At 36.1% G+C, this 144179-nt stretch overlaps 3 protein-coding genes across 3 annotated transcripts in view; 1 reads left to right on the top strand and 2 right to left on the bottom strand.

Annotated features, from left to right (window-relative positions):
- Positions 1-19490, bottom strand: part of grm2b (glutamate receptor, metabotropic 2b) — a 60137-nt gene extending 40647 nt beyond the window's left edge. The window contains exons 1-2 of the mRNA XM_056468297.1: positions 19094-19490; positions 18885-19019 (exon numbers count right to left, since the gene is read on the bottom strand). The gene's annotated coding sequence lies outside the window, so the exon portion shown is untranslated. The remainder of the gene's footprint in view (positions 1-18884; positions 19020-19093) is intronic.
- Positions 19491-33342: 13852 nt separating this feature from the next.
- LOC130236915 (testis-expressed protein 264 homolog) lies at positions 33343-135953 on the bottom strand. The gene is made up of 4 exons (XM_056467655.1): positions 135630-135953; positions 111709-111930; positions 48690-48858; positions 33343-33749 (listed from the first exon to the last, which is right to left on the bottom strand). Exons 1-4 carry the CDS (start codon positions 135885-135887, stop codon positions 33481-33483), a joined length of 918 nt encoding a protein of 305 aa, XP_056323630.1. The 5' UTR covers positions 135888-135953; the 3' UTR covers positions 33343-33480.
- A 2760-nt stretch (positions 135954-138713) lies between these two features.
- Positions 138714-141209, top strand: gpx1a (glutathione peroxidase 1a). Its single transcript, XM_056468552.1, has 2 exons — positions 138714-139048; positions 140571-141209. Exons 1-2 carry the CDS (start codon positions 138824-138826, stop codon positions 140919-140921), a joined length of 576 nt encoding a protein of 191 aa, XP_056324527.1. The 5' UTR covers positions 138714-138823; the 3' UTR covers positions 140922-141209.
- The last annotated feature ends 2970 nt before the right edge of the window (positions 141210-144179 follow it).

Raw genomic sequence — 144179 nt, 5'->3', positions numbered from 1 at the left:
TGGGTCAGTTGGAATTTCTGTGTGGAGTTTGCATGTTCCCCCACAGTCCAAACACATGCGCTATAGGTGAACTGGGTAAGCTAAACTGTCCGTAGTGTATGTGTGTGATAGACATGTGCTATAGGTAAATTGAATAAACGAAATTGCCTGTAGTGTATGAGTGTGTGTAAATGAGTGTGTAGGGGTGTTTCCCAGTATTGGTTTGTAGCTGAAAGAGCATCCACTGTGTAAAACACAGGATAAGTTGGTGGTTCATTTCACTGTGGCGACCCCTGACGAGTGAAGGGACTAAGCTGAAAGAAAATGAATGAATGAACAAACAAAGGAAAAAAATTGAACAAGTTTATTAATAAATTGTTTATATTTTCTCAGGAAATATAAACCTTCATCATGGATTGGTTCTTTGTGTTTGCTTTCCAGTCCTGGCCTAATATTACTTTAACATTCAGTGTAAGTATGATTTTTTTTTTAAAAATGTTTATCAATCATCACTTTCATGTAAGACTCCTTTATCGATTAACAACCCACATGGCCTCAAAAAGCAGGCCGATTTACTATCATTTCTGGCGGTAGCACAAATTGGCGGAGGAAGAGTTATTGTACATGCCAAATGTAAAGGTTAAAGGTTTAGAAAAATGAGTGATGGCAATATTGATGGTTATCTTAGCCGGCAACTATTTATAAAATCTAACATAAGCTTCTGGGGCGGCACGGTGGCTCAGTGGTTAGCACTATCGCCTCACAGCAAGAAGGTCGCTGGTTCAAGTGGCAGCTGAGCCAGTTGGCATTTCTATGTGTAGTTTGCATGTTCTCCCCGTGTTTGTGTGAGTTTCCTCCTGGTGCTCCTGTTTCCCCCACAAGTCCAAAGACATGCGCTATAGGTGAATTGAGTAAACAAATTTAGCCATAGTGTATGTGTGTGTGAATGTGAGAGTGTATGGGTATTTCCCAGTACTGGGTTGCGGCTGGAAAGACATCCGCTGCATAAAACATGCCGGAATAGTTGGCAGTTCATTCCGCTGTGGTGACCCCTGATAAATAATGAACTAAGCCGTAGGAAAATGAATGAACATATGCTTCTCTCAAATGCAGATTAAGTTTGCGAATCAGTTTTGTAAATGAGTCACTAGCGAGTTTACCTTAATTGCAATATATAAAGCATCAACTGCAATGCAAACCAGATATAATACTACAGTACAGTAGTGTTTTATTTGCTCATTTGAATGCTCTGACGAGTCTCTAGATGCAGATACTTCAGTTCTATAACTTTTCGAATATGCCATGAGAGATTTAATTTAAAGTAATGTATGTTTGTTCCTGGGGTTTCCTCCTCCTTTCTTGTTCATAACAAAGCAGTGTCTCGTTTATTAGGTTGCTCTTCCTTTACTTATGTTACCATGGAAACAGGAAAAGTGGGTGGTGATGCGACAGTGTGATAAAGATGTATACATGTATCATAATTAATGTGAGATCTTTTATCATAGATGGATTAAACTGAGGGATCAGAGCGAGTCAGTAAAGGTAACTCCTGGTAATGTCGGGGCTTGATTAAAATGTATTATATATAAATGTAGGCATCTGTTCTTCACAAGTGTGTCTATAAAACTGTGGGAAGAATTGAATCTTTTGTTTTGGCGATTTCTACAACACTAGGACTTTTGGCGGAAGGGTGAAGTTTATTATTGTGCTGATCATTCATTCATTCATTTTCTTTTCGACTTAGTTCCTTTATTAATCAGGGGTCCCCACAGTGGAATGAACCGCCAACTTATCCAGCATATGTTTTACGCAGCGGATGCCCTCCCTGCTCCACACACACACACACACACACACACACACACACACACACACACACACACACACACACACACACACACACTACGGACACACACTACGGACAATTTGGCTTATTCAATTCACCTATAGCACATGTCTTTGGACTGTGGGGGAAAAACCGGAGCACCCAGAGGAAACCCACACCAACACTGGGAGAACATGCAAACTCCACACAGAAATCAGCCGAGGTTCAAAATTAGGCTGATCACTGACATGTAAATATGAGACCAGTGTTGTTTTAGTATGATTGAGAGTATTGTAGTTTTTATTAACAGTTTGAGTATGATTATAGTATAAATGTTTGAAATTTTAGAAATGTTTTATTTTTATTACATTTAAGTCATTTTATTGTACTTTTTATTAGTTTTATGTAACTATTTTAGTTTGTAAATGTATAATTTTTAAAATCAATTTCTAAAGTTAATACATAAACTTTCATAATATATATATATATATATATATATATATATATATATATATTTTTTTTTTTTTTTTTTTTTTGCTAACAAAGGTAACCTGAATCAATAAATCGATCAATGAATACTTAAATAAATAAATAAACTACCAACAAAAAGAGATGTGTTTTAATAATAATAATAATAATGGTAATAATAATAATAATTATTATTATTATTATTATTATATATAAAGAGTGAACATTTTAGGTCTGAATACTGATTAAACGGTTGAAGTCAAAATTATTAGCCCTCCTTTGATTTTTTTTTTGTTTATTTATTTATTTTTATATTTCCTAAATGATGTTTAACAGAGCAAGGAAATTTTCACAGTATGTCTGATAATATTGTTTCTTTTGGAGAAAGTCTTATTTGTTTTATTTCGGCCAGATTAAAAGCAGTTTTTTATTTTTAAAAAACATTTTAAGGTCAAAATTATTAGCCCCTTTAAGCTATATATTTTCGATAGTCTACAGAACAAACCATTGTTATACAATAACTTGCCTAATTACCCTAACCTGCCTAGTTAACCTAATTAACCTAGCTAAACCTTAAAATGTCACTTTAAGCTGTATAGAAGTGTCTTGAAAAACATCAAGTAAAATGCTATTTACTGTCATCATGGCAAAGATAAAATAAATCTGTTATTAGAAATGAGTTATTAAAACTATTGTGTTTAGTATTTTGCTGAAAAAATCTTGTCTCCGTTAAACAGGAATTGGGGGAAAAAATAAACAGGGGGCTGATAATTCAGGGGGGCTAATAATTCTGACTTCAACTCTATATACAGTGGGCATGGAAAGTATTCAGACCCCCTTTAATTTTTTCACTCTGTTATATTGCAGCCATTTGTTAAAGTCATTTGTTCATTTTTTCCCCATTAATGTACACGCAGCACCCCACATTGACTGAAAAATTAAAAATAAACCCTGAAATTTTACATGGTCCTGTACCTATTGCTGTGACACTCATATATGTAACTCGTTGCTGTCCACTTCTTCTGACTCCTGCCAACTAATCTGGCATATGTTTTATGCAGCGTATGCTCTTCCAACTGCAACCCAGTACTGGGAAACACCCGTACACTCTCGCATTCACACACACACTCACACACTATGGCCAATTTAGTTTGCCCATTTCACCTATAGCGGGTTTTTTTGGACTGTGGGGGAAACCGGAGCACCCGGAGGAAACCCACGCCAACACAGGCAGAACATGCAAACTCCACACAGAAACGCCAACTGACCCAGCTGGAGCTCGAACTAGCATCCTTTTTACTGTGAGGCGACAGTGCTAACCACTAAGCCACTGTACCGCGCTAAAGAGTAACTTTGATTATAATCGTTGCGAGGAATCAATCTGATACCTTATTTTTAGCTGTTCTTTACCTATTAAAAATGAGTCTTTCAGTCCTCAAACTAAACCAAATAAAGCTAAGCTACAGTCTCAAGTTTCTACATTTCACCAATAGCACACTGCAAAAAAATGATCTTTTTAGTTTTTTTTGTCTCATTTCTAGTCCAAAATGCAGTTGAAGTCAGAATTATTAGCCCCCCTGATTATTCCCCCCCCATTTCTGTTTAATGGAGAGAAGATTTTTTCAGCACATTTCTAAACATAATAGTTTAATAACTCAATTCTAATAACTGATTTATTTTCTCTTTGCCATGATGACAGTAAATAATATTTGACTAGATATTTTTCAGGACACTTCTATACAGCTTAAAGTGACATTTTAAAGGCTTAACTAAGTTAATTAGGTTAACCAGGCAGGTTAGGGTAATTAGGCAAGTTATTGTATAATGATGGTTTATTCTGTAGACTATCGAAAAAAAATAGGGATAAAAGGGGTAATAATTTTGAACTTAAAATGGATTTTTTTAAAAATTAAAAACTGCTTTTATTCTTGCCGAAATAAAACAAATAAGACTTTCTCCAGAAGAAAAAATATTATCAGACATACTGTGAAAATTTCCTTGCTCTGTTAAACACCATTTAGGAAGTATTTAAAAAAAGAAGAAAAAAATCTAAAGGCTAATAATTCTGACTTCAACTGTATTCAGTATTCAGACCTAAAATTATTATTATTATTATTATTATTATTATTATTATTATTATTATTATTATTATAATTATTATTATTATTATTATTATTATTATTATTATTATTATTATTATTATTATTATTATTATTATTATTATTATTATTATTATTAATAAGCATCTCTTTTTTTGTAGTTTGTTTAAAAGTTTTGTACATTTATTTATTTATTTATTTATTTATTTAAGTATTTATCTTAAACCAAGAAGCATTTTCTAGTAATTATTTACAGAAATAATAAGTCAAAATGAAGTAAGTTTTTCCTTAAAACAAGCTAAATAATCTGTCGATGGGGCAAGCAAAATAATCCTGTCAAAAAGAAAAAAAAATATTATTTTGCTTGTTTTAAGGAAAAACTTACTTCATTTTGACTTATCTCTTAAAACAAGACAATAGTTTTTGCTTGTCTAGAAAATGCTTCTCTATTTAGGAATTGTTAAATATTTGGACTAGAAACAAGACAAACAATCCAAGTATGAAAAGCATTTTTGTTGCAGTGCAGCAGGAGCTTTGAACCAAAACTAAACTACAAAAACATTTAAATGACATTAAAAGCTAATCATGGTTTTTCCCTCTTCTGTAGAACAGATGGAGGCGATGGACACCCTCTGTTCACCGGACAAGAGAGAAGAGTCAAGGTAATGGAGCGCTGCATCATAATAATGAACATCAGTAACACAATAGTCTCACTCCAATAATGAGCATTTACTCAAGTGTTTAAGGCAAGACTATATTATTCATGTTGAGATTTTTCTGTTCATTTTCAGATTTTGGGCATTCTGCTTTTTCATAAACGGTTGTTTTTTCAGTTTGATGTGAAGAAAACATCCAAAAAAACACGTTTGAGTGTGTTATTATTATCATATTGTGCCTGAATATTTTCTGCAGATTTTTTCTCCTGAACTGAGCCATAAATCTCTAATTTAGCAGCTCTTATATACACAAAGCTTCACTGATTTATTCATATATTTACTGTAAAAAAGTGACTACTGCTTTAAAATTTTAAGTTGAACAAATTTACTTTACAAGTCACATCAACTTATGTGAATTACACATTGGTGTGTGAGTGTGTGTGAATGTGTGTACAGGTATTTCCCAGTACTGGGTTGTGGCTGGAAGGGCATTCACTGTGTAAAAAATGCTGGAATAGTTGGCGGTTCATTCCGTTGTGGCGACCACTGATAAATAGGGGACTAAGCCAAAGGAAAATGAATGAATGAATAAATAAAGCATCAAGTTAAAACTTCCAGAGCTTAAAAGATTGATGAAACTTGATAAAATTATTACAATAAGTTCAAGTAACATAAAAACATATGTTGTCATTACCTTTGGATTATTAATTATTTTGTGTGTCTATTCTGATGCTTTATACCGAGGGATATGTTCATGATTTTTTGACATTTTATTGTACAAAAAGTGGGTCTTTTCGGACTATTTCCAGTATTATGTAATAAAAAAGAGACTCCCTGGGCTTAATATGCTAAAATAACTCAACACAGATTTTTAACCAGACTTTGTCCTGTGTTTTTGCTAAAATGCATGCAAATGAGTGCATATTTAATGTCTCATTTACATATTCAAATATAACATTTTAGAAAACAATTTAATGTTTGCAATTTTTTATCTAAAAATCAACAGAGGATGTATGGTGAAAACTATTATTATTAAGTTTGAAGTTATTTACTAATAACCTTGCTATAGGTGAATGAATGAATGATTGAACTAATATTAAAAATAAAAATAATTTAATAAATCCATTTTAAACAAACTGCCAATTAAAAAAGACATCCTCAATTATTATTATTATTATTATTATTAATATTGGGTGACGTGGTGGCTCAGTGGTTAGCACTGTTGCCTCACAGCAACAAGGTCGCTGGTACAAGCCCCGGCTGGATCAGTTGGCATTTCTTTGTGGAGTTTGCATGTTCTCCCCGGGTTGGCGTGGGTTTCTTCCGGGTGCTCCGGTTCACCCCACAGTCTAAAGACATGCGCTATAGGTGAATTGAATAAACTAAATTGGCAGTAGTGCATGTGTGTGAATGCGAGATGGATGTATGGATGTTTCCCAGCACTGGGTTGTGGTTTGAAAGGCATCCGCTGCGCAAAACGTATGCTGGATAAGTTGGCGGTTCATTCCTGTGACGACCCCTGATAAGTAAAGGGACTAAGCCGAAAAGAAAATGAATAAATGAATGAATGAATGAATTTTTTTTTTTAATTGGGCGACGCAGTGGCGCAGTAGGTAGTGCTGTCGCCTCACAGCAAGAAGGTCACTGGTTTGAGCCTCAGCTGAGTCAGTTGCCATTTCTGTGTGGAGTTTGCATGTTCTCCCCGTGTTTGTGTGGGTTTCCTCCGGGTGCTCTGGTTTCCCCCACAGTCCAAAGACATGCGTTATATAGGTGAATTGAGTGAGCTAAATTGTACATAGTATATTTGTATGAATGAGTATGAATGGATGTTTCCCAGTGATGGGTTGCAGCTGGAAGGGCATCCACTTGCTAAAACATATGCTGGATAAATTGGTGGTTCATTACGCTGTGGCAACCCCTGATAAATAAAGGGACTAAGCCGAAGGAAAATTAATGAATAATAAATACTACACAGTCAGGCACAGTAACAGCACTAGTATAAGGCTGATTCTAAAGCAAGCTGTTTGTTTTCTTCACATACCTCTTTATTTAATATCCTACAGTAAAAGACATTAGATTCAGCTTTATCTGTTGAAGTAAAAGCAGCTCTACGGTATTTTGATTGCTTGTCATTTTGCTGATGCTTTGCTTCATTGTGGTTTGCAGTGCAGTGATTGCAGCGCTACGCCCCTGGAGCAACCTTGCTTGAAGAGCCTCATTGAAGAGCACAGTAATGACGGCTCCTCTCAATGACTCTTCAGTTAACAGGACTCCCCTAAGTGTCAACACTGAGATGGTGACATTGAAACCTAAAAAACACTTTGACATTCATGTCTGGGGACACTGAGTGGCGAGACTCTACAGGGTGCACGAACAGGGTGAAAAAATAACTAGTAGTTTTCACCATACACTTCCTCAATTAGTTCATTGTATTGAGAATTGCATAGATTTTGTATTATAAGTTTTCTGAAATGTTACGTTTTTATTTCATTCATTTTCCTTTGACGGTGTCCCTTAATTATCAGAGGTCGCCACAGCAGAATAAACCGCCAACTATTCCAGCATATTTTTTTATGCAGCGGATGGCCTTCCAGTCACAATCCAGTACTGGAAAACATACACACTCATACACATAAATACACTACGGCCAGTTTAGGTTATTTAATTCACCTATAGCGCATGTCTTTGGATTGTGGGGGAAACCGGAGCACCCGGAGTAAACCCACGCCAACATGGGGAGAACATGCAAACTCCACACAGAAATGCCAACTGGCCCAGCCGGGACTCAAACCAGCAACCTTCTTGCTTACAACTGAGCCACCGTATCACAAGTATTTATTCATTCATTCATTTTCTTTTCGGCTTAGTCCCTTTATTAATCCGGGGTCACCACAGTGGAATGAACCGCCAACTTATCCAGCTTTTTTTTACGCAGTGCATGCCCTTCCAGCTGCAACCCATCACTGGGAAACATCCATACACACTCATACACTACGGACAATTTAGCCTACCCAATTTACCTTTAGAGCATGTTTTTGGACTGTGGGGGAAACCGGAGCACCCGGAGGAAACCCACACGAACGCAGGGAGAACATACAAACTGCACACAGAAACGCCAACTGACCCAGCCGAGGCTCAAACCAGCATCCTTCTTGCTCTGAGGCGACAGCACTACCTACTGCGCCACTGCGTCGCCACAAGTATTTATTATTTTGTGTTGCGACCCCAGATTAAAGAAGGGAAAAGAATATGAATGAAAAGACTGTATATACAAGTTTTGTGTGCTCACTGCTGTTCCTCTTTCTTAAAAATGAGGAATCTTATCTATCTGTCTATCTATCTGTCTATCTATCTATCTATCTATCTATCTATCTATCTATCTATCTATCTATCTATCTGTCTGTCTGTCTGTCTGTCTGTCTGTCTGTCTGTCTGTCTGTCTGTCTGTCTATCTATCTATCTATCTATCTGTCCATCCGTCCGTCCGTCTATCTATCTATCTATCTGTGTCTGTCCATCTATCTGTCTGTCTGTCCGTTCGTCCGTCCGTCCATCCGTCTATCTATCTATCTGTGTCTGTCCATCTATCTGTCTGTCTGTCCGTCCGTCTGTCCATCCGTCTATCTATCCATCTGTGTCTGTCCATCTATCTGTCTGTCCGTCCATCCGTCTATCTATCTATCTGTCCGTCTGTCTGTCCGTCCATTGACAGACAATATAAATTCATTAAATTAATGCTCAAATCTGATTGAGCAAATCAACCTTTTCCCTCAGGTTATGCCGTGGTAATTATGATTAATGTGCTTATTTTCATTGTGATTTGTCAGTGTAATCTGATCCCATCTCTACAACCCCAGGATATGTCAGCCATTAAAATCCATAACCAAATGTCCACGCTTCCAATCGAAGCCACATAATAATGCTGGAATTCAGAGTTTGGGAAGAGTTGCATCCCTTGATCCTCTTTGTTTTGGCAGCGTTTATGAGTAAACTGAGAGAGCAGATGGGTTTTTACCAGTTCAGGCTTTACTGCTGATAAGTTCACAGTTTTTCTCAGTCACTTTGGTCAATTTCTCAGATCAGAATTAAAATTCTCAAAACTACCTGTACATTCTTCACATCATAGGGTCACCTGTGCACATCAGAAAAGCAGTTTCTCATTCCTTCAATCAAGTTGCAAATGGAAATGATCATGAGCAATTCTCTGATGTTTCCTACATTATCAATTGCTTATGTCATGTTGATCAAAATGTATTTTGTTCCCTGTTGAATAGTCTCACCCCCCCACAACATTTAATCATTTGTTCTTTACATGCAAAATGGCTGAACAATGCATCTTTCTATTCATTCCCATTAGACTTTTTGTTTTCTAAATCTGTGTAGAATTGGTGAATTCCTCCAGGTGAATCTTGACTTTTTCTAATGAAGGTGCATCTGGAAGAAGATTGCCTTATGTTCACATTTGTTTTGTTTTTTCTTTGAGCTATGCAGTGCTGTCTTTCTCTTTCTGTATCATAATGACATGACCTTTACAGTACAGAAATTACAGAACAAACAGCAAAAAAATTACTATAGTTACATCTGAACACTCCTCCTGAGCACACTTGTATTGACATCATGACTAAGTAATTTGAAGTCTTATCTGTGCACAATTACACAAGGATTTGTCATCCTGATGGCACTGACATGTTCATTGACACAGACATTTAGTTTTAAATAGGGATGTCCCGATCATGTTATTTGCCCTCGAGTCTGAGACATTTGATTTCGAGTATCTATCAAAACTGAAACCCGATCGATATTTATGGAGAAAGTCTTATTTGCTTTATTTTCTTTATAAGAAAAAATATCAGACATACTGTGAAAATTTCCTTGCTAAAACACCATTTGGCAAATATTTAAAAAAGAAAAAAAATTAAAAGGGGGTTTAATAATTCTGACTTCAACTGTGTGTATATATATATATCATACAGCTGTCGTCAAAATTATTAGACCCCCCCCCCCCCGTTAATTTTTTCCCCAAATTTTTGTTTAGCGGAGGGAAGATTTTTTTTTTTCAACACATTTCTAAACAATAGTTTTAATAACTCATCTCTAATAACTGATTTATTTTATCTTTGTCATGATGACAGTAAATAATATGTCATATTTTTCAAGACACTTCTATACAGCGTGAAGTGACATTTAAAGGCTTAACTAGGTTAATTAGGTTAACAAGGCAGGTTAGGGTAATTAGGCAAGTTATTGTATTACAATGGTTTGTTCTGTAGACTATTGAAAAAATAAATAGCTTAAAGGGGCTAATAATGTTATCCTTAAAATGGTGTTTAAAAAATTAAAACTGCTTATATTCAAAATAAAACAAATAAAACTTTCTCCAGAAGAAAAATACTGTGAAAATTTCCTTTGCTAACACACCATTTGGGAAATATTTTAAAAAGAAAAAAAAAATTCAAAGGGGGTTTAATAATTCTGACTTCAACTTTATGTATATATATATTTGAGTCCTGATTAGGAGGTAACGTCTGATTCTGATCGAGTCTGAAATAATCTGTCCCGAATTCCGATCATGTATTCGGATCTGGATATCCCTAGTTTTAAAAGATGGACTTAGGATTCTGAGCAAGAAACTGGTTTTTGCAGGTAATCCATGGTGTTTTGCTATTTGTATGCGCTGTTTTAAAAATGCACTGTTTTGCAAATTTCAATTCTGATCTGAGAAATGTCCCAAAGCAACTGAGAAAAACTGTAAAGTAAGTGATTTTTAAAGCCTGACATACTGTACACTTGAAGTCAGAATTATTAGCCCTCCTGAATATTTTTACCCCAATTTCTGTTTAATGAAAAGAAGATTTTTTTTCAACACATTTCAAAACATAATTGTTTTAATAACTCATTTCTAATAACAGTACATAATAGTTTACTAGAAATTTTTCAAGATACTAGTCTTCAGCTTAAAGTGACATTTAAAGGCTTAACTAGGTTAATTAGACAAGTTATTATTAACAGTGTTAGTGTAAGAGTGGTTTGTTCTGTAGACTATCGAAAAAAAAATGCTTAAGGGGGCTAATAATTTTGACCTTAAAATGTTTTTTAAAAATTAAAAACTGCTTTTATTCTAGCCGAAATAAAACAAATAAGACTTTGTCCAGAAGAAAAAATATTATAGGAAATACTGTGAAAATTTCCTCGCTCTGTTAAACATCATTTAGGAAATATTTGATCAAGAAAAAAATTCACAGGCTAATAATTTTGCCTTCAACTGTATATCATTGTAAAATACTGCGATAATCTTATTCCATAGCACATTTAAAGTCCCATTTTCTTTTCATAAGCTCCACTTTGGTTTCATTGATAACTTCTGGAGCACAGCCAGAGCGGTTGAATGGCTCTGTGAGGTTGCCAAGGACGAAAGCATTCACAGACATGGAGCAAATTAACTATGAGATGTTTATCTCGGCACGTCCAATCAGCTTCTCTCTATGGGTTGCTATGGATGCTTTATACTATTCGGATTCAAAGGGTGTTAAGTTGTGCACCAAGTTTCCTCCTCGCAGGGAAATGCCACGCAATTGTCAAGTCTGAAAGGTGCTCCAAAGGCAAGGATTGTGCTATTGATATGTAATTATTCATGAAGGCTGAGCGTTATTTCTCTCTGGGTTGATCTGGCGTCACACATTTGAGAATTCATGAAATAGTGTTATTGCAGTTGCAGTGGCTTTGTTGGTTTTTTAATGTTGCATGATGTTCAAAAACACGGTATCTGCATTTTTTAATGAATAAAAGTGATTTTATATACAAAGAAAGCATTTTTAATATACTTATCAAATGTCTCAGATAACTTTTAAGAGTAAATGTGTCTGAATTAACCTCCTAAACATTTTTTATTATTAATGCTTAAGGAACAAAGTACAGAACAATACAAATTCAAAAAGAAAGAAAAGAAAAAAAAGGGTCAAAAAAACTAAATATAAACAAGACAAACAAATATACAATACCGGTCAAAAGTTTGGAGTCAGTTTTATTAAAGAATTCATTTTATTTTATAATAGGGGCGTCACGGTGGAGCAGTGGGTAGCACGATTGCTGCACAAGCAGAAGGTCACTGGTTTGAGCATCGGCTGGATCAGTTGGCATTTCTGTGTGGAGTTTGCATGTGCTCCGGTCTCCTCCAAAGTCCAAAGACATGTGGTATACAGTAGGTGAATTGGGTCGGCTAAATTGTGCAAATAGTGTATGTGTATGAATGTGAGTGTGTATGGATGTTTCCCAGTGATGGGTTGCAGCTGGAAGGGGATCCGCTGCGTAAAACATATGCTGGATAAGTTGGCGGTTCATTCCGCTGTGACGACCCCAGATTAATAAAGGCCAAAAAGAAAATAAATGAAAGATCGATTTAATAATTTAAGTAAAATTATTCTGTTCATCAAGGTGGCATTTATTAAATGTAAAAAAAGTTCAATTGTTAAATACTTTTTTATTAAATATTTATTTATTACTTATTGTGTGTTGTTTCAAAAGAAATTATTACTCCAGTCATTATTGCTTTTATTACTATTACCATTCATAATAATAACAATAATAATATAATATAATATAATATAATATAATATAATATAATATAATATAATATAATATAATATAATATAATATAATATAATATAATATAATATAATATAATATTAATAATATAATAATATAATAATAATAACAATAATAATAATAATAATAATAATAATGAATAATAAATAATATAATAATAATAATAATGAATAATAATAATAACAACAACAACAACAACAACAACAATAATAATAATAATTAATAATAATAATAATAATAATAATAATTACAATAATAATTAATATTAGGGTGATTTCTGAAGCATTGTGTGACTGAAGACTGGAGTAATGAAGCTGAAAAGTCATCATTAAAATCACTGGAATAAATGATTAAATTAAACGATAAACTACTTTTGAACAGTTATTTTGTAGTGCAATAACATTTCACAATTGTACAATGTGTACTGTATTTTTGATGAAATAAATGCAGCCTTGATGAGCAGGAGAAGCTTATTTAAAAACATTTAAAAATCCTACTATACCCAAACATTTGACTGGTCGTGTATGTGTAAGTATACAGACAGAAAAAAGGGTACAATGTTCTGCCAAAGAAGGTACAAACCCTTGTCACTGGGGCAGTACCTTTCTATGGGACAGAATTGTACCTTAAGACAAAGAAACTAATTTGTACCATTGCAGTTTGTACCTTTTAAGGACAAGATTTGTACCAAAATGTACCCTTGGTTTTTAATGCTTGCAGATACAGTATTGTACCTTCATCAAATGTACAAATCTGATCCATGAAGGTACCACTACAGCAACAGCTTTGTCCCTTAACAGTGACAAATGTGTTCCTTCTAGAACTATTTAAAGGCATTTTGCTTTATCCAAAATGGGTCCATTTATTTTCAGTAAATATAAAACATCAAATACATTTTTAAAACATCTTTTTATGTAAATGTCCCTTTTCCATGTACAATAAAGAATCAAAAATACTTTAACATAAATCAAAAGATCTTTAATTTAAAGGTTTTGCTAAACATTTGTTGTACAATATGAACATTTTTTTTCTCCAATTTTCACACAAAACCTTTGTAATCACTTAAAAGTTAATTTAATTTTCTTAATTTTAAAATAGAAATAGAATTATGCTAGAGTATTGTTGCGAGATATGCACAATGTTTGATTACTTTTACGATACTAAAATGTGTGCATGAACACTTTGTATATGCAGGACTTTTGCCAGCTCACATGCGTAGTGGAAATCAAACGCCAAAAGGTGCAGATATCAATAATGAATCTCTATTTATCAGAAAATGCTTAACAAATGTTTGTTAAAAATGCCTTAAATGTTTAGTTTACAATACCTATAGTTTTGTATTATAGAACTTAATAATTCATGTTTATGAGTTTCTATAAGCATATGCTTTTAAATGATGATTCATGTTTTAATATGGAAATTATTCACAAAATCACTTTGCCTTTCCAGTCATATTTATTTTCATAGATATTGTAATAAAGGAGTTGTTCAACGCGTATGTACCTTTTTTATGAGAACAATTGTGCACCTTCACAATTGTACCATAAAAGTTACAGAACAGCATCATAAGAGGTCTTTTCTGTTCTATATAAGGTACAACTTTTACAAAGGTACAAAACTGGTCCTTCCTTAAGGAACGTTATTTGTACCACCTTTTTTCTGAGAGTGTACATGCTATAAAAGGGCCTTGTGGGATTACAGGATCTTGAAGATTTCAAGTAAAATAAAATTTTTAATGGCCTTTTTATTAGTGCTTTGCTTTATGTTGTTCGTATAATGTTGTAATTCTTTCAGTATAGCAGGATAACTTGGTTTTTGGTTATTAAACTTGCATCTGTGAATATGGTACTTTGTAAATATTATCAAAAGATTAATAACATAAGCTTCATTCTCTATTATTTTGTTACAGTTCAAAAATCCCAAAATAACATGTTGATATTCATTCATTCATTTCCTTCAGCTTAGTCCCTTTATTAATCAAGGGTCGCCACAGTGGAATGAACCGCCAACTTATCTAGCATATGTTTTACGTAGCGGATGCCCTTCCAGCTGCAACCCAACACTGGGAAACACCCATACACTCATTCACACACATACACTACACTGTAAAAAAAATCCGTAATTTCTGTGAAAGCTTGGATGCTGGAAATAAACTGTAAAATAACGGCTGTTAAATTACAGAAATTTACTGTAAAATAACAGACATTAAATTACAGAAATTTCTTTACATTTTAATTTCAATAATTTAACCTCTGTTATTTTACAGTAAATCTCTGTAATTTAATGGCCGTTATTTTACGGTTTACTTCCAGCACCGTAAAATTACAGATTTTTTTACAGTGTACGGACAATTTAGCTTACCCAATTCACCTATACCATATGTCTTTGGACTTATAGGGGAAACCGGAGCACCCGGAGGAAACCCATGCAAACACGGGGAGAACATGCAAACTCCACACAGAAATGCCATCTGACCCAGCCGAGGCTCAAACAGCCACTGTGACGTCTAACATGTTGATATTCTAATCAAAAATTTGGCAATAATTTGTCGTCTATGAATTTGGAGATCTCGTATCTTATTTTCTTTGAGAGTTGACAATTCCAAAAAACATGCGGCACAGTTTCTGGCTGTGACAAACAACATGAACAGTGTTGATCTATGTCCTGTCTAAACTTGGAAAGAAAACGTTGACAGGTGAAACTTATGCAGAATTTTAAATGAGACCTCTTTAAATTTTGTTTGTAATAAAACATGTGTTAGACTATGACCAAACCTTCCAATGGAAACCTCTGATGAACCCAGACCAATAAGAGATAATGTAGGGCTTACTGAATATGAGTAATTGAAATAAGGAATGTCTGGCCTTATTTTGGGGAGAAGAAAAACATATTTTTCCCACACAGTGTATCTTTAGGGTGTAACAAAGAGATATTTTCTGAATATGGGTAACTTTTACATAATGAGACAATACAAAGGGGAATAGCAGAAAGACCATCGCAAATAACTCACCATTTATTCCCCCTCAAGTAATTACATACTTTTATGAGTTTCCTTTTTCTGTTGAGCACACAAGAAGATATTTAGATGAATGTAAGAAACACTCAATGGTCAATGGTTACAGGTTTTTTCAACATAAAATGCTTTTGTTTTCAACAGACAAAAAGCAACTCAAAGAGGTTTGTGACAAGTGAAGGTTGAGTAAATGATGACAGAGGTTTCAGTTTTGGGTCAACTATCCTTTTATTGTTACATCGTCATATTCATTCATTCATTCATTCATTTTCTTTTATTCATCAGGGGTCACCACATCTAAATGAACTGCCAACTTCATTCATTCATTCATTTATTCATTCATTCTCTTTTCAGCTTAGTCCCTGTATTAATCAGGAGTCGCCACAGTGGAATGTCCCGCCAACTTTTCCAGCATATGTTTTACGCAGCGGATGCCCTTCACAACACACTGGGAAGCACTCATACACTCCCGCATTCACACACATACACTACGGCCAATTTAGCTTATTCAATTCACCTATTGCACATGTGTTTGGACTGTGTGGGACTGAAGCACCCGAAGCAGACTCACACGAACAGGGGGAGAACATGCAAACTTCACACAGCCGGCTGACCCAGCCAAGGCTAGAACCAGCGACCTTCTTGTTGTGAAGTGACAGCACTACCGACTGTGCCACCGCATCGCCACATCGTCATAAATTAAGTAAAAATTAAAGACCTGAACTTGTTTAAATATTCAAAAGAATGACACACATTTTGCTTATATTTTAATCGATTAAACCTCTTGCTCACCCATAAAGGAGTACAACTTAGATGTTTGAAGGCTTGTGGTGAAGTATGAAAATATGAAATGACAATTGATTATTATTTTGGGGCTCCACTGTCATCCTTAAAGGGGTAGTTCACCCAAAACAGAAAACGCAACTCGGTCAACGTTTATTCACCCTTCACTTGTCACAAACCTGTTTACGGTTTTTTTTCTTTCTTTTTTTTCTGATGAACACAAAATAATTATTTTGAAGAATGTAAACATTGACTTCCATAATATTTGTTTTTCCGGTAACCCTTTGCCATACGGAACATAAAGCTAATGTTAGGTAATGAAGAGTTCAGAGACAAAAACCTTTAAGTGCCATCTGAATTTTTCTCCAAAAATTAGCATTTGTCTTAAGCTCCTATGTAAAAGTAATTTCCCTTTTATGTCAATTTATACATCATTATCATGACATTTAATGTGAAATAAGTGAAGATAAATAAAGGAGTCTCCGAGAAATGCTCATTTTAGAGGAAAATTTCAGATGGCACTAAGAGGATTTTGCATCTGAACTCTTGATTTACTAACATGAACAAACAATGAACAATGCATGTACAGCATTTATTAATCATAGTTCAACATTTACTATTGCATTATTAAAATCCAACATTGTTAACATTAGTTAATGCGCTCTGAGTAAACATGAGCAGTGAACAACTGTATTTTCATTAGTTAATGTTAGCAAACATGAATAAAGTTATTTATTTAGCCCAATGGTTAAGTTAAAAATATTTGGTGCTTTGTTGGGTTATTTTTAACCTTTATTGGGTTATTTATTAATAACTTAACCTGTTGGGTGAAACATTTTGAATTTCAACAGTCAACTGATTTAACTGACACAGAACAGCTGTATTAATATGTGTGCGTAATGTTGTTTTTGCGTTATAATGTTTAAGCTCTAACACAATAATATTGTAATGTTTTAGCACATTACCTCTCCGTGTCATGTTTTTTTTATATCCATTTCACCAGCACTCTTAATTATTGATGATACAAACTTGTGCTACGTAGTCGATCTCTAATAAATGGATAAAAACGCTGTGTCTGGAACTTAAAATGTATAGAAATAAAGCATTTTCAAAATGTTTTCTAAACTGCATGTTATTTATTTACACAGCCATAATTATAAAATTAATATTAGTATGAGTAATAGTAGCAGTTGTAATACCAGAATGGAAAAAAATAACATTTATTGAAAATAACCCATAGCTGGGAAGGTGCTATAATAACCTATAGTTGGGTTATATATTGGGGTGTTTTTAACCCAACTATTTTAACTGAGTATTGTTTATTGTTTGTTCACATTAGTAAATACATTAACTAACCTTACTACATGTCCCGTATTGTAAAGTGTAATCGCTTTCCTATTATGCAAGTCAATGGTTACCATTTTCTAACATTCTTCAAAATATCTTCTTTTGTATTCAACAGAAAAAAGGAATCTCATAAAGGTTTGAAACCACTTGAGAGAAAGTAAATAGTGAGTATTTTTAGGTGAACTATCCTTTTAAATAGTCTTTTAAGGTTGATATTCTATATTTTTAATGAACTATTGTTACACTGAATGACTTTTCGGTGAGTGTCTTCTTGAATCACGGTAATTACATCATGTTAAATGACAACAAAACAAAACTCTGTTTTAATGCATTCCTTAAATTTCACGCATTTTGCATTTCTGCTGTAGCTTCATAAATGTTTTATGTTCATTAAATTATCATTAAATTATCTTAATTTAAGTATGTCTGAAAAGCCGTTTTCAGCTGGATGGCTGCAACTTCCACATGCACAACCTGAGCGACATTAGTCTGAAATATTAAACATAACCTGATTTACAGAACACATTTGCATTAATAGCCGAATTCAACCCAATGTGAAACCGGCTGATGTGAGTTTATCCAATTATTATATTATATACAAATCAACGATTAAAGCTCTAAATATATTCTAAGAATGCAAGAAATCCAAAAGCCATAAACAAGAAAAGCAACCCTTAAAATATGACTTCTGCATAATGCAGAATGTCAGTACTGATCCTGCCAATCGGAGGCAACAGAAGTTGATCAGAGAGTTGAGCGTGTCGGATTGGCAGTCACATTTCTTTTGTGCTCTTATATCAAAAAAACAAAGGAGCAACATCTCATTGACATTCAAACGCAAGCCTGTTCTGCTTGTATTCCATCACACGACATGGTTTGTGCTTAAGAAATGCCAACGCATCCGTGCACGCGCCAGATAAGGCAATTCTCCGGCACTTAAGCTTCCTCTGATTATTGTTGCACGCAATAGATCGCCCACTATAATATAATAAATTCTTGCCCGTGCTGGTAAACACAATCACTCCGACGTGCAACTGCATTTAAAATGGTCATGCATGCTTTTAAATGGTTGCGCGCATGCATGTGTTAATAAAATAAATGTAGTGCTTGCTTACCTGTGATGAATTGAGAATTGAGCCTGTGTAAGTTGTTCGAAGAATGCAAAGTTGATTGTGCTTTATAATTGGTGAGAAATCAGCTTCCATTCATGATGCCCCCACAGGTGCAGGTGTTTGGATCTGTCCTTGGTGCTGAAACAAAGACCTGATGAAGCGCAGGAGGTGATGAGGAGGAGGAGGAGAAGAAGAAAGGATGAAGAGCTTACCTGTGCACAGCGGAATTCACACGAAATGATGAATGCCTCCTCATTAAAAGCAACAAACACCTTCTTCAGCCCGCCTAAGTCCACTTAATGGTCAGTTAGGTGCCTTCTCCTCAGTCTCGGGCTTTTGTGTGAGCGCAAGAATTCTGTCCACAAACCTGCCATCGTGAGGGGTTTAATAAACTCAAACTAAATCTCCACGGATCCCGGGCTTGGCTCTCGCAGTCACGACTTTCCAAACTGAAACTTGAGAGTTTTTCTTTTTATTATTGAACAATAATGCCCGGGTATAGGCTATTATTGCCTCAGTGGCTGTGAATTGCGGGTCTCTCTGTTAATATTTGATCTTTTAATAATTTCAGATAATGTCTGCTGGTGTTCAGGGTTCGAGCTTCGTGCATTCGTGAGGTTCGGGAGGAACAAAAACCCTCACGCCCCTTCTGTGGATCTCTCTCTCTCTCTCTCTCTCTCTCTCTCTCTCTCTCTCTCTCTCTCTCTGTGCTATCTGAATATATAGGTGGAGTCACAACAGTGGTTGTCACGCTTGAAATTGTTTACCCAAATAATTTAATAAAGATGGGGATAAACGTTTTAGGTTATATTTAAACTAGCTAGGTAAATGTGCGAGTTTGGGGAATATACTTTGTCCTACACGTTTGGAACTAAAGAGTCATTATTAATGCCTCAAGGGTACATAGTACCTAAAAAGTACAAATGTATACCTCTTGAAATTTTTAGGGTGAGTGGGGACAAAAGTAGTTTTTTTCTTAAAACCCCATTTTTAAAAGATGTTTTAGACAGATGTATTTTTGCTGTGGTTACACTCTCAGAAATAAAGGTATGAGAGTTGTCACTGGAGTACACATTTGTACGCGTCCATATTAATGCCTCGGGGATACATATTAGATCATAAAACGTACAAAACTGTACCTCTTAAATGTTTTAGGTACTAATATATCAGGCCCATAGCCAGCCTCTTGAAGGGGTGGTTCTTTTTTCTCAAAAAGTTAACGTTTTTACAATTATTATTTCAATTCAATTCAATTCAATTCACCTTTGTATAGCGCTTATACAATGTAGATTGTGTCAAAGCAGCTTCACATAAAAGGTCACAGTAAATAGGAACAGTGTAGTTCAGTTTGTAGTGTTTAAGTTCAGTTCAGTTTAGCTCAGTTCAGTGTGGTTTAATAATCACTACTGAGAGTCCAAATATTGAAGGGCAAATCCAACGATGCGCAGCTCTACAGATCCCGAACCATGCAAGCCAGTGGCAACAGCGGAGAGGAAAAAAAAACTTCACTAATGGCGGAAGTGAAGAAAAAAAACCTTGAGAGAAACCAGGCTCAGTTGGGCACAATCATTTTAATTTCTCCGCTGGCCAACCTCGAATGATGAGGTTCAAATACTGTATGTGACATTTAAGCACTAATTTGTGCTGGATTAGTTTGCAAATACCTCCTATGTTTTTGTCAAAGTGCTTATAGTATTATTTGTTTACAAAAATGTATGTTTATTTACAAATGTGCATTTAAACTGTGAGTTATTGGCGCAGTAGGTAGTGCTGTCGCCTCACTATAAAAAGGTCGCTAGTTCGAGCCTCGGCTGAGTTTGCATGTTCTCCCTGCGTTCACGTGGGTTTCCTCCGGGTGCTCCGGTTTCCCCCACAGTCCAAAAACTTGTGGTGAATTGGGTAGGCTAAATTGTCCGTAGTGTATGAGTGGGAGTGAGTGTGTGTGAATGTTTCCCAGAGATGGGTTGCAGCTGGAAGGGCATCTGCTGCGTCAAACAGATGCTGGAACAGATGCGGTTCATTCCGCTGTGGCAACCCCAGATTAATAAAGGGACTAAGCTGACAAGAAAATGAATGAATGAATGAATAAATATAATGTAATATAGAAATATGATAAAATACTTATTTTTTAAATGCTAATCTATCATCATCCATCATAAAAAAAACATTAAAAACAAACTAAAAAATTGGGAATGTGTTAAAACTTTAAATGACAATCTGTAGCCTATAGGAAAATGGCAAACAGCTCATTTTCTCAGTCAGGATTTGTCCATTTAAATAAAATCCTTCTTTTATTGGTTATTTTATTAAATATTCTTCTTAAAGCCTTTGTCTAATGGTCATCTTCACAATGTATGATGCCATACTTTCAAAAATGGGACAAATTAGACAAATTATAGGAGGAGTACATACTGGACTTTGTCAGAAGGGGGTGGGGGGAGGGGGTCTTTCGAACCTCCCGAATCCCACAACACCCCCCCCCCCCACCCCCGGGTACGGGCCTGTATATACTTTTCAAGTACCAATATGGACCCTTTAAGTACAAATGTGTACCTTTTGAAAAGGTACCACAGTGACCGCTCTCGTACCTTTATTTCTAAGAGTGTATTCATAGGTGTGGTCTTTCAATATCAGGTGGTGTTTTGTACAAATGTAGAACAACTTCAAAATAATTTCACTTCAAACTTAAATTGCACATTGTTACTTTTAACCCCATCAGTAGGGACAAAAGTAACACACAGGTGGGTCAAAAGTATCACAATATGTGCTGGATTTACTGGCTTAATCTTGTTCCTTTTAAATATATATATGACCTTGAGAAGATGTTAACCACAAGCATATTTTGTCCAAAAAATTATTAAAGTGCATGTTCATTTTTAATCTGAGTACTATCAAATAATTTGAAAATAACCAGAAATGTACTTAATTAGAATATTTGTTTTATTATTATTGGCAATTAGCATTCATTTACTAAAACATCTTTGATAAAACACTGCAGTGCAAACTCGGATGTGGAAGTAAAAAATAGTGTATGGCTATTAGCAGTGGGACATTAATAACAGTGTTACTTTCATCAACACAGGAACTCTTGCCATTTAAACCTGATTTCCTTTTAATATGAAACTGAAATGTTATTGCACTATATATATATATATATATATATATATATATATATATATATATATATATATATATATATATATATATATATATATATATATAGTAAATAAATACAATTATTATTAACATGCTAAGATCAATATTAATTATGACAATTCTATAGAATCCAAAAATATGTTTTATAGAATTATCTGTTGTCTTAGACCCGATCTCACGAGATCTAATGTTATTAAGTCTTACCTCCCTGACTCATTTTCCCTACTTTCTACTTCATAGCCATGCTTAGTCAAAGTAAGATCATAGTCATATTATACAAAATTTTGTTTTGTCGACTTGCAAATCTTGCTGCGTGCCGACGCCTCTGCAAAAATAGGCTGTTTACTCCGGTTTCACGGCGCATTTTGTCGGCCTGCATGTAAACAATCAGGATTTACACCGAGAGCAGCGCAATTTGTTTCACCAGCTTTGTTTCGGTTGCACATTGAGAATAACAAATTTGCGCGTGCAAAAGATGCCAAACGTGAATGTCCCTTTTATTCTGGGATTGCCACTCTAAATTAATACAGTTGAATAAAGTGAATCGAATCTCAAAGCTTTTACTGGGGCACAACTGATTTTTACTGAGACACGCCACTGCTCTCCCCATACACATTTACCAATATGGACCCTTTACAAATATTTTGAAAAGGTACCACCCCTGCAGCTCTCGTAGCTTTATTTATGAGAGTGTTTACAGTGAGATTTAACATATCTGCATGCTGTAGGTTTTTAAAAAAGCCGAACTAAAAAAGGTTTTATTAGCCAAACTACCCCCCCCCCCCCTATTTATAAATATATATATAGTTATATGTAATCTGACTGACGAGTTTAGGATTAAATTCACACTTTACACTTGTTTTACATTAAATGAAGTATATGTAAACGTTTATCGACACATTTTTACAGTTTTACTCTGAGGCACGCCTCGTCCTTTTTTGCAACTTAATAAATCTCATGAATGTTTAATGAGGGAAGCACTGAGGCGGTTGATGATTGGTTGTCTGATAATCACCTTTAAAATAAAAACACCTGTGCAGGTTTTAATCGTCTTCACATGCTATCGGAATGGGCTTCTATACAAGTTTATTATTGGGAAATTGGACATGAAAGGTCTCTGAAGTATTATTTACTTCTGGGAAACTTCCAGATCATTGTGAGACCGTATTTGGGCAGGCCATAAACTTTAAACATGGCGGAGAGAGCAAGTGGTGTGCGACTGGTAAGTTTTATCCAATCCTAAACTGCTGCGTTTCACCGTGTTATTGCTACATTTGTCTTGTCATTATAGTGTGTTTATTGTTTTATAAACAGTGTAAATTAATTAACAGCACGTGTGTAACAGAAATTGTCACTTGTGATTCTTGGGTGTTTATTTTCGCTTTGGAATTGCATCATTAGGCCTTGATCTTTGACTACTTTGATTTTAAAAGTTCAACATTGCTGTTTAACAATACTTTAATTGACTTTTTTAGCATCTGAAATGATCTGTTTTCTGCTTTAATAATGTAAATGGTGATACAAAATTGGGTACTACTGCAGCAGGTAATGTTGTTGTTGTTGTTGTTGTTGTTTTACATTTTTAACAGTGAACAATGTTTTTGTAACTCTTTAAAGCACATTTCATTCTGTAGATATAGTTTTAAATTATAATGTGTGATATTTGGATACAGATGTTGTAGAGTGAATCAGAGTCAATTTAGGGTAAATAATATTCGTATTAAACAATGTTGAAACATTTAAAGTAATGTGAAACGAGTAGACTAATAAAACACCTTACAAAAATAAAACCGTGAATTAAAATGACAAAAGAACGTAGCATCTTACCGTACTGATCGGACCATTTTTCGGATCAGCCAAAAAGGGCAGGAGACTAATGTAATTTGCTTTCCATTTATTACAAAAAGCAGTACTGCAAGACACTTGGTTTTAACAAACAGATCTTAGAACCTGTAATTTTATTAAAAATAATATGAAGAAATAATCAGCTGAATAAAAACAAATTGTAAATTGTTCAGTACTGTAAATTTTTTTTTTACAGTTATAACTACTGTTGCTGCTAACGCTAAATGTATAAAGTGTATATTTAGTATAAAATGTATATTTAGTCTCATTTTCAATAAATGATTCAGTCATTCACTCATAAAACCTCACGTTTCATTGCTAGAAGTATCACTTTTGAAGAATTATTCAGTTGGATATTTTTTTGATGGCTGGTTGTCGTCATCTACTGGTTAAATAATGTAATTGCTGCCTACAACTCTCTTTAAATGGATATAAAGGGGATTTTAATCTTTACCATAAACATTAGTGTTTTTATCAAAACTATAAACTGTTATTCCACTACTTCTGTGTTATTCGACTCTTTGTGACGTCATAATTAACTCAAAAGACTAAAGACTGAATCTCTTCGGATTAATAAACATATGCAAATCACCATCATTTATAATTTGTTGCGTGGGTGTTGAGATCCCGATCTTTTAATGATTAATCATGCAGCTTACACTGAATGCATTAATGAAGGCTACAAAAGTAATGACAGAAAACACCTTTAATGATTCCCACCACATCCCGAATAACCACCACAACTTCTTCCGTCATCATTATATTATACAGGTAAGCCTAAATGCTTTCGTACATGTGATTTGAATTATGCAAGAGACAATCTCTATGCAATCGTTATAAATTTAGGATTAATCTACATGTAAAAAAAAAAGTATTAATTCGTGGGTCATGTGTTCTTAACCGTGGGTTGTGATCCGTACGAATCACGGATCAACCGTGATTCATTACACCCTTTCTGCATGCTAATGATTGTAGACATAAAAATGTTTAAATACAAAACAGTGGATTAGCTAAAGAACTATTTTCAGTGTCTGAAATGTGCTTCAAATGTTTATACTTGGAAGAACTTCTTAGATCATTGCGTTTCTCCATAAATACAGACCATGGGATGCTTGTTATAGCCTAACAACCTCTTGAATTCAGCTCTATATCAAACACAGACGCCTGATTACATTTACATTTAAGCCAAAGCAGAGGAAACGCTGCCCACTTGCAGTTTTTCGAATCGCACCGCTGATTCTAACCCAAACTATTAAGAAAGAGCTCTTAATGATGAGGCCATTCATCTGTGCAAGACAGCATAAAAGAAGGTATAATTACGGTGAAACTTAACATACTGATGGTTCTCTGAGAAATGCGAGTTGGTACTGTATCAGCAGAAGCCAAATGCTTAAGCTCCAGGTTCCAGAACAGTGTGTTAAGAGCCCTCAAGCGCTGTCCAAGTTCACATTCTCAACCAATTAAAGGGGAATCAGGAGGGGGCCGATCGCTGACGGAGAGACACACACCGGCCAGAGCACAGAGCTAGCTTTGTCTTCCATACACACACAAGTAATTTGGATATTTGCAGAGAAATGCACACTCCCACAGTGGTGATTAGAGCCACAAACACTCGCAATAGATTATATAATAACCACCTCTAACACAAAGGGACCAATTTTGCCTTGGAAAAGAACATCATAATGGGCAGATCTTAAAGAACGAGACGAATATAGGAGAAAGTTATGGGGAGTGCAAGGACACGCAGATATGATTGTCAGAAATTGCTTCAAACTTTTCCACCCCAAGTGGAAGTACAGTAGCTGTAATTTGTAAGATTCTCAGATCAGTCTGAAAGCGGGTGGTCAGCCCTCTGGAAATACTATTTGTCTGATGCAACGGCATGTAAAACTGCTTATTGATATGCTAAATAACAACATGCTTGTGAAGCGTTCATGCAAGAATAACGTGTATTTGTTATATTCGGTGGTAAAGTAAGCGTGAAAGTGAAGTTTATAAATAGGTCAGCCAGAATAATTGAGTCAGAAATGTTTCAAACCGGTGCTGCAGAAACTAATTGTTGATTGTTTAGGGTCAAAAGTTCTCCATCAATCAAAGTCAGGCATGTACAGTAGTTAAGATTGGACAATACTTGCAAGCGGCCAAAGCTTTGAAAGGTAGTTTAAAGTTATTAGAAGGTGTTTAAAGTTAAAGTTAAAATAATACTCAAATTTCCAGTTTTAGTTGCCATTTTCATGGGAAATTTACTTGTTTAAAAAACAAATAAACCACATTATTTGTGACTTTATTTATCATAAATCATTATATAAATAATTTTTCAAAGTTATCAGATTTTGAAGTAGTCACCAGGTGTGTTGCGGACATTTAAAAAAGTGGGGGGGACGGTTGTATGAGATCATACGTTTATATAATTATTAACCACCTGTTTCTAAATAGTCTGTCTCTAAAAGTGAGGGGGACGTATCCTTCCCCCATCCCTAACAACACACCCCCAGTTGGTACGCCCCTGGTTATCACAATACTGGAATTCAATACCAATCGGCGAGGCCAGACAGAATCTGCGGGCATTTTTTGCTATTTCTGTGGGGAATTTTGTAAAAAATGTGGATTTATGCTGAATTATTTTGGGAGTATTGTAAATTAAACTTAAAATATGAAATAAAAAATACCTTTTTAACTTTAATGTTTACAATGCAAATACATCTAGACTCACTTATTTGGTAAACAAAGCAAGTCTCTCATATAATACATCTAGTAAAAGACAGAAAATATTACTTTACAAATCGTACTGTAAATAAGTCAATTAAACACTTTCATATTAGTCAATAATAATAATACTGAAATTAATTTAAAAACTGAATAAATATTAATTTACACAATAAATAAATAAACTCAATGATGGGCTGAAATTCTGATTTCTGCGCAGACAAATTCCATGTGGGCCTACCAATCAGTGCTGAAATAAACAAAAAAACGTCACTTTCCTCGAACATTTGAGCACGTTCTTAAACACCACCATTGTGTTCACGTAGAAGAAATGACTGATTTGACCGTGAAGGTCATCGGTTCACCAAACTCACCGCTGTTTACTGAGTGTAACCACAGATACAGGGACACTGGAGCCTTTCAAAGTCACATCGATCAGCGGGTGTTTATAAGCGAATATACAAGCGATCCGCTGATGAATTGCGGCTTTAAACCGCTCCAGTGTCCCTGTATCTGCGTTTAACCTCAGTAAACCGCTGTGAGTTTGGTGAACCGATGACCTTCACTTCTGAGTACAGATTCTGATGCTTCAAGCTTTATATACTGTAACTTTGCCAATGCATAAAGCACATTTTCCCTCTAAGGATGATACTTAAGTGGAGATCACGTCTTCCCTATGAGAATAAATGATGTTGCATGTAATCCCTTAAATATATACATAATAATAAATATATAAATAAATACGTGTCTTATAACCATGGTCAGAAGCAGCTTTACAGAAAAAAAAAAAAAAAAAAAAAAACCGATAGAAAACATTGGTACACTGTAAAACTCAAAGTTAAGGTAACTCAAATTATTTGTGAAAACCGATTGCAACAAACCATTTAAGTAAAAAAAAAAAACTACTCCTAATGAGTACTGTGAACTTAATCCATTTAAGTAAATGAAGCAATTTGAGCACGGTAAAACTAGATAAATGAAGAGAACTCAAACTGAGTACAGTAAAACCCAGTAAGTTAAGGCAACTCAAACAGATTAAGGAAACCAATTGCTACAAACCATTTGAGTTAAACTAATCTATATGAGTACTGTGAACTTACTCCATTTAAGCTGAAGTAATGATGTATTTTATTAACCCATTACCTTCAACACGGAGTTCAAAACGTAGTTCAAATGAGTAGAATTAACTTTCAGTAAATTTTGAGTTAACTACACTCATTTCATTTGATAAAGTTCCCTGTTGGGTTTTACAGTGTAAGAAAAATGACTAACAATGCAATTTAAAAACATTGCAAAAGATGGAAGAACACTTCAACATGTCTCCATAAAGAAAAAGTTTGGAGCGTGAACGCTTATTTGATGCATAAGTTAAAATGCACACCTATAAATACATGAACTTCTTTACTAAAAGGAACTATAAACGGTTTATACACATCTGTATGTATTTGCTGTGATGGGAGTGCATCGATCTCTCATGCCTTCTCACATGTTGTAGCGCTGCTGATGTATAACTCTGTATGCACATGCGTCTTCCACTAGTTGTAAACAAACACTTGTGATCGGTTCATGAGATTGGCCAGATCAGCGAGTACCGATCGAGTCATGAAATGTGTTTATCGTCCTATCGGAGCATCCCTAGTTTTATTAAACATTTCCTTTAGTCTAGTAAACAGTATATTCAGCTCTATTTTCTGCCTGTGGAAAAAACACCACTTTCAGAGCGTCTGAACTTCAGATCACAAAGTCGACATTCGTTTTCTTTAAATGATTCATTTTTAATTCGCAAAGTTGTTGTCCTACAGTCAAGTCAAAATCAACTCCTCCAACAAGACCGCACGTTTGAAGTACGTAGGAGTATTTTATACACTTGACCCTATATCCATATGCTTTAACAAACTTCTTTCAATGTCTCCAGAGGCAATATTGTGATGTATTATTTTCAATTAGTGCCTACAGCATCAACGACAGTGTGTGGATTACTTTGAAGTTGACTGTGTTCATGCGGCCTCTGAAAACGTCAGTGCAAAGAGACCGTAAATCGATCTCTTGGGAGAACAGACAATGGTTTTGATTTTTACAGAAAACAAAGAAAGCTGTAGGAGACACAACACAGAGGGAATTACAGTAGCCTGGGTTTTTATAGAGAGCAACAACAACAAGACATCAAAGTTCTTAAGTTTATTGGTTGATTTGTAGTTATCAGTCACTACACTAAACTCTAACATCTGGAATGTAGTTTTGTGTTTTCTTACAAGAGCATACATTTTTTTGTGTGCACTTTACTGCACAAGTTTTAGCTGACAGGACTTTAAAAGTAATTTAAATGGTTTGTCTTGTTGCAGAGTAAGCATGGGGCAACCTATAAAGACTTAGTCCTTTATTGGAGAGGGGGCGGGGAGCTGCAGCTCATTTACATTTAAAGTAACATTCCTGAAAACCGCTCAAAAAAGGTCTTTACAGTACAGCATGGTATAATAATAATGATGATCTGTGAGATATTTTGAGCTGAAATATTTGCACATTAAAATTACATATTTATTATTAAAAGGGTCACAACGTTAGCAATTTTAATAAAATAGTTCTATTTACATTTAAATATCTGTATTATAAATATGAACAAACAAATGACAATGAATGGGCAATACAAACATTAATATTTAAAAATAAAAGTAAATGTTAGCAGCTCTATAAAATCGCACAATAAAAGGAAAAAACTAGATTATTATTATTATTAGGGTTGAACAATATATCGTTTGAGCATCGATATTGCAGTGTGTGTATCTGCAATCACGTTGCAGGATTAGATTATTTATTAATAATTAAAATATATTCTTAATAATTTTTTATGTTATTTATACTATGATGATGACTGTTTTATGTTTGATTGTTCAATTTCTGTATCTGAAAGCATTCCTTCCAATTATGCGCAGCAAAACTAAATATCACATGTCAGATTTTTCCAGTATTATGCAGCCCTAGTTTATATGAGCAATATCACACGAGTAGCAGTGCGATATGGCTGCATTTAGGCACTGGGGGGAGGCGTGCATTGGCTCGAGGCTGGTGCATTCACACGGGGCTTCGGCATCAACACTTGACAGAGGGCGAGTCTGACGTGGTCATAGCAACGTCAGCCAATGAAATTAATCAGCAATCGGGTACTGTCTGAGCTGGTGTATTTGCATACAGCGGTCTAATTGGCTGCCCTTCCATCGGCGCTTGAAAAGTTGAGAAAGTCCCAGCTTCTGCAGTGAGCAACGCCACTGAACGGTGGCGATGGATCCACAATGCAGTTTGGCAACTCATCACGTTACCCATTTCACGAGTTCACACTTGCAATAGTTTCAGAATAAAGCGTATTTGGCGTGCTGTCCGGGGAGAGGGCTCTGAGCTCGGGGAAGACACCCAAACTCGAGTTATTCCTCTTATCAGGAAACAAAGAGGAATAGGGATTCGAGCGAAGTATCTAGCCCGGCCCCAGAACGCTCCCCCCGGGATTGTAATGCTTAAGAGGTGAGGTGACGGGGTGGTGGAGGGATGCTAAAGTCGTAAGATGCTGCAGGTAAGACAGCTTTGGTATATATAGGGGTTTGGTCAAGAACTGATTGGATAATAGAATAATTGTCAATGACGTATTTGATACTGAAACTTCTGCGCGTGCTCCTCCCGAAATTTGTTTATAAAACATCACTCAAAGTGAATGGGAAGCATTGACATTGACGCTCTGTGTAAATGGGGCGTTAGTGTCCCACCAGTGATGATATACAGTATGATATTGCACTTATACAGCAGTTTGATGGCATAATCGTGTATATAAAAAAGAAAATCAAACACCGAGAGTCTAAAAAACCCTTTTGTACAAGTGACTACTTTATTCCGCTGTTCATTCACATCTGTAACTGATCGTCAGAACAGCGGAAACCGTTACAATGTCACTTTAGAGCAAGTATTTGAATGGTTCTCTAACGTAATGTCTGAAGTGAGGACAAAACAGGTGATTTTGCTGACATTTTAAGATTATAAGGCTGAACGGCATGAAATTCCATCAGTCCACAGTGATTTCACAGTATTTCTCTGTTGCAATTAGGAGATCACAATTAACCTCGAAAAAGCCAAGCAAGGCATACACTACCAGACTATGGTATAAATACAGCACTACAACATACAAAAGAGAGAGATTGACTTAGAACGTCACTTACCTGCTCTGTAATGATTTGTTCAGCTGTAGTATAAAATGTGCGCTGAAAAAAAAAATGCTGTTAAGGGCTTATGCGGTCTCTGTTGCCATCTTGTGGCGGAATGTAAAGTGTCTTTGCTCTGCTCATTATGGCAGGCTGATGATCTCAAAAATGATAAATATTTAAAATAGGCACTATCCTTACAAATAAACTGCATAGTTGCAATCTAAACTACTTTCTCTCCTAAAAAAAGCCTAAAAAGTACATTATGTTGTCCAACAGCTGCAATGTTTGTCAAACTATAGTCCTCTGCTTGCCACTCATCTGGGCGGAAAAATACACAAAAGTGAAGAGGCTGTACAAGTGCTAAAAATGCTTTAATATCTATCAGCCAATCAGATTCGAGAACTAGACAGAATTGTTGTTTAAATATTAATAAGCTATAATAATACTTTTCACTGGATTAATATAAGCAAGTTTGACATTTATACAGCACACAAAAAGAATGCGATTGTTTGTTAAAACTCTTTATTAAGTTGCTCAACAACTATCAAAACAAAAAAATTTAAATCAGACATTGATATAAAATATTCTGAATAATATCTAAATCTGACAATATATCAAGTATGTCCTGAAGTGTACACAACCCGGTACAAAATACAAACCATTGTAAGAATAAACTATTTTTAGACATCAGTTAAAAAAAACAACAACAACACTTTGAAATGCATCAACATTCACAGTTCAGAAAATACCACTGGAACATTTATCAAATATACTACAGCAATCGAGTGTAATCTGTAATGTAAGAAAACCCAAGTGCTTGCAAATATAATTTATGTAATCAAATATGATCAGATAATGATGGTGCTCCAAACACATTTAATTGCGAACAAGTAAACACGAGTGTTGCAAAAATCTCCTGCGGTTGTTTCCTTCCTGAGGAAATGTTTTCTGTCAGTTTCTGGTGCAAATAAAGATTTGGTTCGTCTATGAACATATGGCTTTGAGGAATGAATATTCAAGTCACACACAGCTCTTCAGTTTTGGGAGTTTCTTTGGGTGCAAATTAGTAATTACTGAAGGAAGACGACAGCGGATGGAGAATAACAAATTAGACTGGAATAACATTTAAATAGATTCACATGAATAATCAATAACATCAGTTTGAAGACAATGTCAGTTTAACGTCAGTCATCAATGACAATCACACAACAGGTTGACTAATGAGGATAAACTAAATAAAATGTGGAAGATGTTTTCAAGAAATTCAGGTTACCTGGCTCAATTATGTAGTAATGTTTTGTCTAAAGACACAACTGTGTACCTGACGGTTCTCTTCCATCCTGACTAAACAACTTTGTCAATTTATTAATTGAAGAACATAACATTAACACAACATTTTTTCCCCACACATCCACAACAACATACAAGTATGTTTAACCCAAATATCACAGATCTGTCATCATTTTTACTCTCTCGGTGTTATATAGTTTTATAAAATATAAATTACAACAAAATTAAAATGACAACTAATAGAAAATATCATGACCGTATCCAAATGAAATAAAAAAACAATTCTTGAAAATGCACAAAACCATATGGACCACTTTTATCATGGTTACTTGAGAAAAAATACTGATAATTCTTATATAATTAATAATGTGAGAAATTACAATAAAATTAAAATATAATGACCATATCCAAATAAAACTTAAATAACATTTATTGGAATAGACCAAACAATATGGACCACTTTTATTGTGGTTTGTGGAGAAAAAATATCAATAATTATTATACAATTAATAACTAAAAAGTAAAATGGTGGTAAACTAATTAAAATGTAAAAAAATTACAACAAATTAAAAATATTATGAGCCTATTCAAATAAAATGTATATGAAATGTAAATTTCTTGCAATACACCAAACCATATGGAACCTTTTTATTGTGGTTTCTGGAGAAAAAAAAATGAGAATAATTATATATAATTAATTATTATATTGTCAAATTAATGCTAAATCAATGTTAAAAAATGACAACAAATAAAACATTAAGACCATATCTGAATAAAATTAAAATAACCTTTCTTGGAATAGACCAACCCATATGGACCATTTTTATTGTGGTTTCTGGAGAAAAAAATACTGATGATAATTCTATAATTAATAATTATTATATAGCTAAATAATGTAAAAAAATGACAACCAATAAAAATATCATGACTGTATCCAAAAAAATAAAAATTTCTTGGAATAGACCAAACCATATGGATCACTTTTATTGTGGTCTCTGGAGAAAAAAAAATACTGATAATAATTATACAATTTATTATGATATAGTCAAATAAAAAAAAAAAATTAAAAAAATTAAATGACAACAAATTTAAAAAATATATATTTCTTGGAATAGACCAAACCGTATGGACCACTTTTATTGTGGTTTCTTAAGAAAAAACACAATAATACAAATAAAATGAATAATTATATAGTAAAATAATGCATAAAATAAAATGTAAAAAAATGTTTCTAAACTGATTAATTGAAAACAATATATTAATTGTTAATGTGATATTTATAAAATGGAACTAAAATTTGAATACATGTCAAACATGTAATATGAATATAGCCCTTTAGAAGAACAAAAACAATGACAGAACTTTGATTTCTGAGTGAACCATACAACTCAAAGTCAACAACATCCCACAATTCTCTCCTACTCTTCCTCCACCATGATCTCTCTGTCCTGGTCCTGCAGGTTGTGTTTTCCGCCTGTTGCGAGGTCTGGAAGAGCGTGTTCACACCTGTCTGAATCCAGCTCCAGCTCCTCGAAGGAAGAGACGCTGGAGGTGTCGCTTCTCTCCACACGATCGAAGTCCCAGTATTGCTGTCTGTCCGGGTGCGAGTGTGTCCGTGTGCTGGACGGGGCAGGTGAAGCATCCTGCTGGCTCACAGAAGAACTGCGCTCGCTGTTGGAATCAGCACCTGTATGTTGACAAACACACACACCAAACACAAGAGATGATTCATTTCACCACAGTCAACTTGTTTACATAAACAATGAGTACGTGGACACTGATACTGCGATTTTAATACGATTAAGACAATACAAGAGTCTACACCACGTAAAAAATGATCTTTGATTATCCTAATCGGGCTAAAGTCACAATTGAACTTAACAGAAATGGAATTAAGACGTGGAGTATCCTATTTTAGTTACATTATTGAAGTAAAGGACAGGCATGTAAACACCTTAAAGGGTCATAAAACACCAAAACGCATTTGTTTTAGACGTTGACAGTCATATATGAGTCCCACGTTGCTTAAAACACTATTAGGACACTTATATCTCACTAAAAAGTGAAAAATTGTTGTTTATTGCTTTATTTCAAGCAAATTCGTTCTTCCAGTTTGAAAAGAAGTTTTGAAGCTATGTCACGGCGATCAGATCCTTGTGTAAAATGCAGTGGGGAGATTCGCTGTCTGTACCGGCGAGTACAACGTGACGTCTTTTGAGTTTACATTATTAATTCATGAGAAAGACTTGGTTCGAACCAATCAGCGCGCTCTATTGTGAATGTGCAACTTCATTAATATGCATGAGATGGCTTCGAAGGCTGTTTTTACCTGTTACAGTTTTCAGAGAAACGCCACATTGTGTTGCCAACCGTAATTCAAACAAGTGAAAGAAGAAGAATTTGAAGACATAGGTCATTAGTGTTGTTTATAAATGTGCTGCGATGACGGTTTTGTTTCCATTTTTCCAGTATGAGGGCACCGCTCGCATGTGGATCCACATGCGTGGATTACAATGGTGTGCTAACATGTGACAAAATACGTTTGTAAGGAACTTTTTTTTTACTTTTTTATTTTTGTTTGCACCTACCGAGTCTCTATCTACAGAGAAATGTAGTTTTTTCTTCTCCCATTCGGTGTGCATCATCAAATTCCATTTAAACAACAATCTTCCAGCAGTTCCTCAAGTCCAAAATCTTGTTTGTCACAGGGGGCAAGCATGAACATCATTGTTTGTGATTGAAAGTGCCAAACTGCAGTTACAGTCGACAAATTAAGAATGAAACACCTGAAATTACATAAACCTCTGTAGGAAATGTGGATAGCATGGTAATGATGTAATGATTTTAATCGAATTATATGCTATAACATGTAAAACGGGATCATAAAAGGAACATTCAAAAAGCAACTCCTGTAAACGCCATCATATTATGGTCTTATTCAGATTAAGGCAAATAATTCGATGACTGATGTCCATGTAAACGCAATCACTGTCTCCACTGCGTATGTGTTTGTGTTGCCTCTGTGAAAATCAACGCATGCATGTAGGCAACTCCCATTTTCATGCAAACCCTTCCATCTTTCGCCACTCGACACTTCCATCTAAACAAAGCTGGACTCACGCACTTTCCTGACTTTCTTCAAACTAGGTGTGAAAACACCCTACTGAGATGGGGGGGGATTCATGATTTTTGCTGCGAGCAGGAAACGATGACTGCTCTCGTCCAGAGTTTGTTGCAGGGGCATGAATGAAAAGTTAGTGAATGCAACCCAATAGTATCTGACTGCAGAGGTGGCCTGTTGCTTGAGAATTTGTATCCACTGTCGTCTGTTTGCACGCATAGTGTGAGAAATTAACTGCAGTTGAACTTGTCGCAAAGTTAAAAATGAAATGCCCAAGATTACATGGCGTCATGACGCACACCAACTGTTGTTGCATGAAACGTCGGCAGAAACTAATGCTGAAAGGTGATGTAATGACTAATCGAACTATGTACTATAACATGTAAAACATTAAAAGAACATTCAAAAAGCAACTCATGTAAATACCTTAATCATATGACTGTCTTATTCAGAGTGAGGCAAATAATTATTCTCATTTGTTACTTTTTCATGATGCAGCAGTTTTGATTGAAGCACTTTCTATTTCTGGTGTCTGAGATGAGAACACATTTTTATGAGTCTTTGGGTCAAGAAAGAGTCTGAGCTTGTGGTGTATTTCCTCCTCTGTTACTTCAAAATGATCCCTCCATCTGGATGCACTTAAATCCACAGTAAGGATCTGTTTCTGTCATGTATTACACTCAATAAAGCAACATCATCTTATGCTTAAGCCCTTTATGACCTTACTCCCATATGGGAATGCATTTACCTGACCACATGCATTGTCAGCTCATTAAACATGACTGTGCATGTGATGTAAATGCACTCAGCGTCACAGTGAGTAATAATACAGCAGGCCTAAAGCTCTTTACATCTTCTCATCTAAAAGTTAAATAAGAGACACCAGTTTGCTTCTGTTTAATCAGCTCTTCCAGGTTGTTTCTGCAGTGCTGCTAGTCGCTAATTAACAGTTGTGGAAAGGAGCTGAGGAGTGTTTGGTGAACTGCATGTGTTGGCATTGCAGTGTGAACATGAGGCTTTGTGGAGAACTAGTTTTCTGCTTAACTTTTATCATGGTATATAGTAACTGTTTTTTTTTTTTCTTTTTAAACAATGCACTAATTACTGATCCAATGGCTCAGTGGTTAGCAGTGTCACCTCACAGTAAGAAGGTAGCTGGTTCGAGTCCTGGTTGGGACAGTTGGCATCTCTGTGTGGAGTTTGCATGTTCTCCCCGTGTTGGTGTGGGTTTCCTCTGGGTGCTCTGGTTTGCCCAACAGTCCAAAGCCATGCGCTATAGGTGAATTGAATGAACTAAATTGGCCATAGTGGATGAGTGTGTGTGAATGTGAGAGTATATGGGTGTTTTCCAGTACTGGGTTGCAGCTGGAAGGGCATCCCCTGCCTAAAACATATGCTGGAATAGTTGGCGGTTCATTCCACTGTGGCAACCTCTGATAGATAAGGGACTTAGATGAAGGAAAATGAATGAGTGATTACTGATCCAGTTTAGAACAGCTCAGCCTTGAGAGTGCTTTACAGTATATGTCTATGATGATTTCATAATTGTTGTTTTAATTAGATGACATCCAGGGATGCTCCGATCAGGATTTTTGCAACCGATACAGAATACCGATACCTTGTCATGATGATTGGTCTATAATGGGTACCGATTCTGATGATTCAAGCTTTTATATAACTGTACCATTGCATAAAGAACCTTTTCCATCTATGAATGATACATGGGTGAAGCTTCTCCTAACCTAAGACAACCTAAATTAAGGATGTTACATATTATCCCTCAAACATGTCTCTTATAACCATTTAGTGTGGACACGTCATCATGATCAGAAGCAGCTTTACAGAAATGAATACATAAAACAGAAAAACATTTGAAAAAACTTCTTTACTAAAGCGAAATGGGTCTATTCTGCTTATTGCAATTAAGTATGACAAGAAGTTATTTTAAGTGTTTTTATTTCTTTAATATTTCCAGCCAGGTTTTAGTAAACTTGCAATATTGTGGAGAAGATAGAACTTCCTTATAAGCAATCACACTTGCGATTGGTTCATAAGAACAGTCAAATCAGCGAGTACCGATCGAGTCATGAAATGTGATTATCGGATTATCGAAATGTAATTATGATTTAAGAAGAGACCATTATCGCTACGAAACAAATGGAAAATAACTTTAATGGTAATTAGAGTTTGGATGTGGGGCATGCTTTTTTTTTTGTGGTGTTACGGATCACAAATCTCACGGTTCGGATCACACTACGGTTTTTGAGTCACAGATTGGGCCATTTTTTTGGATCCGCAAAAAAAAAGGAGGGGACTAATATAATTTGCTTTCCATTTATACAAAAATATTACTGCAAAAACCATTGGATTTAACAAACGTAACTTAGAACAAACGTATCAAGAACAAACTGAGAAAAGGAAAATATTTAATACGAAAAATAATCTTTGCTAATGTTGCTCATAATGCTAAATATAGAAATCTAACATCTTGTACAACATATCATATTCATTTTCAATCAATGATTCAACAATTCACTCAACTTGTTTCATTATAGGTGGATAATTTTTGAAAACCTATTTAGTGACATAATTTTGATGGTTGTTTGTCGCCACCTATTGGTTAAACAATGTAATTGCTACAACATTCACCAGCGTCAAGTTCCATTAAACTGATTTTAATCTATACCATAAACATTGGTGGTTATATCTTAATTATAAACTGTTCTCTCAGTACTTCTATTATTGTTTTTTTTTACCTTCTTGAAAAATTGTAAAAACTGAATCTCTCGATCAAACGGAAATTTGAATGCAGCACTTCGAAGGATATGCAAATCATCAGAATTTATCATTCACGTTGCGCGGGTTTGAATTGAGATCATGATCTTTGTTTAATTGTGCAGCTTTACACTGAATGCATTAATGCAGGCTAAACAAGCAGTGACAGAAAACACCTTTAATTAATACGCTAAGAAAACATTTAGGTAGTTCCCACCACCACAACCTCTTCCCTGGAAAACATAATGATGATGGAAGCCAAAATGCTTTCATACACGTGATTTGAATGATCTCTCTGCAAATGTTATAAATGTTGAGTTAACCTACAAGCTCAAAGTTATTATTCTGCGGGTCACGTGTGTTCAGAACTGTAGGTTGTTATCCGTACGGACCACGGATCAACCGTGATTGGTTACACCCCTAATGGTTTCTGAAAACGTGAGGTAAAATGCACTGCACTTCTTGACTTTTAAAAAACATATATATACTGTAATATCAGTTTTTAATGTCTTTTTAAATTTAATGAATACATTTTATTTCTCTAGTAAATGGCATTTGTAATTATATGTAGAGTTCTTTATATATGTTTATAAGGCTCCGGGCATACATGATTATTACATATGTGTGGTAAAATTTGTTCTGGATTATTTTTATTTTTTTTTTTAGCAGATTTAGAATACATTTTTAAAGTGTTTATGAATCATGATTTATTCATGAAAACATCCATACACATACATTTGTGCATATGCACGATTCGTGAATGAGACCCAAATGTTTTGTAGCAATTTAGTAAGTTCTGTATCACTTTAGGACACACACACACACACACACAGTTAGTGACAGTATGAGAGAGCTAACAGACTAACAGATTGAATAAGGTGTGTGTGATTTTTAAAGGAGGGTCCGTGTGTTCACACTCAGCGTGTTGGAGTGACAAACATGTCAACAGTGCAGCATTTTTTTTTCTGCTTATGTTAGTGCTTCTGAGATGAAGGGATGTTTTGTGTGTCTATTAGATGACCGTTCACTTAGCGTTTATCTGCCTCCTGCTCTTCCTGTCAGCGTGGCATTTTTGGAAGTAGAGATAGACAGTCTAGATAAAGGGGAAATAGAGGGATGACAGCGGCGTGAAGGAGAGAGGGATAAAGATGAAGCGATTGATACTGTCGGAGAAAGAGAACAAAGTGTCCTTCAAGCTGAAGCTGCAGGGAAATAACATTTCCCTACTCTCAAAACTAATACAAATGTATTTTGTTATTGGTTTATACAGTACCTGCATTTACACTCACTGGCCACTTTATTAGGTACACCTGTCCAACTTCTCGTTAACGCAAATTTCTAATCAGCAAATCACATGGCAGCAACTCAATGCATTTAGGCATGTAGACATAGTCAAGACGATCTGCTGCAGTTCAAACTGAGCATCAGAATGGGGAAGAAAGATGATTTAAGTGAGTTTGAACGTGGCATGGTTGTTGGTGCCAGATGGGCTGGTCTGAGTATTTCAGAAACTGCTGATCTACTGAGATTTTCACGCACAACCATTTCTAGGGTTTACAGAGAATGGTCTGGAAAAAAAAAAATTTCCAGTGAGTGGCAGTTTTGTGGGCGCAAATGCCTTGTTGATGCCAGAGGTCAGAGGAGAATGTCCAGACTGGTTTGAGCTGATAGAAAGGCAACAGTAACTCCGATAACCACTCATTACAACTGAGGTATGCATAAAAGCACCTCTGAACCACTTTGAAGGCAAAAGGGCATCCAACCCGGTACTAGTAAGGTGTACTAATAAAGTGGCGGGTGAGTGTATGTCAACAATATTAATACTATTAAAATATAAGCATTTAGGAAGAGTTTTAAGCCTTTATGCATTCTGCAGAACATAGTGTTGACTGGCAGGGTTTTTATAATGGGCTAGAACCATTTTCTAATTGACAGGTTGAATCGTAACCCTAACTTCAATGTGATAATTCACCCAAAAATGAAAATCACCAAATCATTTATTTTCCTTTTATGCAATTTTAAACCTTTATGAGTTTCTTTCTTCTTTTGAACACACAAGATATTTTAAAGAATGCTGTTTGGGACCCATTTACTTCTATAATATTTTTTCCTTCTATGGAAGTCGATGGGCAACCAGCATTTTTCTAAATATCTTCTTTAGTGTTCAACAAAGGAGAGAATTTCAAACAGGTTTTGATTAAGTGAATGATGAATAAATGATGGTTGAACCCTCACATAACTTTATCGGTTACCATAAATATTTTGCACTTGATGTACTAGAATGGGCGTCATGGTGGCGCAGTAAGTAACATAATCGCCTCAAAGCAAGAAGGTTGCTGGTTCGAGTCCTGGCTGGGCCAGTTGGCGTTTCTGTGTGGAGTTTGCATGTTCTCCCTGTGTTTGCGTGGGTTTCCCCCACAGTCCAAAGACATGGTAATTGAATAAACTAAATTGGCCGTGGTGTATGCAAGAGTGTATGGGTGTTTTTCAGTGTTGGGTTGTGGCTGAAAGGGCTTCTGCTGTGGCGACCCCTGATTAATAAAGGGACTATGCCACAAAGAAAGTGAATGAATGAATGAATGAATGAATGAATGTACTAGAATGTAAATAGTTAACTTTAAACCTACCATTTATTGCAAAGAACAACAGATTATTAAAACAAACTAAAATGAAAATTTAAACCAATTCAAACTATTCTTAAGTGTTTCAATATTTATTCGGTGATGGGAAAAATATCATATAGTATTTTCATTTGAACTATAGACCATTTCAATGTGGTGATGTCATTGTCCCATGAGTTTCCTGCTTGTCGTCAAACTATTTCATAACTGTAATAAGAGGCAATTCAGTCATAACTTAAAGGGCACCTAATTTACCCCTTTTTAAAGATTTAGGACAAGCCTTTGTGTCTCTAGAATGTGTCTGTAAAGTTTCAGCTCAAAACACCCATCAGATTATTTATTATACCTTTCAGAATATTGGAATTTTCTGCTCTAAACACAATTTAGCTGCTTTTTTTTTGCCCACATTGGCCACCCAATCAGAATCTTGGCCCACCCTGGCCCTACATCAGATAACGATTTTTTTTTTTTTTTTTTTTTTTTTTTTTTTTTACGATGCGTTTCATAACTGAGAAAGCAGCATAAGATGTGACCCTGAGCTTCAAAAACCATGTTTGGGCAAGCCAGACTCATTTACAATCTTGATTAAAGTATTCCGTTTTAATAATTTTAAACCATTCAGGCTGCAACAGATGAAAGCGAAACCAATTCTGCATAGAGCGCAGGTTTCTGTGCGCATCACGCATCTGAGCACGCATTACCAAACACACTTCCCTTATGTCAGTTCATGCAGTCGTAGCCTACTTCATACAATAGAATGTCTTAAAGAACACAAACAGTTCAGCAGCACTGAGTGGGATAGTCGGGAGATGTATTGGGCCCGCTTAAACATTATAGCATTTTTCTCACGGAAAGAGAGCAAATATTATCTGTTAATGATGCACAGAAACAGACAAATCACAGGCAGTTTCAGTAGTGAAGTTTGTGCAAAGTGCAACATACAAAACTCAAACATGAGTGCAAAGAACATTTGTTGTAGTTTAAGTCAAAATATCAATATTTTGACACACATCCACACATAATCTTGCTTTCGCTTTGCTCTCTCTAAACGTGCTCTCTTCTCTTGACGCACGCTGCTGCGTGTCCCTCGTCTGAATAAACAATATCAAGAGGTTAGTAACTGAACTCATTTCGATATCACTGACTCGAATAATTAAATACGAAAGCCGTGTAACGTGGTCCCTAAATGTACCTGCAACTATAGAATCACCCATATAGTTCATCGAGAGCAACATGTTTTTGTGGAGTTTACTTGGCAAACATCACTTAAGCAAGCAAACACTGAGATAAATATAGTCTGCAGTACAAATAATAGTTTTAAAATAAAAGTTAGTTTGCTTTTATAAAAATGACAGAAAACATTTAAAAAGATAAATATATTAATTTTAAAATGCTATAAATAATTTTATTCCCTTTTTTTGGGGCCCGAAATGTCACTTGGCCCACCCAAATGTTCCAAGCTGGAGCCGGGCCTGCCTGTGCCTTTATTGCTAGTTCTCCCTGCCCACAGTTCCTACGTGCTTGTCAGAGTGTGCCTCAATCTCCGGCAGCATCCGATAAACAGCACAGTGACAGACTCTGTGAGATATAATATAGTAAGAGCCCAGCAAGCATTTTTTTTTTTTTTTTTTTTTTTTTTTTTTTTTTAAAGACATCTAATAGATGTAGAATAGCCATTTAAACATAATCGTCTTGGCTAAAACAAGGCAAAATTTTGTCTGTCAGTGAGAATCTAATAGATGTCTAAGAATAGCCATAAAACAGACTAGTCATCAAATAAACAGAAATGAATGACTACACATATAAAGTCTGTCTAATCGATTTATTTGATAACTAGTCTAGTTTTGGACTATTCTTAAATGTCTATTAGATTTTCACTGACAGCCCAGGTTTAGCCTTGTTTTAGCCAAACTGTCTACGTTTAGTTGTTTATTAGACTGCTGTTAAACACAAAATTGTTTTCTGGGAGCTTTCCCAATGATAATGTGATGTATTTGTTGTGGAGTTAATTCTGCAACGATGAACCGCACATAATGTCGTTACAAAATTCAAGCACACACGCACACGTTAATATCCACTGCTGTATGGATATCGGTTATGTTATCATACAAAATACACCTGATTTAACGTCCACAAACTAGGCTTGAAGCGTCGTCTTTTTTAATTGTGATAAAGACTGTAAAATCGTTGTGATTTTATTACAAACATGCACGTTTTTATAAAGGATTTAAACTTGTAAAACTCATTCTTGATCAAATTTGATAATGATTTATGATCACAGTGAGCTGAACAGATCTTTTAATCCCAGTTGCTTTGTGCACATCCTGTCTTGTTGATATGATTATACGCTTTACTATGGAGACATAGTTAATACACAACTGTCAATCAATTTGGTGGGTGGGGAAACTGAACTCAATCACGTTGCAGTACTGACCGAATAAGCTATGCTGCCCACCCCAAAAAAAAATAAAACGCATGCACAACATGGGATTATTAATTCCCATAAATAATAATAAATAGTACTCTTTGATTGCAATGTAAATCAGACAAAATCTAAATGCAAATGATCCCGAGAGATGCATTTTAAAGGGCCCAAATTAAACGTACTGTATGCTGAAGTGCAATCACTCTTTTGATATTAAATGTATAAAATGTAGGGTGCTAGAATTGCCCCTAGTCTCCCATATGTTACAACACACAAACACACATGCACACAAAGGCCATTTAAAGCACATTTCAGTGCAATATGCCACTTTGAGAACTCATTTTGAAGCTGTTTCGTGGACAGCATCTTTCACCAGGGAACAGATGTTGAATGCTTAAATCCGAGTAGCGAGGTCAAGTTTCACACCACTTCAGCAAAACACAGCTATTCCTTCAGCATGACAACTAAAACATCACTTAAAATCACAGGCGCTGGCTGTCTGCTCAGAAATGTGTAGCTGACGCAGCGCTGAAACGTGACATTTATTTGATGAAACATTGCAATTTTACTCAATCTTCAAAAAGAGATGATTGCGCATATTATTAATTAAATGGTCAGTCATTTTTGACTTTCCAGCTGCAGTGAAACGTCCCTGCCAATTTCAAAGCGCAGCGCAGACATCTGCTCGGAGACAATCAGAAGTACTTCAAAAATCAAGGACGGGGAGAAAAAAAAAAAAAATCTGTTTTTGTTGTGTTCACATCTGTTCTCTGCACTTTGTGTCACTACAGGCACACTGCTGGCAGACTTCTGCTCATTAAAAGTGGAAAATAATTTCACACAAAAAAGTGTCATGTTTCAGGAATACTTTAGTGTACTGGCTCTGGACATTAATAAATCTTAAGGATGTTTAAATTGGTACAGATAAAACTGAAATAAATAGGTGAAAGAGCATAAAAAGTCAAATCAGCATTATTACTTTGACTTTTACTGTTAATAATGGCATCAAATCTGAAGTGTTTATCTGTGAAAATGACATGGAATGTAACAAGTTATTCTGAATGAAAGAATCTCATGGCGAGGCGCCAAACCAAAATTCATTCCCGCAACGGCTACATAACAGCTTCTCATTCAGAACCTTCAGCAGTTGCAGTGTTTTTTTTTTTTTTTTTTTTTTTTTTTTTTTTTTTTTAAATAGCAGGTTATAATCGAACTAAAATGTATTAAAATTTGAGTTAATTATAACAGGCTTGTTATACTTTTCTGTAATCATAGTAGTGCTGTGCGTTATTTGTTTAACCCTTTAAGTTTACATGCTGACTGAACGATGTGTTAGGCCAGCAAACATGACATAGCTTTCAGTTATGATGAACATAGTTTCCATAATTATACTTTATAGATAAAGGTCTATGGTTCTGCAACAAAAATTGGCAACAAAGTGTGTAATACAAGTATTAAGGTATTACAAATACAATTTCAAAGGCCTCATCTTTCCATTTAGTCATAAGCTTTTCATTTCAGAATTAGTGATTCATGGAATCAAAAATAATGTACATATGCATTGCTATATAATCCTATTAACTTCTGTTATTTGAAAGAAATCAAATTGGCCATTAATTCATTAAACTTATTCTTTCTAGTTACAGTGCATCCGAAAAGTATTCCTAGCGCTTCACTTTTTCCACATTCCAAAATGGATTTATTTCCTCAACATTCTACACACAATACCCCATAATGACAATGTGAAATTTTTTTTTATTAAAAAATTTAAAACCTGAAAAATCACATGTACATCAGTATTCACAGCCTTTGCTCAATACTTTGCTGATGCGCCTCTGGTGGCAATTACAGCCTCAAGTCTTTTTGAATATGACGCCACAAGCTTGGCATCTGTCTTTGGGAATTTTAGCCCATTCCTCTTTGCAGTACCTCTCAAGCTTAATCAGGTTGGATGGGAAGCTATTTTTAAATCTCTCCAGAGATGTTCAATAGGATTTAGGTCTGGGGTCTGGCTGGTCCACTCAAGGACATTCACCGAGATGTTGTGAAGCCACTCCATTGATATTTTGGGTGTGTGCTTTGGGTCATTGTCCTGCTAGAAGATGAACAGTCACCTCAGTCTGAGGTCAAGAGCACTCTAAAGCAGGTTTTTATTCAGGATGTCTCTGTACATTGCTGTATTCATCTTTCACTCTATCCTGATTAGTCTTCCAGTTCCTGCAGCTGAAAAACATCCCCACAGCAGGATGCTGCCACCACCATATTTCACTGTAGGGATGGTATTAGCCTGGTGATGAGCGGTACCTGGTAACGCCTGGCATTCACTTCAAAGAGTTAAATTTTAGTCTCATCAGACCAGAGAATTAGGCTTCTTATGGTCCGAGAGTCCTTCCTTTTGGCAAATTCCAGGTGGGGAGTGGATTCCGTCTGGACACTCCACCATACCAGCCTGATTGGTGGATTGCTGCACAGATGGTTGTCCTTCTGTAAGGTTTTCCTCTCTCCACAGAAGAACGCTGGAGCACAGACAGAGTGATCATCGGGTTATTAATCACCTCCCTGATTAAGGCCCTTCTCCCCGATTACTCAGCTTAGATGGCTGGCCAGCTCTAGGAAGAGTCCTGGTGGTTCCAAACATCTTCCACTTATGGATGATGGAGGCCACTGTACTCATTGGAAATTTCAGAGCAGCAGAAATTTTTCTATAAACTTCCTTGTGCCTCGAGACAATTCTGTCTCTGAGGTCTACAGACAATTCCTTTGCCTTCATGCTTGGTTTGTGCTTTGACATGCACTGTCAACCCTGGGACCTTATATGGACAGCTGTACTGTATGACTTTTTTAAAATCATGTCCAATCAACTGAATTTACCAAAGGTGAACTCTGTTATGCTGCTGAAACATCTCAGGAATGATCATGAATACGTATGTACATATGATTTTTCAGGTTGTTTTTTTTTGTTTGTTTTAATAAATTTTGTTACCATTTCAAAAAAATCTTTTCACATTTAATCCATTTTGGAATAAGACTGTAACACAAAATGTGGAAAAAGTGGAGCACATGCACTGTAAAGCATTTTTTTTTTTTTGTTCATTTAATAATTAAGAGAGAATTTAAACACATTTAGAGCCTGTTGACTTTCAATGAATGAAAAAAGACATCCTGATAACAGTTCAGTACTTAAAGTATTTCATAAATTGTAACAGTATTTTGTTGAAACAAAGTCTACAGAGTCAAAAACTTATGAATAAGGAAAGAAATGACATTATTGGCCCCTTATTATCATTTGTACTTTATTCCTAAAATATTTTAGAGACAATATTTCATGCCTATAATCTATAAGGCAATAACATTGAAACATTTATTGTAGGATCAACAAGCTACAAGCACCTAAGAACTAACTTTTCTGTTTAGCAAGCGCTGATTTTGAGCGGCTGCGCGTCCCGCTGGAGGATCAAACGTGTGCTTGAAAAACGAGAGGACAGAAGGAACAAGACATGCTGTAAAACATTAAATTTAGCAGCACTATTTGGACCCAGTAACCCAGCAGGCTTCAAATGCGTCCTTTAATCTTGTGTCTTCTCTGCTTTAATCTTCCTCCTCTATCATATATTACAGTTATTATAATGTGTTTGTTTTCGGGGTAACAGGTGGAACAGGCATCACCAGGACTCACACACACACACACACACACACCGTCCAGGACAGCTGGTGTGGACAACACTTCCCCTCAGGTCACAAACAGCTCACCTGTGTTTCATATTTGCTCCGCGGTACCTCTGGGCTTTGGTTTGACCAGGGCAATATGCCATTAAACACACACACACAGATTGTGTCTCATTATCACCAGAGCAGGTGTAGGTGATCGCACAGTTCAGCCAATATGATACGCACACATCAAATCTCCACAAGTTACTGCTTAATGCATACTAATTTTTTTTTCTGCTAAATTTCAACTAGGGCTACACAATATATCATTTCAGCATCGATATCACCACATCGAGCTCACCCAAATCACCTATAGCACATAACTTTGGACTTGTGGGGGAAACCAAAGCACCCAGAGGAAACCCATGCAAACACGGGGAGGACATGCAAACTCCACACAGAAATGCCAACTGGCCCAGCCGAGGCTTGAACCAGCCACCTTCTTGCTTGATCTACAGGCTCAGTAAAATAATCAAATCGCTCATGGAAAAACTGATGTGAAGACATGGACGCATAAATCCAGCCAACATGTAGTAATTGAGAGATTTTTGTTTACTCTTGTAATATCTTTACTTTTTTGTTCGATTTTGTTCTCTTTGACTCATTAGATGGAAACGCTGCTTTATTCGTACAACTTTTATGCGATTCCGGTTTTGCACTTACAGTTCATTTGCATTTTTGGATGAAAACATGGCTAGTGTTACAGTTTCAAATACATGAGCAAATTGCTTGTCACTTGTTAGTCAGTGTTCAAAGTACAAAACCCAAACATTAACATATCATCACAGCTACATTTTTGCCTTTTTGGTTACACAGATTTCGCTCTGCATGTAAACCTGCTTTCTATTGGCTAATAATACGATAATATGGTGTACCGCGGAACCTAAAAATAGCAACGGTGTCAGTTTCAATACCGTTATTCCATTATAAAAAAAAACAATGCACTTAAATAGGAGAGAATTATTAAATATTATTTATTTAATGCCTAAAAATGCATATGCGTGATTGTCATCACAGGACGGTGTGGGAGAGGGAGAGAGGTGAGGTAAGATGGCGAGTCGTGCACCAAGTGACCTGGTCTCGAAAAAGAACACAACCTCTGCAGTTTGGCAGTATTTCCGGTTTCAACCGAACGAGAAGGGAGATGTGGTAAATACGATCTAGAGGTCTGCATTCCTGCTGCTGTACTGCGGGACACCACCAGATTTGTTGCGGAGCGGGAATAAATTTCCAAATAAAGCGCGGGAGCGGTCGGTAACTCTGGTGTAATTTGAAGGGGAGCGGGCGGTCTAACAATATCGCGCCCGAGCGAGCATGCGCACAGCCACGTGGATGCTGTTTGTGTGTATGTGTGTCAATGAGAGAGAGAGAGAGAGAGCGTGGTGTGTGTGTGTGTGTGTGTGTGTGTGTGAGTGTGAGTGTGAGTGTGAGTGAGAGAGAGAGAGAGAGATATGCTTTGTGTCGCTTAGTGCTGTCTGTGTATTTGCATATATGGTATTCAGTTTCTGAATGGTTTAGGTACAAAAGTTTAGGTACAAGCCAACAGTTTGGTGACTGTCTGCACCTTACGTCATATTTTTTTTTTATTATACACTAATACCAGATAGCGAGGTAAAATAGGGAGGAGGTTTGACGGTATCAAAATTTGGATTACGCTCAAGCCTGGTGTACTGTATATATTAATGTAATGTGTTCTCACATTGTACATTTAAAGCCCATGAATGAGAAATTTTTTAACTTGCATCTCTAAAAACACCCTTTAAATAAAATGGCACTGATGTAAGCTACATGTTTAATTTGCAGGCTAAAAGGTAGTATATTTCAGTATAATAGATGGGCTACTTTTTACTTTGAGCAGTATTTAGACCACATGCAACAGTACACAGTAAGCAGTATAATCTATGAGTTTGTTAAACACTTATTTCTTTCCTAACTGAGTGATTTTAGACTAAAAAGTATCTATTTAAATCAATATACCTGTGATGTCCGTCCTCTCGTCCTCTTCAGGTGCTTTTCCCGGCAACCATCTTTGGGCTTCTCTAACTTCAGGAACATAGAAATCCCCCTGCCGGGCCAGCGGACTCATATAGTGGATCGTTCCCCCTCGATAGATCTCCAGAAATGGATGTGCACACAACTTCCTTTCCTAAGAGACAGATAAAAGGAAGAAACAACTTCTTTCAGCATAACTTTTTTTCAGTCCACAACCTTTTTTTTTATATAAGCAAACTTCAAAAGATGATCTAGGCACATTTCCAAGCTGAAATGCACAAAAAGTTAAGTATTAGTGAGATTGTAATTTCTTGTTAAAATTATAAAAATAAAAATCAGTGTCGATCGAAAGTTTGGGCACCCCAGGTAAAGCTTTGTATTAATGTGCATAAAGAAGCCAAGGAAAGATGAAAAAATCTTCAAAAGGCATCAAATTACAGATTAGACGTTCTTATAATATGTCAAAGTTCGATTTTATTTTCATCATTTACACATTCGAAATAACTGAAAAAAAAATAAATGGTGTCTGCCCACTTTGGAAAGTTAAGACCTGACAGTTTCATGGATTGTTTTTAATCATCGTCTAAAAAATACCAGGGGCCTCATGTATCAACGCTGTTTATGCACAATTTTGCATACGCCAGATTCCACGCTCCCATTTGGATTTAATAACGATTAAGTTAACGTGAGTGTGCGTTGGTCCACGCCAACTTCATGTCTGGCGTACGTGCATTTCTTGTGTGTGTTTGTTTTATTTCCATTGGCGACTCCTCGAGGCAATCATGTTAAATTGCACACTAACTATTTTTGAGCCATGCAATGCCAGCTGTATAGTATGGGATCATCTGCATGTCTAGCAGGTATATAAGGTTTCCATACCATGCTGTTGAACCGCGGTAAAGTTAGTTTGACGTCTGACATTCATTAGACATTAGATTTCAAACCATTTAAATTCTTTGCTCCTGTTATAGTTTGAGCCAAAAATAGGTCAGATAGGCATAAATATGACCTTTATGTTGCACAAAGCTTAATTTCTCGTTTGAAAAAAATTTACCATAAGAATGGTTAAACAATTCAACCATATGAAATTATACAATAAAACCAGTACCAAAATGTTCAGAAAAACACCCTGTCTATTGCACAAGACTGTTTTTGGAATTAGCAGTTTATTTATTTTATAATATTTTTAAAATCTTTTAATGTAAAAATTGTAAAAGTCAATTAAACTCTGACTCAACTCTCTCCTCAAAGGGTGTTAGTTCAGCATCCCATATTCCGCGTACGCAGTGCTTTAATACATCTGAATTTTTTACTGTGTACACACATTTACAGCTTTGTGCGTATGCAATGTTTTAGTGTGAATTCAATGCAAGTCTTTGTACATGAGGCCCCTGGTGATGTCAATCTCAAAGGTTTTATATGCCCAGACTCATCTGACCTTGCCCCAACAATCAGCACCATGGGTTCTTCTAAGCAGGTGTGTAGAAAACTGAAAATAGTTGACTCTTACAAAGCAGGAGAAGGCTATATGAAGATTGCCATTTCTTAATTACATTCCGAACAGGGGATATTGGCATCTGAAAACGCGTTGCAGTCATCAGGAAAAGTGGAAGTTAAAGCAAGATCTGGAACACGAAGAAAAATATCAGACAGAACAGCTCGCAGAATTGAGAGAAAAGCAAGTCAAAACCCACATTTAACTGCACGATCCTTCCAGAAAGATCTGGCGGACACTGGAGCTGTGGTACACTATTCCACTATAAAGAGATACTTGTACAAATATGGCCTTCATGGAAGTCCTCAAAAGAAAACCTCTTCTGTGTCCTCACCACAAAAATCAGCGTTTGAACTTTGCAAATGAACATAAAGACAAGCCTGATGCATTTTGGAAACAAGTTCTGTGGACCGATGAGGTTAAAATACAACTTGTTGGCCGGAATGAGCAAAGGTACGTTTGGAGAAGAAAGGGCACAAAATTTAATGAAAAGAACCTCTGTCCAACTGTTATGCATGGGGGGTGGATCAATCATGCTTTGGGGTTGTATTGCCCATATTATGAGTAGAAGGAAAAATGGATTCAATAAAATTTCAGCAAATTTTGAATGGTAACTTGATGCCATCTGTGAAAAAGCTAAAGCAAAAGAGAGGATGGCTTCTACAAATGGATAATGATCCTAAACACACCTCAAAATCCACAGTGGATTATATCAAGAGACATAAACTGAAGGTTTTGCCATGGCCTTTACAATCTCCTGACCTCAACATACTTGAAAATCTATGGATAGACCTCAAAAGAGCAGTGCGTGACAGACAGCCCAGAAGTCTCAAAGAACTGGAAGACTTTAAGGATGAATGGGCAAAGATACCTCAAACAATAATTGAAAGACTCTTTGCTGGCTACAAAAAGCGTTTATAAGCTGTGATACTTGCCAAAGGGGGCAGTACAAGATATTAACTCTGCAGGGTGCACATTTTTGCAGATGCAATTTTTAATTTAGTTTTTTCAGTTATTTTGAAAGTGTAAATGATGGAAATAAAATCTAACTTTTTTTACAAGAATGTCTAATCTGTAATTTGATGCCTTTTTGGAGAGTTTTTTTTAATTAATTTATTTATTTTTATTTTATTTAAATTTTTTTTTTCATTTTTCCTTGGCTTTATGCACATTAATAATTTTTTTTTTTTACCTGGGGTGCCCAAACTTTTGATCCCCACTGTAGTACTTAATTTCAGTGGACTGATGCATTATTCATAGAGTAAAGATATTTATCAGGCTACATAAATATTTTAAATTATGATCTATTGAACCCTAAATGGCGACGCAGTGGCGCAGTAGGTAGTGCTGTCGCCTAACAGCAAGAAGGTTGCTGGTTCGAGCCTCGGCTTTGTCAGTTGGCGTTTCTGTGTGGAGTTTGCATGTTCTCCCTGCATTCGCATGGGTTTCCTCCGGGTGCTCCGGTTTCCCCCCCCACAGTCCAAAGACATGCGTTACAGGTGAATTGGGTAGGCTAAATTGACCTTAGTGTATGAATGTGGGTGGATGTTTCCCAGACATGGGTTACGGCCGGAAGCGCATGCGCTGTGTAAATACCTGCTAGATAAGTTGGCGGTTCATTCCGCTGTGGCGACCCCGGATTAATAAAGGGACTAAGCCAAAAAGAATGAATGAATGAACCCTAAATTCATCAAAGAATCCTGAAAAAGTATAAATTTCCACAAATATTCGTTTCAAGTCTGATGATAAATAAAATATGAATTCTTTGAGCACCGCATCGGCATATTATAATTATTAGACCCTAAAGAGCTGAGTAAAGATGCTGAAAATCCTAAAGTTCATATTGGTATCTATTCTGCCAATGTTTGAGTGGCTGAATATTATTAATGATCTCATATTGTCATGTTATACCTACATACATTTTTCTAAGAATTTCAAACCCTAAAGCTTGATAAATATTTGGAAATGCTCATTAGTATGCAGCATTGACGCTGACTTAAAAAGAAATCTGTAGCACTTGAGGCGATAGGTTAACATCATTTCACTGGTATTGTGGTGGCTACATTTTCTCCTGGAGCATCTGACTTGAACAGAAAAAGATTGGTGGAGAAAGAGTTAGAGAGAGAGAGAGAGAGAGAGAGAGCAAAGCAAAAGTTGAAAAGCTAAGAACAGGTTTTCCAGAGACAGTAAGATTAGAGAGATGTGTCCACCCACTGACACTTCCTCTTCCTCTACTGTTTTTCCTGCACTGCTCACTGGTTTTAACACTGATGAGGGCTGAACCACTGTAATGCCCGCTTCATTCATTCCTTGCACACAATTCTGGACATATATTTGCTTTTTTTTGTGTATTTTTCTAGCCATTGATTGGAGTATTTGGAATAATTGATTTGAGCATTTAGAATTCAAATGGTCTTGCCAGAGTCCAGAGTTAACACTGATTCAAAAGCAAATCTCTAAACATGCATCGTGCTCTGACTGGATCATTTGAATCAGTCGATCATAAATTAGAGTACACATGAAATCAAATCTAACCATATTGATTTTGTTAGCTCACATTGCTAGTTTTAGTGATGAACAATTCATCTGTGCACATCATTAAGAAAAAAAAATGGTTTGCCATTGTAATTTAAAATTGAAGTCTGAAAATGCACTTCCTGTTTGTTTTCAGTTAAATTCGCAGATTACTTCTGTCTTGAGGTAATGGGCATGGCTAACATACTTAATCACACTGCCTCCAATGGTGAAATGGTGAGGAGGTGTTTGTTGGGTTGTAAAAAATGAAATGTCTACTTTACTATATCCAAACAGCTTGCAGTAGGAAAAAAACAAGCCACGCCCACTGTTGTCTCTTAATATTCTGTTTCTCTAGGAACTGCGTCACAATACGAAAAAAAAAAACAAAACGTTGCAGCTTCCGGTTCATGCGGAGTTTAAAGTTGACAATTCACTGAATCTGCTAGTTGATTCAAATAATCTGGTCCGAGTGAGTCACCAGTTAATGATTCTCTTATTCAAGTGATCTGGTCAGAGTAGGTCTCCCAATTATTGATTCACTGAATTAACTGACTTGTCAAAGTAATTTGTTAGTTAACCATTTACTGATTCAAGTACTGGGGTGCAGCTGGAAGGGCATCCGCTGTGTAAAACCTATGCTGGATAAATTGGCGCTTCATTCCACTGTGGTGACCCCAGATTAATAAAGGGACTAAGCCGAAAAGAAAATGAATGAATGAATGAATGAATGATTCAAATAATCTGGTCTAAGCAATTCAATGATTCAAAAGATTCACTAGTTCAAACTAATTGCTCTGAGCTAATTAAGTTAACGGTTCACAGACTCAAATTTATTTTCTATTAAAAGTGAGTCTCCATTAACAGCTAATTGATTCAATTAATCTGAAGAACGTTAGTGACTCCAGTTAACGATTCACTGTAGAGCAGCACGATATTGGAAAAATCTGACATTGCCATTTATTTTTCTGAAATATACATTGCGATATGAATACAATTTCAGCAGATGACTTGAAAAGCTCTATTTGAAATGAAATTATTAATTTTTTAATGATTGGGAGTCAAATATAATTAATTGCAAGCATAAATAAGCAGTGCTTTATGGTTTTCCATAGAGTCAAAAAGTAGTCAGATTAGGGCTGGGCGATATTGCAAAAAAATTATCATAATATCATGTTTCATATCATTCGATATAGATAAAATCAAAGATATTTAAACGAAATATCTGATCTCTTTATAATAAAATAAACATAACCGTTAAACTCTTAAACTTGATAGATAAAATGTTACAATGTGTGAGCAACTAAGGTAGATCAACATTTGTAAGGTGTGAATAATAATGATACAGTAAACCTCAAACTGTGTAAACAAAAAGTATGACAATCATATCTGAGTCTGGGCGGCGCAATAAGTAGTGCTGTTGCAAGAAGGTCGTTGGTTCGAGCCTCAGCTGGGTCAGTTAGTGTTTCTATGTGGAGTTTGCATGTTCTCCCTGCATTTGTGTGGGTTTCCTCCGGGTGCTCCGGTTTCCCCCACAGTCCAAAGACATGCGGTACAGGTGAATTGGGTAGGCTAAATTGTCCGTAGTGAATGTATGTGTGGATGTTTCCCAGAGATGGGTTGCAGCTGGAAGGGGAACTGCTGCGTAAAACATGATGTGCTGGATAAGTTGGCAGTTCATTCCGCTCTGGCGATCCCGGATTAATAAAGGGACTAAAAGAAAATGTAAACATCAAGTAAAGGAACCAGCTCATATACATACTGAACATTGACAATTGTGAAGTTGGATGATTATATTATTGCCCCTATGCTAAAAACTCTTTCAGATGAGGTGCTAGTGGCTTGGATGCACACAAAAAAAAAAAGAAACCGAAAAGCCACTCTGGGGATATCCTTGCATCCTTTTTATTTACATTCTCCTCACTGCTGCTTGCCACCGCGCTCATTTTCGCATGTGTTGTTGTTCTGGCCTGAAGTGGTAAGCGTGAGTGCGTGGTTTCCTTGACCATTACAATGGGCTTTGAACTCTCGTTCCCCTGGCGTATTTCCTAAGTGACCATCAAGCTTTTCTCAGAGGATTTGGAGTTTATGGAGAAAGTTTATGGAGAAAATTTAAGAAGCACTGCAGTGTTTGGGTGCACTGTGTTTGTCTGAGATAATTAGTCTGCCGTTATTACTGAAATGTTTATATTCCATACAAAGTGTGAAGCAGATTGGTTAGTTCTACTTAGATGAATCACGGTGCGCTTGCAGCATTTGGAAATGTTCCGATGTTTTTCAACTAGGTGTACCTGGAAATGAGTCACATGTGCACAACAATTAAAATTAATCAGTTTAGATAGTATTTGGTCCCTCTCTAAATTGAGTTAGTTACTCAAGTTAATGAGAATGAAAGGGTTGATTGAGGACTGATGATGAACACCTGCTGTTATTAGCAGAAACACAGAACATAAAACTACAACTAGCTTCAGTCACAGACTTAGATGAAATCAGCTGAAATATAATACATTAAATCTCTCAATCTCAGCAGGGGATCAACTTGATCAATAAACAACTCGACAAACAGACACTTTACTTATTACCAACCTGTTTGCTTTTTATTTAAAGAGAGACCAAATACTCCCTGAACTGAGTACATTTTACTCAGTTAATTTTACTTACAGGATTTTACTGTGTAAAATAACACTGTAGTCCTGATTGCTGATCAACTGTAATCCCAAATCAACATTACAGATACTGCGATGTGACTATTGCGAATGCACACATTGTGATATTGATGCTGAAACTATATATTGTGCAGCCCTTAATATAAATCAAATTCTCAATTTAATGATTTACCAATTCAAAAATATTAAATGATTCGGTCCGAGTGTGTCTGTAGTCAATGATTCACTGAATTCTCAAGTCCGGTTTTAAATGTGCCACAATCAGGAGATCCAGTTGATTCCTAATCAGTGAATCTGTACTTAAACTCGAGCTCTTGCTTTTGTGTATTTTGTCCACCAAAGCTGAACACAGTTTTCATAAAAGCTTGCTTCCTTTCAGTGGATTTTAAGGAGCCCCCAACAGAGCTGTTAAACCTCCTATTGAGACAAATCTGTCTTGTGATCTTTTCATTAAAATCTTATGAGCGCTAAATCACACTAATTGAAACAAGCACTTTTTAACCAGCAAAAAAAAACCCCAGAAAAAACAAAAAGAGGCTCAGCTGTGGATGACAAAGATGAGTGTTTGAGTGGTTGCTATGAATACAAGCACCAGCAAATGCAAAGATGCAAAATATGAGCATCAAAGACAAGCTAAATGCATCATTTTGATAACCACATTCAATCTAGACCATTGAAAGAGCAATTTCTGCATCCAGACTAGAGCCAGCGTGTGTTGCTTTTACTTCAGGCAGGGTGTAGTTAACAGTAGTCAAATGTTACATCAATATTCATTAGGCTGATGAATATTTTAAAGTCAAGTGTTGAATATGCAAATCACAAACCGTTTTATGTAAGCGAATGAAGTCAAACAACAAGATGAACGATCACCAGGTTGGACCGAAATCATATTTGGATAAATTAAGTTTGTTAAAATAATCACATCTGTAGTAGTCAGACAACGGCTTCCCCTCTTCTAAAAAAAGACCCCCTGATGTTGGTTGTCTGCATGTGGGACATTTCTGTTCTCCAGATTTTACTGAATATCTCTCACCATCTGTTTCTCATAGACAAAGGCTTTCAGTAGCTGTATGTCAGTCAGTCGGTATTATGATACAGTATTTTGTGAACTTGTAGTTTGGAATAATTATAGTTAATAATTTATTATTATTATTATTATTATTATTATTATCAATAATTATAAATTTATAATAATTGTTGTTGTTGTTGCTGCTGCTGCTGTTGTTGTTGTTGTTGTTAAGATATGTTTCAATATTTCAAAAGTCTCTTGCTTACCAAATATTAATTTATTGAATGAAACGGATAAAAAAATATTGCAAAAATAATGGCACTTTTCTATTTCAATAAATAAAATATGATTTACTCCTCAATAAAAAAAAATTAAAAACAGCATTCGGCATTCATGTGGATTCAAATGTTTTTTATTTGAAATGTTTTTTAAACATCACCTTTGATCAATTTATTGCATCTTAATACAATGTGATTATTTAAATTAAGCATTAATGTTTTCAAAAAAATATTAAGGAACAAAATTAAGGTTTTTTTTTTTTATATAATTTTTCTGGGTTTTCACCTTTTAATGTTTGGGACAGTAGAGCGTATTTGACAGGAAAGTGTGGGAGAGGGGAAGGATCGGCATAGGACCTCGAGGCAGGAATCGAACTCAAGTGCCATGTGTTGATGCACAAACCACTACACCATTGGCGCTGACAATATTGAGTTTTCATATTAATTCTGATGATATTTTCTTTTTTTTCTGATAATATGGATAATGCAACACTGACAACGATATTTGAGCGAATCAACTTTTGAATTATTTTTGAAGTGAACTAATGTTATATACAGTTATTTATATAGTAATAAGCAGTGTTGGGGAAAGTTACTTTTGAAAGTAATGCATTACAATATTGAGTTACTCCCCAAAAAAGTAACTAGTTATGCATTAAAGTAATGAAAGTAATGCATTAAGTTACTTTTTTTTTGTAGTTACTTTTTCATACCTGCCCAAGGCTTGATCTCTTTCATAATATTCAGGGTATGTTTCTTTTTTAAATAGAGAAGCTCTGCATTCAATGGCACACTGTATAACCAACACCTTCATTTACCTTAAAAAAAAAGTAATAAAAAAGTTAAAATGTTTTTTTTTTTTTTTTTTTTTTTAAATCTAAATCAAATATGACAAATTTTCGAAGTAATACATTACTTGTTACTTAGAAAAGTAATATTATTACATAACTCGTGTTACTTGTAATCGTTACCTCCAACACTGGTAATAATAATTCACAGCATTTGTTTTTACCATATTTTTAATCAAACAAATGAAGCTTTGGTGAGATTAAAGACATCTTTTAAAAAATAAATATAAATGGTTATTCCAAACCTGCCAGTATACTGTAGAAAAAAACTCACTGACAAAACCACAAAACACACACTTTAATCTCTCTGACACTTCCAGTTTTTGCACATTTGCACCAGACATGTTATTACAATCACTCCATATTAATTAAAAAAAAACTGCATTTAAGAAGTGTGCTACACACAGGTGAGTGGCTGTGACAAACCACCCGTAGAAACACTTCTCTCTATTAAAAAAAAAAAACTACTCCTTCCTTACTCTAGCACTTAATTCTCTAAACACTGACAATTTTTGTATAATTAGCACTTCTTGTATGTATTGCCTCTTCTTGTTGAATTGCTGCTTGCCTCCTCAATTGTACGTTGACAAAAGCAACTGCTTAAACAATACGTATTTATTTTCCTCAAAGTCTTGCCTTGCCTTTCAGCAAAGATTTCACTTATTTGACTAAACTCACAAATAAATTTAAAGTCTAAAAAAGCAGAAGTCCTGAGAAGATCCGAACCCTTGATCTCCCCCGTCAAACTCTTATAAGTCTAATTCTGACAGATGATTGACACGCGCTGAAGCTGCCATGAACAAAGCTGGAGGACTGAGGCCGTGAACAGGGACCGCAGACAGAAGGGACTGGAAGCCGGGGAATTATGTAACGCTATTAATATCCCAGTATGATAAACAATGTATCAGTGCCATACTGTTTGAGATCCGCTCTCCCTGAAGACCTAAAAGTGCACAGATTAGCAAAGTTAAACAATGTCTGTTGATTCATCGATTCAAAGTCTTGGGTTCAAAATTGGAGCCAATTGTTGGAGCAGAGATCTCCGATGAAAGAAAGCACAGCTAATTTATCTTTATTACAGTAGAAGTTTGCTATTTATGTTAGTATAAGTTAAAATGCTGAGGCAAAATCTAAGCGCTTTCTCTTGTGGGATTTTGGTAATTGGTTTATGGCTGAACTATTGATTCTAGATAATCAAGCAGCTCGCGGTCCCATGTGAATCACACTCAAAATAAACCTGAAGGGCAAGAAGTTTCATACACACCCTCATAATCATTATCTTCAGGTCAATATTCTCTCATGTCTTATCTGTCTAAATCAGTCATTTATTCATATGTTATATTTAATTATGAATAGCAGCCCTACAGACTTCCTCTTTTTTTGGAGAGCCTTGCTATTGCATTTTCACTTCTCATAATACAGATTTAGTTTCTTAAAGGGACAGTGCACTCAAATTAAATTTATGCTGTCATTTAATCACGCTAGTTTCAAACATGTTTGAGTTTCTTTCTTCTGTTGAACACAAAGGAAGACATTCTGAAGAATGCTGAAAACCGGTTACCATTGACTTCCATTTTTTTTCCCTACTACACTACCTGACAAAAGTCTTGTCATCTATCTAAGTTGTAAGAGCAACAAATAATAACTTGACTTCTAATTGATCATTTGGAAAAGTGGCAGAAGGTAGATTTTTCCGATCAATCATCCGTTGAACAGCATCCGAATCATCTCAAATACTGCAGCAGACCTGTTCTGAATCTGCATGGACCCAAGATTCTCACAGAATTAGTCAAGTTTAGTCATGGAAAAATCATGGTTTGGAGTTACATGCAGTATGGAGACGTGCGAAAAATCTGCAGAGTGAATGGCAACATCAACAGCCTGAGGTATCAAGACATTTGTGCTGCCCATTATATTACAAACCACAGGAGAGGGCAGATTCTTCAGCAGGATAGCGCTCCTTCTCATACTTCAGCCTCCAATGGGCATGTTTGGGGTAAGATGGAAGAGGCTTTGAAGATGAATCCAAAGAATCTTGATGAACTCTGGGAGTTCAGATGTATGGATGCAGTCCTCCAAGCTCATGGGAGTCATACACAATATTCATTCTTTTTCCACTGCACCATGACTTTATATTCTATACTGTACATTATTTCTGTTAAGTGACAGGACTTTTGTCTTAGCAAAGTCAGACCTTACTGTACTAATTAAATAAATAAAAATTAAGGCATGATCATATTTTGTATAAAATAAGCGTAATCTAGAGGCCTTTGCCTTTCAGTCAAGGCACTTCTGATACCGAATGATCAACTAGAAGTCAAGTATGTTTGTTGTTCCTAAAACTTGGATAGGCGACAAGACTTTTGTCAGGTAGTGTATATAAGTCAATGATTACAGGTTTTTAGCTTTCTTTAGAATATCTTTTTATGTGTTCAACAGTAGAAAGAACTCATAAAGGTTTGGAATCACTTGAGAAAGTAAATAGTGAGTAAATGTTCATTTAAAATTTTTTATTTAATCCAAAAATGATAATTCATCATCATTCTATCATCTTACAGTAATTCTCCATTTATTACAAACTTGTTTGAATTTTAAATCCAGTTCCATTCAGAATGGAAAATGGTGGCTGAACTAATAAATGACTAATTCAGCTATTATTATTATTATTATTATTATTATTATTATTAAAAAATTGGATTCAAGTTTGAACCAATTAAAAAATATACAATTAAAGTAATATCTTGACGAGAGAAATTGAGTGACTATATTGTGAAAGTATTTAAATAATAATATTTAGTTAAAGATATGAAATCATTAACAACATACTCCTTATCTGCATTAACAAGTGTGTTCATTAGATTTAAAAACAGTGTCAAAATGTGCAGTTATAACATTTATTGACTGAATTATGTCAAGTTTCTTTCAAAATCTAAAAGGGATGTCGAACTGCACAGTTTAGTTCCAACGCAACTGTCCTGTAGGTTTCAAACAAGCATGTAGCACTCAATTAGTATGATCAAGTGTGTTTAATTAGGGTTGGAACTAAATTGTGCAGAGCTGCGTCCCTCCAGGAACTGAGTTTGACATTTGTGCCCTAGAGTTACACTATTGAGTTTTACCATATTTGAATCCATTCAGCCAATGTTCAGGTCTTGACAGAATACGCCAGCTTTAAGTAGGAAAATTATTAACTTTTTTTTTTTTTTTGGTAATTTGTAAGTGAGATGCTAATGGTCTAATCAGATTCAATGATTTATGCTAAGCTAAGCTCAAAGTGGAGTGTTCCTTTAAGAAATAAATAAATGAAAAATGCATCTTGAATGCATCCAGAAATGCTGAAAGCAAACTAGCCATCATATTTTCATTGTTTGTCTTTGATTTATGAAGACAATATTTAACCTCTGAACTTAAATTTTTTTTTAAAATGTTGCAAGCCTAAAACTACTTTGCACACTAAATGAAAGCTAATATTCGAAATGCATAGCGTACTTTAATAGATAAAAGAATAGATTTATATAAGTTTTACACCATGGCGAACTTGAATAACTGTACTTTCAGAAAAAACAAATACTGCTAATGCCATGTCGTCAGTTCCTAAAGTGCAGTGGTACAAAGCAAATGTGATTTAAAGTCGAAGCTCACCATTAAAAATGAACATTCAGTTAGTACTACAAGGTGAATTTTTGAAGAACGTCAATATTTGAAGAACAGACGCTCTTTTTTGGTACATGTAAAATGAGGACCGAATCCGTCAAGCTGCAGAATGACATAAAAAAACAGCATAAAATCATCATAAAACAAGTCCATATTTGAACTATTAAGTCATTTAAACCATTTCTGTTTGATTTTGGCCAGCGCTAAATTTGCATATGCCTTGCATAACTATACTGATTGACATTTCAAGACGAAACGTGGGAAAACTGTGTATGAAAACAATGTAGAAACCCAAATTAATGACACAGGAGAATGTGGGGGAAAAATACATTACAGATGAAAATCTGTAAAAAAAAAAAAAAAAAAGGCTCCTAGAAACTTCAAGAAGAAAAGAAAACAGATGGAGAGGAAAAGAAGAGGGATGGCTGGGTAAGCCAGAGACAAAGATGAAAAGCTGTCAAAGTTTCTCATCCAAATTCAAGAGGAAAGGTTCTATCTGGCGCCGCTGTTCTTCTCCGTATATCCTTTTAATTAATGTTCCCTCATATAGATTCAGCCTCGCTAGACTCGTGGAGATAGAGAGAGAAAAGCAGGGCACGGAAAAAATGTCTTGCACTTTTCGTCTCCTCATCAATAGCGGAGGGTTTGATAAGCGCGGATTGACTTTCTGCTCTATAAAAGGGATATTGAACTCGGCGAGCATTCGGAGTCAGTTTGCAGGATTTCATTCATTCAAAGAATCAGAGAAATAGTGATCTGAATGCAGTGAGAGGGACACGGTCCGACTGAAAATCAAGTGTTAAGTGTGATAATACTTAAATACATGCTGAATGAGACATTTATGAGACACTTGACAGTCTCAGAATACAATACAGCAGGGGTCACCAATCTTGATCCTGGAGGGCCGGTGTCCCTGCAGGGTTGAGCTCCAACTTGCCTCAACACACCTGCCTGGATGTTTCAAGTTTACCTAGTAAGACTTTGATTAGCTTGCTCAGGTGTGTTTGATCAGGGTTGGAGCTAAAATCTGCAGGACACCGGCCCTCCAGGAACAAGTTTGGTGACCCCTGCAATACAGAAATAAAAATATCAAGTGAGATCTTTTAATATCATCTTTTCTGTTCTGAGAAACAGAAGCAAATAATCTTCCATACTCTCTGTACATCTTGCAATGTGGACAGAATCATGGAAATGAATCATGGAATCAGTAAAATAGAATTAACTTGGCAGTTTAAAGGGCACCTATTTTACCCCTTTTACAAGATATAAGATAAGCCTTTGGTGTCTCCAGACTGTGTCTGTAAAGTTTCAGCTCAAAATAGCCATCAGATTATTTATTATAGCCTCCAGAATTTGCCCATTTTGGTGTCTGAGTATACTGTAGCTGTTTTTGTAGCCTGTGGCTTTAAATGCAAATCAGCTGCTTCTCCCCGCCCACCGTTCCCATGTGCATGTCTGCTTCTCATGTTACGTCAGATAAACAGCACAGAGACAGATTCAGATGAAGCTGAAATAAAGCTCATTAGTCAAAAATACCAAGTAAGTTTATTTCATGTATTAGTGGTGGAGTTTATTCAAGCCTTTCTGAAATGATGAGTCGCACACAAATGCCAATTGCAGTACACATGCGTACACACACAGACACCATGCAGCCGTTTGATTTATAGCGGTTAAGAATTAGATTTTACTTTTACTAAATGTTTTGAAGTTATAAAAATCACAGAGTTTATAATATTTTAATTCCAGTTTATTTTCAAAAACAATGTTTTATGGATGCGTGTATACATGTTGTTCTGCACAATCTATTCGGTGGTCGGGGAAACTGCACTCCTACATGTCGCGGTGTGCCTCAATCGCTGGTATTTGGGTCCTATTTTAACGTCAGGAAAAAATAAATAAATTAAATTATTGGGTTTCTATCACTCCAATATGACAGTGGACACACTACATTGTGAATATTAGATTGCTAACAAGACCATTTAAATATGATTTATAGAAGAAATATTAATTCTACAATTAAAACTTTCAAGATTTTCATTACATAGATGACCTTTTTATTACAAAAATTGAATTTAACCACTGAAAAAATCCAGAAAAAATAAAACAAAACATTTTGACTTTGAGAAACTTAATTGCACTTTTATTTATTTCTATTTTTATTTATCCTAATTTATTTTTAATCTGATAAAACAGAATACCAATTAGATATTTTTTTTTTGCTTCATTGTTTTTATTTTTTTATAACAAATTCTGTATAATCCATTTGGTGAAATATTATTTTTTACAATTATTAAATTAAATATTTATGCATATTTAAATAATATTTAATTAGTATTTAAATGATTAAATATTGTAATTTTAAACAACTGTGACATTTTTCTTAATGTTAGATTTAATGGTCACACTTTACAATACGTTTTCATTAATGTATTTACTAACATGAACTAATAATGCACAATACATGTACACCATTTATTAATGCTAGTTTAACATTTACTAATGTATTATAAAAATCCAAATTCATGCTTGTTATCATTAGTTAATGCACGGAGTTAACATGAACTAACATTGAATGTTTGTGTTATTAAATGCATTATTTAACATCAGCTATTACTACCTTATTGTAAAGTGTTGCTGGTTTAATTCATGTATAGAAATACATAAAATTATATTTTTTACAAATCTTTAGTAACATTATAAATGCTATCCATGGCTCTTTTGATTAATCAAATGTATCCTTGCTAAATAAAAATAGTAAAACAAAATGTTACTGACCCTATAACAGTCTCTGCAATAGTTTTTATTTTCTCTGGTACAACCTGATGGTGCAACTAGATTGACACTTGACCCTGCAGCGACAAAATGATTATTAACTGCACACCTAAATGCCATATTGCTTCTTCAAGGAGAACGGCTCTCTCATAGTGATAGACCACTGCCATAAAATATCCCCACTATCGTCAGTGTCTCCAGGGATGGCACATCTCATGAGAGAATAAAGATAAGACGCGGAGAGGGACTCCATGCTATTTACAAAAAGACGTGAGTGACAAGGAGAACAGGCCCCTGCGGTAACTACTGGAGAAGCCTATCAAATATTTGGCTTGGTGATTGAGTAGCTTTTAAGATTGCCTGGGACGTCCCTCTATTGCGATTCAGCTGGCTATGTTTTCAGAAGCTTGTAGGTTTTTTTTTTTTTCTGCAAAAAATGTATCTACAGGTACTTTAAAACCACTGGTTGTTGTAATTTATATGGGTTAAAACCAAAATAGAATAAATAGCAAAACCTGTTTAAAGGGCACCTAATTTACCCCTTTTTCAAGATTTAAGATAAATCTTTTGTGTCTCCAGAATGTGTCTGTAAAGTTTCAGCTCGAAACACCCATCAGATTATTTATTATACATTTCACAATATTGGATTTTCTGCTCTGAAAACTAGCTGTTTTTTTTGTTGCCTGTGCTTTTAACGGGGGTTAAAGTTGGGGGGGGGGGGGGGGGGGGGGGGGGGGGGGGGGGGGGGGGGGGGGGGGTTCAAATAAAGTGTTTTCTTCTAAACAATAACAAGTGCTCAAAGTGCTAAATAACTGAACTGCTAAACTGAAGTTTAAAAAATGAAATCAAGGCCATTAAACAAAGTCCTGCAAACTCTTTTTTTTTTTTTTTTTTTTAAGACATTTGTACCAGAAGATAAAGCTGGTACAGTTGAGAAGGCTGAGGGTCTGCTGTTTGTCCAAGCATGATTTTTTTTTTTTTTTCTTCCGTCAAATAAAAATATTAGGCTACCTCAAATCGGTCCCTCCACAGGAAATATGCATTTAATTAATGCTCCGCTGTTATTATTATTATTTCACAAAACATCTGTCAACATTTTTAATAAAAGTCCTTAGATTAAAGATTATGTCTTATGAGTTATTTCCTATGTCTTACTCGTGGTTCATGTGTGCGTGCGCTGTGTGTGATGAAAGAAAATGACAATGAACCTCAGGGCTCATATGTTGACTTTTTGTTAAGTACACTATAGTATATAACAATTTTGTTGTTTACCTGTGATATTACTTTAATTTGCATACAGTACATGTTTATAAGCTGTAAAATGAAAGCCTCAGTTTGAGTTATCATTATACAAACATCTAAAAAATCTTAGGATTTGTTTGATTCGTAGATTATGAAGGCTATTTTAAAAACTGATATTATATAAGAACTATTAATAACTGTAATTTTCCAAATGGACACTCAATAGCCTGTTTGTTAAGTTTAAAAAGCGGCTCCATGCAGCACAGAGGCGATCAGCTTCAGCGCTGGTTTGTCAACTCATCTGTGTCAAACTGTGACCAGAAATATTCTTCCATTTTGCTTCTATGGCAAAATACATCTGTAGACATGTTCTGTTTGCACGTGTTACTGTCCCGAGAGCTAACAAATATTTGTTGTACATTTTAGGGGCCGACTGAATCAGTCGGTTCCTAGTGACCCGTATTGTGCGCGAGTCATGTTGCTGTCGATGCTATAATTGTAATTTTTAATAATTTTGTAATATTCAAGATCTGTAAAATAATACAGCTCTGGATAACTTGAAACAGTGACCGCAGGTCTCTCCTCCATCTTTAAAAGTTATAGTTGGAATAGTTGGCGGTTCATTCCAATGTGGTGACCCCTAATAAATAAGGGACTAAGCTGACGGAAAATCAATGAATGAAACCAAGTAGAGGCTTACATTCGCTTTCTATGAATATAAAAATCACTAAATGTTATTTGATATAGATACCAAAACATAATGTCTCATTATTGACCCATTTTTCTTTATAATGAAAATAAACAAATTGTTCCATGATGCTTTAATACCAAAGAGATGTCAAAATCTCTCTCAAACACAAACAGATAGCAAGGATGGAAACAGAAGGTCAATCTGGCCTCCACCAACAGAGAATGCCTGTGAGAAATAAAACATTACTGATGTATTTATATAGCTGTATTTCCCTTACATGCGACAACGAATGAGAGTTTTCTTTTCTCTGGTAACTTCCCTGCCTGAGGATAAACATTTGATGGAACATCGCAGGAAAACCCTTTCCAAATATACCCAGAAAAATAAACATGAGCGTTCAGGATAAATTTAGGGCTAAACGAGACCTTGTGGCCTAACGTACAAATGTACTGTTTCTAAACAGTTTTCCTGTCACTGCCATCTCACACACACACACAGCCATATGCTTTGTTTTGGCCAACCACAGTGCATTCATTGTGGCCTCAAAGTGCTATGAAGTAATGAATGTGGCGAGAACAGCACTGAACCACATCTATGAAAAAGGTCAACGCTCTTCTGAAGCACTGAGTCCATGTCTTTGTTATTAAAATCAATTATGTGGATAGGTGATCCCCCTGATCTTCTGTACTGCATGGATTTGTTGCTGTTTGAGATAAATGGACTAATCATGTCTAAACTGCTTTGCAGAACTAATATCTTTCTCCTGTGATTCCCAGCGGTGATCATCAGAAGTGTGAATATCAAAGATCAATCAGAAAGAAATCTAGCAGAAGCCTGACATAATAAATGGGCATTAGTGGTACTTTATAGGCTAAAGTTAAAGGGGTAGTTCACCCAAAAGTTACAATTCTGTCATCATTTACTCACCCTTTGCTTTTCTAAAACTAGTTTGAGCTTCTTTAAACACGAAAGCTGTAACCATTGACTTGCATAGTATTTGTTTTTATTGCTATGGAAGTCAGCTTTCTTTAATATTCACTAATATCTTCTTTAGTGTTCAACAGAATTAAGTAACATAGAGGTGTGAAACCACTTGAGGCTAAGTAAACAGCAAGTAAACATTCTTGTTTGAGTAAACTATCACTTTAAGGTCGATTTTAAACAACCCTCTAAGCAACGGCACACACTAGTAACAAGTAAAAAAGGCAACTTCATAACCTTATACCTACAGCCCAAAACTACCTAGTAGTTCTACCTAGTACTAATCAATCTCTTTAAACAAATTTTTTCAATTTCCCAGAACATGCTAGTAACCTCATAGCAATAGCCTACACCATCTAAAACCCTTTTAAATTCCTAGCACGTGAACACCCTAGTTTTTTCAACTGTGCAATTTACCTTTAGAACAGTAATCCTCAAGTTACTGCCCAAAATATTAGAAGCCTACAAGCATTTTCCCTAAAATACCCTACATATCTAATATCAACTCCAATGAATGTCTTAGTAACCACCAGAATACTAGTAACCTTTCAGCAACTGCCTAGGACCCCATGTTACCCCCCCCCCTAGCAATGCACCAAACCCTAATAACCCAGAATACCCTGGTAAATATTTTAGTAATTTCACTGAACATCCTAGCAAAGGCCCAATACATCCTAGTAACATCTTAGCAATGACCCTAATAACTTAAAGATAACCACTTAAAAACCTAGTAACTTCCCATACAACTTCCTATTGTGATAACCAAAATACCATAGTAACCTCGTAACAATAATTCAGATTAAATAAGCTGGTTATTAGAAATTGGACAACATCCTAGCAACCACGCAGCAACTGTACATTATACCCCTTCTAGCAATGACCCAAAACACTATTAAATCCCTAGTGGGTTATAGTTTACTACGCTACCTGACAAAAGTCTTGTCGTCGATCCCAGTTGTAAGAGCAACAAATAATAACTTGAATTCTAGTTGATCATTTGGAAAAGTGGCAGAAGGTAGATTTTTCTGCTGAATCATCTGTTGGACATCCCAATCATCACAAATACTGCAGAAGACCTACTGGAACCCGCATGGACCCATCAGTCAAGTTTGGTGAAGGGAAATCATGGTTTGGGGTTACATTTGGTATGGGGGCATGCGAGAGTGGTTGGCAACGTCAACAGCCTGAGGTATCAAGACATTTGCGCTGCCCATTACATTACAAACCACAGAAGAGGGCAAATTCTCATACTCAAAGTTCCTGAAAGCAAAGAAGGCCAAGGTGCTCCAGGATTGGCCAGCCAAGTCACCAAATATGAACATTATTGAGCATGTTTGGGATAAGATGGAAGAGGCCCTTCATATAAGCCACTTCTGATACCAAATGATTAACTAGAAGTCAAGTTATTATTTGTTGTTCCTAAAACTTGGATAGGCGACAAGACTTTTGTCAGGTAGTGTAGTTGTCAGACGACCAACATAGAATGTGCACCTGCAGATTTCTGCATTTTAATTTGCCCATCATTTTATTTATTTATTTATTTATTTATTTATTTATTTATTTATTTATTTATATAAATGTGTGTAAATATATATTTATTCAGTTTTATATTAAGTACAGATATATTTTTGAACATGCAAATTTTATTATCTATGTACAATATAGTTTGTATAGTAATATTTTCTGTCTTTTAGTTGATATACGAGAGGCTTACTTTGTTTACCAAACAATTGGTTCTAATTGTATTTGCTTTCTAAACTTTAAGCTGTTTTTGCATTTCATGTGTTAAGTTTTTAGTTACTATACACTCAAAATCATTTGCATAATTTTTTACAAATGTCAGCAGATTCTGTCTGGACCTAACACCTACCACCCATAAGATCCGAGCAACCATCAATCAACTGAAGAACAACATAGTAACCTTCTAGCAACCACCCAGAATATGAGGAAAACAGCAATATGCTGAAACCAGTTAAACATGAATTATGTAGCAACACTCTGCCATTGTAGCAATGAAAAACATTACAAATTAAGTTATTAGCTAAATAATATTCAAATGTAACTATGTAATAACAATTTCAGAGAGAGATTTCAGAAAGTTTAAAAGAATGGAAAATATTGAATTGCATCTCAAAGGGTCCAGTCTATCGACACAGCCATCACAGTTTCTTGACAAACATCATATCCCAGTATTCCACAATAGACCGCTGCTGTCCACTGGAATAATTCTCTTCCGACACCTGCTCCTGTCCTCCTCCTGCAATGACAGTAATCTACAGGATTACAGGGTGGACAGCTGTCAAACGTCACTGAAAAATATAGGGGATGGACAACAAGAGTGTCTTTACCAGTGCTAGTCAACCATCACTATTATCTGCCACTTAATCTCTAAAAATATGTTTAAAGGTCTGACAATATCCAATTATGACACTTGACAAAATCCAAGGTATCGTTTCCTGCAAAAATGGACCATTGTTTTGACAAAAATGCATACATTTATTTAAAGCAGCTGCATTTTCATAATTTCACACCTCAATTTTTTGCGAACAGCTTGCATCAACACTTCAATAAAGCAGGCTTCCTCTCCAAACTTCCTAGGTTGTCTGTGAAAGACTTATTTTTGTGCTAAGGCTAGTTTTTTGGGGGAAAATCCAAAGGATGTGACATTTATGCACAATAGCCTCTCGTGTTCTGACACATGAAACAAATCCTTAATGTTCAGTATAATGACAAAAAAAGCATGGTTTGATCTTCACTATCTGGGTATTGCTGCAAAGGCATTTACAACTTCCAGTTAAATAAGGAAACAGAACTTCATCTTGAGCATTAATTATTCTTACTTTTTGTTGAATTTAGATTTACAGACCATTGATTGCAGCTCTAAAAAAATTTGGTTACCAACATTCTTAAAAAGTTCTGCATAAGGAAAAAAAGTAATTCAGGGTTAAAACAACAGAAAATAAATTATGACAGAATTGTAATTTAGGGTGAACTACCCCTGTTGTTGTTGTTGTTGTTGTTGTTGTTGTTGTTGTTGTTGTTTTTATTATTATTATTATTACTTACTCCCAGGGCCATTTATATCGAAGTTGATATTTAGCCACACCATATTGGTGTTTTAAAACATCTAATTTTTATGAGGAGTTGTTAGCCTAAGACTTGTGGGGGAAACCCACGCGAACACGGGGAGAACATGCAAACTCCACACAGAAATGCCAACTGACCCCGTCGGAACTTGAACCAGCGACCTTCTTTCTGTGAGGCGACAATTCTACACACTGAGCCACTGTCACTTCCAACTGTTTAATTCTTTAAAATTAAGTATTAGTAATAGTGAGGATTTCTTAACAAGCCAGATTTAATGTACTGTAAATTAAACAAACATGCACTGTAAAAATGCTGGGTTCCACACAATGGATCTGTGTTGAGACAACAAGAAAGAATAAAGTTAACTTTTATTAGTTTTTACAATTTTAAAACAATTAAGTTGTCCCCCCAAAAGGAATGGTGTTGATTTAGCTCATTTTAAATTAGTAGTTTGATCAAACAGCAAACATAATTTTTGTGAATTTGTGTGGTGTGAATTTCTCTTTACTACTTCGACATCACAAAGACCTCATTATGAAATTTTGTGCACAAAGCACTGACTTCATCCTGTTTCACAAACAACTTTGTTCAGAGAAACTTGCTTTCTGAGATTAGCGTGGCCTATTTGCACCAGCTAAATAGACTCAATTGGTCTTCCCTTGTAAATCACTGACCCGAGAAAGACGTCCCAGTATTGTTTTTTTTTTTTGTCAAAGCCATTTCCTTAAGCTAAATGGTTCTGGTCCTCCTCTAAGCTCCCCCAAGCTCCTGAGACTCCAAACTCACAGTCCACTGCCCCTAAATTTCATTACAGGTCTGGATGAAAATCCCCTGGCAGGAAACGAGAAGGAAAGCTGAAATTTGCATGTGTTATCTTGAAGGAGAGGTTCACCAGTTTGGCATGGTCCCTATTGTCATTTCTTAAAAACAGAAGGACTTGCGACTACCCTAGACGTGAAAAATGGTCAATATAACAAAGAAACGATTAAGAAACCTCTTTGTGTTTCAGACAATCCATAAAGTTCAAAAGATATAATTTCATATTTGCTGGAAAATGGCTACAGTCCATCAAAACGGTGGTTGAATCGCTTTCCGTGATGAATTGAGCAACCCAGAAGCTCAAGGGAACAACTGGAAAAAGGTAAAACACAGGTGTTCATATTTCATGCAGGACAAGATAAAAGTACATTTTAGGGAGCAGGCTGAAAGAAAAGATTGCTATCGCCTATCTCAAATTGTACCTTATCATTATGTGCACCACTATCTTCCCAAAGTGTGCATCAAACTTGTGACATTTCACTGTAAGAGGCTTTACCGCCTTTTATACTTTCCAGGAGAGGCTTCACCAAATGTTGTCAGTGGATAGACAATAATACTGAGGATTTTTTTTTTCCTGCTCATTTTTATGAAGGCTACTACTCGAACTCCCTCCAAGATAAAAGTTATAAATTAAAAAATGAGAAACTGTAAGCCATGTGAAACTCAGCCTGGTTGCCAAGGAAACGTTCGGAAAGATTTCCATGGAGATTAGATCCTTTGATATTCCAAAGAGTAGAAGGAACCATCCGAAGACACGGATCTGATGAGAAAATCCATCATTAGAGTCCTTTTTTTTTTTTAATCCAAGAGAAAGAAAGACTAGGAATCCCAATCAGTGCATATCATTAACAGGCGATTCCAGTCTTCAACTTGGGCTACTCAAACTCACAATAGCCCTCCAATTAACCCCAGCAATTAAATTTCTCTTAACCATAGATAAAAGACCCCCAGTTACTTTGAATTGATCTAAAACCACTTTTGTTGTTTTTCAACAATCCCAAAGGTCAGATTGTGAGTAAAGCAAGGTTAGACATAACAATGACCGTACTGAGACAAAATGAAGTTGAAAATCTTAGTCAACATTCAAAAACACAAATGTTGTTTCTTTGGTGAAACAAGAAACAAGGAGTAGGCTTTGAAGTAAAAGACATCAAAAGGATTAGTTAACAAATCTAAAAAGAGGAGACGTATTGAAAGTTAATCAGCACGTCTGGAAAATGGCTTTGTTAAAAATAAATAATCTATCTATTGATGTATTCATCCTTCAAAAAACAGTCGCAGTGACTAAACAATGACTTGTTTTCCACCTGTAAACAATTAGGCATTTTCTTTTCATTATCTCCAAAGACAAAAACACAGATTCATTATTGTACACTACTGCTAAAAATGTAGTAAACATTATTACAATATAAAAATATAGCTTCTATTTGAATACATTTAAAATTATTATTTATTCCTATGATGCAATTTTCAGCACAGTTACTCCAGTTTGTCACATAATCCTCACATAATTGAAATAGCTCCAATATCCTGATTTGGTCAAGAAATGTTGTTGTTGTTGTTGTTATTATTATAATAATTATTATTATTATTATAAACCGTGCTTAATGTTTATTCATTCATTTTCCTTTGGCTTAGTTCCTTTATTCATCATATGTCACCACAGTGGAATGAACGGCCAACTTATTCAGCATATGTCTTGCACAACAGATGCTCTTCCAGCTGCAACCCAGTACTGGGTAACATCTATGTACACTTATGCACACACATACACTACGGCCAATTTAGTTTATTCAATTCACCTGTACCGCATGTCTTTGGATTGTGGGGGAAACCAGAGCACCTGGAGGAAACCCACACGAACACAGGGAAAACATGCAAACTCCACACAGAAATCTGAACCAGCCGAGACTCGAACCACTGACCTTCCACTGAGACTGCAGCTCTGCACAAGACGTTTGGCCAGCGGAGAGATTAAAATGGTCGTGCCCAACTGAGCCTGGTTTCTCTCAAGGTTTTTTTTTCTTCACTTCCGCCTTTAGTGAGGTTTTTTTTCCCTCTCCGCTGTCGCCACTGGCTTGCATGGTTCGGGATCTGTAGAGCTGCGCATCGTTGGATTTGCTCTTCAGTATTTGGACTCTCAGTAGTGATTATTAAACCACACTGAACTGAGCTAAACTGAACTGAACTTAAACACTACAAACTGAACTACACTGTTCCTATTTACTGTGACCTTTTATGTGAAGCTGCTTTGACACAATCTACATTGTATAAGCGCTATACAAATAAAGGTGATTTTGAATTGAATTCTTGCTGTGAGGCGACAATGCTAACCACTGAGCCACCATGTAACTTATGTAAAAATCAAGATACAATTTTATTAAGGATCCACTGATAGAACTCGCTGACCCCAAAATATTAGTAATTTTCACTTGGCTTTAAAACAGCTGACATTTAATAACTTTCTCAATACAAAAATTGTGGGACCAGAATGACAGTAGTTGCCCTGAAAGAGAAAACTGTCCATAGAAGATGAATGAATGCTAATCCATTGCTAAGAGCTCAACAGCTGCTATAAAATGCAGATTGAAACGGTATGAATGAAAAACTTCATTACTTTTTTGTAGCTAGGGTAAGGGTTTGTTATATAATATTGTGGTTGTAATTTTAATGCTGTGTATGTGACACGGTCACTCTTTGTTTTTTTTGTTTTTTTTTTTGCAATCCAAAAGCATTCAAAAGAATTGACTGAGCCCAGAATACACACACACACACACACACACACACACACACTCACACAGTTGAAGTTTTTTCCAATTTCTGTTTAACAGAGAAGATTTTTGAATACATTTCTAATATGATAGTTTTAATAATTCATTTCTAATAACTGATATATTTTATCTTTGCCATGACGACAGTAAATCATATTTTATTAGATATTTTTCAAGACACTTCTTTACAGCTTAAAGTGACATTTAAAGGCTTAACTAGGTTAATTAGGTTAACTAGGCAGGTTAGGGTAATTAGGCAATTTGTGTAACAATGGTTTGTTCTGTAGACTATTGATAAAATATTTAGCTTAAAGGGGCTAATAATATTGACCCTAAAATGGTGTTTAAAATTTTAAACTGCTTTTATTCTAGCCCAAATAATAAAACAAATAAGACTTTCTCCAGAAGAAAAAATATTATCAGACATACTGTGGAATTTTCCTTGTTCTGTTAAACATCATTTAGGGAAAAAAAAAAAATTCAAAGGGGGGCTAATAATTCTGACTTCAACCGTATATTTATTCATTCATTTTCTTTTCGGCTTAGTTCCTTTATTAATCAGGGGTCGCCACAACGGATCGAACCACCAATTTATCCAGCATATGTTTTACGCAGCAGATGCCCTTCCAACTGCAACCCATCACTGGGAAACATTCATACACACTCACACACATACACTACAGACAAGTTAGCTTATTCACCTATAGCACATGTCTTTGCATGTTCTCCCCGTGTTTGTGTGGCTTTCCTCTGGGTGCTCCAGTTTCCCCCACAAGTCCAAACTTCACACTGAAATTCCAACTGACCCAGCCGAGGCTTGTACCGATTGTGCTACCCACTGCGTCACCGTGCTGCCATAAATACTCACTCACTCACTCACTTGAGTTCAAAATGATTAGCCCTCTTGTGAATTTCTTTTCTTTTTCAGTGATGTTTAATAGAGCAAGGAAATTTTCACAGTATTTCCAATAAAATGTTTTCTTCTGGAGAAATTCTTATTTGTTTTATTTCGGCTAGATTAAAAGCAGTTTTTAATTTTTTAAAACCATTTTAAGGTCAATATTATTAGCCCCTTAAGCATTTTTTTTTTCCCGATTGTGTGCAAAACAAACCACTTTTATCCAACGATTTGCTTGATTATGCTAACTTGCCTAATTAACCTAGTTAAGCCTTTTAAATTGCAATTTTGTTTGAAAAATCTTTTTTCCGTTAAACAGAAATTGGGGAACAAAATATACAGGGGGGCTAATAACTCTAGTAATTCTTACTTCAACTGTATATGGGTTTTTTGTATTTTTGTGATCATAGTCACTAATACCACACAGCACATCAAGGTATCAGCGTATGAGCATGTCTGCAAGTGAGATATTGATTTTATTGACCTTATTCTTCAATGCAGAAGTGCGCTTTTTTTTTTTTTTTTTTAGAACTTCCAACTCCGTTGCCTATGGGAGAAATGACTAGGAACAATAAACGGCAGAAAACGATCAAACTACTTGCTCTACACGCAAGTGTTTTCATGACTATACAGACAAAGTAGAATAATATAATAAGAAAACATTAGTTTGCAACATCAAGCAGCAAAACGAACTGTTTTACCGTCTAAAAATGAATGGAAGTGAATGAGACCGGAAGTCTCGAGCAGTTCAACCATGTTTATGATATATTTTAGATAAAATATTGTATTTTTTTTCTGTTTTGCCAAATAAAATATTTTCAAACAAAGCCAGAACAAAACATGTGCATCTAAAAGACTAAACCAACAACACAAAAAAAAAATCAAGAATTAATGCAGAAGCACAAGTCTTTGTGCATAGTTATTTTTAAGTAATAAACAAATATCTTGCAATATTTAGCACATTTATAAATAGATGTTGGGGAATCCGGGAAATTCCCCAAATCCTCTTAGATCTCCAAAATGGATGTACAGGAATCCGGTCAATGCTCCAGAGGTGCGACTGATCCAGCTGGGATTTGTCTAAAGTGAAACCAGGGAGGGGAAAGTGCAAAACCGATAAACAAAGAAGAAATAAATCTGCAACCAGACTACAAGACAAGCTGAGAAGCGCTAGTTCATTTTCACCTCATAGGTCATAGTGCTGTTTCATTTACACCTCAGACCACACACGCCTCCAACTGCAGCTTGACCACCTTGACACAAATTGGCCAGCTCGCTTAGTATTTTCTCAACTCACACACGCACACACCCAAAAACACGCTCCTCTAGCATTAAATAAAAAGCTTTGAATCTCTATGGTGTGCGCAACACATTAGCATCTCCTTGCACAGTCATTGCAGATGTAACAAACACAAATCCTCTTTAATTCAGGCTTGATCATGTGTCCGACAAAAGCTGATAGGAGATCAGGGGTCTTACGCCTCACTTCTCAATTAATTTCTTGAATTATAACTCGCCTTTCAGGTTCACACACACACACTTCTCACAGAAAATCAGCCTTCAGCGTTGAGTTAAAAAAGATTATCATTCATCCACCTTGTAATTTAATGCATGATGATAACAGCAGCATCTTGAATCTTCAAAATAATCAATTTCCAGCACCACAACCATGTAAATATCATCCCGTCCCTCCATTTCTGTGCTAATTTCAGATGCATCTTATCTTAATTCTCAGCCACTTTCGCACAGAGGGCTGATCAATCATATTCAAATGTGACATTTACCTCTCGCAAATGTTCCTGGACTCCCTCGGGCTCCGGGACAAAAGTCATGTTTGAACTGCTGGAACGGAGCAGGCCGGGCAGAGGGACGTGTTGGCGTCCCTCTTGTGGCCTGACCAGACATTCGCCGCTCACCAATGTCTCATATCAAAAAATCCCGGCGGGTGGGTACATGTACATTTAATACACACTCACACACACTTATCTGTGCCAGGAAGACTTCAATAATAAGCTTTCTCAACTTTTTTAATTACATCTGACATATGTGAATGCCACAGATTTGAAGAGAAAGATCTTATTACCTTTTATTAGACACTTCCACATCAGAGCTACAGTGTATATCATCAAAATGTCAACATATTAGTCATGCTGCAGTACATGTAGATGATATACTAGTGCTCAAAAGTTTGGGGTCAGTCAACTTAATCCTGCAAGGAGGCATTACATTGATCAAACGTGATAGTAAAGCAAATAAATCCATTTCAAATTCTATTTATCGCATATTCAGTCAAAAAATGTGTAAGAAGTCGCAAAAGACTCCGTCTACAGCTTGAACACTTGATCTTTGTTTGCCATATTTCGAGAGTGCTCCAAATTCATATTTCTGTGATGTATCATTCATTCATTTTCTTTTCGGCTTAGTCCCTTTATTCATCAGGGGTCGCCACAGTGGAATGAACCGCTAACTTATCCAGCAAATGTTTTACACAGTGAATGCCCTTCCAGCTGCAACCCAGTGCTGGGGAAACATCCACACACACTCATTCACACACATACACTATGGTCAATTTAGATTAATCTCGTTCACCTACGTATAGCGCATGTCTTTGGACCGTGGGGAAAACCAGAGCACCCAGAGGAAACCTACGCCAACACGGGGAGAACATGTAAACTCCACGTAGAAATGCCAACTGAGCCAGCCGGGACTTGAACCAGCGACCTTCTTGCTGTGAGGTGACAGTGCTAACCACTGAGCCACCGTGTCGCCCTAGACACAGAACTTTAATACTCAAATGAAAATATTACATAATAATCCTCATCATATGAATAAATACAAAAAAATCTTTGTTAAAGCTTAAATGTTATAATTTCTCATGCCTGAATGTTTTAAACTCCTTTGGAATGCTCACACAGTCACTGGGCCTAAAGACGCACACAAAAATGATATACTCTAACCCTATTATGCTTAAACTTTGCTATGACTCCACAAATCATATGTCTTGATCGAGTATTGTACCTGATCAACTAAAATCTCCACTAGACATTGCAAATGCTTTGTTTCTATTGTGAATAAGCACATTGCAATATCCATGCTGAAACGATATATTGTACTGCTCTGTACCATCTGAACAAAGAGCAATTCCATGCGAATGTCAACCTTGCCATGGGAAAAAAAAAAATAGCAAAACCTTTTTTAGGTTTTTTTTTTTTCCAGCACTGTAAAAAAGCTCAAATGTATCTGTCAATGTTTTCAAACAATTATATTTGATTTTTCCAATGTCACAAGTTCCAATTTCACATCAGTCACATCCATAATGGAGAGGCGTCACATACAATTATAGTAATAATTTTTGTTCTATAGTGAACCAGCTTTTACCCTTTTAATTAGCATTGTTTCTTTTGGGTTGTGCAGTTTAATTCACTGAATTTCTACAAATTATGCTGTATACTGTAAACTCGCATCATTTTTTTGGTCATCCATAACGCAAGTTTATTTTCCTCATTTAAAATATTAATAAAATGTTTACAGATTGTTATTTTCTCTGTGGTTGTTTTGGAAAATAGAAACAGATGTTTGCATATATAATGTTTTACATACATGCATACATACATACATACATACATACTGCAAATGTCATATCCATAATGCTGGATTTGCTCCAAATATAAATAAAACAGGCCCTTTTAAGCACTTAACCTGTAACCAGAGGAATAAAATGATCAATTAAAGTCCCCCTGGTTGTGCCAAATAGAAATCTATGGACTGTTTTAAATTAAAATATTTTTGTGTTTACAGTATTACGAATGCAAAATCAGAATGGCATTATTGAGCTTATCATCGAGTTCCATGGTACTTTTCTTAAAGGGTGAAAAGCCCACCTGTCTGATTTAAATATTCAATGCTCTGGAGTAATGAGTGCTAATGATTCCGAGAGAAATATAAGGTGACAGATGAAGTAAACTAATGAATATTTCATGACACGAGAGGAACAGCAGAGCCATGGGTGCCGACAGCTGGATAAAAAACAATAGAAAACAAACAATTCAAAGCTCAAATTAGGAATAAGTGTCACCTGGAAGCCAACTATAGAAATATATTACTCTCATGATACATGTGTTTGTGTGTGCGCTCGCAACGTCGTCTCAGCCACATCAGAAAGTCTAGTCATGGGTCACACACCGCTTTGGCTCATGGTCAGCGAGGCCATATGGCTGAGTGGGCAGTAGAGCGTCTAGCGGGAGAAACACAAAAATACTGGCAGCGGTAAAGGCCAGCAATGTCAATACACACTGAACACATACACACCTACTATCTAGTCAACCTTTTAGGGTTTCCATGTATCCGTCTGTGCCCTTTACCAGCAATGATCTTGGCTCAGGCCTGCAGGGTGCCCAAAAAACACCCTCAAGTCCAACAGCTGTGCAGCGCTCTCTGAGGATGCTGAGGGCACCTCTAACAATCATCTGAATAGCATCCTTGCATGAGATTTAACCGACATCGTTCCGTCAGAATAAATATTATTTCTGAAGAAATTCTGTTGAACTGCTAAATTATGTATGAAAGTCTATCTGCATATTTATGTGTGACCCTGGAGTCCTGGACCACGAAATCAGTCATAAGTGTCAATTCTGGGAAATTGAGATTAATACATCATCTTTTAGATGAGCAAATATGCTGTTCAATGATATATAGTTGAAGTCTGAATTATTTGCAAAAGCAGTTTGTGACTATGCGGCCAGGGAGCACAAAGGGACAGGATGCGAACATACAGTAGTTGTAAATACCCTGCTACTTGATAATGAAGATGAAATAACAAAACATAATAATGGAAGAAAATAATGATTAATGAAGGAAATAATTCCTTCATTAATCATTAAAAACTTGTTAACGAGCTTTATTATCATTGTGAACTTAAGTGCAATGAGGATTCGTTTAGAAAAAAGTAAAACTAAAGAAATAAGACAACTAAAATTAAAGTACACACACACACACACACACACACACACACACACACACACACACAAATAAATGAATAAAGCAGTGTTTTAGCCTAAATATAGAGAGATGTACAGTGTTTGTTATTTTAAAGTGACTAAGACAGTCAATAAATAAGCTTTTTCATTTTCAGTAGATAGATAGATATATAGACATTGATATTAAGTGGATAATCAATTATCATATACAACTAATATGCTAACTTGTCTGTAAACTTATATTAGCATGATGATTTTTAAAAATAAGTAACTAGTTGGTCCATATTTTATATCAGCTAGACCGAGAGAGAGAGAGAAATGGAAAAATAATGTCATCACTGAAGATATATTCAGACTAAAAACCTTTCAAAGCCGTTTCATGATTGACTGATTGGTTAATGGTTATTAATTCTGTAAAGTGTAAAATTAACAGATTGTGGTAAGCCTAATATAGTGGTAAACTTCAGTTTAGATAAAGTGCAATGGCTTTAAGGCTTTCAATTATGCTGCTGACCAATTTTGTTCATGTTTATTATTAGCCACGCGTTAAGTGCACAATCTTCAATAAGACGATCAAACAGCACTTAAAGGGCTGATTCACCACTGGCAGAATGGGCTTTTAAGGGTTTTTTTTTTAATTGACGAGAAATAGAGATTGCAGAATTCACATTTGCCAATAATGTAGGAAAACTTCAGCATCCATAATGCACTAGGTTAAACCCCTGAGAGGGATAGAAATTGCTGAAGTATTATATTTTCATAAAAGGGCTGTCAAAAGACTTGTGGTATAAATAAATAAGGATACCTTGTGGCAGGTAACACACGGTCCATGCAAATACACCACCAACATTTAAAAAAAAAAAAAAAAAAACATGCAAGTTTTTGCAAGAAGTTGCCAAGACATTTATTTCAGTATGCTGATGTGCTTTAACTAAAAAAAGACATCAGTGTGTGCACATCTAATAAAATCTTAATGGCAGGTGCTCGATAAAGCCCAACAAAATAGAAATAGTAAACAGAATCAACACACTGCCACTTTAGCTTTTAAGGGACAATTTAAAAAAACAACCTTATGACCTACAAGATCTTCATCAGGTCACATGGGAAATACAAGAGAACCCCAGATATAGTCAAACTCTAGACATCATGGCTGCAAACAAAGACTACCCCAATTATCCGATGAATAGGTAAACACAAAAAAATACCCAAGTTGAAAAAAAAGATACATCTTTTTTTTTTTTTCAACGTGTGCATTTTCGCCTTTTATCTATCTCTGGTTCTCTTGTAGAGAATCAAGATGAAGTGCTTGTAGATCGAAATGTTGTCTTATTAAAATGTCCTTTTGAGAGCTAAAGTGGCACTGTCGATTTTATTTTTCTGATGTGCTTTAACTGAAACAAAATATTGAGTAGGGGGCAGGGCTTTCTGTTTGTGCCTCATTACCTCATAGAACAGTAAGAGGGTGTGGTTAAGAATAATGTGGCCAAAGTGTCAAACTGACATCCCTCCAAAAGGTGAAGCAAACGGTACCTATTTTACCCCTTTTTTAAGATTTAAAGTCTTTGTGTCTCCAGAATGTGTCTGTAAAGTTTCAGCTCTAAATACCCATCAGTGCGTGTCAGAGCTCTGTTTGTATTGCTTTGATGCGTGTAGCCTTTATGTAGATAAACAGCACAGTGACTGACAACATTGAAGCAGATCTCCCTTACTACAGTAAGTACTTTCCCAATGGTTATTTGATGTATTTGTTGTGGAGTTAATTCAAGCCTTTCTGCAATGAGTCACACACACAATGTTGTTATAAAAGTTTGCACACACGTTTGGCTTTTGCACTGTTTTTGCGTGGCAAATGTGACAGGAAACACGTTAATATCCACTGCTGTATGGATATCCGTTGTGTTAATGTACAGAATAAACCTGATTTAACATCCACAAACCAGAATTGAAGCGCTATCTTTTATATTTGTACTGACACGCAGCTGTGGTGATGAATTAGTGAACGTAGTGATTTTATTTAGGGTTGGGTACTGAAACTCGGTGCCATTATAGCACTGGTACCTTTGTAATCTGTATGTACCGGACCAAATCAGCATATGAATTTCGGTGCCACTGGTGCTGCGACAAGGATGTAACAAGCATCTAGGGGTGCATCAATGGCACACGGTACACGTTGTCATACCATCTCTAAACATTTAATTCTAAACAACTTTGAGGAATACGGACAGGAAATGTCAGGCATTTGTTCTTGTTGCTTAGGGAACGGACGCACATTCGGTAAACGAGAGTGACTCTCTTCAGATCAACACGCATGATCGTGTTCATCAAATTTGCTTAAACTAAGTGTTTTAAAGCGTATTTTACAAGCAAGGATTCTGGCACAGCAACTTGAAGCAGATGCTTTACAAAAGTCGTGTGTAAGGGGGAAACGCGTCAAACTTAATGACACATTTGAGGGCTCATAGAATCAACTTGAAGGCAGAGAAATGCACTGTCTCTGAAAGATTGCGACATCATCTGGCACTTTTAATGAGTATGTACATGGACACCAATGCTCCGATTTTAATATGATTTAGGCAATACTCTGATTAAGAGTCTAAACTACCATGTAAACATTGATTTTTGATTTCCTTAAAGGACCACAGACACCTGCGTCGCGAAATGCAGAGTTTTTTTTCTTTCCATTCAATGTGTGGTATCAAATTCCATTAAAAGAGCACTCTTCCACCAGTCCTTAATGCTTGCATCAAATAGCTGTTTGTCATGGGAGCATGAATGAAATCTTCCTGAATGAAAGTGAAAAAATGAAACTCTGGAGGAAACTTGGATATCGTGGTGACGCAATGATGTTAATCGATCTATGTACAATAACATGTAAGACGGGATAATGAAAGGAACATTCAAAAAGCAACTCATTTAAACACCTTAATCTTTTTATTATCTTATTCAGATTAAAGCAAATCATTAGATTACTGATAACCATGTAAACAAAGGCACCAAATCCTAGAAAAAAGGAGTTCAGTACTTTGATGACAGCCTTTCCACAGGTTAGTAGTAAGCTAATGTAATTTCATAATGCAAATCTTAAATTCATGTAACCAACAAATGATCAAAGGAAATATATTAATGTAATTCAAATATATAAACTATGAATTGATTTTTACTTTAAACTTTAACTATATTGTTTGATTAAAATGATTTTTTTAAAAGATTATCAAATAAAAGATTTTTCTAGAGTCATCCACCATAATTTTGTGGCTCAAAAGTATCAGTTCAGGCACCGTTTTGGCACCGGTACCGTTTTAAAAGTATCGATTTAGCACCAGTAATGAAATAACCCCAAACGATACCCAACCCTAATTTTACTGTCTTTATTACAAACATGCACTATTTTAAAAACGTTTTCAACTCCTAAAACTCATTCTTGAGGTGCAGATGATCACAGAGGGCTGAACAGATCTTTTTTTCCAGTTGCTTTGCACACGTCCTGTCTCATGGATATGATTATATGCGTTACTATGGAAATGTTAATACACGTCTGTCAATCAATTCAGTGGGCGGGGAAACCACACTCCTATGCCACATTGCGGTGAGCCTCAGAATTGAAGGGATTTGAATACTATTTTAACATCATAACATTTAAAAAAAGAGCCCTTAAAAGTTTACCAAAACAAATTTTTTTTTTGTGGACTAACTTGCACTGAATAATTGTCCACCTAAAGAATAACAATGTGCGTTAACTTTGTACATTTTTATTTCACATGGACTTTAAAAGTTACTTTTATTGCTCTGAGCATAAATCTAAAGCAAGTCTGAAAAAAATGCATTTCATTTAGGGAGAAAAGTCAGAAAAGAACAGGCTAGACAAGTAGCTTGTATAAAATTCATCAGGAATTCTGCTAATATGACACCCCTTCACCTGAAATACCAAACAGCTAATTAAGAAACCAGGCAACTGAGATTCTGAAAACACACAGCGTGACACCCGCTTGTCGATTCAATCTAAACTAGATGCCAATAACCTGCACTGGATGTGAATTTAAGCTTAATTAAACTTTTCCTTGTGGATGTGTTTTTCTATTGGAGAATAGAGGAAAAATATGATGCTTCTCTCCTGCAGCGTGACAATGGGAGATTATCAAACATGGAGCTTTTTTCACGAGCAAACAGCGGGAAGCTTTGGTTCACGTTGTCATCCTTCTCCAATAATCTTTAGAGGAGCTTTTGAGCTAAAATGTCAGTGTGGCATTTGGAGGAGCGTTTTCCCCTGGTCCAAGAAGTTCAAGCCCACTTTGCTTGTTTGATTATGGACTCTGCTTAATGCTGTAGGATGGAGAGAGATGCGGACACAGAAAATGCATGGTACAATGTGAAAAACATCAAAATTCGGATCAGAGCAAAAGTATTTGACATTCCTGATACACTGACTATCAGACACCGCAATACATATTCCAGATGACAAGGCAGACAGTTGCCCACATGATCCCGAATTTTGAGTAGTTTGAGGTTTGAGTTTATAACAAGCATAACAACATTATATTCAACACATCATGTATTGAGCTTAGTCTTCTTTCATACTAATGTTGCTGTATTTTTGTAAGCTGGTAAATAGAAATGAAGCATAGTTTTACAAAGAGGAAATATGGACGTAATAAGAGGGAATATATGCATCAATTTTCATTTATGAGAATTTATTTTTTTCCAAATGTGTAGCTTGTTATAAAAACTTACAAATGGGCATCTAATTACAATTGAATACCAATGTATCACTGTTGAAATCATAATAAATCTAATTAAATATTGAATTAGCTAAACACTGAAGTGCTTAATTAGTACTGGAGTACATTTGTCAATTTATAATTGATTCTAATGTCTTTTCATATTTGGGTTTATTTTGCTGAATATATTGAAGTGTGTTACACAAAAAATGTACCAAAATTTAAATCAATTAGAGCTTGGATGTTATTTTTACATAGAGTTGTATTTTAATACATTTAAAAAGTAGACTCTAAAAGTCCTAGGTTGTTTTAAAGAGCCCCTATTATGAGTTTTTGAAAATGACCTTCCATACAGTGTGCAACACAGCTTTAAGTCAATGAAAACATCCAGCTGATGTTTAAATCTGAAGATGCACCTCGTTTAAAAATATATAGATTTTTTTTTTTTAAATTTAATAAAAGATTATACTCGGAGTCATTTAAATGATTCCTCATTCATTCGGATGTTTTGCCTGTTTGTATCGACGTCGACACGAAACAATACAAATATGAAATGTGAGATCTGGTAAAACGTGAGCGCTCCTTTCCCTTCAAACACTAGCAGAGTGCAGGTGTGTGTGGAATGATCATGACTGAAGATGAGTGAACATTAATAAGTGAACTGGTGATTAATACAATAATCTACCCTGCAATGGGGAATTCATCAGCCATTTGTTTAAGGAAGGATCAGAAAAGGATTATTGATGTGTGGGACTTGACAGAAACTTTACAGTACACCGTTCATGGATCAGTTGCTTCCTCCATTTCAAAAGTCTAAGTAAGTGTAATTAAAATAGCAACCGCCTCGTTTTCTCTAGCTTGCAAAATATGTAGTTAATTGTGTTTTATTACTTGTAACCGCTTCACGTGGCTTGTATGTATATGGTTAACTCTTTATATTCACATATTGTCTAAAGTCATGTTCAAAATGCGTCGTGTCTTGGGATAATTGCATGCATATCAGCTTGTTGTTGGAGACCCCCAAAACCAATATATGACCTTTTTAATGCATAATAGGGGCTCTTTAACACAAGATTGGGTAATATAGAAAAACTCAGCTACTGGGTTAATTTTTAACCTAACAAAATTTTATTCCTGTCTTAACTGAATGGTTGGGTTTCTCCTTATTCTGTGCGGTTTAAATCCACATTTGGGTGAAATGTTTATATTGTATTAACTTCAACTATAATATCTACTGCTGTCAAATTTAGTGTGTTAATGCATGCGATTAATTTTAAATATTTAATGCATTAAAAGAAAAAAATTAAAGCAGTTGCAGGTTTTTTTTAAATTTTTATTTCCTGTTGTGGTCGACATGTGTTCAACGTGCAAAGAAATATGGATAAGACCAAGGAAAAGAAGGAAAGTTTCAGTATAAAACAATTAATGTCGCATTACCACAATTAATGTCGCATTAGCACGCTATCCAGCATTTCCACCAGTTTCATGTAATTTGGTATGTTTCATTTTTAATCTTTCAAAAGAAAAACCTTCAGATTTCGTGACTCGGTGGTCCTTTAAGGTAATCAAAAACCACTGTTTACATGGTAGACTCTTTATTAGAGTATTATCTTAATCATATTGGAGTATTGGTGTCCATGTAAATGTACTCTGACAGCTTACGACATTATCTGGCACGTTCAAAGAAACCATTCCTCTGTCTTTAAGTTGATTCCATGCACCCTCAAATGTTTCATTAAGTTTGACATGTTTCCCCCTTAAATGCAACTTTTGTAAAGCATCTGCTTCAAGTTGCTGTGTCAGAATCCTTGCTTGTAAAATACAGCCATACTTTAGAACACTTCGTTTAAGCAAAGTTGATGAACGCGATCGTGCGTGTTGATGAATCTAAAGGGATCCCTCACCAGGGGCCTCATGTACAAAGACTTGCGTTGAATTCATACTAAAACATTGCGAATGGACAAAGCTGAAAATGTGTGCATGCATTAAAAATTCAGATGCGTGAAGCACTGCGTACGCGGAATCCCACGTATATTCTCTTTGTACATCCGAATGCACGTGCACGAGTGCAAAACCCCTCCCTGCCTCCTCCCCCTAATAAATATGGTAATGACTCCACTTTGGCAAAACCAAATGAAAAAGCAATGGCAAAAGCAAGCAAGCAAGCAAGAAGAGAAACTTCACAGAATGTGAATTGGAGGTGCTCCTATCGGAGGTAGACTGGAGAAAAACTGTGTTATTTGCTAGTTTGTCCACTGGAATTAATAACAAAAGAAAAAAAATAGAGTGGGAGAATTTAGCTGACACTGTTAACGCAGTGTGGTCTGAACATTGCACTGTGAGTGAATTAAAAAAAGAAATGGTCTGATGTAAAGGTGCAGGTTAAGAGGAGAACAGCGGCGCACCATCAAAATGTGGACCGAACAGGCGGGGGAACAGGATACTGAACTAACACCCTTTAAGGAGAGAGTTGCCTCAATTGTGGGCGACACACAATTTTACAGTTGATTTGAATATTTTATCTCAGAGTTGAGTCAGAGTTTAATTGACTTTTACAATTTTTACATTAAAAGATTTTAAAAAATATTATAAAATAAATAAACTGCTAATTCCAAAAACAGAGTCTTGTGCAATAAGCAGGGTGTTTTTCTGATCATTTTGGTACTGGTTTTATTGTATAATTTCATATGGTTGAATTGTTTAATTCATTCGTATGGTAATTTTTTTTTTTTTTATCGAGAAATTAAGCCTTGTGCAACAAAGTCTGGCCTATTTTTGGCTCAAACTATAACAGGAGCAAAGAATTTAAATGGTTTGAAATCGAATGTCTAATGAATGTCAGACGTCAAACTAACTTTACCGCGGTTCAACAGCATGGTATGGAAACCTTATATAGGAGTCACCAATGGAAGTAAAACAAACACACAAGAAATGCATGTACACCAGCTGGCGTGGACCAACACACATTCTTACGTTAATTTCATCGTTAGTAAATCCAAACAGGAGCGTGAAATCTGGACTACGCAAAGTATTGTACTGTGCGCAAAGTGTGCTGTACTGCGTGTGTGTGTGTGTGTGTGTGTATGTTTGTGTGTGAGTGCGTGCGTTTCCTAGCAACAAGAAAAAATGCCTAAACATCACGACGGTGTCCGTATCCGTCAAAGTTGTTTAGATTTAAATGTTTGGAGATTGCGTGACAAAAGTCCCTGTAAGAATTAGTTTTTGGTGTGATAACGGGTACCTATGTGTGTCTTTGATGTGCCCCTTGATGCTTTTTACGTCCTTGTCATAGCACCAGTGGCACCAAAATTAGGCACCGAAATTCATATGCTGATTCTGTGAGACTGTTCTCACTCTCAAGTCACATCATTCAAAGAAAAGGGCCACATTGCCCCTCCGATAATGTCAACAGACTGGACTGTTTTAGCAACTGGCTGAATGTAAAGGAGGACTAAACAAAATTGTTTCTACTTTATAATTAATGTCCTCAACTCTCAGCAATACAACTTTTCAGTGAGTACAACTGTTTGTATTCAATACTTTTTATTATTTTAATTTTCCAATTTTCATATTTGAAATCCCTGTATTTTGGCATTTTTTTTGCAGTCCACTCAGAATCCAACATGGAAATAAATCTTTTCTTTATTGGCATTGATTGTTTTGAAATTCAAATGGCATTTACATGCCTGTGTTTTTATTTCTGTAATAAATATGGCTTTCAAGTCAACAGTTTGAGGATCTTGATGGTTTATTGTGGGTATTTTGTTTTCATGAAGAAATCTGTTACAAGTTAAACAAAAATTCTAATAAACAATCATATTTTAAATTTAAATAGTTTTTGTCTTGTTTACGCAAAATTACAAGTTTCAGTCTTTTAAATGCAATTATTTGTAATTAATTGCAAAAAAAAAAGGGTGACTTTTTTTTTTTTTTTTAATTGATTGAGAGCACTAATAATATCAAATACACACCAGCTAAAAACATAAATTCTTCTTAGTCAACAAAGTAAAACCCTTTTAAAAGTAAAACTTGATCTGTTAAAAGTAAACTGTTCACCTCTTTGGGGAACTCAGAATGCTTCTATGTCGTCAGTGCAAAAGCCACTTTATTTTTAAAAGTGCAAATTACCATTTAACACAGTTCTGGTGTTTTTGTTTTTGGATTATGTTGCAAAAGTTGTTTTAGGTCGTCGAATGTCACCTATGCACTGGATTTCTCAAGTAGTGCCACAGATTCTCAAATTGGGTTGGGAGCACGGCTCTAACTGACAGTCACTATTCATCCGGTATAAATAATGAACTTTCCCCAAAAGTGTCAACTTTCCGAGGATCTCTTGCAAAATTTTCCTGGATATTTCACCATTTGTTTTAACAAGATACCCAGTTCCGGAGAATGAAAAGCCACCCCACAGCATGATGCTTAAGCTACCATATTTCACACTTAGTGCTGTTTTCTGAGGTGTCAAATTTGCACCACATTTTATTATTTTTTTAGGGGGCCAAAAATGTTTGGCTTGTCCAACAGCAGAACATTTCCCAATCTGGAACTGGGTCAGTAATGTGCCGTTTGGCATTTCTTTGCCATTTTTAAAATGCAGGGATTTTTGGTGTAGTGGTCCCCATCCTTTTTATCACCACAGACCAGTCAATGCTTGACAATTTTACCGGGTGGGGGGTGGGAATATGGGTACATTACTAGATGACCATCAACCGTTTTCAAGTTTTATTTATGGAGAGGCTGTGTTTGGATGTTATGTTTTTGTCTGAGGTAATTGGTCTACCGAAATATGTATATTCCATACAAAATATATAGCTTATTGGTCAGTTCTTATCACTTGACTGGAGCTCACTGCATTCGGTTTTCAACTCAATATATGCACACAAGCCACGTGGCTTAATTGGAAATAACGAACTTACACAGCCTGGGGGTAGGGGACCACTGATTTAGTGGAACATCCAATAATAATTTATCCATTTGATTCTCTGGAATCAGTGATTTCACTTTAACATCAAAGAAACCTTTTAATTTCATAAATGGTTCTTGCAAATCTGGCTGATCTCACGAACCAATCACCATTGTTTGTTTACAAGTTTACAAGCAGAGGACACATAAGAACTGAACTCTTTTTACATATCAAAACTAAATGTTTTGAGTTTTCAACAATATTGCAAGTTCATTAAATCCTGGCTGGAAATAAAAAAACCTAATAATTTTATTAATATTTATTCATTCATTCATTTTCTTTTCGGCTTAGTCCCTTTATTAATCTGAGGTCGCCACAGCTGAATGAACCGCCAACCTATCCACCACATGTTTTACGCAGCGAATGCCCTTCCAGCCGCAACCCATCTCTGGGAAACATCCATACACACTCACCCACACTCAATACACTTTGGACGATTTAGCCTACCCAATTCACCTGTACCGCATGTCTTTGGACTGTGCGGGAAACCGGACCACCTAGATTAAACCCACGCGAACGCAGGGAGAACATGCAACTTTTATTAATATTTGATAATATAACTTACTGTAATATACGTATTGTAATGAGCAGCAGTTTATGGATTTATTTACTTTCAGTAAAAAAGTAATGGATTCATAGGTGTGCATTTTAACTCCTTATGCATCAAATAAGTTCTTCAAACTTTATTTATCTTTTATCTATTTTGTTCTGTAAAGTTGCTTATGACCATGACATGTTAACACTAAATGGTTAAGTATCTTGAGTATCTTAAGCTTAAGTATCATACTTGGACTGAAAATGTGCTTAATGCATTATAAAGCTTGAAGCATCAGAATCGGTACTTGGCATCATGACAAGGAATCAGTACTCTGTATCGGCTGCAAAAATCCTGATCGGAGCATCTCTAAATTATGGTACAAACATAGTAATAAACTGCCAGTACATTTTTATTTTATTTTACAGACTTATGTCTTATATATACAGAATGGATGGATGGATAGAAAGCAGCATCACTAAACCGCCCTTTTTTTATTTCTTCTGCTTTATTTTTCAAGGGAGTATTCTTGACTTTCACTCTCATTGATTTTAATTAGGAGGGTTTAATCTAGAATATGAAGTTGCTGCTTTAAAGATTCCCAATTTAATAAGAGCATAACTGGAACAAGCCAATTTAATAGGCAGCGTGTCCTCATTATGGCTTCTGCAACACTAAGACAAAACAAAACAACATAGTTCAGCGATTTATTCTCACTCAGAACATTTTAAACATAAATAGCCCTGCGTTAAAATGATTATGAATTTTAATGCTCGTGAACAAAACTATCCCAGAAAACAAAACATTAATTTTTACAAGCACAGCGGTGTCCAGGAATACAAAACAATCTTCAAAATTGGCCTTAATGAGATTCTAGTTTGTCAGGACTGAGGCTGTGGATTAATGGTAATAAAGTTGTAAATGTTAAGACCTCAATGTGTCTTAACAATTAGGGGTATTCATTTGTTTTTCATTCTAGTTGGTTCAGAGTGACTGAGTTGGCTATGGTTTAATATTTTCCTAAATATGTTTTCATGAACAATCAAAATGATTGCTCAGTTGTAAGTGAATGTGACCAATTTCCAAAGTCTTGTGGGATGCCTCAGATACTATAGATAATTTAATTGTTCAGAAGATCTGATGAGAATCTAAAGTGCATGTCATAAATCATTAATCCATATTGGCAGAACTGGCAAACCATAAGTTTTCATCTTCTCAATGCAAATATTGTCATTGTTCTAGACCATAACCTTAAGACAAACATATTTATACTAACACCCCACCCCCCGCCCCCCAAAAAACTTGCTTTCAGGGGGACTTTAATACCAAAGATTTTAGATTTGATCTTGGTCGATGCAATACTGTTGTGTCTGGAGAAGGAATCAAATTGCTAGACTGAGGTTAGGATTGATCAAGACGTAATGAGCATGTATTGTTATCTTAGCACCTCCTGGATCAATAGAGACCAGCAGGAGAACAGCAAGTGTTTTTTGTACTCGCATAAGAGAAAGTGGAAGGCTAAGACTGACCAAATATTGATCCCATTCATTCAATCACGATCTCTAGACACTTTCTGCCGTCTCTTGCTCTTCCTGCTTTTGATGAGGACCGCTGAGGTTCTGCGTGACATGGATGTTATAGGGGCCGCTGTTGATGTTGAAGGTGTTCCTCTGTGTTTTCAGGACATCTGATGGGTGTGATGATTCACAAATAATTTGAAAGTTAGGTCATTGTTTCAGGAACAGTTCGTAATATGGGATCAAACTGCAATATAAGCTTGAATTGACATGGAAAATTAAATAAATGCTTGTTTGGAGACCTTTTAAAATCCTGTCTAACCCTCTTTCCAACTTCGCTTCCTGGCTAACTACGTTCCTATCATCATAAAGGCAAAAAACAGCAAAAGTAAATCTTAAAATAAATCAAAACAGCATTTTTAGTACTAACTGGCAATAATAGAATTAATATATTGAAAATTAATGGTAAGGTAACACTTTACACTACAGGACACATGGTTAATGTATTTACTAACATGAACAAGTAATGAACAATACATTTTAATTAAGTCTTTTTAAATGTTATTCAATGCAAAAATACAGTTGTTTATTGTTAGTTCATGCTAACATGGTGAATTAATTATGCTGACGAGCACAGCGTTGGATTTTAATAATGCATTAGTAAATGTTGAACTATAAATAAAAAATGCTGAAGGAGCATTGTTCATGTCAGTAAATACATTAACTAACATTAAGTACAGTAGTCAACAGTTGTAGTCGATCAAAAACTTTTTAAAATTGTAATAAGACAAGAATGTGTTTTATTCAATTGTTTTGATCCACTTCAGATGTTGATTACTGTGTGTCTTATTGCAAAGTGTTACCAAATAAATAATTATTTAATAATGACTGATAAACAATAACGTTTTTCTGAACTTATTTTTTTTATAAAAAATGTGTTGTAAATAAATTTTTTTTTTTTTTTTGCAAGATGGAGCCTTTGAACCATAATTTTAAAATCCATATAACAAAAATTAATAGCCTAATTAAAATCTGGTTATGCATTTGATATTTGCCAAATGCCAGGAAAAATCTCTCTATATGCCCACAAAATATTGCCTTGAACTTCATGAAATTGTGAAATACATATTTATTATGCCCTGTAAAAATATTTGTAAATTAACAATTTTCCATATTTAGTCATTGATGTTTTTTTCTCACTTATTTATGCTTTTGAATTGCATTATGGGATCGTTTCCTCCAAAACCTTTTGATATTATTGAAAAGTTTGGAAAGTGACATTTTTTTAATAGTTTGAAGTGATGTATTGGGCTCTATTTTAACGATCTAGGTGTAAAGTCTAAAGCGCAAGGCATGTCTGAATCCATTTTGCAATTTTTAAGGACTGAAAAATATGCTCTGCACCCCAGTGCATGGTCTAACAGGGTTGTACTTATTCTCTTAATGAGTTACGGGTGTGTTTGAGCATAACATGCATTAAATCAATCAGAATCGCATCTCCCATTCCCTTTAAGAGTCAGATGTGTCGCGCCATGGCACATTTGCTATTTACATGGCAGACTTTGGGTATGGAAAAACTGAATGCTTTACTAGCGAGAAAAGGCCTCTTTACACTGTTTCTCTTTACTTTTAATCTTTTCTTTACTCCTTTACTTTCGTGGACATCCATTAGCCTACTATTTAATTTTGTTTAAGCAAACTTTGAAAACTATTTCTATATTCAGTTCTAATTTCCAGCAAACTAATAAATGAACAATAACAAAGTGTGGTCAAAGAACTGAGTCATAGGCCATCCAAACACTTTTCCTAATCTTATGTCCCTTATGGTCCAAAACCCGACAGGTGGAAAAATCTAAACTTGTTTTTATTTAAACATATTATAATGCATATAATAAATAATACTGCTAAGAATAATAACATTTATACAAATGCAAATTGTCATGAATAAACTGAAAAAGCCCCCTGAGGTGAAGGCATGGAGGTAGTGGTTTTTGTTTAAATAGAAAATAATAATTGTTGTAATGTTTTAACCCTTTATTTTTTTTCATATGTAAAGATATTTGTATATTGCTGTATATCCTGTGTGTATTAAGCAATGTGGAAGCGTTTGGACCTTCATAGGCACACAACTAACCCGCTCTGCGCTAGACTTTAGACCAGCTTTCAGTTGGTCGATGGTGTAGTCTATTTCAGTTTATCAAAATAGCAACATGCCAACAATACACCTCTTTTTTTTTTTTTTTTTTTTAGACCAGCACACCCATGGGTTCACAAAGTGCCACATATGGATTTGCTATTTAAACAATGTGCCGCAAAATGGGAATATTAGAGTTGTGTTGGTCTGAAAATAGCAACAAATCATGCCAAACACGTCTTGTGCCTTATTGCGCCGGGTGTATGATAACCCCTTGTCTGTGTTTGTGTTGTAAATTACGGTACAAAAAACTGCTAACAAACTGTCAGTAGCTTTTCTGTTGTTTAAATTGACTTGATTATCTCTTTATTAATTCTTAAACAATACCTTGTCTCAAAAACTACTAAAATGCCAATAAAAGTAATTTTGTTAATCTGCATTGTTGCATTTTCAATATCAAAAGTTGACAGGGCAGAGATCAAGATCCCATAATGCAATTCACACTTGTAAATAAACAGAAAACACCACGTGAACCACAAAATTAACAAGAACCTGTTAATTAATGTATATTTTTTTACAGTGTGGTTATTTAAAAAGTTTTCACTTGATTGCATTCAAAAGATTTTATTTGAGGTAAATATTTACATAAACCAAAGAAAACATGCACAATTCTGTTCCAATCAAAGCTGCAGAATTACAATCCGTGTTCACGCGTGCACTGTAAACGATACAATAATGTCTCTTTATTGCATATTATAAACACAAAGACGGTTTTCACTTGAACGACCCCCCTCCAGGAACAGGTCTGGTTGCCATAGGGATTCCCTTCTACTGTCCTAGTCAGAATTAGACGCGTCTCTCTCTGTTCAATCTGCCCACGAACAAGAGAGGGCCAACCTTCCGTCTCACATCGCCAACTGCCTTCAAATTACTTATTCCGACTGTACGCAAAGTTCAATCATCTGCAGCCCACACAAGCTACGGACAGACGGCCTTCTGCCATGGATTATTCATGAGCAGCAATATTTGCCTTTTGTTGGCGGAGTAAAAAGAGAGGGCTGTTTAAAATGGAAATTTGCTTCTAAAAGATATATTTAAGAGTGACTTTGAAAGCGGCGCGGCTGTGAGGCATCAAGAGAGCAGAACAAATGTAGGCGCTATAAAGAAGCGCAGTGTTTGGCAGGCTCTTAGGTGTTGATTAGGGGCGGGTATCAGTGGGTCTCTCGTGATGTTGATGCATATGCAATATATGTTGATATACTGTAGGAACTGTGTTATGTAATGTAAACATAGGCGCTGAATATCAGGTTTGATATAGCTGTATAAGTTTGAGGTGATCAAAGATTTTTTCTTTTTCTTCAGCGGCAGTTGGGAACCTAATTAAAAATGCTACATGGAAGGATAATGAAGCAAAGACTTTCAGTAGTTTTGAGAGAGGAAGTAGAATTGAGCAAGGGTTTTGTAGGGAATCTACTGTGTGGTGCAGTTTTGAGTTGCAAATATTAAAAATGTTTGGAAAAACGTATCAAAAATCTGATGAAGATACCGATTTTAGTTATTCATGAAAAAAGTTTTGAGTTCATCTGTGAAAAATATATATATTTTTTTTAAAGCAGTATATGTACAGTGCATCCGGAATGTATTCATAGTGGTTCACTTTTCCCACATTTTTTTTTGTTACAGCCTTATTCCAAAATTGATTATTTTATATAATTGATTTATTTCCTCAATTCTACACACAATACCCCATAATGATTTTTTGAAATTGCTGCATTCATTGTTACATATTTATTGCCACATCAGCAACTTATGGCTATTTCATGGCCAAATGGATGGATATACATTAAAATATTACATGTTAAAAAACAAATTCGTATTATACTAAAAAAGTTACTTGGACAAATATATAAATAGATAAAATTCACAAAAAAATTATTCAAAGTTAAATATGATTTTTCAGTTCTATTTTTGATAAAAAAAAAAAAATTAAAACTCTTCCTGGTGGTACTTTTTTTTTTTTTTTTTTTTTTAAATGTCCATCAAAAGTACTCTCCTTTGGAATTTAAACTTCTGCATTCCAACAAAATATGTTTGATGGTAAGAGCAGTCTGGCAGTTATAACATTTAGGTGATTCTTCGTTATTTAATAAATATGAATCTCAACCTAGAATGTCCAATTCGACATATGGTATAGACCGTCTGATCATGCCTGGTCTCAAAATTATAATTTGCTAAATGTCTTTCATTTATTTTCGGGTTAATTTCATGTAATTTGTTGTTAATGTAGTTGTCCCATTCTCTTTGCCATGTTTCGTTTATGTACAAATTGATGGTGGGTTTCAAGTCATCAGGAGGAATTCTGTCACATTCAAGCAGATAGCCTTTTTTGCAGTTTCATCTGCCAGTTAATTTCCACGTAGTCCCATGTGACCTGGAATTCGACAGAAGATAATGTTGAACTTCTGATTGAAATTGCTGCAAATTTATTAAAAATAAAAAAACCTGAAAAATCACATGTACACAAGTATTCCCAGCCTTTGCTCAATACTTTGTTGATGCACATTTGGCAGCAATTACAGCCTCATTTACAGAATTTTTGCCCATTCCTCTTTAAAGTACCTCTCGAGCTCTATCTCGTTCGATGGGAAGCAACGGTGTACAACCATTTTCATGTCTCTCCAGAGATGTTCAATAGTACTTAGATGTGGGCTCTGGCTGGATCACTTAAAGACATTCACCGAGTTGTTGTAAAACACTCCATTGATATTTTTTTTGTGTGCTTTGGGTCATTGTCCTGCTGGAAGAAGAACCGTCACCCCAGTCTTAGGTCAAGAGCACTCTGAAGCAGTTTTTCCTTCAGGATGTCTCCTGTACATTGCTGCGTTCATCTTTCTCTCTATCCTGACAAGTCTTCCAGTTCCTGCTGCTGAATAACATCCCCACAGCATGAGAGTTCTTCAGATGCCTTTTGGCAAATTCCAGGCGGGGAGTGGCTTCCGTCGGGCCAATCTACCATACAGGCCTGATTGGTGGATTGCTGCACAGATGGTTGTCCTTCAGTAAGTTTCTCCTCTCTCTATAGAAGAATGCTGGAGCTCAGACAGAGTGATAATGGATCTGTCTTACGGATAATGGATAATGGAGGCCACTTACGGATAATGGAGGCCACTATGCTCATTGGAACTTTCAGAGCAGCAGAAATTTTTCTGTAACCTTCCCCAGCCTTGTGCCTCGAGACAATCCTGTCTACAGACAATTCCTTTGTCTTCATGCTTGGATTGTGCTTTGGCATGCACTATCAACCCTGGGACCTTATATAGATAGCTGTATGCCTTTTCAAATGTCCAATCAACTTAATTTACCACAGGTGAAGTCCAATTAAGCATCTCAAGAATGATCAGTGGAAACAGAATGTACCTGAGCTCAATTTAGAGCTTCACAGCAAATGATGTGAATACTTATGTATTCTTTCTTATGTATTTATTCTTTTTTCACATTGTCATTATGGGGTATTGTGTGTAGAATGTTAAGGAAATAAATTAATTTAATCTATTTTGGAACAAGGCTGTAATATAAAAAAATATGTAGAAAAAGTAAAGCACTGAATACTTTCTGGATCCACTGTACACTTTTCTTTTAAGTATCTGGAGTATAAATGTAACCCTGCCGGTCCTACAGCACCCATCCCAATTAGAGCTGGGATCGAACCGGGCGACCTTCTGCATGAAAATCAGTTGCTCTAACAAGGAGGCTAAAGACCATGGCCTCTAATGTCTGTCGCTACAACACCCTTAGAGGTCAGATGATTAAGGTTTACCTGCACAGCACTTCACTAGCTGGCCTACACCCTTACACTTACCCCCTAAACCTCTCTCCCATCTGAGTCACGGCACCAATGTAACCCCAGCGGTCCTACTGCACCCAACCCGCTCTGAGCTGCGATCAAACTGGCAACCTTCTGCATAGAAGTCGTTGCTCTAACAAGGAGGCTAAAGACCATGGCCTCTAGTGTCTGTCGCTAGAGCACTGATTCAAATGATTTGTAAAGTGAGTCTCTGGTTGACGATTCACTTATTTAAATGATCTGTAAAGGGTCAGTCTCCAGTCAATGCTTCACTGATTCAAATGATCTATAAAGAGCGAGTCTCCAGTTATCGACTCACTGATTCAAATGATCTGTACAGAGCCAGTCTCCAGTTAACGATTCACTGAATTAAATAATTTGAAATAGATAAACAATTTACTAATTTAAATGATCTGTAAAGAGTGAGCATCTGTTTTATGATTAACTCATTCAAATGATCAGTAAAGAGCCAGTCTCCAGTTAACGATTCACTGATTCAAACGATCTGTAAAGAGTGACTCCCAAGTTAGGAATTTACAGATTCAAATTATCTATAAAGAGCCAGTCTCCAGTTAACGATTTACTGAGTCAAATGATGTGTTCTGATTGAGTTCCCAGTTAATGATTTACTGATTTGAATGATCTTAAAAGAGTCAGTCTCTGGTTGATGATTCACTCATTACAGTGATCTGTAAAGACCCAGTCTCCAGTTAATGATTCACTGATTCAAATGATCTGTAATGAGAGTCTCTGGTTGATCACTCGCCAATAAAAATGATCTGTAAAGAGCCAGACTCCAGTTAACAATTCACTGATTCGAATGATCTGTAAAGAGTGAGTCTCTGGTTGATGATTCACTCATTCAAATGATCTTTAAAGAGCCAGTCACAAGTTCAGGAATCACTGATTGATCTGTAAAGAGCCAATCTCTAGTTAACGATTCACTGAATCAAATGATTTGTAATGGAGAGTCTCTAGTTAACAATTTACTGATTTAATTGATCTGTAAAGAGTGAGCATCTGGTTTATGATTCACTCATTCAAATGATCTGTAAAGAGTCAGTCACAAGTTTGGGATTCACAGACTCCAATAATCAAAGCAAAAGTAAAGAGCCAATCTCCAGTTGATTCACTGATTATTCAAATGATCTGAAAAGAGCAAGTCACCAGTTAACAACTTACTGATTCAAATAATCTGTAAAGAGCAGGTGCCCAGTAAATGATTCAGTAATTAAAATGATATGTTAAAAGCAAGTCACCAGTTAATAATTCAGTTACACAAAAGATTTGGTCTGAGATGGTTTCCAGATAACGATTCATTGATTCAAATGATCCAGTCAGAGCAAGCCTACAGTTAACCAAAAAACACCCAAAAGGTTAAATTAACTCGAGGGTTAAATTAACCCTCAAGAGTTTTCAGTCCTTTTTATGAGGTTATTTTTTCCTTTAAATTGTTGAAATGTTGCCATTGCATAGTAGGAGACTGTTGTAGACTAGACTGTTGTTATGAAGCGGACAGGAGACAGAGGTAAGGAAACGTTAGGGTGTTTATTGAATGACAACAAGGAGCACATGAAGGATAGCCAGGAGGATCAGGAATGATGTTGGGGTCTTTTCCTCCGTGGCTGGGTAACAGGAATACACGAGGATGGACAGCACACACCAGATACAGCTGACAGAGGATGACACAGACTTGGAAGGACTGGAAGACAGGACGATTCGGGAGGACCAGGAAGACTAGGAGGAATACAAAGAGAACAGGTAAGTAAATCGTTTGTTTAGCTGAGGATGACTACGCTGAGTGGTCGCTCAGTTGTCCGCTTTCGTCGAGACGAGCCCGGACAATGAGCGACTGGAGTGCTGTGCTTTTATCTGGTGCTCGTGAATGTGATGCAGCTGTGTGCTCATTAGAAGTCAGGTGATGGTGATCTTCGTGAGTGGGGGTCGTGAGAGCCTGACCAATCCATGACAGTACCCCCCCTCCCCAGGGCCCGCTCCTGAGGGCCGACACCTCCGACGCCGTGGTGGTCTCCCTCTGCCTCTAGGCGCTGGGAACTCAGGGTGGCTCTCATGAAACTCCACCATGAGACTAGGATCGAGAATATCAGCTCTGGGAACCCATGTCCTTTCTTCGGGGCCGTACCCTTCCCAGTCCACCAGGTACTCCAACTGGCCACCACGACGTCGGGAACGCAAGATCTCCTTCACTGCGTAGACGGCTCCTTCTTCTAGGAGCAGTGGAGGAGGGGGTTCCTCTTCGTGGTCAGGCTCTGTGGAGGGAAGAACAGGATCGTGATAGGGTTTCAGGAGTGATACGTGGAATGTAGGGTGAATACGGTAGTGAGAGGGTAATTGTAGTTTGTAGGTGACGGGGTTAACCTGTTCCACGATGGTGAAGGGACCAACAAATCGGGGACTTAACTTGCGAGAGGGCAGTCGCATGCGTATGTCCCGGGTGGATAGCCACACCTTTTGTCCGGGTGTGTATCTGGGTTCTTCAGACCTTCTTCTATCGGCGGTTACCTTGCTTCGACGGACTGCCCTCTGCAGATGTTGATGAGCCTCGTCCCAGACTCTCTCGCTCTCCCGGAACCAGTGATCCACTGCGGGGACATCAGATGGTTCGCCATCCCAGGGAAAGAGCGGTGGTTGGAAGCCCAGGACGCACTGGAATGGCGTGAGTCCGGTGGAGGGTTGCCGCAGTGAATTTTGGGCATATTCTGCCCAGCCCAAATACTGGCTCCAGGAGCTCTGGTGACCACTGCAGAAGGTCCTCAGGAACCGTCCCACCTCCTGAATCTTCCTCTCTGTCTGCCCGTTGGTTTGGGGATGATATCCAGAAGAGAGGCTGACGGCCACACCTAGGAGCTTGAAGAAGGCTTTCCATAGACGTGAGATGAACTGTGGACCTCTGTCCGACACAATATCTTCTGGAATACCAAATGACCTGAAGACTTGATTAAAGATATTGTCGGCTGTTTCAAAGGCTGTGGGAAGACCTTTCAGAGGGATTAGTTTGACAAACTTTGAGAATCTATCTACTATGACTAGAATACAGGTATTACCTTCTGACGAAGGGAGATCAGTGATAAAGTCCACTCCTAGGTGTGACCAGGGACGGTTCGGAATCGGCAAGGGATGGAGCTTTCCAGCGGGTAGATGACGTGGGCTCTTGGATTGGGCACAGTCCTTACAGCCCTGAACATATTGCCTCACATCCCTTGCCATGTTTGGCCACCAGAATCGTTGGGATACTAGCGAGAGAGTATTGTTGATCCCTGGATGTCCAGTGCCTAGCGAGGTATGTAAGGAGTGGATCAGATCTACCCGGTGTTCAGGTGGTATGAACTGCCGATGAGGAGGGCATCCCGGCGGAGCAGGGGCTTCCGGAGTGGCAACGACTGGAGGAGCGTTCCAGGTGATCGGACAAATGGAGATGTGTTCGGGAAGAATCTTCGTTGGGAGTTCTTCATGATCGTGATGCTCGTGTAAACGAGAGAGAGCGTCTGCTCTTAGATTCTTGGGTCCTGGACGATAGGAAATGGAGAAATCAAAACGTGAGAAGAAAAGTGACCATCTGGCTTGACGTGGACATAGTCTCTTGGCCTCTTTGATATATTGGAGGTTTTTGTGATCTGTGATCACCTGGAACGGATGTTTGGCTCCCTCCAACCAGTGACGCCACTCCTCCAAGGCTAGCTTGATTGCTAGCAGCTCCCTGTCTCCTATGCTGTAATTCTGCTCCGCCGGGCTCAACTTCCGAGAGAAATAGGCACAGGGATGCAGTCGGGGCGGTGTATCATGATGTTGAGATAATACTGCCCCGACGCCGGTGGTGGATGCGTCCACTTCCACCACGAAAGGAAGATTTGGGTCAGGATGAGTCAGGAGTGGGGCCCTTGTGAACTCCTTCTTAAGAAGGCGGAAGGCTGCGGCTGCTTCTTTGGTCCACTCCAGTCCTTTGGGTTTACCCTTGAGGAGATTAGTGAGAGGTGATGTAATCCTGCTGTAGTCCTTGATAAACCGTCTATAAAAGTTAGCAAACCCAAGAAACCTCTGGAGCTCCTTAATGGAAGTGGGTTCTGACCAGGATAGAACAGCCTCAATTTTCTTCCCATCCATACGTATACCGGTTTGATCAATGATGTATCCCAAGAAATGAATCGACTTCTGGTGGAATGAGCATTTCTCCGCTTTGAGGTAGAGGTGATGTTCTCTCAATGTGTGTAGGACCTCCGCAACGTGTTGGCGATGTTCGGCCTCACTCCGGGAGTAAATGAGGATGTCATCTATGTACACTATTACAAAGTGGTGAAGAAACTCCCGGAGGACTTCATGAATGAAGTTTTGGAATACGGAGGGGGCGTTGACCAGACCGTAAGGCATGACCTCATATTCATAGTGGCCAGTAGGGGTCACGAATGCTGTCTTCCATTGGTCCCCCTCACGTATTCTTATCAGATTATACGCGCTGCGGAGGTCCAATTTAGTGAAGACTTTAGCTTCTCGGAGCTGTTCCAAAGCGGCTGGTACCAGAGGAAGGGGATATCGGTATTTTACTGTACCGTTATTTAGGACCCTGTAGTCGATGCATGGACGCAGCCCTCCGTCCTTCTTGGCCACAAAGAAGAAGCTTGAGGCGGCTGGTGATTTTGAGTGACGTATGTACCCCTGACTCAGAGCCTCCCTTATGTAATCTTCCATTGCCTGATTCTCTGGAAGCGAGAGCGGGTAGATCCTACCTCTTGGCAACTGGGCATCTGGAACTAGGTCGATCGCGCAGTCCCATGGCCGATGCGGCGGTAGCTGGGAAGCTCTCTTGGGGCAGAAGACATCATGAAAGGAGCTGTACTCCTTAGGAATGTGGATAGACTGCTTCTCAGGAGGGCTCTCGACCGATGTTGCAAACAAAGAAATGGGGTTCCGACCTTGAAGAGGGAGATTTGGAAAACAGGTAGGTGTACATCCAGATCCCCATTTCTTTATCTCTCCTGTGCCCCAAGAGATGATGGGATCGTGCTTCACCAGCCACGGGCGCCCTAGAATGATGTCCATATTTGCACCCTCCAGAACCAGAAATTGAATCCTCTCTTGATGTAACAGCCCCACTTGAAGAAGGATGTCTTCGCATTGTCGATGGATACGGGTCGAAGATCGAGTGCACTGGGTTATCGGTTGTATCTGGTATATATGCGAGGACGCCTCAGTACGGAGGTGGAGTTGACGACAGCGGGATTGGGAGATGAAGTTCCCTGCTGACCCGGAGTCGATGAGGGCTGTGACAAGGAGAGAAATAGAGGCAGTAGTTATTTGTACGGTGGTAGTAAGTGGTTTACATTGTTCAATATTCGTACTGAATACACTCACTGAAGTCCGAATGGGACGAAGGGGACACTCCATACGGGTGTGTCCACTGACACCGCAGTATAGACACAGACCCCGGGTCAGCCTCCTCTGTCGTTCCGCTGATGTCAGTCTTCCAGACTCTATTATCATGGGTTCTGGTTCTGGAGAGGCTGTTGACTCAGGCGATTGGAGGAGTGCAGACGAGGGGGTGATGGTGTCCTGTTGATAGGAACGGAGACGATCGGAACATCGGAGAGAATGTTGGATGAATCTCTCCAGACCCATTGTATCATCTAATGTGGCCAGCTGGATTCGGAGAGTGGGTTCCAAGCCGAGCCGGTACGTGGTCAACAACGATCTCTCATTCCATCCACTTGCAGCTGCTAGAGTGCGAAACCGGAGAGCATATTCCTGTGTAGATAGAGTACCTTGCTTTAGATGATACAGCTGCTCTCCAGCGGCTACTTCCCCATCAGAACGTCCAAACACCTCTTTGAAATACTCCGTGAAGGTAGTGATGGAATTCATGACCGGCCCGGCTTGGTTCCAGATCGTCTCAGCCCATTTAAGTGCAGGTCCAGAGAGTAGTGATACGATGTAGGCGATCTTTGACTTATCTGTGGGATATAGAGAAGGTTGCATTTCGAATATGAGGGAACATTGTAACAGAAAACCATTGCACTCCCCCGCTCCGCCTGAGTAGGGCGCTGGTCGGGCCATGGGACTGGAAGGAAGGGCCGAAGAAGAAACTGTGGAGGCGGAAGTGCTCGGTGCTGGTGGTGCGTTGGAAAGTGGAGCTGGTGGCTGTAGAATCCGCTTCAACTGGTCCACCAGCTCTTGAAAGTGATCGAGGGTGCTCATGTTGTCGTCGTTATGGGTCCGGGCTTCTGTTATGAAGCGGACAGGAGACAGAGGTAAGGAAACGTTAGGGTGTTTATTGAATGACAACAAGGAGCACATGAAGGATAGCCAGGAGGATCAGGAATGATGTTGGGGTCTTTTCCTCCGTGGCTGGGTAACAGGAATACACGAGGATGGACAGCACACACCAGATACAGCTGACAGAGGATGACACAGACTTGGAAGGACTGGAAGACAGGACGATTCGGGAGGACCAGGAAGACTAGGAGGAATACAAAGAGAACAGGTAAGTAAATCGTTTGTTTAGCTGAGGATGACTACGCTGAGTGGTCGCTCAGTTGTCCGCTTTCGTCGAGACGAGCCCGGACAATGAGCGACTGGAGTGCTGTGCTTTTATCTGGTGCTCGTGAATGTGATGCAGCTGTGTGCTCATTAGAAGTCAGGTGATGGTGATCTTCGTGAGTGGGGGTCGTGAGAGCCTGACCAATCCATGACAACTGTATTAGCTACCAAGATTCTTCAAAATATTTTGAGCATTTTTGTTCAATGGAAGAAACAAATGGAGTAAATAATGAGAAATATTTTTTTGGGGGGTGAACAATTCATTGATTCAAATGAGTCGATAATAGCAAGTCTTCAGTTAACAATTCACTGAAGTCAAGAACAGGAGATCCTTGGAGCTCGAGTGTATTTAATTTTTATTTTTGATCAAATAAACGTAGAATTGGTGCACATAAATGACTTTAATGAAAACATTAATAGTATCATAAAAATAGTATTGTATATTTTATACATCACTAATAATGAAAGTGAAAAAACAGTGTGATGCGGCCAAGTGTATTCCCAAACTCAGAATTTGTGCTCTGCATTTCACCCATGGAAGTGCACACAGACAGCATTGAGTAGTGAACACACACATACACCATGAACACACACCCGTGCAGTGGTTTCTTTTAATACATAAAAGATAAAACTCATCTGTAGCCCACCTTTCTGAAAGCATCTACCTCACATGCTCATTACCGAGACATCACAAACCAAATCCTGAGTAATTCCACAGATAACTTGCTGCTGTTTTCATTTTAAGAAATACAACACTGTGAAGAGGAAGCACACGTGTTAATAATTGATAAGAGAGTATTCAGACAACTAGAACAAACTAGAGTTTTTCTTCAACATCTAACACCTTTTTAATGCCACTACAATTAAGTGCTCCACTCAACAACAACAACAAAAAAAAAACACATAGAAGATTTCAGACGTCACTTAAAATTTGTGCAAGAGGATTTAAAGCCCTTGAAGATGCGCCTTGTTTACTGAAACACTCACTGGCACCCCTATGTACAAACAGATGGAACGGTCCGATATAATGATCCCAAGTGGAGAGTTGAGATAAAAGATGCCAACATTTAGCACCAATCGGTCCACACAGATGTTCTTAACACTTTCTTAAGCCTAGAACTGCAAGATGATGGTATCAAGATTTCTATATAGGGACTGAAAGCAAACATGCATGAAAAAGGGAAGGGAACAGACTCAAACAGGAGGCGATAAGTTATCTAGCAGCTGAGCAGACAGATCTCGAGGACGGAGTCTGTTGGCTGCGTTTACACTGAGACTGCATCAGGGCAGATGGTGGAGAGAGTTGAGGAGGCTCATACACACACACACACACACACACACACACACACACACACACACACACACACACACACACGCACGCATAAATGATGCCAGAAATGATGGAAAATGAGATGTGATGGTCATCAAAACTGCCACTATAAACACCTTGACTACACACTACGCCATTGACTTTTGTATAGGCCTGGACTACACATTTATTTTCAGTATTTTTTTTTTATTTACCAATAGACTTTTATTACATGGCTTAAATAGAAGTAAATGACTTAACTTGCAGTGTCCATACTAGTACCTTTAAAGGCATAATATGTAAAATATTTTCATTTCAAATATCCAAAAACCATTAGAACAGCATCATATCTATGGTTCTATGGGTCTTGTCTATTAAATGTGATCTTTATTTTGTTTTCTCTATTGAATTCAGCTCAGGTGATTGGCTGGGCCATTCCACAGCTTGATTTTCTTTCTCTAAAACCATTTGAGAGTTTTCTTGGCTTTGTTTTGAATCATTGTCTTGCTGAAATGACCACTCCGGTATCATCTTCATCATCCTGGTGATGTAGATGTTGGACTGAAGCAGTGAATATTAATTTACAAAGAGGAAGGGCAGAGGGTTGCTGAATAACTACTGAGAAATTTCAGCTGCTGTCTGGGCTTTCACTGCCTTTCTACACCTCCATTTCTTCGTGTTCAATACTTTTTTCTTATGTCATTTCATTTTATTACACAACTTCAGTTGTAAACTAATTAGTTTAGTTTTTATACATATATGGATTCTTTGGCTCTTATCAACATCAAGTTGAAATTTCAAGGCAACAGCACCTTTAGAAATATGTTTTCTGAGAAAAATTGTGATGTGTTAAATATTTATTTTCCCACAGTATTTTGGTGAATTATGTACTTTATCCCAATTGTTTTAAAGGATGTTACATTTTAACTAGTAAAATGTCCTGTGTCGCATGGTAATAACATCACACATCTTCTAATTCTATCTTCTTTTAATAGCACACATTGGAAACACCAATAATGCTTTTAATATGTTGTGCTTTTTAACCTAAAAATTACATACTGTGCCTTTAAGTAAAATCAAAGAATTGTGTGAAAATTTCAAGCAAAACTAAGCTCATTTTGGGAAGAGTAGCAGGTTTGACTTGGATATTTTTGGTCTAGTTGTTTACAACATGTGAAAAACAGAGTTGGAAAAATGAGTGCTTGCAGTCTGCAGTGAAATTGCAAGCTCGGTCCTGGTTTGAGGCTACGTTTCTGCCAGTGGTGTTTGTGATGATGCTTGAATTGATGGAACTGTGAATGCTGAAAAGTACAGGCAGGTTTTAATCCATCATGCCATTCCATGCGGAAAGAACCTGAATGTGAAATGGTTTTATTTGTCAGCATTATAATGAATCAGAGCACACAACTAATGCTGTAAAATTATATTTGGAGAGAGAACCATTTTCATGGACTCTCCCCCGCTGAGACATCAATATTACAGAGGGAGTATATGATGACCTGGACAAAGAAGGAAGAATAAAATGGTGTACATCCAAAGAAGAACTATAGAAAGTGCTGAAAGAAGCCTGTTATTACATGGAGTACCACATCATTTCCAAAAATGTCAAGCTAGACATATTTTTATAGGTAATATGGCGCAAGCAGGAGAGCTGTTTTTCTAAATATCATTGCAAATGTGATGCTGATTAGAACTGCAGGATAAATCGGTGAAATCAAAACTGAATTAGCAAACTCTGCGATGGGCATGCACATCTTCTCAGGGAAGCACAGATCTGTGATTGGTAGTAAATCTCCACCTAAAAGACCAGAGGATTCTCTCGTTCAGTAACTCCATATAAACCGAAGAAAACCAGGAAATCCTTATAGTGGTTGATGAATAAACACAAGGTTTAATGGCTAATAAACCAGACCCCCTAGTTTTTCGCGATTCAGCAATTGCAGAATCCAACGCAAAATCCACGAAAAGTTGCAAATTTTTGCGATCCCGCAAAATTCTTAATTGAACGAAAAAAATATAAATCTCGTAAAACATCAAATTCCAAACCATTTAATCAAATTATATTTATTTCAGTTTGCAATTAATTGTTTTACATGACTTATAGAGTTGCAAATGCAGCGCATGTGATGTATTTGAGTGTCTCTCAAAAGATGACGTCTCATCTAAGCCCTCACAATCATTACATTACATGGAGGGGGGGCGGGGGCGTGGGAGTTTTCAAGCAGATGCAGATGAAGCATGAGTGATTTACATGTAATCATAGCAAAGATGAGATATAGACATTTTGTGGCGCGAATTTGGCGTTTGATGCCCTTCAGATTGCAAAAGAAAGTTGGAGCAAACGGAGCAATGGAACAGACAGGAGATGAGATTGGTTCAAGGGTGACGGCGCTAGACTTGACCGAATTGAAGAACATTATGTGTGCTTTACATGTATGGCTGATTATGATGAGCATTAAATCGATAAATGGTTTTGTTTAACTCTTGCCCTGCACTTAACAAGAGAAAACGCTTCTCTGCCATTAGAGTTTTTACAGCAATCCGAGTTTTAGGTGTATTACGGTAGGTGAAGCCCTAGCGCATGTCCTATGTGTGAGATTATGTCAGATGCTCCAGGGAGTGAAATCTGAGAAAGTAAGATCGTGGATAAAAATAAGATTAATACAACCTTCCTTTGGCTTAATCCATACCGTTTTAGATCTTGTCTTAACAAGAGACTAAAATAAAAAACTTTACTTTTATGATTTGTGTCATAGTTTCAGATTGCACACATAACATTGTAGGCTACCTAATATGGTAAATACATATAATTTTTTAATTTATTTCTTTAAATTTCTGGGAATTGCTGCCACATTGTCATTTTTATTTCCAAAAAAAAAATTGTGAAAAACTAGGGGGTCTAAAAAACACACAACTAAAACAATATATGGTTTATCGGAGTTAATTTTATTATTCTCCTGATAATAAAATATATGCAAAGCCATTATCGTTGTTGGCCATTATTGTCAAAGCCATTATTGTTATACTGTCATTATTGCAGCATAATTATCTTCAATTTCATTTTTTTTTTTTTTTTGCGCGTTTACTACTGATTACAGAACAGGCTTTACTGACAAAATGCACATGCAAATCGCCTTCAATTAATTGTACAGCTCAACTACAGATCAACACTAAGTGCAGATGTTTACATGCATATTAAATGAAATAAAATACCTCTCTCTTAGTAGCATTACAAGTTTTTCTAACTTATTCTAAAGTCAAAAAATATATATATAAAATTTAATTGCGATGGTCATCTTGAAACTATGCATTTTTCATTCTGAACTCCATTTAAAACTGCTTCCCCCTTCAACAGCATGTCCTTCTGCACGTCCCTCTTTCCCAATTTGCAGTCCTGCACCTCTCATTTATTGCTTTGCCCTCATCCTCTGCTCTTCTTCTCTCCGTTTGTCCTTAATTGCTATGATTAAGTCTACTGCTTAATAATTACTGTCTCCATCCCTCCATATAGAGGCCAAAAACACTGACACGCACTAGGCGTTTGTTCTCTCACAACCTCTATGCGCGCCAGTACACCAATCATGTTGAAGGAAACAGAAGCAAGCTGTCTGAATCCATCACACAATGGGGACAGCTTTAATTAAACACACCTGAATTGGTGACGGTAAAATTGATGCATCAACACGGCCTTCGAGTGAAGAATGTTTAGAGCACGTGTCCAACACAGTCAACAAAAGCATCTGATCTGGCCCAAGGCTTGATTAGAACAATTAAAGATAGTTAATAATTTAACAATGTGCAAACAAGAATGTGTCAATTTCACAAGCATTTGTTTCAGGATGAAGACTATAGCAATCAATAATTAATAATTTAACAATGTGCAAACAATGTGTCAATTTCACAAGCATTCATCACAGGTTGAAGTCTATCAGAATTCAGAATGACCTGATAATTCATAATATGGTGGTAAAATGGCTTGTAAAATGGTTACATATATACTGTACATATACACTCACCGGCCACTTTATTAGGTACATAAAGGTATTCGGTCCAACTGTTTTTTTAATGCAAATTTCTAATTGGCCATGGCAGCAACTCAATGCATTTAGGCATGTAGACATGGTCAAGACAATGTGCTGCAGTTCAAATTGAGCATCAGAATGGGAAAGAGAGGTGATTTAAGTCACGTGGCATGGTTGTTAGTCCCAGACAGGCTGGTCTGAGTATTTCAGAAACTGCTGATCTACTGGGATTTTCACGCACGACCATCTCTAGAGTTTACAGAGAATGGTTCGAAAAAAAAAAAAGAAAATATCCAGTGAGCGGCAGTTCTGTGGGCGCAAATGCCTTGAAGCCAGAGGTCAGAGGAGAATGGCCAGACTGGTTTGAGCTGATAGAAAGGGAATACCAACTGAGGTCTGCAGAAGAGCATCTCTGTACACACAACACATAAAACCTTGAGGCAGATGGGCTACAGCAGCAGAAGACCACACAGGGTGCCAATCCTGTCAGCTAAGAACAGGAAACTGAGGCTACAATTCACACAGGCTCACCAAAATTGGACAATGGAAGATTGGAAAAACGTTGCCTGGTCTGATCAGTCTTGATTTCTGCTGCAACATTCGGATAGAATTTTGCATCAACAGCATGAAAGCATGGATCCATCCTGCCTTGTAGCAACGGTTCAGGCTGCTGGTGGTGGTGTAATGTGTGGGGGATATTTTCTTGGCACACGTTGGACCCATTAGTACCAATTGAGCATTGTGTCAATGCCACATCCTACCGGAATATTGTTGCTGACCATGTTCATCCCTTTATGACCACAGTGTACCCGTCTTCTGATGGCTACTTCCAGCATGATAACGCGCCATGTCATAAAGTGTGAATCATCTTAGACTGGTTTCTTGAACATGACAATGAGTTCACTGTACTCAAATGGCCTCCACAGTCACCAGATCTCAGTCAGATAGAGCACCTTTGAGATGTGATGGAACAGGAGATTCACATCATGGATGTGCAACTGACAAATCTGCAGCAACTGTGTATTTATTTATTCAATGTATAGTTAATTAACTGTAGTACAACACTAGCAAGAGTGCAGATTCTTCTGTTTTATTGGGATGAATGCAACAGAATTGATTTTTATACAGTTCAATAACAAAAAAAATTGTATTACGAGTGGTGTTTTGTTGTTGATTTGATCAGTTTTTAACAAATCATTTGAGTCGATTCGATCCATTCATAATGACAGCCACTCACTTTGCTTGCAAATTATTCACCATTTTGAATGAATTGATTTTAATGAGCAAATTAGTCACAAAGACAGGAATTTGACACCAGTACAAAAACACATTTAAGGTTTTGTCTGATTAATCGCCATTAGCTGGGTTTCCATCCCAATGTAAAGAGAATCTTTTTACAATAGTTCACAAAAAAGAACAAAATGCCAAATGTGAATTAGGTGGGTCAAGTTTTTAGAGTGGCTGACTGTAGTATAGGCATGGGACGATAACCATTTTCAAGGTATACCGCAGTTTGGAAAAGTCAAGGTTTTAAAACCTCCAAAATTTTCTGCTATACTTTTCCTAAGGTATATGTAGGATTTTTTTATTTAAATTTTTTTTGTTTTTAGGACAACAGTATCTCCAGCAGAAAAGAGATCCAAAGATGCCGTTTTAAATTGTAAAGAAATCTGTGTTTTTGAAATAAATGAAGACAGCATAAGTCGATGATTTATTTTAATTATTTCACCTGAGATGTTTACTGTTCCAAAATACTTTATTATACTTTAAAATACTTTTAAGGTTTCTCAAAATAAAATATATTGTGTTCAAAGGAGAAAAAAAGGTCTTGTTTTTTACCCAGACATTTAAATTAATAGCGAGTTAAGACTGCACGGTTTTACCTGCGATTTAGAGTAATGGCAGACAAATGCCTGAAATCACAGGCAAATCGGTTGTTCACGCGAGTAACAATCACACAGTGTGAACTATCAAAGGTGCCATCTGAGAAAAATCGCCAATGAGTAGCTGGGGAGGAGTTATGAAGGCATAGACCACAAATTCAACAAGCATGGCTTCAGTTGAGAAAAAGCCTATTTTTTGTCTATGTGGACACAAGAAATGTAGGAAAAACTAGTGGAAATTTGGCAGGAGCACCTGTGTCTTTTTGACCTGTCATCTGAGCAATACCACAACCTGTGGCATTTGAATTCCCTTTAAAAGTCAGGTGACCTTCTTTCTTATTATGTAGTTAATAACAAATAATTTACTACGTGACCTTGTGTTGTTTTCATGTCACTTCTCACGTGTGTTTGGTGGCGAGATGTAGTTTGTGGACCGAAACGAAGTTATCTGTGATTCTACCTATTATAAAGTCACACAGTGTGAAACCCCATCATCGATACATCTTTTAGTGTAAACACAAAAGTGGCGGCATGCAACTCAGATAGTCATGCAGTCTGAAAACGCGACTGCTTTGAAAATTGTGCAGTCTGAACTCAGCATAACACAGGGTGGTGGATACTCAGTATTTTCTTGAAAAAAAAAAAGTTTTTCCTCATGCTAACTATTTTTGGGGATGTTTAAAAATAAGTTTTCCAGTTATCTTGCATATTAGTATGGTTAACAAAACAAAAATAATACTACTAATGTAAGGTTGAACAAACTCCATGTTTTCTCCAATCTGGGCCTTTATCTAATTAATGTATGACATTTGATTAAAGATGAAGATGTTACCTTGATGTAGTAGTTGAGCTGTGGATAAACCCTCTGCACTCCCAGGAAAATAGAGAGAGGGGTTCGGTGAGGGAAGGAGGTCGTGACAACATGTGTGACCTCTGGAAATGAGAAAACCCGGAAGCCGTGATTCTCATAAAGCTTCTGCTGTTCTTCATTCGGTCGGTCCTCACCTTCACTCAAAATACTGCCTACAGCATAGCGGCACTTCTGAGCTGGAACCTACAACACACATGAACACAAATTTCAATAAAACATTTTAGCTGTAAGAATTTGAAGATTTCCACTGGTTTTGCTTTGTCTCATCAATGAAGAGAATGAAATACATTTGGAGATAAAAACAAAAGAAAATGAACACTGCAAAATAGAAATAAATAACAATCCATAGTACATTCCATTTAAATTATGTAGAAGGTTTGTATAAATAATGTGTAAACAGATTATTAACAGATTAATTCAATCACTTTTGTAATGAATCCACTATATAAACTCGGAGGTGAGGATCTAAACTAGTGTAAAAACCAAATTCTACAATTTTAAATGGAAAATAACTAATAAATGAATTACTCCATTTCAATTACAAACTTTTCAGTAGACACATTGTCATTTAAGAAATGTTCATTTTTCAATGGTTTATGACTGCATGGTGCACAAAAAAATGCTGGCTTCCACCATAGACTAAAAGATATGGACGTAGTATCCTTGATGTCCCCCATAGGTTTCTAAAGAACACAAAAAAAGCTGCTAGTGGGCGTGGACAACCGTCGCAATTTTGTTTGCGCATCATCGCACCGACTGGGGGTGACCAAACCAGGGTAAAAAGGCGGAGCCACAGAGGCCTGCTAGCATTTTGCTTAGACTTTTCTTCGGGAGAAATGCTTAATACTTCATTACCTGTGACTCATTTGTGTTCTGACCACATGTGCTTGGCTGTACACTATATCAATAAAGTGTTTAGACTTTTAAAAACACTGTTGTAATGCATTGAATCACAAAAAAATTGTTCTTATGACGTTTTTCTACAAGAGGAAAACGCGAATTACTTCCAAACGCTTCAAATATAGTGTGTTAGTAAATGCAAGACTATTTATGAAATCCAGGCATAAAACTGTATGACAACGTTTCACATGACTGTTTCATAGCCTACAGCTAATCAATCTGTCAAACTCTGGAGTGCATTACAGGTCTAAAGAAAATGATAAATGATCTTAAACAAAACAAATACATTTATAGATATGGTATATAATTTCACTCAACTGGGAAATGAAGGCCACTTGAATGGTTTGTGAGCACAATTAAGTGCACACAGCATGCCACATCATCTGATAATTTTAAGAAATAATTCTAAAAGGCAACTATGTAAAGCCACATAAAACAAAACAAAAATACGATGTATATGCCGAGTTCAGCGGCTAATTAGCCGGAATGAGCTGAGGTGACATGACTGTGACCAGCGAGACCTAGCTGTCACTCACGTAGCCACGCCCTTAATTATGCAGACTTAATATAAACGAAACAGATGAGTTTAAAAAATTGATCCCCTTACAGCTGTCATGAAGGGTAATATTAGCTATATGAACCAAAATCTTTCTTTGTACCAGGCTGTAAACACCTTTTTTTCTGCTGTAAAGTTGGTCATTTTAACAGTGGGCTCGATAGAAATTTGCTCTATTATGGAGCCAGGACTAGTGGATTTTTGCTTCATGAGGGAGAGTAGGAGGTTGCCACTTGGGTTCCACACAATTCCTTCATGTTGTCCCAAAACAAATCAATTAAGCTAACGTAACTGTTATAACAATTTTAAGTGGATTGAACATAAAACAGTTGTCCCCAAAAAAGAAACCGTCAAGAATTGTTGTTTCGGCGCATTTTTAATAAGTAGTTCAATAACTAGCACCAAAAATAATTTGAGCGTGGTTTCCCTCTAAGATGCATACACAAATGCTGTAAATTTAACCCTTGTGCACTGTTCAAATTTACTACCCTTTTTTTGTGTTCGGGATGAAAACATCCACTGAATTAAACTGCTGTAAAACTGCATTAGATACTTTTTATTTTTAAATAAATCTGTTAATCAACCTCAGTACTGACTCATAATGTTATTAAATTATAGGATTTTAACTCTTTAATTGCCAAATTCACAAATGATGTCACTGATTTGAAAAAAAAAACACACAAAACGATGGACTTTCAATATAAAATTATTGTGGACTGGATTTTATTTTTACCTTTTATCACAGTCTTGGGCATATGAACGATTAGTAAAAACATTGGCTTTGATGCATTTAGATTTTCATTTTTTTCTCCATAATTTACTGTTGGTGGCTTTTTTTTACCCTATTGAATTCCATTATAACCATATTTGATGGTGCAAAAATATACAGTCTTTGTTTTTATTTACTCCATGTCATGGGCATTGCTAGGCCTTTATTTCTACTCAGCCCCTAAAACTTTTGCGATTATCTCATAAACTGTACACTAAATGATCGCCTCAGTCCCCTTTAAATTTGATATGAAAATGGCAGCAGAATTCAGCTCCTCCCCATCTTTTGTTTTTTATTTGATCAGCAAACCACAGCCGTGCAGCAAAAGAACAAGGTGTGTATTTATCGATAAAGTGTTATAATATCTGCTTATTTGCAGTCATTTGATATAGATGACCTTGAATCACCTGTATGCCAATGTCATGAAGAAGCAGTTGGGTTTTCTTGGCGTTCACCTCATCAGCGCAGCAGTTTCCTCCAGCGACAAATGTAACTCTTAAAGAACGTTTCGCTATTTTTATTTTAAAATGAACTACCAATATTAAACACTTTACAGTTCGTGGCATTAACTATACCATACAGTCTTGCACAGAAAGGATTAAACCCAGTGACAGAAGCACTTAGAGAATGTACTCGTTTTAACTGTCACTAACAGAGATAGAAACATCAAGTGTTGTCCAGTATTAAAAAAAATTCTTCTTTATTATTATCATTCAGATTGTGAAATATGCGAATTAGCCTGCAAGTTTAAAAATATATATTTCTATATGCCATTTAATTAGAAAAGTGACAGTTTATTTATTTAATATATGGAAACAAACAATGCACTTGAATTCAGAAAGTGTTTTTTTAGTTATTTATTACTACTAATATTACTGTTTTTGCTGTATTTTAATTTGTAAAGATCATATAAAAGGATGTAGTTTTCATAAAAACACCATCCAAAATACAATATCTCTTAATCATGGAAAATAATAACTAATAAAAATGTAACTATTGCTTTTTATGCTCTTATGTTGCTAATTAAAACAATATTTAATAGGTTTACATTTAATATTTATACATTTTTGAACATTTCTTTAAAAAAATACTTGCAGAATTTCGCACATTTGATATGCCTGCTAAAGTGATAATGGAATCAAATGAATTATATGCAAATTGTATTAGAGTAAAATGGAGTTCAAGCCAATAAATATGACACTGTAAGATATGGACTAAATTAACATTTTCATCAAAAACTGACTAAACCTGAAAAAATAAATCATAATAATCAACATTTTGGAACGTTCATGCACCACTCAAAACAAACAGCGGATAATGAATGCAACCCTTTCTATGTCTCCTTAATTAATTTGGCCCTGCTTGCTTTCACCGTTATCAGCTTCCCCGCTAAAGCAGCCTTATATCAAAGACCACGAAAACTTCTCCAGCAAACACACACACATACCGATCCCCAAACAGCACATTCGCAACAAAAACTCTCTCAACCCTATTAAAACCCATCATCTGCCTCCAGTAATCAACAAAAAAAGAAAGAGCCGTTCACCACTCACAACACTTATCTTATGCAACAAATAAACAGGACAAACTCCCTCACTCTTGGTTGTGTTCAAAGACAACAGGGAGCGTCCACGATTCGGTGAGTCACAGAGGAAAAGCTAGCTTAATGAGAATAAACAAAGCCATAGCTAAAAAAAAAAAAAAAAAAAAAACATATAAATACAGGATTAAATGGAGTTGCATGAGCAGGTGGCATTGTGTGGTGAAAAAAAAAAAACACACACACACACAATGAAGCTGTGGTTTGATAAGACTGTGCCGGCTTGCCACGCGTCTGGCATCTTCGAAACTGGCGTGGACTAATGCCCACCTGTCACTTTTTTTCTTGTTTTGCAAAACAAAGGCATATTTGCTTGCAAATGAGGGCATTGGGATGTTATAGCTGGATTTTCCTCCTAACGTGAAGTGAATCTTTTCAAAGTTTGCAAAAAACAACAAAATAACAAATGTGCATTAGTTGCATCGAGTTCTTAGGGTGCACTCACAATAGGCTATCTGAACTTTGCCTGGGCACAATACCCAGTTCGTTTGACAACTGTTAGTGCTACGAATCGGGCCCAGGCGCATTCATTTGTCTGGCCCTGGCCTAGTTGGAAGAGGTTTAGTTGGGCTTTGGCACGGTACGCTTGAGTGCAAAGCACGCCTGAGCCCGAAACTGAAGACATAACGTCACTTTTAGGGGCTGTTTCCTATGGAGTTATTAATCATTCTTACTTTTCAATGAACACGAAATGTCATAGTTTATTAAAGAAGCAAACCGCTCACTCCATGTCAGCTGTCACCTTCAGCAAACCTCCTAATACATGCAGCACGACGTGTGTCATCAAATTTTGCACCTTTTTCCATGCACACCTTCAGGCTTTACCAAACAAAGGCATATTCATTTGCAAATGAGGGCATTGGGATGTTAAAGCAGGGTTTTCATCCTAACATGAAGTGAATCTTTTACAGTTTAGGAAAAAAAAAACAAAATTCCCATATGTGTATTAGGTGTGTCAAGTTTTTAGAGTGGCTGAATGTAGTATTGGTAACCTAGCAACCAACAGTAAACAAGGCAAGTATAATGGAGACATCCGATTAAACGAGTAATGTCAGAGTTTATTTCCCAACCGCATTTCAACTTCTCATTATTTGCATTAACCCTTTTCCAAAGTGCAAAACCATCTCAAGCGTGTGTAAAACATTTTTGAGAATTAAAGGATTTTTACTTGAAATTTTGCCCACTTTTTTTTCTATGCATACCTTTAGGCTTTACCAAACGATGGCATATTTGCTTGCAAATGAGGGCATTGGGGAAATCCGCGATGGATTATACGACCCAAGTTCGAGTCTCTTGAGAATTCAGAAGTGACAGATGAAGCTCTGTTTAGAAAAGAGGCTGCAACAGTTTCCAGAACATCCATCCTGTAAATTGGAGGAAAGTGTTCATTCATCTGTAGTCTTCTGGGTCACTCTCGGCCTCCCGCTGAGCCCTCCAGGAATAGATTGCACTGCCATTCTGGAGAAACATCAGTCAGAAAAGCAGATAACCAGACGAGTTAAACTGGTTTGAGTTTTGTGAGCCATCATTTAGGGTGTTTACAATTCCGTTCTAATCCTTTTTGGTCATTCTGTAGCATAACAGGTTTCTTCAAGTCTGTGTGGCCCGGGTCTGCAGGAGGTCTGCTTTTCCTGATGCTCCCAGCAGGCGTTGCTCACAGGAACTATGTTTTAACAGACTGTCCTGTCACTAAGCCTCCATTTGCTCAGAGGCTCTGACAGAAATTGTGACTAAGTCTCTCCCAACACGGCATTAGATTATGAATAAATGAGATCACAACGAAAGAAACGTAATGGATCGCTGGAGAGCATGTTCTGGCGACAGTTCAGTCAATGTGGCATTTTGAGGACTTCTACAGCACATTTTTTTACGTGCTGTCCAATTTTACATGGCAACTAAAGCAATGGATGCTTAAGAATTTGAGTATGAATATTACAAATGAAAACTTCCAGTACAATCTTAAAGATAAAGAACCAAAATGTAGGCTTTAACGTGGTTTTATAGGGCCAGGGGTTCTCAAAGTCTCAATTGAAAAGCCCAAATATGAATTTATCATCAATTACTAGGTTTACATGGACATCAGTAATCGAATTATTTGCCTTAATCTGAATAAGACAATAATATGATTAAGGTGTTTACATGAATTGCTTTTGAATGTTCCTTTCATGACCGCGTTTTACATGTTATAGCACATAGTTCGATTAACGTCGCAAAAAGTGGTGAAAATCCTACATGACGGTAACAGTTTAAGGTGTTTACATGGGTGTACTGTACTTTTAATAATACGAATAAAATCGGCATACTCCATGTCTTAATCCGATTTCTGTTTAGTTCGACTATGACCTTAATCTGATTTAATTAATCAAAAATCGTTGTTTACATGGTAGACTCTTAATCAGAGTACTGTCGTAATCGCAATAAAATCAGATTATTGCTGTCCATGTAAACGTACTCAATGTCAAAGGTCTGGAATAGGCATGGGCTGGTATAAGATTCTGATGGTACTGTATGATATCCTTGAATAAAAATATTATGGTATTGTGATTACAGTTTAAAATATGTTGGATTAAAAATGTCTGGATAAAAAAAAGAATAATTTTTTCCCCATTGAACACAATTTATTTTATTAAAAGAAAATATTTTGGAGCAGTAAACATGTCAGGCTAAGTAGTTCATATAAATCATCGACTTCTGCTCTCTTCATTAGTTTCAAAAACACAGATTTCTTTACAACTCGAAAAGGCATCTTTGGATATCTCTTTTCTCTGGATCTAAAGTAATCCACTGCAGTATTCAGCTCTAGCATGTTTTGATGTTGATGTACAAGTGATTTTGTTTTTCAAATGTATGCTGAATCGTGGGCTAACCAGTAGATTTTGATGTGGATGCTCCTTTTCTGCTTACATATACTTACTGCTGAAGTCAGAATTATTAGCCCCCATTTTTTTCCCCCCCCAATTTCTGTTTAACGGAGAGAAGATTTTTTTCAACACATTTCTAATTATAATAGTTTTAATAACTCATTTCTAATAACTGATTTATTTTATTTTTTTACTGATGACAGTAAATAATATTTTACTAGATTTTTTTCAGGACACGTCTATACAGCTTAAAATGACATTTAAAGGCTTAACTAGGTTAAGTAGGTTAACTAGGCAGGTTATGGTAATTAGGCAAGTTATTGTATAATGATGGTTTGTTCTGTAGACTATCGAAAAAAAATAGCTTAAAGGGGCTAATAATTTGGACCATAAAATAGTAAAAAAAAATTAACTGCTTTTATTCCAGCTGAAATAAAACAAATAAGACTTTCTTCAGAAGGAAAAATATTATCAGACATACTGTGAAAATTTCCTTGCTCTGTTAAACATCATTTGGGAAATATTTAAAAAGTAAAACAAAATTCAAAGGGGGGCTAATAATTCTGACTTTAACTGTGTATATATATATTGTTGGAATGGTATAAAAGAGAATTTTAGCAGTTTTAAAGCCTTGACTTATACCAAAAGTAAACCTTGAAACTGTTTATCGCCACATGCCTAGTCCGGAATAATTGATTGAATACAAAACTCTCACATTCACAAACCTGTTTAGGTTTCTTTTTTTCCCATTGAACACCAAATAAGTTATTTTGAAATGTTTTGGAAGCCACTGACCTCCATAGTATTTATTTTCCTACTATGGAAGTCATTGTTGTTAATATTTTTCAAAATAACATAATTTGTGTTGGCGTGATAGCTCAGTGGTTAGCATGACGACATTTAGTGCAACAGACTCTTCGGGCCTCCCGAGCTCAAGCCCCATCTTATGGATCTTTCCCCATCCTGTCCCCATCTCACTCTGCACTTCTTGACATTCTACTGTCCTGGTAAACAAAAAGGCAAATTGCAGAAAAAAAAAAAAAGTATTTGTGTTGAACAGATAAAGGAATTTCATAAATGTTTGAGATTGAATAAAATAGTGAATGTTCATTTTTGAATGAACTATAATTTTAATTTAGGAGTCAACAATTTTTTTTTAAACAAACACCTAAAACCACAACCAAAAAGTAACATTATGCAAATAACAGGGCAGTCTAATGTGAAAAATGGCACTTTATGTAACACCATCAACAGTCTAAACTTTCATTTCATAGTAATATTTGACATTTCCAATGTGTATAACTCCAACTATCTCATTACAAATCAAACAGAACAGTTTTGTAGTGGATTGAAGCAAAATGAACGCATAACTCTATATCCAATCATCTTTGAACACTTTTTTTTCCCATAAACTTTGATAAAATCCTCACCTATTCAAATTCCCTCTAAGGTGAAGAATGTCACCTGGTTACAGCAAATGTCATTCACCGACTGCATGTCATGACAGCAGCTTAACACAGGAATACTTAAAACCATTGCCAAAAAAGTCATTAAAAATATATTCCATATTTCATATATTGAACCAAAAAAAACTTTTGGTGGACATACAGGGGTGTAGGATTTTCGCCACATTTTGCGACACGATAGTCTGTACCAGGGTGTATGCAGGAATCCTCAAGATAATTTCAATACCTTTTTGAGACTTTTTAAAGACCTTCTCAGAATATTTTAAGACCTCATCACCCCTTCAAGTTCTAATCAGTATCAAACCTTTCACTTAATAAACAGTTGTAGTTAAATTAATGGAGCACAACCATGCAACAGAACTCAGATAAGCTCAGAAAAAACAAAGCTTGAAAGAGTAAATTACGCGGTTGTTTTCAGCGACAGGCTTCCGCCACTGTTTATACTCATCTTTCTCCAACCAGGAGTACGCAAACTTACATGGTTACACGGCCTAACCAATCGCGTGGATCGAGAATGCTGTTGTTAATATTAGAAGGAAAATACATATATTTATGCTTTTTGGAGTCAAACACTTTGGATAATTCTTGAACAAAATTTGAGACCTCATAAAAACGCGATTAAGACTCATAAGATCCTCGAGCCGGGGGCTCCCTCCCATTTGCAGGGCGAGAGAGGAGTTTGAGCTCAGGTAGATCTCGAGAACTCCACTGCTGTAGTAGCTAATGAACAGATAGTGATTACTCTTAAGAGATAACTACTTACTAAGTGCATGTCTATGGTGCTGATTTGGATTAGTCAATTAATTAAAGCTGCATGTTTTTGGACGGTGGGAAGAAACCAGGGAACCCAGGGGAAACCCATGTGAGCATGGGGAGAACATGCAACTCCGCACAGAAACGTTGGCTGGGTGGGTAAGGACTAGAACCAGTGACGTTCTTGCTGTGAGGCAACAGTGCTAACCACTGGGCCACCCTGCCACCCATCTAGGAAAGGAGGAGGAGTAGGGTGGAAGGAGGGATTCTTCAGGGATGAAGGAGGGATGAAGATGGCTGTTATATGGAACTATGGGTATATATAGTGGCTTTGGAATCATCTGATTGGTGAATAATAAATTGGATAATGCGGGACCAGCCACAAGCAATCATTAGCACGTGATTCTCTCGAAATTAGTTTCAAAATAAATTTAGCTTCAAGACTTTAAGACCCTGTAGACACCCTGTATACACACACAGCTGGTTGACACTATTCTCTGCACCAACCGACCCACAATCCTGTGGACCAAGGACCGCAGACACTAGCATTGAGAAATGCTGATGTTTTTTCCCATACAGCGTGCAGTATCAAATACTCATTCATACTTGCATCCAATATCTCGTTTATCACGGGGGCATGCATGAAATGCTCCAGAATGTAAGTGAAAGTGCCAAACTGCAGTTAAAGTCAACAAATGAAAATTGAAACACCCGAATTTACATGAAACTCTAGAGGAAATGTGGATAGCGTGGTGATGCAATGACGGTAATCAAACAACGTGCTATAACATGTAAAACGGGAACATTCAAAAAGCAACTCATGTAAACACCTTAATCATATCATTGTCTTATTGAGATTAAGGCAATTAATTTGATTATTGATGTCCACGTAAACGTATTCATTAAGTGATTCATTGAATCATTCATTTAAACTGTTGATTAATTCAGAAATTAAGCAAGAGACTGATTATGAAATGGATAATTGAAACATTAGATGAGTCCCAAATCGCATACTTATGCACTATTCTACGCCATTTTGTAATATACTGTAAATAGCGTAAGGTGTGCGTTCACACTGGAAAGTCAAAAAAAAAAAATAATAATAATAATAAGTGCACTTTAATTACCCGGATGATGCACTCATTTAGCCGGTAACATGAAGTGTGTAATGATGGACACTTTACGCCAGGAGTCACCAAACTTGTTCCTGGCGGGCCGATGTCCTGCAGATTTTAGCTCCAACCCTAATCAAACACACCTGAATGAGCTAATCAAGGTCTTACTAGGTATACTTGAAACACCCAGCCAGGTGTGTTGAGGCAAGTTGGAGCTAAACCCTGCAGGGACACCGGCCCTCCAGGACTGAAATTGGTGACCCCTGCTTTACGCACTCAACGACCGCACACTGTAAAAAAATTAGCATGATTTCAATGGTAAAAAAAAAAAAACTGTAAAAATGCTACAGTAAAAATCCGTAACCTGGTTAACGGTATGTTTCCTTAATATATATGGCGAATAACCGTAAATTGACTTTCCCAGAATTCCCTGCACGGCACATCACTTTTTATATTTTTTGTTGACATTACTGTGGATCTTTTTAGTTGTTTCCCCATCAGTTATGTACATTAGAGATTTATGTTACATCTAATTTTGATTAACAATGTTTATTTTTATGACTTTAATTTTATGCGTGTTACCATACTGGTGTTTAGCATCTGTGTGAATGACACTGAACACCTTCTATACACTGATACACTTTTCTGCTTGTGGGAAAAGTTGATTGTGATGAGCATTGGTTCATTATGTACAGTAACTTCCTCACGTGTCTAACTGAGTAACAAAAGATGTGTAGATGTTGGTAATTCACAATACAGACATATTACCTCTATAAATTAATAAAATACAGTAGTTTACTGTAAAAATGAGAAATTACTTATGGTTTGTACAGTATTTTTAACAGTAACATACTGGCAACCACAGCTGCCGTTTTTTTCATTTATTTCCCTGATTTGGCAACCGTCAAACGTCATCAGGGGAACGGTTTGAATTTCCGCTTAGTAAAAAAACATTAGTGTTCCATTTGGGATGACACTACATTCATATACTATGCTGAGTGTGTAAGTGCATAGTTCATGAGTGCATAGTGTATAGTGTGCCATTTGGGACGCAGCTATTGACTCAAAATCATTCAAAATTCATTCAGGAATGAAACAGAAAATCAGATGTTCATTAGCTTGTTATACCCTATGTACATGCAGTCCAATCAGCTTTACATTATTTTATTCTAAAATACATTTCAGAGGTGAAATGGATCACGAATCCTGACGTTTGGAGGCAAAATGATGATGGCTTCCTTAATCAGCCGTTTTATGAGATTCACTCTCCACTGAACCACAACAACTACATCACACCACGCCATACAATAAACTAGCTATCAAAATACCACTAAGTCATTCCACAAAAATCACATCTTCCTCCTTACAACTGGAAAAGCTTATAAAGACTCTGAAAATTGAGTTTAAAGGAGTTGCAATCTGAGAACGGGAAGGAACGTGTTTAGTCCCGAATGAGGTAAACATCTAAAGAGACACTGAAAGACAAAAACTCAAGACGCTCAACTGACAAAAGGACTGAAAGTACTGATAAGCATATGTAACTGTCAGCGTAGCGCTTCTGTTTTACTTTTGTCATTTTACTTGTCAAGCAGCAGTCAAATCCATTTCAGGCAAATTTGTGAAATGTCACTGAGGTTACGGTGTTGCAGCAGTCCTCTGGGAAATCGACTCCAAAATACCTTGGAAGGCAGACTCATTTATTCATCACTTCAGACGCACTTTAAAAAGCCTTCGCATCTTCTCTCCCCCCGCTCGCTGTCACTGCCGCTATCCGCATCTTCACAGTGGACTGCCTTTTCATGTTCCTGCCATCCGTAGACAGCCAGGACGCTGCAAAAATACTAATAGTTTTGATGGCAGGAGCCGGTTGGATTTCTGTTCCAAGACGTTTGTTGACAACAGCATGCTTTAGTTCCAGAAAATGGCAGTTTGCTGACATTATCTTTTCTATCTGTCACTAGTCAATTTTTATCAGACGTGACGGATTGTGAAGATGATCACAATAAGCTATTGAGTTCATCAAATCAAAGAAGACGTCTCGACACCTTTCTGCAACAAACCAGAACATAAAATTCACTTTCAATCAAAACTAACTTCCCAACACACACACAATGAATTTGCCGACTTACAAGTGTAAAAAACGGGTTTCTTATTTGTGATGGTAAAATGCAGACTTTTGAATAAAAGCAAATACTGCACATCTGTCCAATAATATGGTATTACTGTGCGTTCACACCAGGCCTGGATTGGCTAATCAGGTGGACCGGGAGAATTCCTGGTGGGCTGGTCCGTTTTTTTGGCCACGAGGGCCAGTGTCCCTAACTGCCTGCACTCTCAGCAGTAGCACTATTTTCATTTATTTATTTATTCATTTTACCATAGCCTCACTCTTTTCATTCATTATTTTATTTGTATTTGCGAGAGATGAAAATTGATAATAAAAAGCGCAAACGTTGCGCTGAAAAGGCCAGAATTAAAAAAGCTGTGTAAAACCAGTTTTGTTAAAACCAGCGGCAGCGAGAGTACAACAACACATGAAGACGATAAAATGGCCGGTAAGTTAATGTTAAGCTAGTTAGGAGCAGTGCAAAACAACGATGTCTGCAAACCACCGTTTATGTACCGATCGTTTTCTTGAACTGTAGCTCTTCAGCAGCAGCAGTCTCTAGTCCAGTTTGCTGCTAACAGTGAAGAGCCAGGGCCCATACCGTTACCAAGCACCAGTCATGAGCCTAACACACTAGAATGGGCAGGTAGGATTGTCATTGAGTGAATTTAAGAATTAGAATAATTAATATAATTAATGAATATTACATCTGCTCAGTGAAAAATTCCCTGAGACAATTAATGAAAAATCTGATGATTCACTACATTAATAAATCTGACTTAACTTGATCAGAAAGAGCTAAAAAATGGAAGATGAAGCCATCATTAGAAAGTAAAACTGTGGTTGAAATGTCTAGCAATACTTGTTTTATTCTTTATTTGTGTTTAAGGACTGGATATCTGTAAATACTTTTGCACAGAATACATACAGTATTCAGATATTGCAGAAAAGGACATTGTGATGTTTTAAAGAATAGTGTTGGAGATTTAGCTACCATTTAATGTCCTCAGATTTATAAAAAATATTTGAAATTATAAACCAGTTGTTTCCTTGAAAAAGACATGATTAGAAAATTCAATACATTTAATTTTAATCTTTATTTTATACATCTAGCTTAATATGGGCTATATTTGTATTTATTTGATATATTTTTCTTTCAAGGTTTGGATATTTAGAAGCATTAATTCTTACAGTAAATAGATTCTGATACTGTTAAACATTACATTGTGTTAACTCTTTAAATAAATCTTCACTGTGAAGTACTGAATTGGAAATGACGTTATTTTATTATAGTCAGTCGTGAACTGAAGTGGGCCAGTCTAATTCTTGAAAGGCTGAAAAGGCCCTGGTTCACACCGAAGGTGAAGAGAACGTCAGAGTTCGCCCTTGCGACAATGCCTTTACTACTTTGCCAGCAAGAGCATCAAAATTTACTACATTGATCTCGTATTTAAAGCAGCCTTTATATCGTGAAAATGTTGAAGGGTTCTCTGTGTTCTCTGGATTCCTCTCAAGTGGTGGACTTCTACATTCCGAACCGCATCGTAGCTTATTACAATAAAGTTGACTTGATTTCAACTGTCCTTGACGCCCACACCAGCGAAGACGTGCTGTGTCGCGCCGCTCCTTGCCGCTTATTGCCGCCAGCTCCCATTGAAAATGAATGACTTCCGGCTACTTTCATGGGAACGCAGTTATTTTAAAAGATCTTTTGGAAAATGTTGCAGTAAATTTGTTTTTGTACAGAAAATGCATGTCATTAAATTCAGATGTCATTTTTCTGTTATTCACATAACCTTTATAAAAGGGGCGTCACGGTGGCGCAGTGGGTAGCACGATCGCCTCACAGCAGGTCGCTGGTTCAAGCCCCAGCTGGGTCAGTTGGCATTTCTGTGTGGATTTTTCATGTTCATTTTAATTTTGTAGAAGTTGAAGTTTTAGTACATATTAACATATTTTGAGTTCGATTTGTCAGTTTTTGTTACATTGTAAGTGTAAATTCATCTAACACTTTATACTTTATTTTGTTTTGGATTTACTTCATTTTCAGAAAACTATTTTTAAGAATTTAGGATACATTTATACAACAAAGACTTCTTTATCTTAAAAAGCTATGTACAGATGACAACATTGTCTAAACCAGCGGTCACCACACTTGTTCCTGGAGGGCCAGTGACCTGCAGAGTGTACAGCTCCAACCCTAATCAAACACATCTGAAACAGCTAATCAAAGTCTTTTTAAGTATACTTGAAACATCCAGGCAGGTGTGTTGAGGCAAGATGAAGCTAAACTCCACAGGGATTGCAGCGGCCCTCCAGGACCACTATGCTAATCTCTACACATACTGTATGGTCATGCAGTCCACCATTGTTTTAATTGTGCAAGTACTCATGCATGCTTATTAACTGAACACATTAAGTACATGATGACAATAATTTCTAAATGTATATTAGAAATGTAATTTTTATATGTATAACATTTTATATGTATTTGTAATACAATCTTGTCCTTCAATACAGGCAGATATATGAACTGTACCTTTAATTTCACCCGGTTCCTGCTTGCTTTTTAAGCATTGTCGAGTTATTAAACGCCTTTTGGTCATGCGCTCAACCAAGGTTAAAATAGTTTTGGATTTTTCATTAGTTTTAGTTTGTATTTCATTTTGACTTTTTGTTTTCAAATTCAGTTAGTTTTAATTAGTTTTAGAGGGAGATTTACTAGTTTTTATTAGTTTCTATATTTTGAAATGACTTAGTTTTAGTTTAGTTTTTATTAGTTTTAGTTTTTTTTTTTCTAAATGAGGATATTTGTTAGGTGCAAGATTCAAAATCATCAGAATAAATATTGTATAATAAAAACTCAGCCATGCATTTTTTGAAACCTGTATTCAGAGGACACACGAACACTATCATCTACCACTACCATCTACCCATCCTCAAATTCAAATACAAGAGCCCACAAGACAGCAGCCTTAAGTACAATATGTGTGCAAGGCTGATTCTGATGTTAGACAGTAGTGATGGGAAGTTCAGTTATTTAATCGCGGATGTTAGGACTTAACATTATGTAGTCAGCAATAGTAATTTCAGTCAATTAAAACATCACCATGATCTGAAAAATGTCTTACAGTAAAGTTTTGCAACCCAACTGAAGCATGATTCACCTATTTAAACTCCAATACGATTTTCTTTTATAAAATAAACTTACGTTTCACCAGATCCTCTCATTTAAGCCTTTTTTAACCCGCGCTGCAGTTGTTGAAGTTTAGTTCAGTCACAGCAGGCTGTCATGTACCGTTTGTGCTCGGTTCACTGAATCACGCATGCGCAGTTTTATCGGTGAACCGCTTCTCAAATTTAATCTTAGCGTCACGTCACCGTTCTAATAACTGAATAAGAGTATATATTGGATTATTTAGAGTTAGAGGGGGTATTAGGCTTGTTAAAAAGTAGTTTGTGGACGAGTGCTTACTGGAGACGCGAATCGTTTCAAATGATTAGGTGAACTAGTTCAACCTGTTCACTTAGAAGATCCGGTTAAAAAGATTCATTCGCGATAGAGAGAAGACACATTATTAAGCACAAACGTGTTAAAGTAATACTTTTAAGTGCCTGTAATGCTGTCACCATGCTGCTGTGATGTCCACTTGTTGTTTTTGTTGTGGGAGCAACAGCGAGGATGACTGGAGGAGAACCGGCTCATTCTGGCCAATGGCACCAGGACTACAGACTCTGAGGTGCCGTACAGGTCAAACACCTGCAGCGCGGAGTAAATAGATTTACTTCTAAAAGGCTTACAGTAAGATCATGTATTAAATACACTTACAAATATGAAAACGAAGGAGGTTTTTGCTATAATTTTATTTTCAGTTAATTCTGTATGTACACAACACAGTTTCAGTTAGTTCTAGTTTTTTTAAACTCTAGTTTTTATTTTTATTGCAGTTAACGACAATTATTTTACATTTTAGTTTTCGTTTTTTCGTTCATTTTCATTAACTATAATAACCTTGCGCTCAACAGAAAGGGCTGCAATTGGCTCTAACATGCTGGTGCTGTTCACTGATAAGTGACACTGATAAACGGCTGTGACGATCAGCTGATCCATGATAGACGTGGAGGAGAAAACTCGCTCTCCAGACACGCTCATGGATGGATCATGGAAGTATCGCTAAAACAGTCGAGAGGAGAGGATACCTCATGCCAGCAGGTCAAACGGGCAACAGTGAGAGAGAGAACAATGGAGTTTACTTTCATTTTCTCCACAGCAGTACAATGGGGGCTTCTGCTGTAACTTCATTGTGCAGAGTTTTGCCTCCCTCGCCATAGTATTCTACCACGAAACAGTGCATATGAGATAAATGACATCAGTACATAAAAACATGTTAGGATCCATTACTGAACCGATACCAAATTGTCTGCGTCTGTATCGCGGTGCACCAAAGAAACAACACATTTTGACACCTCTAATATATATACAAAAACATGTATACTGAAACCTGGTTGCAAAATGTTGCACTTTTATGCTCTTAAAAATGTATCATAAATGTATTTAAGTTTAAGTTTAAATGCATTACTAGTTTAGTTTAGTAAATACCCCGAACAATACTTATAATACCAATAGTTAACAATACGGTCTACAATGATATAAAAATTAAATAATTATGCATCCTTAAATGGTTAAAAGCCAATTTTTTTATGGTACAAAGGCAGTGCAGTATTAAAACATGCATAAAATTGTCAAAGTTGTGTGTAACACTTTAGTTTAGGTCACAATTCATGGTGTTAAACCATTAACTAACACAAACTAGCTTAATAAACTACTTATTAGCGGTTTATTAATAGTTAGTAAGATATATGTTGGGTTTAGGTTTTGGGTAGGATTAGGATTACTACTGAACAGTTAATATCTTAATAATAGGGAGGTAATAAACCAGTATAAATAGCATGAATTTTGAACTAAACTACAGTGTTACCAAGTTTTGTGTCTTGATATTACAAACCACGTTATTACATCCACATCTGAAAGCACAGAAATCCCTCCTCTTGATATCTAGAATAGGCAATATCACCACCAAAAATCATGCACATATTAAAAAAAAAACCATCTGTAATAATCACGACATTGCAATTCTGCCACGAGTTGCCATCACCTATTCAAAGAGCAGCCTTCATCACAAGTGTCTACTCCGCCTATTTTTTCTTTTTCATCTTTCAAACTGTCTTCCCAAAGGCCGGTATGTAGAACAGAGAAAGAGCAAACCCTAAACCTCTCCATCACTCAGGGACAGGAATGCCTTTCATGGCCTTTTATAGAAACCAGCATGTTAAGAAATCCCAGCTCTTCTTATCCATGGCAACCATCTTCAAACCCATGGGATTCCACTTCCAACTTCATTGTTTTGGCCTGATGAGAGAAAGTTCCCAAAAGCTTGGGGGCTACAGTAGCAAGTCAATAAGAACCAGGGTGGTCACGGCAATCCTTGGGTACACAATCCTTCATCTCAGAGGAGTTGATTGTTTTCCGATCCTCCTCCTAGTTCTTATCAGCAGCATTTGGGAGCTTGTGACCCCCGGGTTTAGCACTCCAGGCTCCACTCTTAATGAGCTGAGATCATTATGCCAATTAGCTGAACTGGATCAGAACTTGGCCCTGGCTCTATGTGTGGAGCTTTGGACAGTTGCTAATTGGGGACTTGGGGGACGGAAGAAAATAGTCTGTCGCTCACAATGAGGCTTTGAAAGTAAGGCGGTGCTGTCGCTCAAAGAGTCAGATTCCAGTTGGACTTTGTGGTAGGAGATTGAGTGCACATTGATGCTATGAAACGGATTTGACCAGTTGAGAAGGAGGTGGGCAGGAGGTGTGAGAAATGTGATCATGCAATGAGGGTCTTGTGCACAAACAGGAAAACCAAGAGAGTTTCTTTGCCAAGAAATCATTCCGGCAGCACCATCAACCTACACAAAACAGATCTTCTCAAACAGGATTGTGGGTTTCTGCTGGCTATTTTCTGATCTCCCTATATTCAACAGCTTCTTGTTGAGTTTTTTTGGCAGATGAGTGAATATATAAACAACAAGAATCCCTCATAAACTTTTTTTATGAGAGCTAAGCAGCCTGGAAAGTGACTCAACCCTGAGGGCAACAGGAGTCACAGAAGGTCAGATGGAAAGTCACAGAAGTTGTGTTTGGCACTAATTTATATTCCCTAAAAGTTTAAGGGGCGCTAAGGGCAAATGGTGTAGGTATAGGGCACCAAACTCTGACAGATTTTACCTTTTCTGCTTTCCTCTTCATGACATTCAGAGACCAAGTTCAGCCCATGCTTGGCTTCATGCAATAATAACAACCTTGGTGCATTTAAACCACACACTCTAGACTACTTCGATCGGCTACTTCTGCTTGAAGTCTACTTTATATAGTGATCGGAATCTATACTTTAGAGAGACAATACCAGAATTCACCATTGTTAGGGCTTTCATACATGAAAAAACTCAAAATATATATTAATCTAACATCATTTGACTTTTTATCAGTATTGAAACACCACTGGAACTACATTTTAAAAATGTTTGAGGTGATCAAGAGATCATTGGTATAATAAAGGAACTGTGAATAATGTGCTTATACCAATGCAATTAGGAAGAATTGCATATACTTTTAAGCTTGAAATACAACATTAAGCTTCAAAGACTACTCAGGAACTCCATAATTAAGAAGTCAGATCAGTCTCAAAACTAATACATTTACAAAATATAATTTATACATCCACAACACAATTCACATTTACAAATTCCAATTTGTACGTTCAAAACACGAGTCAAACACACAAATCCAATTAGTGAATTCAAAACACGATACAAAAACACACAAAACAAATTCGTAAATTCAAAACGAGTCAAAAACGCACATCCAATTCGTAAATTCAAAATACGAGTCAAAGACACAAATCCAATTCGTAAATTCAAAACACAATTTAAAAACGCACAAATCCAATTCGTAAATTCAAAACACAATTTAAAAACACACAAATCCAATTCGTAAATTCAAAACACAATTTAAAAACACACAAATCCAATTCGTAAATTCAAAACACAATTTAAAAACACACAAATCCAATTCGTAAATTCAAAACACAATTCAAAAACACACAAATCCATTTCTTAAATTCAAAACGCGAATAATAAATACACAAATCCAATTCGTAAATTCAAAAAATGATTCAAAAACATACAAATCCAATTTCGTTAATTCAAAACACGATTTGTAAACACACAAATCCAATTCGTGAATTCAAAACACGATTTAATAACACAAATCCAATTAGTAAATTAAAAACACCAGTCAAAAACGCAGAAATCCAATTCGTAAATTCAAAACACCAGTCAAAAACGCACAAATCCAATTCATAAACTCCAAACACGATTCATATATACACAAATCCCATTCGTATGGTGAAAAATGTATGATTTTTACTTGTTAATTCACAAATTGTGTGTTGTATTTATGAATAGAGTTTTGAATTATCAAAGTAGATTTTGTAAATGTGAATTGTGCTGTGCATGTATTAATTTTATTTTGCAAATGTATTATTTTTTAGACTGATCTGGCTCCATACCATAATGTATTGTTGCCAGATTCATGAAAGAATCACTCTATAAAAAATGCAGGGTTCCACTCAATTCATTCATGTTGTCCTAACACTAATCGATTAAGTGAACTTGACACAAGTGGATTGAACATACAACAAACAATTAAGTTGTCCCAAAAAAGTCTCAAGATTTGTGTTTTCAGTAAATTAAATTGAATTTTTCAGTAAAGTAAATTAAACGAGCAACAACTTTTTTTGAGTGCATTTGAGTCAGACCTTGGCATGAATCAACTGATTGGTCAGAGTGCATCCACTTTGTCAGAAGTGCTGGTGTTTTTGAAGTATTAAATAGTCTTTGTATTTTAAGTCATGAACCAAACCAAATATATATGGGAAGTATATTACAAGCTTTAATTTCAAGCAAAATATATGAAAATAGCAAAAATGCTAAGATCTTATTTTGGTGCTTCTGCTTTTTGCTCCCTTTGGCTCTCTAATTGGTGGAGTTTTTTGTAAAATGCCATAGGTAATGCCTTGCTTTACATGTATTCTGCTATAAAAAAGTTGACTTAATGCAAATACACTGGTTTATCAAAAGCATAATCTTCACTTACAATCAGGCGCAGCCATTTGAATCTTTTTGGCTTGAGACTTCCGGTCTCAATCACTTCCATGATTTTTAGGTGTTAAAAATAGCTTGCTATGCTGCTTGATGTTGCAAACTGATATTTTCTTATATTATTCTACTATTTATGTATAGTCATGAACAGAGTTGTTTGCTGAGCAAGTAGATTGACCGTTTTCTGCCATCTATTAGTCATTTCTCCCTTATAGACTGAATGAAAAGTTCTAAAACAATCACAAAAACGAGCACACTTCCACATTGCAGAATAAGGTCAAAACACCTGATTAACAGCCACTGAGCTCACAAAATGTCTGTGTTATTATTACAAGTTTATCTGTAATTACATTTTCCTATGGAGTAAATAAATGGAGTTTCTACTTCAGGGAGTCTAACTATTGTGCCCTAAAACATTCATATTATCAAAGCATTCTAATTCTTTGTAGCACAGAAAAGAGAGTGTTCATTATTCATAAATCATACAGGTTAGAAATTACATGAAGAATGAATAATAAATTAAAGAGAATTTCTTACTAATCCTTGCCCCTTTTTACTAATACAAACACCTCTGCTATACAAGTCGTGTAAACGTATTCAGGCAAAGCAGGTTTTATTATGTAACAGCCATGACTTATTCTCTGGCTTCATTAATGCATTTACACAATCACTGTGAGATACATTTCACAATAAGGAATATGGAAAATGCGTCCACCGCAGGCTAAGACAACTTTACCACCATTTATCATGATTATATATGATAAAATGATTATATGCGACACAATAACTGATAAACTAATTATAGCTAAATATCTGAACATATTCCACCCACACATGGTCAACTGCATATTAAATATTAGAGCACAAAATGACTATCAACACCTCCATCTAGTGGTGAATGAGGGCCGATAGCTCTAGATAAAATGCATTTTAATCACCAACATAGATAAAAGTAAAATATATAAATAAAGAATATTAATATAAAACAAATTCAGCTGAATACAAAATTAATGTGCATAAAATCTCTAATGAAAAGCCCTGTTGCAAGATGCTCATATGAGACTTGAAGGGAAGTCGTAGCTAAACAAAACAAAAGAGCAAATTTCGATTAAACGAATTTGCTAAACTAATTGAACCAATTTGCTTTCATGAGGGAATTAAAGTTTAATGCATGTGTAATGTGTCGGATGTGCTGAGCTCTGCATACTGAGTGCTCAGTAAACAGGAAACTGCACAGGCGGCTCTGAGGTCACAACTTCACAGCTATACTGATATATGGTGTTATTTACTTGACATATTTGTCAAATAAAAAAGATTACTGATAGCTGGGGGAATCAGATGTTTAAGTATCTGTGGCAATTTTAAATATACATTTTTTGCATGCGTTTCATGTGCTACATACAGAATGCACATGCTTTAAGGAAAGATACTGTAAACATATGAAGTGCACTTCCTTTTAACATCAGAAATGCAACAACTGGATTACTTTAAAGTTAGGATGCATTTATTTAAACTTGTTTTTGTATTTTTATGCTTAGTTTTACTGTAGAGCTTCGGAGATTAAAAAGTGCATTACAAATGCATATTAATAATAATAATAATAATAATATGAATAATAATTATAATAATATTGTCATTAATTTGTATTTCACACACACACATATATAAATAAGTAAATTATATATATATATATATATATATATATATATATATATATATATATATATATATATATATATATATATATATATATATATATATATATATATATATATTTTTTTTTGTATAATATATAAAAACAAATATATTTATTAATATTATTATTAATATATTGTCACTGCTGTTTTTATTATATATTTTACAATGTATGCAAAATAGTATTGATGTATCAATACTATATAGGCTAAATTACTATTATATTTTGTTAATCAATTACTTTATGGTTAGTGAAAAATGTTTGTATTTTTTTTATTAATTATATTAATTGATTAATATTTAAATACATAAACATTAAATGTAGATCAGCAATATATTTAGATGAGTATTACCAACTATAAAACCATTAAGAAATTATGCAAATTAATTCTCAATTATTTATTGTCAGGGGCAGTGCAGTGGTACAGTGGGTAGCGCTGTCACCTCACAGCAAGAAGGTCACTGGTTCGAGCCTCAGTTGGGTCAGTTGGCATTTCTGTGTGATGTTCTCCCCGTGTTGGCGTGGGTTTCCTCCGGGTGCTCCGGTTTCCCCCACAAGTCCAAAGACATGCAGTATAGGTGAATTGGGTAACCTAAATTGTCTGTAGTGTATGTGTGTGACAGAGAGTGTATGGGTGATTCCCAGTCATGGGTTGTAGCTGGAAGGGCATCCGTTGTGTAAAACATATGCTGGATAAGTTGGCAGTTAATTCCGCTGTGGCAACCCCTGATTAATGAAGAGACTAAGCCGAACATTGTTGATTTTAATATATATTATTTTTTACAGTGTTTGCAAAATAACGTTAATGTATTACTATTAGCAGCCATGTTAATTATAAAATTTGACATATCAGTTTTCATTGGGATTAATTTATGAGAAACATTTTTTTTTTTTGGATGAATGAAAATTTCAAAAGACCAGGATTATTAAAACTTTTTAAAACTTGAATTCTTTATCATTATTAAGCATGCCTTTATTTATATTGAACTGAATGCATCCTTGCAGAATAAAAGTATAAATGTTCTTTCATTTCACTTTAGTAGAATGGCAATGTATCACTGTTTCCACAAAGGTGTGGACAAAAATAGAGGTAAAGTCACATTCTGACTTTCTCCTTAATACAATTTCAGAAACATATTCTTTGCCAATTCTAAAAAGAGAAAATAATATTAGAATTAAAGTACAACTGTGTTCACATTCAATGAAACAGTTCTAATGTTGATTTGCAGTCATACTTGCGATTTCAGACAGAAGATTCAAAGTACAATATAGGGGCCGTGTCACATGTTGTCACTTTTCAAAAATGAATGAATGTGAAAATATAAAAGCAACTTTACCTCAATACAAAATATCCTTGTCCTGAAACAATGCCATTGATCAGTCCAATGATGATGATGATAATACATATGAAGAGTTCAGATGCAAAAAGCTCTAAATGCCATTTGATATTTCTAAAATATATTCTTCTGAAATTAGCATTTTTCTCCGACTGCTGTGTGTAGGCTCAGTAATTTTATAGTTAGTGAAATGACAACATAAACATAGGCTGAGAAAAATGCTCACTTTAGAAGAAAATTTCAGATGGCATTTAGACAATTTTGCATCTGAACTCATATTTAACTTCATATATTTGTAATGTAATGTACTGTAATGTGTATGACCATACACCCAAAGCGCTTCACAATCATGAGGGGGGGTCTCAACAACGCCAGTGTTCTCACCACACACCAGCTATACATTCTCCTGCCAATGCTGCACTGTATAACGGTGACTTTACTGACATGCCAATAAGTGTCCTCTATTAAGGGTCTACTAGTAGCCTTGTTCACTGAAAAGTCAACTCACCTTCTTTGGGTCGTCATAGAAGATCCCAATGCATGACAGCTTGGGTCCAATGCTGCTGCTCTCTCTGAACACTGAGCCACAGTCTTTATAAGCTCCTGTCCTGTATTTATAGGCTACAGTGATGCTCCTGACCGGGGATAAACCAGTCTTGATGATAATTTCACTGGTCAGTCCGGAGTACAAGATATAGCCTACAGCAAAGAGGAAAAGACCTAAAAAGATGAAGCCCACCAGACTCAAAATCTGCCATTCCCACATATCAACTGAGGTCTGTGAGGAAGAATAACCGAGAGCTGCTTTTATCGAGGTTAACAGCCTCTCTGGTTCATTAAAAAAATGTCAATGCTGTATGCTTTTAAAGCGACTGCATCAGTTAAAAAGTGAAATGTACACGAGGTAGACGCTTTATGACTAGAAATCAGAAGTTTCCTTGAAGATGCGAGCAGACACTCAGAAGCGCAGATTCACTTCCCTCAACACGAGCTCGAGCTTCCTGGGAACAACCATTCGCTTATTATAGGGGTGGGAGATATTTACTTCTTTCAAATGCGAGTCATTTTCATTTGTTTTATTTTTTTAAGTATTTATATTTTTAGTTTTAATATATGTATTTGATATATTAATACAAATGTGTCTTCGAAAAAGTTTTAGGCGGTTTTAAAAATAAGTACATATGTGGCTTGTTGCATTTTGGTTCGGGCTGACTATGCGACATAATTTAAAAAGTTAAAAGCTGCAAACAGAGCACACAGAGCTGTGACTTATAAAATGTGTGGTTTAATTAACCTCCAGACTGCCATTTGTTTACGCGTTTGTACAATAATGTATATACACGGGACAATAGCTACTGATTATAGTGATCGAACTTGTAGTCGATCATTTTAACGGACCAATCAAATCGGTTTACAAGACTGCATAAAAGTGTTACGAGTATTTCAACCACATTATTTATATATTATTTTTTAAAGTGTGTGTGTGTGTGTGTGTGTGTGTGTGTGTGTGTGTGTGTGTGTGTGTGTGTGTGTGTGTGTGTGTGTTGCCCCCCTGAATTATTAGCCCCTCTGTTTATTTTTCCCTATTTTCTGTTTACCAAAGAGAATATTTTTTCAACACATTTCTAAACATAATAGTTTTAAAAACTCATTTCTAATAACTGATTTATTTTATCTTTGCCATGATGACAGTAAATAATTCGGGGCGTTCGAAAGAATCACCCTCACTGATAAAGATCCAAAATTTGTCCCTTACATGAGCTCATTTGCCCTATTTTGACTGCTAAGCCATCATAAATTATAAAAAAAAAAAAAACAACAACAAAGGCTTTAAGACCCAAGCGGAATTTAACGTACATGAAGTCATCTTTCACTGACCTACTGTATTGTTAAATAGAGAAACATTTTACAAGGAACTTTTTATTGTAAATTTTGCACCCTACTCTCAAAAGAAATATATGACCAATAAAAAATGTGTGAAGCTCCAAAAGTGGACCATATTGAAAGTCAATTGTACTTTTTTAAAAGAGAGGCTAGACAAATTGTCAAGCTCTACATTATTATTATTATTATTATTATTATTATTATTATTATTATAAATCTTTAGGAAATATTTTTAGTACATCAAAAAGTGTGGTTATGATGACCATCCAACAAGCTAATCCAGCTCAAAATAGTGCTTAAAAAGTCACTAAATTGCACTTTTTAAATCTCATAAATAGACATAAAATGAGGCATATAACTGTAAAAAGATTCACTTTTTGAGAAAAAAGAACCACCCCTTTCACCAGGCTGGCTACGGGACTATGTATGTATGTATGTATGTATGTATGTATGTATGTATGTATGTATGTATGTATAAAAACCTTACACCCATATATGAACTAACTTAATATATTTCAGTTTTGTTTATATAGCAGTTAGTGATGTATTTTTCAGAACAAAAGAACTCAAATCATTTTTGTTTTACTTATTTTGATAAACTGATCAAATAGATTGTTGTGAATATACTATATTACATTGACAGAAGCACAAATGAATCGATTTAGATGTGTGTTCGAACTGAAGCGTTAGAAAACGTGCAGTATTAGGCTACCTTAAAAGGCACGAATTCTACGCAGTTTTGCAACTTTAAAGGGCTCCACAGACTATTAAAATAAAATGGTCTATTGTTGCACAAACATGTGAGCATTTTAGTGACTTTTTCACATGCAAAATTAACTATTTTTTTATATATATTTATATTTGTGTATATATATGTATATATGTATATATATGAATATATGTATGTATGTATGTATGTGTGTATATATATATATATATATATATATATATATATATATATATATATATATATATATATGTGTGTATATATGTGTATATATATGTATGTATGTATGTATGTGTGTATATATATATATATATATATATATATATATATATATATATATATATATATATATATATATATATATATATATATATATATATATATATATATATATATATATATCAAAATATGAAACTCAAAAATCAATGACTTATCAAAAATGCTAATAATAATAATAATCCTAAATAAAAATTAAAGATAATGTTAAAAATACAGTTTAGTTATTCAGCTATACCACATTACAATATGTTAAAGACACATACATTGAGAAATTGACTGTTGTTGTTTGTTATAAAGGATGGAGCCAAATGATTTAAATGGGATGAGCTCAGACATCTTTAGCTCAGACTGAAGAGTAGGCTATTCCAGGATGAGGGGGCAGCATGACTAAAGGCTTGCCTCCCTATTTCGAACTCGGGGAGGCATTCTTAAATAAAACACCACAGTCAAGCAATGGTTAAAATGTTGCAGACAACTTTTTGCTTAAAAAGAACTGGGATAAAATATTTTTTTTCGATATATTTGATTAACTATTTCATGATTAGTTGGGATATTTTTGCCCTGAATGTGAGTAGTTTGTAACGTGTAAAAATGTTGGCATAACAGGGATTTGAATGCAGTATTTTCATTTGTCAGAAGATGGCGGTATTTACCTGTTTTCCTTTCAATAACACAACGAACACGACACGCACTTCCTCGACTCGTTTTACGCACCTCCTATTTTCTGCTTCAAGGTTCAAATCAAGGATCTTGAGGGTAAATAAAACCCGCGTTTTGCCCTTTGAGCTGCAGAGAAAACTGCGTGTTCGAGCATGGCAGGAACCATGAAGAAGTTTTACGATCTGTCTGCTAAACTAATGTCAGGAGATCTCCTGAATTTTTCCTCTCTCAAAGGAAAAGTTGTGCTGATTGAAAATGTGGCGTCGCTTTGAGGCACAACAGTCAGGGATTATACCCAGATGAACGAGCTCCACAGCCGGTACGCGGACCAGGGGCTGGTGGTTCTGGGCGCTCCCTGCAACCAGTTCGGGCACCAGGTGAGACTTTAGTGCTGCACTGGGGTCAGTCTTCAGTTAACTGTGATGTTTCAGCTAACAGATGAAGAGTTAACAGTTTCTGTTTACTGTGATGAGTTGTAATAGATATGCAGGGTAAATTATAGTTTTTATGGATGTTAGTAATATTTTAAATGTTCAATGTAAAAGACTAATTCGTTTATTAAAAGTTATTGGTATGTTTATTGATTTAGTTAATATATTGTTGTAAATTTTGCTATTTTTTGTCATTTATAAATCCATTTAATGTGTTGTTGTTTTAATGCTTTATCTGATTATATAAAAGAAACTTTAATAAACTGCATTATTACATTAAATAATCATAAAATATATTCTGGCGTTTTTGTAATAATGTTCTTCCAATGATGATTATTATACTGTTATTAATAATCTAATGATGGACGTTTGAAGCATTATACACAATTGTATACATTTTAAATGTTTAAATAAACAAATATGCATTTTACATTATAATGTATTGTTTTCATATGTTGTTTTAACTAATCATCACTTTTGATTTATTTACTTTATATTTAATAACATTTATTAAAAATATTTAATATGAATTACATAAAAATAACACTTATTACTGAAATCATTTTTTGGAATATTAAAAGATACTTGTAGTTGAGAATTGTCGTTTTGTAAGCTACTAGGCTTTTAATATCTTTATTTTAACGCAGTATTGTCATTATTATTATCATCATGCACTAAATTATTGTATGGTTTTACAAAAAACTTGTAATTTTGAAAAAAACATTCTATAACTTGACTTTATATAATTATATATATAATATAATATATATAATTTTAATATATACTAAAACCCAAAAAGTTAAGATAACTTAAACCAGTTGAGGAAACCGATTGCAACAAACCATTTAAGTTCAAAAACTAATCCTAATGAGTACTGTGAACTTAATTCATTTGAGTAAACGAAGCAATTTGACCACAGTAAAACCCAATAAATGAAGAGAACTCAAACCAACTGAGTACTCTGAAACCCAATAAGTTAAGGCAACTCAAACCATTTGAGGAAACCGATTGCTACAAACCATTTACATTTAAAAAACTAATCTATATGAGTACTGTGAACTTACTCCATTTAAGTTAAAGTAATGAGGTATTTAATTTACTCATTACCTTTTTAAACTCTTTTCAAATGAGTAGATTTAACTTTCAGTAAATTGAGTTAACTACACTCATTTGATAAAGTTGACTGTTGGGTTTTACAGCGTATAAATACATGAATGTAACATTTTAAGGGTTACATCTAAGGAGTCTTTCAATGGTCTCCATTACAAAAGGGAGGGAAAGTTTCACAATAACATGTCTACAAAGAGTCATCCTGAATTTCTGACCTCCTTTGCACTACTTTCAACGCTTGAACCATTGTTATCGGTGACAATAAGCAGCACCTGCGCTGTAATCAGATTTCATGCTCATACACCGTTATCTACTTCACTCACTATATAACATATTGTGCAATTTGGTTGCCCAACAGGAGAACTGCAAGAATGAAGAAATCCTGCAGTCTCTGAAATACGTCCGTCCTGGAAATGGCTTTGAGCCCAAATTCCAACTTCTGGAGAAGCTGGAAGTGAATGGTGAAAACGCCCACCCTCTGTTTGGGTTCCTGAAGGAGAAGCTTCCTCAGCCCAGCGACGACCCCGTATCCCTCATGGGAGACCCTAAATTTATCATCTGGAGCCCCGTGTGCAGGAATGACGTCTCCTGGAACTTTGAAAAGTTCCTCATTGGGCCGGACGGGGAACCATTCAAGAGGTACAGCAGAAGGTTCCTCACCATCGACATTGATGCTGATATTAAAGAGCTTCTGAAGAGAACCAAGTAAACCAGCGGCTTCTACGTGTTGTGGTCCCGCAAGATAAACCGTCCACTGCTCATCACATGCTTCAAAAATAAGATTGTAGTTTGATATAGACCAACTGTGCAGACATGATTAAAGTGCCACTGCTTTTTACACTGTTTACTTGATGAAGATGCTTCCTAAAACCTTTCTGAGGGGAGTTTCTGATGGAACTGTAAATGCTTATTATAGCAGTTGTAAGTTATGCATGAACTGCACAGCTCAGGTTTTATCATTCAACTCTGTTAACTGAAAATAAACTTTAAACAAATATTTCTCGTTCCTTATTTCACAACTTGCAATGTTGAAAAAAGCAGAAGTCGACAAACCTCAACATTCCACTTTCATTTCCGTATTTTTTTGTTGTTTCAAATCACATATGCTATCTTCTTTCTCTTAAAGGGATAGTTCATCTAAAAATTTCGATCTAGTCTCTATTTACTGGTCCACTTTTTCTGAATAAAGCTATTTTGAAAATTTTTGGTAATGTTCTACAGTATAAGCCATTTTTCCATAGGTAGTCCATAGCATTAGTATTTGTTTTTCAGACTATGAATGTCAGTGGACACCAGTTTCCTACATACTTCAAAATAATAATTTTTTGTAACTGAACCATGAGCTTTCCTTATTATACAGGTTTAAACAATTCAGTACTGTGAGTAAAATGAATTATCCTCTTAATAAAACTGGTTTTAATAATTAGCATGATGCTAAATCCAGTTTAGATTGTGCAATTTCAGCATGACAAAGCACAAACACTGAAAATTACTTTATACAGAGAAACTGAGCAGCTGTCAAGTGCTTGTGTGGAATTTATTTATTTACCTAATCACCATGACTAATCATTATTATTTTTAATTATAAAAAAGTAAAGTATCGCACTCAAAATATGGTGTTTGCTGTTTGCACCTTATTTAAAACGACAACCACATTATTCCTGAGGGTTTTTTTTGGGGTGGGACAACTTAAATATTTTATGTTCAATCCACTTAAACTTGCAGACACTAATAAGTTAACTTAATTCATTTATGTTATCCCAACACAAATCGATTGTGTGGAACCCAGCATTTTTTTTACAGTGTCCATAATTTATGAATAATAGCAAAAATATTGTTTTACACCACCAATGCCAATGACCCATAAGTATATTAGTTTGTGTGTTCAGAGTGAGGTTGCATCAGCAGTTAATAAGTACTTAGATTGCCACATAAGCTTTACACTAGAGTGTACTTTTGATCAATATGATGAATATTTATTTACTTTATAACCATCTAAAGTCTAATAATGACCCATATTTCCAAAATGATGCAGTAAAAAGTTTGTATACGAAGTTTGGGACGTGCTGTAAGAAACTATTTGGGGTTTTTTTCCTATTAGGAATAGGATCTACATAAACCTCTAAAGTACTTTAATGGCACATTTCTCCAATATGCTGCAGTAAAAAGGTTTATTATGAGGTATGTCTATATTTGAGACATCCATTTTAAGAAGTGACCATTGTTGTCTTGCCTATTAGAAATGGGGTCTACTTTATTTACTATATTCATGGGCCATTCTACGGAAATCTGCACATTTGGTTTGGCAAAATGTCTAACAATCTATTTTAATTTACATTTAAACTTAAACCACATTAATCAATTACCTTTTGACTTTATGAAAACATAAATGACAGCTTAATTATTTTTTTATAGTTTGTTCATTTATTTGTAGATCACATGCACCATTTTTGGTCACTGCAGTGTTGCCTACTATTTTTTCAGCACATGTTGTCAGTTACAGATAAAAATAACGATAATGCAACGAATAAGGAGATAGTTCATTTGTTTTAACTCTTTAACAGACCTTATAACCACCTGGTTGACCTTTTATTCATAGGTTATCAATCATTCATTTTCTTTTCCGCTTAATCCCTTTATTGATCACAGCGCCAAAGTGGAATGAACTGCTGACTTATCCAGCACATGTTTTTACGCAGCGAATGCCCATCCAGCCACAACCCATCACTGGGAAACACACATACACTCTTGTACACATACACTATGGCCAATTTAGCTTATTCAGTTCACCTATAGCAAATGTCTTTGGACTATGGAAATGCCAGCTGACCCAGCTGGGGCTCAAACCAGCGACCTTCTCGCTGTGAGGTGATTGTGCTACTCACTACCCACTATTACTATTTATAAGAGTTGTGCCAGCATATTATTCAATACAATATGTGGGCCATAAACATTATTTTCAAGGAGCGCACCTTAAAGGGTTAAACAGGTGTGTTAAAAGTACTATTTCAAGATGTTCATTTCTACTACCCAACTTTTATTTTACTGCAATAAAAAAAACTGGCAATTACAATGAAAATACAGAAGAATAAGTATAATACAAACAATGCAAATAATACTTTTTGCTCAAAAAGAGATTGAACAATTTTAAAGAAGTATGACAATGGTATGGCAAAGAGAAAGAAAAAAGACAATAAAATAATAAATGTTAAAAAAAGGAGAGAGAGGGCACATGAAAAAATAACACAAATGAATGCAGAATATTAAATAAAGCACATGTTTTAGAAGTTTTATTTACTTTTTTGGTATGAGATTCTGAAATGGTTTTCAAGTACAGATTCAATTCTTGTTTAAAAAATACAACATTTGGTTTACATATTTACACTTGTGTATAAAAAAGTTTCCAATAAATAATATTAGATTAATAATATGAACCTAATATTATATTAACCTAATATTAACAGACCCACTCTCTCAGTTCAAAACTAGATTATAAAAAATATCTTTTTACCAAAGCATGCACTTAATGCATCACATAGCGGTATGATGCATGAATGTGCTCCATGAAGGTTTTTGCATCTCATTTATATACCCTATGAACAGCAGCTACGCTAATTATTCTCTTTATTCTCTATTTCCACCTGGGGATACTCATCTCAAGGCCCCCAGAGATTATACGGTGCCACTGATGTGGTCCAAGACCTGTGAAGAGATGATCTAAAGGTTTCTACAATCCCGGACCCGGCTGTATCCTGAGCAGCTGCTGTGGTGGTCATGGAGGAGTAGAGAGCATGTGTCTGATTCCTGTGAGACTCCAGGGACAGCCGAGTTAATACAAAAACTTGAATTAAGGAATTGTTTTCTTTAATGTAAAACCCCAAATCAATGTCTATAGCTTAAAGAAAAATCCCCACAAACCTATTGGACAAGTATTCACATCAGACCAGAAAGAACAAATTCCCAAATT

The sequence above is a fragment of the Danio aesculapii genome, chromosome 11 (assembly GCF_903798145.1).
Source record: "Danio aesculapii chromosome 11, fDanAes4.1, whole genome shotgun sequence".
Lineage (NCBI taxonomy): Eukaryota > Metazoa > Chordata > Actinopteri > Cypriniformes > Danionidae > Danio > Danio aesculapii.
This window is presented reverse-complemented; position numbering and strand designations above follow the sequence as displayed.

Excerpts from the sequence above, each read along its gene's own strand:
- LOC130236915 (XM_056467655.1), bottom strand. The coding sequence starts at position 135,887 with ATGTGGGAATGGCAGATTTTGAGTCTGGTGGGCTTCATCTTTTTAGGT. Across the intron at positions 111,931-135,629 it reads TCTATGACGACCCAAAGAAG|GTTCCAGCTCAGAAGTGCCG; the intron begins GTGAGTTGACTT and ends TGTGTGTTGTAG. Across the intron at positions 48,859-111,708 it reads AGCTCAACTACTACATCAAG|GAAAGGAAGTTGTGTGCACA; the intron begins GTAACATCTTCA and ends TCTGTCTCTTAG.